This window comes from Callorhinchus milii, unplaced genomic scaffold (assembly GCF_018977255.1).
Source record: "Callorhinchus milii isolate IMCB2004 unplaced genomic scaffold, IMCB_Cmil_1.0 Scaffold9, whole genome shotgun sequence".
Lineage (NCBI taxonomy): Eukaryota > Metazoa > Chordata > Chondrichthyes > Chimaeriformes > Callorhinchidae > Callorhinchus > Callorhinchus milii.
Window position 1 is genome coordinate 5,532,828 of NW_024704750.1, and position 111,288 is coordinate 5,644,115.

The following is a 111,288-nucleotide window of genomic DNA, read 5'->3' on the forward strand; positions in this document are numbered from 1 at the left end:
CTGTAGCATTGGCTTTGTCAAGTCTGCTCTTCCTTTCCTCTAAGACGTACAAATTGCACCACATGACGTGTTCAGCAAAATGCAGAACAGCATTTTCTCACTTCAGTAGAGAGATGTTTTTGACTGTGTTGGCTCTGAACACAGTCTATTGCAGCTCTGTACTTATCATTTTATCTTGGCAGTCAAACCAGTTCAAAAGTGGGCACTTTTCTGTTTCCATTTCCCCGATAGCCAGCAGTAATCCGCCTCAGAAAGATGGTCAGTTGAACATTCTCACTGTACAATGCCCCGACCTCAGCCAATGCCCAAAATACATCTGGTCAAAATCTAGTTGTTCAGGTAGGTTACATGGCAATTGAATTTAAATTTATCTGAAATTGCACGGAAGTGGGTTTCCTTCTAGAAATTGTTTGCAAATTGGACTCTTCCTTGGAAACATGCTCTATGTTGTTAAAAAAAATTGTTTTTATGTCAAGTGTGCATGGTGAGCTAACCTCTTTTAGCAGCTATTCAGTTTTCAAATGCCACTAACATCTGAAAGATAATTCTTCGTAAATGTATTTGAAACACTTTCTGTCTGGTGCGCAAATGCTGCTTTATAATCATCACTTATTGTGTGAAGTGCTTTGAGATGTCTCAAAAATGTGATAAGGCGCTATGTCAAATGCAAGGATTATTGTTATTATTATTAAGCTATTCTCCTTTAGCTGGGAGCGTGGAACATCACAGCTCGCAAGCCTCTCAAGGCCAATCCAATTTAAGTACCTGTATCACTGATACAGTGCTTGCATTTGATATGGAAGTGTCTCAACCTTTCACAGAATTAACCTAAAAATATCTTAAAATACAAAATTAAAAGTCTGTCACCCCGTTTCAAGTTGCAATGCATCAAACCCCAGTTCCTGACGAAAATACACTGAGAACATTTCCTTTGAGTCTGCCAGAAAAGCCTATTGGAACCTCGATTAACTGCCAATTTCAATGTTTGATTCTCTGCTGGGCAGCTGCTTTCAATAATGGCAGACAATCAAAGTTCAATGGTGGAGGACATAACTTGTCAAAATTCAAAGTTGTGAATCTATGCAATTTTTGAGCCCAAGATTAAGGCTGGAATTCAACAGTTTTTTTAAAAAAAAATTGTAACGATTTATTTCACTTGTTATTTATTTGCTGTGAGATAACATTTGCATCACTCACGAAGCAAATCCTTCCCCTGAAAGCATGATGTAAATGGTTGCACGCAACAGTAACTATTATCACTGATCTTATGCTGCGAAGAAACCTCTAGCAACAGAATTTAATCCAGATTGGCTTGGCAGTAGAAATCGATTGATTGCTTTGTCTACAGTAATCAATCAAACCAGAGGGGACACAGACACTTACCTGCTGTTCAAATACCAGTCCTGACCTGGTGTAAGCTATTTCCCCCTCAGACTTGCTGATGTTACCTTCTCAACTGCGGAATCCTCTGATACTTGCTTTTAACAAGGTTTTCGCTTTCTTAATTGCTCCCGTTTCTCTGCAGTCTACCTTTTTGACATTGCTTTTGAAAAGGGAGCAATAGTGAAAGAAATCCACCATACAATTCCTCGACGTTCCTCCTTTGCTAACACACAGCAGTAATATCCCTATCAATAATGGCCTGAGAATTTCATGACCCTACCCACCATCCTCTGTGTCAGTGTATTTGACTATCTTCCCTGTCTGTGAGTCTTATTTACTCTCTCTTCCTTCACGTATTTCTTTGTAATAAAAAAATTATTTAAGGAGCAACAGTACCACAGGGGGAAACGTTTCTAAAGTGAAGTACTTTCCTGTGTTAACCATATAGTACCTTGGGGGAAATCATTCTGTTTGGTAGTATTAAAGGTCTCCGTGGACAAAATAAGTGCAAAGTGTGCAGAGCCCAAAGAGGGTTATTTTACACATTATCTTGTGACAATTGAGTGCTAAATGTAATACTGAACAATATAATTACAGTGCTTGGTTTAACCATCTTAAAAATTAAAGCTTTAATCCTGTCCCTATTAATCATCATTACTTTCAAAAATGTTGAGGAAACCTTATTTTATTGATAAAGAGGGCAAGCTGCCCAAAGTAGAACACACTGGCCTTTAAGATAAATGCATTTTGATAGCATTTCATCATATCAAACCATTTCAAAGCACTGCACGGAAAAATTAGACAGTAAAAAGAAGCATGAACCATGACTAGTTCTTCCCCTCCCTAAGTCAGAAATGTTGAGAGTACCATACAGAGGACAAACTGAAATCAGCACAGTCTAAGGGTCAAAGTGATACTGGTGCACTATGTATAGTTAATATCACACCATGTGGAGAAGCTCATCGAGGACTTCTTGGGTACAATTGGACTTTATTTATGATAAGATATCAATGCAATCACTCCCTGACATTCACAAGGTCCTGTTACCCCCTGTTTTTTTTCTTACGATTAATTTTATTTTCTGTTGCAGATGAGTTGAATGTAACAAGGTCTTCATCACTCCATCCATGTTAAGGAAGATGTCACACCAAACATGTCGATGGATCGTTATGTGCCATGAACGTGATGGTGTTCACAACAATCCCCTGGACATCTAGTTACAGTTAACCACTTGCACTGAATACAATTAAGTATTTCTAAATATAATTATCATAATTTTTCCACATGTTTCAGTTGTTGATCAGTGCGTTGTGTGTAAAAAAAAGGGTAACAGGACTTTGTAAACAAACACCCTGTGGCATAAAATGTCTTAAGTGCAGTTACCTTCATGGCTACAGGTAAAATAATGGCTTCCAGTGAGGGAGATTCCAGGTCAAGATTTAATACATGAGAGATGCAAGAAAGAGCACCTCTGCCAAGACAAAATGAATGCAGATCCTGGTGCTTTGTTAATATCAAGTACTTGGATTCCGTCCTGTGAATCTCTGAACTGGATAATCTTTCCTCGACCAGATTCTCCTTTCTTCCATTTGCTGCTGCTACTGTTAAACGCCAGTAACCAAAGCAAACACTGTTGTCCTATTGCTGAATTCACAACCTGGTAAAGAGGAATTGATGCCTCCGAGTGTACTTAGTTCTGCCTCAATTGTGATTTACACTGTGTGTGGACTGCAAGTTTTTGAATGCAGAAAGTATCAATCAGGCTTATTTCAGTCAGACCTGCTGCTTAATAATTGTTTTAATTGGTACTTTAGTCAATGTGCAGTAATCCTTTACAGCTGGATTGTAACTGCATGTGGAAGATGCAGACTTGGTTATTATTACTGAGAGTTGGATGCACAATGGTTTGGATGAAGTGGGTATGATTATTTCACAACGACTCCTCATCAAACAAATTCAAACTATTTATACAGTGCATTTAAATTACGGTCTGGTACAAAACCAAATTAGCAGCTGCAGTGTGCGTGGAGTGTTCAACCCCATTTGCACAACAGCTCTTTAATGCACAGGCAGCACTCCATCAATTCAAAAGCAGAGCTGTAATGGACACACTGTGGAGCCAGAAAAATCTAGTAACTGGTAAGAAAGAATTGCAACTCCATTCTCCATCTGAGACCAGTTTGCAATTGTAGGATTTGTTTTGTTCTGTTACTCTAAATTATTCTAGAATCTTGAGAGTGAATAAAATGACCCGCGGAGCATCAGCAAATGTTTTCAATTGACTTAAGCAAGATATATGGAACTGCACAAACAGAATATTGGTTCATTGTGTATGCTGGGGATCCAGAGAGGTCACAGACATTTGTGTTTCGAAAATGCAAGGTGAGAAATGTATATCAATAATTTCATTAGTGGATAACCCTGAGATCAGGCAAGTGTTCAGTGTTTTGCTTTGTTGCCTAATCTTCCCGGATTGTGCTTTTTTAATGTATGGTTTGAAGATGTGATAAGGAAATATTTCTTCTGGCTAAATACTTATATTTGAAACCAATTGAAACCTGTCCAGATTAAAATTATTAGGATAAATCGTATTGCCAATTGTTTAATATGTGATTTTAATTAAGCTGTGACTATCCAAGTGCACAGATGGGTGAAATGACTCCTTTGTACACAACTGTGGTTTTTTTGTTATAAACAGGTTAGTCTCTTTAGGTAAATTAAATAAAACCATTTGGGATAGGATGACAAGGTGCTGTAGGCAGCTATTCTAACTTGCTGGACGTGTTCAGTGGATGAAATCACATACTACGTTTCACTGCATAGTAATACTTTCAGGCAGGACTCATCCATTTTTTGATCTGATCCACCAATCCAATTTTCCATAAGAAATCCATCCACCAATCCATTTTCCAATAAGATTCCAAACTGAAGCAGTTTAGTCTAGATTGCAACTCTATTTTCAACAAGACATGACAATATGTAAGGCTTCTGCACCATTTACCTCTAGTAATGGGCCGCAACAGTTCCTGCAAACAAGGCCGCAATCTCCTACAGTTTTGGCATCTGCACATCTGGGCCTTGTGAGTGACTTTCTGAGAGGTTGACAACTACCTCACACTAATTATTGTGCTTACTGGATTTTACTTTGTCACACAGTCGCCTACCAAATTCACTACAAAAAGTCAGATATCCCCATAGTTTTTATAACCTAACCAACTGAAATGCGATACCAATATATCATGTTTATGAAAGAAAATTTTGACTCATTATTAAGTATCAATACAGAAGGTGTTTAGTACTAATGATTGTGTCCATTCGCCTATGACAATGACTGGAGACTTTGAATTGAAATTCCTTTTTAATATGCACTGAAAGTGCGTCATTTCTTCTCTTCCTCCTCCTCAGTTCCGAACTTTGCAGGGAGTTTGCTTCTGTGGCACGTTGACTCCCACCCTGCATAAACAAGATCTCTCAGATTGAACAATTAGTGAAGTGATGCCACTGAGCAATTAGCTATCAAATATGTTCTTTCGATGTTGAATTTAGCTTTTACCTTTCTGCTGCAATTGATGACCTGTTTTGAAGGCAAACAAGGTGACTTGTGGTGAATTTAACTATTGCCATCAGCTGCGTTGCATGCACCCTATTATTGCCCACTAACTCTGTCTTGTCGGCAGAAAGCGTGCTCTCCAATGTAGCGACTTGACCACAACTACTGCCTGTTTAATATGTGTAATCTATTCACAGCTTGACTCCTGCCATGTTCACCTCAGACTTCTGGAGTCCAGTAGCACAGACACCAACAAATTGCATCTGTATAGTGCCTTTCACGTTGGGAGGATGTCCTAAGGCTCTGATGCACTGATAACGGTATTGTTCTCAGTTCCCAGTACACTTATTTGCCCATTGCACCAGTTTTACGCATGTTCTGGTACGTACATAGAAACTGCAGAGATCCAGGACCCCAGAGTAGCACACAACTGCTGAATAAATGTAGCCGAGTGTCAGTACCTTTGCCTTTGGTATCTCATCTCCAGAGATAGGATTAGAACAACCTTTTTATATTAAAATGAGATATCAACAGCATTAGGAGCTTCTCTTTAAGGTTAGAACCTTTGTTGATTTTTTTAACCTGATTTGCCAGCAGATGGCTTCATCCTAATGGTGTCGTTCACACCTACACAGCAGCCAAGTTACAGGTGTTCTATTCTCAATTTTCAATGTCTTCACTTTCTATGCTATTCAACATTCATTATAATCACAGCCTCCTTGTTGCTTGAAGTGATGTCCCCCAGGTGTGGCAGCCTCATAAAATTGTGGATTGATGTGCCTTTTTGTGATGTTACATTTGTGTGGTATGAAATGAATGGTGGAAGATTAATTGTGCCCCAATTCTTAATTGTGTTTGTACACTGGAGTCCAGGGCAAACCACGGCAACTTTAATAAATAATCCTTGCATTTGAAATAACACCTTTCACGTCGAGAGGATGTCTCCAAGCTTTTTACAGAATATTCTGTAAAATAAAGGGTCAAATAAATTGACTGTATTTTGTGGGTGAACGCAGCAGCTAATCTGCGTATAACAATGTCCCACAAGTCAGTCATGGATTTTATCTGGGGGATTGTTGGCTAGGATGCCAGGAGAAACTCCCATCTCTTTTTGAATTGTGCCATGGGAGCTTTACTGTCTACCTGAACAAGGAGATGGGACTGTCGTGATGTGGGGGCTTGAACCCACAAACTTCTGACTGAAGCGAGAGCAATGCTGACCGAAGCAGCCTGACACACACTGCGTAACCTTATCACACAGCTGGTCATTTGAAATATATGAGAAAGGAGAGATTATGGGTCCTTCCAGAGCCTTTGGACATCCTCCTGACATGAAAGGCTTTACAAATGTAATTTTGTTGTTGTTATATGCAGGAGGAAAGGAAAATAAACCCAAAAGATTCTAAAGTTTTTCTAAGAATGATGTGTTCGAATGATTTCAACTTGTACAACATGACTACATTTTCTCTAGTTTAAGCAAGTTCAAAGTGTTGCGCAACAAAAACAGGTTTGTAATACACCAAATAAACCACTGATCTTGTAACCAACATAACTCACTCGTTCTCCTAATGCTCCTGAGTTAACTCGTCTGTACCACTAAAAGTCCCATTTTCTATAAAGCACTGTTCCTCACAATGCATCCTCTGTTCTATTCCTATTTCAACATAATATTTACAGGGTTTTTGCCAACTTGTATTATTGCCTTCAAGGTGAAAACTTCATGTTCCTTAATATCTCTTTGAGGCACATTGTCAAACGTTAGTCCTTGCACACAACTGGCAAGTTGTGAAACAGATGAGGTCAAATGCTGTAAAACACCAACCTACACACAAAACCCCAAAACCTTACATTTAAACAACATGTTGTTCTGCTGTTCACGAATGCGGAAAAACCTGAAATATTCCTCCTTATGCTTGAGGATATTTGCTTTCTCGTGCATCAATCAGTGTTAAACTTCATCCCATCAGATAGCATTTCTGAAATAGTATATTGCTGCCTGATAAGTATACAGAAAGACAGTGATTAAATAGACACTGACATAGACATAATGCACATGAACTAATGTCAAATGCAATGAGCACTGGCTTTTATAATCTCTAACTATTTCAGGGTCAAGTGGGTTGATGTAACATCATTTTACAATTCTCCACTTTTCCAATTGTGGAGACATAAAATTACTGTGGTTGGTATATGAAGAAGATTTTAATTTTTTTAAAATCAATGTTTCTTCTAATTTCACCGCTTCATTCCGCCTCTCCTGAAGGAGTGCTGAGTCTTTTTTTTCCTTTCTGCTGGGACATGGGTCACCAGTCACCCTCCTGTGTCTCACCTAAGTGGCCATTATTCACGTGTCAGCCTTGGCAATGAGTGTGGATAGCTTATACAACCTGTTAACACCGGGGGAGGGGAGAGAAGAATCTGAGCTGCTCATTCGATCCTGTACTCCTGGTATTCACATAATTGCAGCAGGGGGGTTCCGGATAGACACCAGGATTGGGAACGCTGTCTGACTTTCCTTCTTCCTACCTTTGAGGTATTGAGGCCAATATACCTGTCCAGCTGATGCCCTGGCTGAGATTCAGCTAACTCAACACGTTATTCACACCTACCACCTCTCTGGTCTCCATGGCTTAGTATTACCTTGGGAGTTGTACGTACCTGCTAGGCTTTTAGAAGGAATTTTTAAGTCTATTTATTAATATAAATCGCTCCTTACTGATATCTTATTCCATCACTGACTTATTCATAGGAATACTCACTAAACCTGTAAGGCTGTTTTTGTTCCACACCCTTTTTGTCTTTCGGTGTTTAACATTTTCTCAGGGGAATTTACAGCCGCTTTGGGGCTGTCTTTGCTGGAAAAGGGTTACGCACACGTTTTCGGCAATGCGCCTGGAGAGAACGAGGACATATAACGTGCTCAGAATTCTTTGTCTGAAACTCCCTCTGAGCACACTTGTATTATGAGAACCAAAGCAAACAGTCCCACCGAAAAAATCGGAGAGAGAAAAAAAGAAAATAAGCTGTATCTGTTTATTATGAATTTTAATGATATTCGTTTATATTAAATCCACTAAACTGTAAATAGTAACCACTGTGTGTTTATACCACAGCCACATGGCTAATTTCAAAATAAGAATTAAAGACAGTTGAAGTGGAAAAGCATGAACCTGGGGAGTTGAGTCTATCTGAGTGGAGTCATTCGGAAGTGTAGGCCAGGCTGTATGTGTGAAAATGTGTTGGAGCTTCAAACATGATAAATGTGTGTTTGTATGAGTATGTGGTGGAGCACATGAATTAGTTGAAGTTCAGAGGCATGTGAGAGTGTAGGAAAACTCACTACCACAGAATCGCTACTAATCCACAACACAATACTGCTTGTGTAAAACACGAATTGCATCAGGTACTTAAAACGTACTGCGTCTATCATGGCTGTGCTTTTGTGTATTCCAGTGTTATATCACTCTCAGAACTTGCCACTATAATATTAGCTCTCAGTCCGTGTTCCGTTGTACAGTGAAAACTGCAGGACCAATAACATCAACATTATGGAATATAAAATCCTCAGAATAAATGCCAAGACCTGTAATTTAAAACTACACCAGGCAGGATATCAACACAGTATTTGGAAGATACAGGAATGTGAAAATGTGGCCCGTGGGTATTAATATCTTCTGAGTTTCCTTGCATTTTGTCTCATTTAGAAAGGCATAAAGTACGACCAATAATATGTAAAAGAAGTACTTGATCAGAAATGTGTTTTTTTTGAAAAAAATCAAGATTTTAGTTTCTGACCATTACTCTTCCCTTTTACTGAAGTCACTTCCTCACCACGTTAATTGTTCCCTTTCTTGCCTAAGAACATTGGCTGTAGAGGTGCTTGCTCAAACCCTGATCTGGTATAAATAGGCTACGCGGTTAATTCACCTTCACTATCAGATATGAGCTGACACCGGCTGTTCTGGGGGTGTGCTGATGCTAAGCTTCTGGCTCAGTTCCCACCTGCTTTGCTCTCTCTGTTGCATGGCTGTTCTGCTTCTGTATTCCGCTGAGTATAATAGGATTTTAGTTGATTCATATGCACAAGAAACTGTCGCCTTTCTGCGGGAGACTGAATCTGCAGCATGACCGGACTCCAAAAAAAAAAGAAAGATTGCTACAGAAGGGCCCCTTGCCTCATTCTTCTGTATTGTCCAGCTTGATCGTTATGGATGGATGAATTCAATAGTCATCTATGTTTGCTCTGTACCAGCCAAGATCAGAAAAATATTCAGAGGAGTCAGAAATTACAAAACTAGGGCTTATAATTGTTGCAAAGAAAATAATAAAATAAGACGATTACTTGCCGTTAGCATTGAGGCCTTTATCTAAGGATCTGACTTTTTCTACGTGCACGTGTTTCTTTTCATTTGTCTTGTCTCTTTGCTCTCGTTATGTATGCATGTCTCTCATCGCAAACCTCTCCCTCTCTATCTTTATAGCGCAGTAAACTCCAGATAACTCATCATTCCAAGGGAAAAGAGTCCAGTGATGAATTATCCAATGAAACAAATTAGCCGTTGGTCTGTGATGGCTGCGACCCAGCCTCCCCCAATAGATCGTAGGCCTCAGCGATGCAATGATGCTAACATCTTATTTATAGGATATGCCGGATATTCGTATGTTCCTGTGAGCCTGTGCACGATGGCAGGTTATGGAACAATGGAGGGCATCTCAGACATACCTGATCTTGTCATCACTGAATGTCCGCATATGCACACACACGCATACAAACTTACTTTCTAGTGTGAATCACTGGATAGCAAACGGAAGCAGAAACTTTGGGCTGTTATTTTTCCCGTTCCTTAGCCCAGCAGCATTGAGGTCAATTATAGCGAATCCCACCACTACCCCAGCTGAGCCCACCTTTGGATCCCATCACAGACGGGAAGTCCTTCCAGTTCCCTATGGTCAATTTCATACTTTCTCAACTGAACTAACTTTGGAGCCCAATTATTTTTATTGTTCTTGTGTTGTAATGTTTCTTTTCTTTCTCTCTATCAGAATATGCAGTTGCATCTTAACAGAGTTTTGTTGGTGATGAGACCCGCAAAGCCTTTTTCACAGACTTCTGGATTTCAGCTCACCATAAACTGGTACAGGATTTCTTTCATCTTTTTCACCCTAAAACAATCTTTCTTGTAGAATTGCATTTTCTCTCCTTGTAGCTCTTCCTTCAGATAGACTCCCAAAATTATGCATGGGATTCTCAGCTGCTTCCAGAGTGTGTAGTTTGTGTTCAGGGAGCACAGCTGTCTATGGAGGTATTCATGGGTTTTTAGTTTAAGGATTACACAATGGGAAGTGATCTCTTTAGCTGGATTTAAACATGTTACTAATGTTGTGAAGGCAGCAAGAATAAACGGCGTATAACATGTTTGGTCTTTTTGCTTAAAATTTAGTGGCAGAGATCTATCTTTACAGTAAGCATTCATTGCCAGAATCTGTCTTGAGTCAGTTTGGCTTAAAGCAGAATTTTACCTTATTGATGATGGTAAAATATTTTTCAATTTTTTTTCTCTTACTTTCCTGAAGGCAGTGACTCACAATGGGTTGGTTATAGTTCTGTGGCAGCTGCAACACCTCAACCCAATGACTGTTCTTCATCTGTGAGTCTGGGCAATGAGGCTGTCCAACAGCAAAGAATCTTTCCAGCAAAATCAACAAAATAAATAATTCACTTTTATGGTGCCATATGTAGAATTATCTTAAAGTGCTTTCTGCTAGTTACTGTCCAGTGTGGAATTTTACCTTATTGGTGATGATAAAATATTTTTCAAATATGCTTCAAATGTGAGATGTGTAGTGACTGTTTTATTTGGTTTTGCTGATGTCCACACTCTCCGGTAGAGGTTGAAGGATGGAAAACTGGGGCCTGAAAGTTACATTGACACTGCATTCAGCAGCATTGATGGTGTTGGCCTCTGAATGCGATTTCCCCCCATTGTAATCACATCATCAAGGTCACTACATAGAATGCCGACTGGAATTTGAACCCTCAAGAATGGGAATCCTGGCTGATTTTTCTTTTTAGCTCAAGGAAACCAACAACAAATTGCATTTATATAGCTCCTTTCACAATGGGAGTATGTTCCAAAGCACTAGACAATTGAGAGTTTGCACCCGAATTGGGAGTTGAATACAAGACTAATTGTAACATTGGACCATTGTGCTGTGTGTGTGTGCGTAGTGTTATATACATGAACTACATATTTTTAAGAAAGTTGCTGGAAACTTTAGTCGTGGTGTTGTATTTATAATAATATGACTATTCCGTAGTGCTTTAAACTGGCCAGATTCTAGTGACAACATGAATAATTACCACCTTAAACAATAATATGAACTACAAAAGATTTTTAAATAAATAATGAACCTTGTTTTGTACATTTAGATAAACATATTTCAGAAATACTTAAATGTTTATCTTTCGGAAAGTTAACATAACATGCTAACATCCAAATTACTCAAATTGATTACACTGAATATTTTCCCATTATTTGCAAGTTGCTACTAATGTTTTAATTTAAAATAAATAAACTTTGAACTTGATGTTTTCTATTTGCCTAACAGCAGCTATTAATGGCTTTGAATTTAACAGCTTCTCTCATTACTTATGAAATCTGAACGCGATTTATTCTTTGTTTTGCTAACCAAAATAGTTTTAAATTCTTGTTTTAAACAACATTGTAGTGAATATCTTCTTTCATTGTTCATTATTCAAAGTCTGTTTATTGTCTATGTCAATATTTCTATTTCCATCCTCCTGCACTTTTTCCCCCCGAAGCATCAAAATATCCCTTTAGAGATGAAATGGTTTTAAATCAAATACTACATTTATTGGAAGTCATTTTTTTTTATCACAAAGGGTTATAATGATGTGAAAAGCTTTATCACAACTGGCTGTTGAAGCTGAGTCAATTAAAATGTTTGAAAAGGAATTGGACTTAAAGGACAAAGATATGGAATGGAAACGAGTAAAGAGCAAGAAATGGGATTGGAGCTTTCAGCTCCAGTGGGAGGAGCTGACATTACTTATCAATTTGCAGACATTTTCAATGGTTGATCTACAAACGCACTCAAATCTGTTTCCATTTCTACTCGTATCAAGATATAACCCTTTTTTTTTGTAGAGTTAAATGGTTTTGTGCCCACATCCAACACATTTTGTTTCTGCATGAAATACAATTTACTGTTCTGAAACCCAAGTGCTGTGGCCCACTGAATACCTTTGAATAATATGGTTTGACAGTCCTCACAACAACAACAACTTGCATTTATATAGTGCCCATCCCACAGGGTAGCGTCTCAGAGTGTTTGTACTATGCAGTATTGCCTTCTGCACGGTTCTGTGCCACAGAAATTTGCTTTTAGTTTTTTATATAGAGTTTGCCCATTGGGGGAGAGTGTGCTCCACACTACTGTACCCATGGCCTGGAGACGCTACAGGGAGGGCTCCTATAAGTAACTTCATCAAGGTCATCCATTTAAATGATGAGAAGTAGAGGTCTGAGAAGGAATCTCCGGGCAGGACCATTATCAGGAATGGAGATCTCTTTGTGCAGAGAATTCAACAAGGGGAATTTCCATTTCTGGTGAGAACAGTTATATTAAAAAAAAGTTTCCAATACACAGGAGAGCTAGATTACTGTAATATTATGATCCGCTGGCAAAAGGCTGCTGACAGTCTCTCCTAGACAGACAATGGCTGCTAATATAGATAAGTCCTGTATCTGTCCTGTGGAGTCCTATAGCTCAGTGGTTAGAGCACTTGCTTTGCAAGGGAGAGACTTGGGTTTGATTCCCGGCAGGGTGAAACCTTAGGCAAGTTTCCTTACTCCACACGCCTGATAATAATCCCTCAAAAAAACAATAATAAATTGGTTACTTCAATTCACGACTGTTTGCAGGACACTGCTGTGCGCAATTGGTTGCTGCATTTTGCCCACAAATGTACAGTCAATTCACTTTACAGTCTATCCTGTGAAGCGCTTTGAGACGTCTAGAAGATGTGAAAAGCGCTATATCAAATGCAAGGATTATTTTATTATAAGTAAAGATAATTAGTTACAACCTTGTTTCATTGCTTAGAAAGCAGAAAAATACAAATTAATGAGTTTTATGTACTTTATGTACTACTTCCAAAAAAACAAAGACCAAATAAGAAATCAAACCTCATACAACTGTGTTGAAGGGACATCAAACAAAAGTCATTTTAAACAATATTCATATTTTAGACAAACAAAAGGAAATTAACTTTGATCCTACAACTTAAACCTGACACCTATGTTTCCTGTTTTATGAATCCTTTCTTATAACTCCTCCAAAAAGATGAATTCTAAGGCTTTGGTAAATTAAGGTTAATAATACACTAATTTGAAAAATATAAAATTCTTCTTTGTTAACTCTTCACATTTAAGAATATTCTGTACATATACCACACAATGTTACATCTTCTTCCTTGATGACTGCACCATAAATATCATCCTCTTTATTAAATATGTTCTTTGAAATTTGGTACTTTTGCTTTGGAGAGCTGTATGTTCTGAGAAGGTAGCAGATCAATGAAGTATATTTAGTTTATTGATTTATTAAATGGAGTTTCCTTTGAGGGTTTATGAGTGGCTTAGAATACTGGGATGTCAGATATACAGTACAATTTCTCTACAGTTGTTAGAGAAAGCCTTTTAGTCTAAACGTAATTAGGAAGAGGTCGTAAATATGTATATGAGTTTGTGTATAACACTGAAATCGTTTTAGTCTTATAATGTGTGCATTTCTTTCACTAATGATTAATGCATCTTATGTATTTTTTTAAATAAAAAAATGAGGTATCTCGCTTGCAAGGCGAGTGCTCTAATAATAATAATAATAATCCTTGCATTTGACGTAGTGCTTTTCACGTCTTCTAGCCATCTCAAAGTGCTTCACAGAATAGACTAAAATGAATTGGCTATATATTTGTAGGTGAAACACAGCAGCCAATTTTGCACATTAGTGTCAGTCAAACAGTCGTGGATTGAAATGACCAATTTATTATAGTTTTTTTTTTCTGGAGGGATTATTATCAGGCATGCGGAGCAAGAAAACTTGCCCAAGATTTCGATCTGCCCGGGAATCGAACCCACATCTCTTGCTTGCAAGGTGAGCGCTCTAACCACTGAGCTACAAGATTCCACAATGACCTGGCGTGAATTGGTGTGTCATCTTACTTCAAAAATCACATTTATTTATGACCATAGTTGGGTGGGGGGGGGGGGGGGGGGTTGGCTTATGTGGCAATTAGGTCAAAACTTTGTTTTACTTCCTGTGTTTGACAGAATACGTTCTGTATCCTTTTTGAATTGTATGAGACGTCACGTTTAAAGCTTAACTGCTGTAAGAAAACTTGAGAAATGGTGACTTTTTGGCAGCCCAGGAGAAAAGATGAAGAAAGTGCCATCATCCTCTACCTCGGCTGGCACATTATTTCACTCCAGCGATACAAATGCTTTCTACTCGGAAAATTGTGTGGGGGAGGAGGGAGGGACAGGACAAGAGTAAACCCTTCTGGTCGAAAAAACATCACACAGGACTTTTGCTGCTGGACGCAATGGTTATCTTCTGAAATTACAATGAACATTTGCATTGCCAGAGTCAAAAACAAAAAAGGCCACAGCGTGTTGCCGTTTCTCCCCCCACAAAGGGAGAAATGAAATAATAGAAAGTCTGACGAACGTTCGAATAAGTAACCTCTGATTGGAAAATGTACTCCAAATGCAATCGAATAGTTTTGTTATTTAATGAAACGTAGGTTGGGGGAACCCTTTCCGTTGGGAGTCAATAAACTGTGAGCAGAGAGGGAGTAGAACAACAGTCGCTTCTATCATTTGCAGACGAGGGGTGTGGGGGTTAGTGACAAACATTAGTCTGGACGACGTTTTTGAAGGCGCAGGATTTAATTTATATTTTGGGGGCCGGTGGGGGGGGGGGAGGAGGTTCTACAGTAATGCCGATGTATTGCATCCTCTGTTGAAATAACAGCTATGGGCCCAAGTGCGTAGCTTTGAAGTCATTGGAAGTATCCAATTTGCACTCATCTCGATAAGATACGAGTTTCCTCTCCCCCCCCACCCCAGGCCTCCCCCTCCCCGCCCCAGGCCTCCCCCTCCCCCGCCCCACCCCCCCAGGCCTCCCCCTCCCCCGCCCCACCCCCCCAGGCCTCCCCCGATGCCCAGCGCGGGTCCGAGTCTCCGGTCTGTCCAGCGCCTTTGGCACGTCCTCCCGGCGCGAAAGGCACTTTACAAGTGTGACGTCGTTGCTTTTAAAGATACACCTTTCATTAGCGATGATAACCCCCCCCCCCCCCCTTAGCCCCCATCCCAACCCCCCCCTCCCCCTCCCCCACCGGCCGCCCTTCCCCAGACGAAGGGGTGGATTCTGATTCGAAGACATTAATTAAAGATGTCAGGAATGCCGTCGTATCCCGACGGGATGGAACACCTGTATTACATGTCCCCCCCCACCCCCACCCACCCCCCAAAAAAAAACAACCAGAAGCAATTAATTACAACCCCCCCCAAACATCCTCTTATTGCCAGAGGCGCCTTCACTCCGCTGTCTCTTTAAGCGAGTAAACGTGCGCGGAAACAAAGTAGTCCCCCCCCCCCCCCCCCCAGTTTAACTCGGAGGCTCCCCCTTCCCTTCGACTGGGCTGCGTGAAAAAAAATGGGGGTGGAGTGGGGGGTGGGGGGGACAGTTTGGGAAGGATTGCTCTTTTTTTTCCCACCCCCCCCCCAAAAAAAAGTTCATCGGCGACTGTGGATGTATGTGTGTGTGAGTGTGTGTGTGTCCATCGGCGGTGTGCGCGGCGGAGTGATCGGGTGGTGTGGGGGGGGGAGTGGGGGGGGAGGAGAGAGCTCTCAACCAAACTTGCGACGGAAATGCAACGCGGCGGGTGACGGACGCGCGGGCCGCGGCCAATGGGAGTGGCGGATCGGGGCACGGGAGCCAATCGGGAGGCGGCTGCGCCAGCGGGTTAGGATGCGCGTTTGCGGGTCCCGCTCTGAAGGGAGGGAGGGAGGGAGAGCGTGCGTGCGTGAGTACGTGCGTGAGTACGTCCGTCCGTCCGTCCGGTCCGTCCTTACGTTGGTGCGTGCGCGCGAGCGAGAGAGGCGAGGAGGAGGGAGGGGAGGTTTTGGTGGTGGGGGGGGGGGCGGGGAGGGTGAAGCGTCGACGCCGCCGTCGTCGTCGTCGCCGCCGCCGCCGCTGCTGCTCGCAGACACGGGCTGAAAGTTCAGCTCCTCGGCTCCAAGTGTGTGCCACCGCGACAAAGAGAGGGAGAGAGACAGAGGGGGAGAGAGAGAGAGAGAGAGAGCGGCTCCGGCTCCGGCCACACGGCAGCGCACACACACTCTCTCTCTCTCTCTGTGTGTGTGTGTGTGAGTGAGTGAGTGTGTGTGTGTGTGTGTGTGTGTGAGTGAGTGAGTGTGTGTGTGTGTGTGTTGCAGCATCGCGTCGCCTTCACTCTTCCAACCAGACACCCACTTTACCTCACACTCGCCCATCTGCAGCCACACGCGCTCACACACTCGCGCACACGACGACAGCCCCCACACCCCCCCCCCCCCCCACACACACCCACCCCCACACCCCCCCCCTCCCCCCCCCCACACACACACACCCCTCACACACACACACACAAAGCAGCGATGCCGACGATGATCGAGAAAGGCCCCGAGGTCTCGGGCAAGAGGAGAGGAGGCAGGAACGGGGCTAAAAGTTTTGCCGCCGGGGGGACGGCGGCCACGAACGGCAACAACTCGTGGGAAGAAGTGAGCAGCGGCTCCGATGACGAGCACGGTAACCGGCACTCAATAAGTCACCTCGGAAACTCGCCGACTTCACACAGGCAGCGCTGTTGCTTTGCCTTTATTCCCCCCATTCCCCCCCCCTCTTCTCCCCCCCCCCTCCTCTTCCTCTTCTCCCTCCCCCCCTCTTCCTCTTCTTCCCCCTCCTCCTCTTCCTCTTCTTCCCCCCCTCCTCCTCTTCCTCTTCTTCCCCCCTCCTCCTCTTCCCCCCCTCCTCTTCTTCTTCCCCCCTCTTCCTCTTCTTCTCCCCCTCTTCCTCTTCTCCCCCCCCTCCTCTTCCCCCCCTCCTCCTCTTCCCCCCTCTTCTTCCCCCTCCTCCTCTTCCCCCCCTCTTCCTCTTCTCCCCCTCTTCCTCTTCTTCCCCCCTCCCTCTTCTTCCTCTTCTCCCCCTCCTCTTCTTCCCCCTCCTCCTCCTTCTCTTCTCCCCCTCCTCTTCTTCCTCTCCTCCTCCTCTTCCCCCCTCTTCCCCCCTCTTCCTCTTCTTCCCCTCTTCCTCTTCTTCCCCCCTCCTCCCTCCTCTTCTTCCCCCTCCTCCTCCTCTTCTCCCTCCCCTCCTCCTCTTCTTCCCCCACCTCCTCTTCCTCTTCTTCCCCCCTCCTCCTCCTCTTCTCCCCCTCTCCTCCCTCCTCTTCTTCCCCCCCTCCTCCCCTGTGTGTGAGTGTTTCGTCTAAATGTTTATATATTATATATATTATATATATATGTGTGTGTGTGTGCAATTTATATGTCTCTATTATTCCAGTGCAGTTTTAAATTTTTTTATTTTTAAGTATTTTTTCGGTTTTTTTTAATTTCATTTTGTATTGGGTTTTTTTTTTGGGGGGGGGAACAACTACTTGTTACACGTGTGTGTGTGTGTGTGTGTGTGTCTGTATGTATACCATATAATATATAATATCACATATAGTGTCTATCTATACATTACAGGTGGTGGAATGCGAGTGGGCTCCCAATTTCAGGCGGTGGTTCCTGAATATGATCCTGGTGAGTGTGTGTTTTATTCTTATTTATTTTCATATACATCTACATAGATATTTTTTTTTTAAAAAAAATTAAAACGTATAGGTAACGCAATGTACGGTATTATTATTATTCTCTCTCTCTCTCTCTCTTCCTCTCCCTCTTCGACTCTGTGCAGATAATAAGCCTCAAAACTCGTTTTTTTTAAATCATGATCCCCATCATCTTCTCTTCCTCTCACTTGCATCACCACCTTCTCTCTCTCTCTCTCTCTTTGTATGGCTTTTTTTTTGTGTGTGTGTGTGGTGGGGGGTGGGGGGAGAGGAGAGAGTTTAAAAACCTATGGGGGGGGGGGGAAGGTGCTTGAACATTAGAGGTCGAGAGAGAGAGAGAGAGGGAGGGATGAGGGAGGGAGGGAGGGAGTGTGTGTGGAGGAGATGCTGTTGGTCTTTATTGTAGGTCTCCATGTGAGCCAGACTTGATGTAGCAGATTTGAGAAAAGTGCAGGAACATTCATTATAATAAAACCAGGGCAGATGAATAACTTTTTTTTCTTTTCCGTCTCTCGTCTCTTTCTCTCTCTTTTTTTTCTTTCTCTCTCTCCCTCTCCCTCTCTCTCTCTCTCTCTATCCTTTCTTTTGACCCTACTGTTCACCATCAGAACAGCAGCAGCGTGTGCTGCAGGCGTGCTCTGACTTTAAAAAAAAACCCCATCATCATTTCCTACTTACCCTTACTTACCCCCCCCCCCCCCCACCCTAAGCTACAAGGCTGCCCCCGAAATAAATAGCACGGTGTGGTGCGGTGTGCTTCCCCCCCCCCCCCCTCCCCAAAAAAAAAGAAAGAAAAAAAAGTTTTGTCCCTGTTCAATTCTTTTTTAAAAAGTAGTTTTTTTAAATTTAATCCACGTATATATTTTTTTATTTAAAAAATGGAGAAAAAAACGTTGCTTTTTCTGCCTGTCTCTCTCTCTCTCTCTGTCTCTCCACTGCTGGGTTTAAATGCCTCGAGTTGATGATTTTATGTTGGACAGAGAGACAGAGACAGAGAGAGAGAAAGATAGATAGATAGATAGAAAGAGAGAAAGAGCTACTTCCCCCTTCGCTTCAGGTGCGGTTAGTTTCACATTCGTAATGAATGAGAAGATACTGTGGGGGCAACGGAATAAAAGGCGTCTGTCTCTGAGAGCAAATGGCTTTATTTCAGCTCCTTCTGTCCTCTGCCCTCTCCAAATTCCTTCAGGTTTTACAAAGCCCTAGATTTGGTCGAGATCGATCGTGTGTTGTGTGTGTGTGTGTGTGTGTTTTTTTTCCCATTTAAAATTGTAAGACTTGAAAGTCTACGTCCAAGTCTGCATTATTTAGCTCTGAGCGCATGTGCGAGAGAAAGAGAGAGGGAGAGATTGAGAGAAAAGAGAGAAAGGAGGGGGGGCGTGTGTGTGGGCCACAGAGCCAAAGGGGGAGCATCCAAAGCAATGCTTTTAAGACTGTACTGTAAGCCACTGCATGATCAGAAGTTGAACACCTGCATGTTTCTGCCAATAGCTTCAGTCTTAAAGTGTTTTAAGTACTTGAAGTAACCAGTGTATCTCAGTAGTGCGCTGTAAGAAATCCACCTACTTTTTCTTTATGATCTTGGAAGACAAAATTATGAAGTGGACAATGCACCGCTTTAACTCTTAGAGTATTCTATCTTTCAATTGTTATTGTATTGGTATTTTTCCACTCCCACCTCCCGCCTGTGGCTGTACACTAGTATTTTATTTTAGATCATTTTCACATCTAAAAGGGCATTTTATTTTTTTCATGCAGGGTGACCAATAAGTCATGATACCATTACAATATCTAATAAGTCTTAAAGAAATGATTTTTTTTAGATAATTGGTATCAAGACTTTTTGGTCACCCTGTTTGTGTATATATATATATATAGAACAACAAAACATGCTCCCTCCCATTGTGCAAAGATTTTGTTGCCTGGTCTGGAAACTTATGCGGGAGAAATCTGCTTCAAAAGCAGCACAAGGGTAACTTCACTGCGTTGAGTTTTTGTTTACAATAATGTAAATAAGATGTGAGCAATTTATGACCTCCTTGGGCGATTCTGAAAATGACTAATTTTAACGTTAGACTTTTCCCTTGGATTGGTTCCCCAGAGCTCAGATGGTGTTACCCTGTGGGGAATGTAGGGTGTTTCAGTAAGAATTTAAGGTGTTTTAGCAATTAGTGTGATGTAGTCTACTTAATTGATAAGGTACACACACTGGGGGAGGGGATATGTGGGCCACAGAGACAAGGGGGAGCATCCAAAGCAATACTGGAGGAAGTGCATTAAAGGTAAATTACAACAGTAAATAAAAGTTTTCTTTTTTAATTATTTTGGATGGGTTTGATAACTACATGGGAAAGTCCAATGCAAAGAATGTACTGTAACACATTATTCTGGTGTAAAAGAGCTGGATGGGGGGAAGAAAAAATTATAATTATAAAGTGAAATTCAGATTTTTTTCGGACTCCCAATTTTTAAAAAAGCGTTTATTTACCTCATGTTAACTTAACTTTGCATTAACTTTGTAAAAATGTTTATCTCTTTCATTATCAGCCTTATGATGATTGTGTTTTGGTCTTGTAATTCAAGCCAACGCTTGAGGATTCTATGTTTAAGTGGGTAAATGATCCAATGAAAGAGTTATTTTGCATTAAGCGGTCTTTGTAGAATATTATCTTGAATTGGGATTAACTGTTTAAATAAAGAGTCCTTTTATATGAAAAAGGGGTTTCACTGTATCTGCACTAGAAAATGGAATACATTTGGATTTTTCTTGATTTAATTCACGTAAGTACTTGTACGACAAAGTGTTTTAAGTGTTTTGGTTGGTGGAGATTACAGCTTTTGAAGAAATGGCAACATTTTTTTTCTACTGGAGTCAAAGGCTAAGATTGGAAAAAAATTCTAGATGTTTTAAGGAGCTGGTAGTATTACTTAAAAGAAGAAATGAAACTGCCGAGGGAAGATTTAAGATGTGGGAGAAATGCTAAATGTGTATTCTTTTTGTTTTACAAATGGCTGTGGTAGCAATGCTGTGTTCTAAATCCTGTAACCAAAAGCACAACTAAAAAAAATCTAGATGTGCTTGCGTTGTAGAGATTTGAATTGCTTTTACTGTAACCTTCCAAACACAAGAGTGAATAATGTTGAACAAAGGAAAGCAACAGAAGTTTTGATACGAAAGTTGAACGGTGGGATGTTTTTGTTCGTATGGGGGAAAAAAATGAATTCTGTAAGAATATGTAATTTGGGAATTGCTTTTTCAAATAGAACAGATTAGCGTGCATGGGTTTAGGGAAGATAAATCTGTTTTTAAAAAAAAACAACCCTTGGTATAATAATGTCATTGAAGAGTCCCTGGATCTTGTTTCGGTTTGGTATAACAGTTCTTACCTTGTAAAGATTTTGCCTATCACATGTCTGAAGTGTCAAATCTATCTCTGCCTTGAGCTTCTGAAAACTCACAATTGGAGCTGCTAAATGTAACTTTATTGGAAAAGAACACATCAGCTGCTGTTCTGTTGACCCTGCAGCAGTCATTTCTCCTGGTCCCTTGCCAAAGCTGTGCACTGAAACCTCTTTGCACTCCTTTCCACCAAGCTACCACGCTGATGGTTTTCTTCCGAAGAGAAAGTTGACCTCATTGGCTCGCCTTTCTCCTCTCGCTGTAATCTTGCTGACCTTGGTAACGATCCTAATCTCCGTCGCCTCATTCTGTTCTACCGTGATGGCAAACCTCCTCGCTGTGCCTGTGGGATACTCCATTCCCTCAACCCACACAAGGCCACGTTATTCTTCATGTTGTTCCCTCCATTGTCTTTCAAGGGAGGTTTATAATGTTCACAAGGATGCCAGGTATTTTGCCAGGATTCTCAATTTAAACAAAAATATGGACAAGGCAGCTGGTGGAAATCCTAGAAGATGTGGCAGAGCTTCTTAGAGGAGGCGTGTTTAAAGTTGGACAGAAAACAGAATTGTATTTGATAATAGCCATGTCAGGAGGACATCTCGGAGCTTGTCACAGGATGGTTGTAAAATGTAGTGACTACTTTTGTTTAGGCGAACATGGCAGCTGATTGACACATAGCAATGTCCCATAAGTAGCCATGTAATGAATGGATTTATTTTTATAATCTGGGGAGTGGGTTGAGGGGTAAACATGTTTGTCAAAGAGGTTTTTTGAAGCCATGATCTGCAAAGGTTGAATATTTCATACATTGACTGAATGACACTGAATATTGAATAGTTTTGAGTTCTGAGGACCAAGTTGTTGCTGAAAGAGAGAACTGATGCTCGTATTAAAAAAAAAGTGGAATATGAGAAGCACCAGGGAGCAGTGATTGACAGGTGGTTTAACCAATTGAGGCAATACAATGCAGTGAATAAGAGAAGTAGAATTTTAGGTTGTATGTCAAGGAGATTTTAAATAAAGTTTAGTGAACATTTTATAGGCAGTAAATGAAATTGCCTGCAATTTATTTAGGGATTTGAGGGCGAATCTGGCTGCTATGTAGAGAAGAGTAATTGATTACAGCTCCGAGTACTGCAGATGGATTGAGAAATCCTTTTGGTTGTTTTGTTTCAAGGAAGAAGAAAAAATAATGTGCCATTAGCACACTTTTTAATCAAAAAAAATTCCATTGGGCTTTGGTAGACTAGAAAGTGAGAGAGGTGAAACCAGCACAAATGTAATGAGTCAAATGGCCTCATTTTGCACTGCAAGTTCCCAGTTCATATTGATTCCAAGTGTTGGATAAAAGGAAAAGTTCAGGAATTGGAGTTTTAAGAGGGAATCCACATTGGAATTCAAGAGCCAATATATATATTTATATGAAACAATGGCTGAGTTCTGCGGATTACAGGGGAATGAGCTAGGTAGGTTAGATGATTTTTTAAAACAATTATAGTCAAATGTGTAAGAAAGATTGACTAAGAATTGCTCAGTCGCTTTAAGTGACACTTCCTGTTTTTTAAATAAATATCAAATATGAAGTTGAAAAATGTTTTTATTTGACCATTACTGTAAGTTTTGAATCTCAATAAAGGAAAGCGAGTAACTTATTTAAATAGCACTAATTGTTTAACTATCTTCAATGCATTTTAAAAGTGATTCTGTGTGTTGCATTAAGATCCTGAATAATAATCCTTGCGTTTGATATAGTGCTTTATCATGTCATTGAGATACTTCACAGAATATACTGTAAAGTGGATTGACTGTATTACGTGGGTGAAACGCAGCAGTGAATTGAACAGTTGTGCAGTGAGTGACCACATTGTTTTTTCTTGTGTGGTGTGATGGATTATGACCCCCAGAAAGCGATCCGCCAATCAACTAACAACTGGGTTACTGCTAGGTAAACAGAGGTGTGTAGAGTAAGGAAACTTGCCTAAGGTTTTGCCCTGCCAAGGAATCAAACCCAGGTCCTCTCACTTGTGAGGCGAGTGCTCTAACCAATATGCTGCAAGACTCCAAATACTGAGTAATAATTAGTGAAACCAGCGGTGTATTTGCAACAATTTTGATTGTCTGCTGGGGGACACTTACTTGAAGCTCTTTCCAACTCTTAATTGTTCTTAAGGGGGTGAGGAAAAGATGGTCGTAGTTGTCAGGAATTGGAAGTGACATTTGTTCAGGTTCTGAATGTGAAGAACACGTTGGTCTCAAAAGCCTTAACATGCACAGAAAAGAGGAAAATTGAAAAGGTTTTTTCTATCACTGGAGGAAACTGCTGCATTTGTCTCTCAATGACTTTGAACACAATTGAGTATTGCTGTAGTGCACTCAGTTAACCAATGATTCTTGTCTCAAAATAACACTATCTGATGTTGTTAGTCTTGTTATAGTGAGATATAGGAGGAAAATAAAATGCAACCTCTGCTGTTTGACTTAATTTGTGTTTTTCTTGTCCCCGAACTTAAACAAAAAGCACAGTGAAGTAAAACCTGCACAATATGGCATTGGGGATATAATTAATTATCCAATTCACTCCCATTACCTAAAATGCTTATCTTTAGACCCAGTAATTTGGACAATCCTATATCGCTCTTCAGTTAAATCTCCAAGCTGTGAAGAGGTTTTACTTTGAAAGGGGAAAATACGTTTGCTTGCAAAAGATTTTGTTGAATTCACTTCAGAATTATCTTCAATTGTGTTTAAATGGTAGTAGACCAGTCCTCATGGTTTTCTCTAGTATTTAAAGCTTATGCTTATAAAACAGCACACTGGTAGAACACTCCATTGATAAGTAATAATAAATAAAATTATTGTCACTCAATTCACAACGGTTTATGGGAAACTGCAGTGCGCAATTGTCTACCGCGTTTCACCCCAAAATAATATACAGTCAATTCACCTTACAGTATATTCTGTGAAGCGCTTTGAGGCTTCTCAACAACATAAGGTGCTATATCAAATGCAAGGATTCTGTTGTTTTGTTCAGAGAGTACTAAGAGTGCCAAATGCAGCAATGGATGTTTATTTTGCCAGAGCAGTAAAGCTTCGTTAGATTTACAGCACTCGTGTGTATGAACTATTAAAGAATGATCTAACCGTTGTAAGCAGTAAACAATAATGGCTCATCAGAGATGCAGGATATAGGTGTGTTGCCGTTTCTGTTGTGATATTTGCAGCTTCAGATGTCTAAATTTCATATCAAACCGAAGTTTTATATACTGTACGTTCAAGTCAAAAGGTTGGTGTGAGAGGACGGCAAGAGACTTTCACCTTTTTAGGGAAATAACCGTGGTGCTTTTGGTCTTCAAAGTATTCTATGGTAGAATGTGAGAGATGCTGTGGAACAAATCAAGCTAGTGGCTCCCTTACAGCACTGCAGCTGATTGCAGGACTCTAAATGGAGTAAAGCGAGTCTGGAGAAGCTAAGATTAGCCTCATTCTCAATTCAAGCAGTTCTGTTAATATAAAGATGTTGTCCTGTAATAAATCTGACCCAGCAAAGCAGTGCAGCAAATTATTGCCCTTCATTTTAATCTGCAAAGTGTATTTAAAGATGAATTGTGATCCTGCAATAAATCTATCTGAACAGTTTAACAAATGATCTCCCTGCACGTCAATCTGCGTAGTGTAGTAAAACATGAATTGGAATTAAAGACAATCCAACAATAATCAACGGCAGTGTTTGATTTACATTCAGTGCTGTTATTGCAACCCTCGTATCTCTTTACTGTTCAATACACTATACAACTGTTTAATTTAGAAGGGTATTGGTTCCTTGTTTTTTTGCATTTATCATGGTTGGGATTAATTTATAATAATAATTATTATAATCCTTGCATTTGATATAGTGCCTCATTATATCATTCAGACGTCTCAAAGCATTACTGTAAAGTAGAGTGACTGTATTTTGTGTGGGCGAAACGCTGCAGCCAATTACACACAGCAGTGTCCTACAAACAGTCGTGGATTGAGCGACAAAATTATTATTATTTTGTTTTGAAGGGATTATTAACCCCCGGGAAAGCGATCTGCCAATCTACTAACACGCTGGGGGGGGGGGGTGTGCGTGGAGTAAGGAAACTTGCCTAAGGTTTCGCCCCGGCCTGACCCGCCCGTTTTTTTAACTTTTAGTTTACCGGTAAGAATGATGGAATTTCTGTTGATTGTTCTGCGAACTTTAGGTTGTTGACAACATTGTGGCATGAGAGCAAAAGCTCACGATAGCAGGCGTTGGATGCTCTGGTTCAGTTGGTACAACTTGCCCACTGAAGCTTGTTCTTCATTAAAAACTGTATTCTAAAGGGGTAGACGCAATGTAATAAGATGGTTGGCGTTGGTCAGATTTAATAAACTCTGGTGCTTGAGGAAGATTAATGCACTCAATTTTTTTTATTTGCGGATGAAATTGGGCCAAATGAAGTTAGTATCCAATTTGAAAAACTGAAGTAACTGCTGATTGGATTTAACGGCCTTAGAACTACAGCAGGTTATGTAGCATTTATCAGTGTTCACTTTGGCTTTGAACCTAAGGCTGTTCTAAATGAGAATAGCATTGTTTTGGATCATTTTTCAAAGTAACAGACTCCTTCACTGTTTACTTTTGGCCACATTGCCTTCTGAGTGGCTTCTTTAATATCAGCCAGCAGGGGAGGGATTCCTGCTGATATTAATGTAGTCCAGGATCTTAAAGGATTTCAAAAAGAAATCTATTCTGAATTAAAATCCTGCCCCAGAGGAGAGAAAATTAATGTTTTAAAGGTATATAAAACCTAATTATCGGCTTCTGAATAAACACAATTTGGATTGTATACAACCTTCAATGCACTCATTTTTAACTTTAAAATCTTTATTGGGGTTGACTTTTTTGTAATTTTTTCAGAACTACTTTTTTTTAAAAACAAGTCACGGAGTCTTCGGTTACTGAATATTTCAAACACTGGGTTTAACCCTCTTGCATTTGGCAATGAGGCTAGGCTTTATGTGGGACATTCGAGTCCTGAAAAGCTTTCCTTGAGCATGTTTGGAATTATTGTATATATAGCTTTGGTCAAGCGAAACTGGGATCCCAGCCTGTTGTGAAAAAGTTGTGCTTTGAGAAAGGTACAAGTACATTTCAGATTTCCTCAGTTCTCGTTTGGTGAAATCAAAACTTAACTTTCATGTTAGACAGTCTTCCTCATACTTTTGTGTGTACAGAAGACTGCCATTTTGAGTCCCAATTTCAACATAGTTTGAAGACCTACCAACAACCATAAGATTATAATTCTGGATTATGTTGACCTCTACGGCCACCCTTTTAATTCAGTTATTTGGGGATATTTATAATAAAAATAATCCTTGGGTTTGATATAGCCTCTTATCACATTGTCAACATCTCAAAGTGCTTTGCAGAGTTTATTTGAAGTGCAACAATTGTATTTACACATGATTGTGGCTGACAATTTATGCACAACATTGTCACACGGAACCCTCATCTGAAGGACAAGTCACCTCTCGAGTGTCAGACTAGATGGTGAACTCAAAACAGGTTAGTAATAATAATAATGATGCTTACATTTGATAGAGCTCTTTATTACATCTTCGAGACGTCTCAAAGCGCTTCGCAGAATATACTGTGAAGTGAATTGACTGTATATTTTGCGGTCGAAAAGGTTAAGGTAATGAGGTCCTCCACCTCCCAACATATTCTGAACTTTCTTCTCTGTAAATTGAGTTCCTACTAAAATTTATGTTGGATTGATCAAAAACTGCTTTAAATATTTAGTTGATTTTTTTTTCTTAATCCAATTATAACTGGGATAGAGAGCTCTGACATTAGTTGTGGATTCCAGTGAATTGATGATTACCAAAGTGACTGAGACAGGGGAGCTGTGTAGCATAGAAATTCATGTAGAATTTGAAGGACAATAGTTTGCTTTCCAGCAGTTATAAGGGTTGATAAATTTGTTCAAAGTTCAATTTTTGTGTTACCTCGAAATAATTTCTTGCCTGTGGTGGTCTAAAGTAATAAAATATTCATATATTTCGAAAAAAGCACTTTTGAGTTGCATGTACACAGAATTTGCAGTTATCTATTGACTTTTTGTTGGTGTTTTGGGCTTTCTCTTTTCGAATCCAGACTGACTGAGGGGCTGTTTGCGATCAAATTGATTTTTTTGTTGTTGTAAATTGTGAACCGTGCTTGAAGGAGCAAAGACTAATGTCACTCACTCCTTAAAAGAAATTGTTTTTTAAAAAAAAAGGAAAAATCGAAAAATAATGAACTGAAAAGTGGAATAAAATCTGGAACACCACAGCCAATTAATTGGGGATCTGAAATGGAAAGATGGTTTGATTTTTTGTTTTAGAAAGGACCGTTAATCAGAGACCTGAAGTGTACATCTGAAAGGTTAGCTTATCTTTCTCTCTGTTACTGATCGGCCTTCTGCGCATTGCCTTTTCTCTCTTTGATGTAAACTTGTGTCCTGTTTTCAAGCCTCAAAAGCACAATCTGTGTTGGTTTTAATGTACTCTTTGGACTCGAGTTGCTTTGCCGAAAGCCTCCCTGATTTGCCTAGACTTGATGATATGGGCAAGATATAGTAGAGTCCGTTACCTCTGCTGATATCAATTTCTGAGAACATTTTCACATGCCTGTCAGTTCTTCAAACAATTTTTGATAACATCTTCACCTTTAAGGGCACATAATCAACCAGCCCAAGTTGATATGTAGTTTTTTTTGACTCGTACATCACCAACAATTTCAAGGGTAATCTTATGTACATTGTCTAGTTTATTGCATCCTGTCCCCCACAGAGAATATAATCAATGTGCAGCTGTAAATGAAAATACGTTAGCGAAACACACAGTCTAAAAGAAGTCCTGTATTTCATCTCCCTGTTCAATTTAATGAGGCAAACTATTTTACCAAAATGAAAAAGTCACCTTACAAATCAATTACTGTGGATCTGAGCATATTTTAATGATTTTGCGAAAACTCAGAAATGCACTTGAAGCAGTTTGTAGTTTGAAATGTCAGCAAAATTTATTTGATCAAAAGATGTTTGAGACTGGTTTGGAAGAATAGTCACCAAATAGGGAAAATCTTTTCCCCTTCCTCCCAAAAACTTTTACGTGGGCCAGAAGGCATTGGCTACCAACCCGCCCGTTCCCTCCGCTCAGCCGGCTCTGGCCTGCTCCACGTCCCCCCGACCCACCTGTCCCACCATTGGCGGGAGAGCCTTCAGCCACTCTGCTCCCAACCTCTGGAATTCCATCCCCCAGTCACTCCGCCTCACCCCCTCCTTAGCCTCCTTCAAGTCCCGCCTCAAGACCTTCCTCTTCGACCATACCATCAGCCACCCCCTTCCCCTCCTCTCGCTTCTCCCCCCCTGACCCCAGCTCAGGTCTGAAATGCTGTACTCTGTCCAGCGCCTTGGAACGTTCTCCTGACGTGAAAGGCGCTATACAGATGTAATTTGTTGTTGTTGTTGGCTGGTGGGCAGGAATTCTCTTTGCCCTCTACATGTCTGCCCTAAGCATAGGTTGGTTGATTTTTTTTTATTGTAATAAATGGTCGTCAGTAGTTGACCTTTGGCTGCAAAAACAATTATGTTTCGTGGTCACTTTTTCAGGAGATCTGAATTATCACTATGTTCCTTATACAATTCTGAACTTTACTCAGGAATTTTTTTAAAAAGAAGAGGATGATCAATGGATTTTCTAATATGAGTGAGGATGTGTTATGCGTGTGTTAAACCTTCCTCATCGCCATCCTTATGATCCTTGGCTGAAAGAAGGAGAATTATTTTGTCTGAATATGTATTTTGTGTTGCTTTCGCCACCTAACTCGACTAAGGCAAACTAACTTTCCTGTGAAAAAATCAGAATGCAGACATCTGTCAATCCTTGGTTACGTATTTGAGTACTGTTTGTAGCTACCTTTCTGTCAGAGTCCTGCAAGGGTCTAGTAATTTGATGCAATTTGTTGGACAGTAGCAGGTTTCATAAAGGATTCATTTATTTAAAGTAACGAGAGCCTCATGATCACTGTTCTTGATTTTTTGGAAAAAAATCAAATGGTAACAAATACTTCATGACGATAAATAAATTTATTCTCTATTCTCTTTAAAAAGAAAATGAGAACCTTAGGGAAATGTCCAGAGGAATTGCCGGGGCTTCAGTGCAAAGGGCTAAGTGAAGCCACCAGCCTAGGGATCGTCTTTCAGTTCTTAATTTAGTCCTCTTGTCCTGGCGGGTTTAGTGACTACAAACCACTTTCTGCAATGAAGTCACCTGCATTAATCTTTTTTAAAAACTAAAGACTGGGGAGGGATTCTTCACTTGCCTTTGTGAAGTACAGGTTATCACTATGTCCATTATGTTAATGGTGGGAGTAATATAGGAACAATGGTCATTACTGTTACTCTGCTCTCTTCATTTAAGCTTTGCACAAGGTGTACATTGACCTTAATGCTAACTATGAAAACACATCATCAATTAGAAGGGTGTTTAACAAAAATAAGTGAGGGAATGATTTGTTTGAAACAAACCTCTGTACACACACTTGTCTGAAAAAAGCTGTCCTTGGGATAAGATATTCAACCGAGTCCTGTCTGCCTGTTCAGGTAGAACTTATAGGTACCAGGACATTATTCAAAAAGAGAAGGAAGTTTTTGTTCTGGCTGACAGTCATCCAGATCAAATTGGTCAAAGTGGCTCTCTTGGGAACATTGCTGCGTTCATCTACAAATACTGTCACTGGACTTTACAGATAAATTTGAGAGCCACTTTGGGATGCTTGACGTTATAGGTGATGCACCAAATGCACTTATCCTATTTAGTCGTATTTGAAATCAACCACTGTATATCAATAAATTACTGCTATCTGTCCTCCATTCCTTTACCATGTCAGCGAATGGAAGGGTTTGCTTTGGCTGCTGATTCTGTGCATCATCTAAGGGAGAAGCCGTACTGTATATGGATTAAACAAAATCCCGTTGAGCAGATCTCCTGGCCAAGGACCAATTGTTTGGCTTTGTGCAATAATTTTGTCTTGCCACAGATGCCCTCTGACGTTTGCAGGAATTGCTACTGCCCTACCAGCAGCGGCAGCCAAGCTAGTTGCTGCTATTGATTTCTATTTTGCAGGCACCTTCCTGACATGAGGATATTGTGGGATCTCGCAGGCTGTGATATCAGTGTGACCAGTGACTGAATGAGGAAGTGATTGACGACTGCAGCACTTCTGTTGGGCGGGAAACAAATATGCACTTACTTTCATAATTAGTTTTTTTGTGTTGACACTTTTCTTTTCTGCTGAAAGTGCTTTCCTTTGTTGCTGCTGGGGTACGGTTCAACAGCCTGTGGTAGTTCCCTTCTCTACCCCCCCCTGCTTCTTGGTATGGGGGAAGATGGGGGGGCATTACAGTTGACTGGAATCCTGTCCTCATCAGACTTCAACACTTCCCAACACAGACAATCAGAAGTATTGTCTGTGTGTGTATATGTGTACGTGTGTGTATGAGTTTGAGAAGGTCCTGGGTGATTTTTTTTATCCCTCTCCACTCCCCACTGAATTGTGGCCTTGCAGATGGGAATGTAAATCAAAAATATCTGAGAGGCAGAGAGCACATTTTGAGAAGACCCAAATCTTCAAACAAAACTTGTTCCAGCTGTGTCAAATCATATCTGCAACCTAACGTGCCTTCTGTATGCCACTATGTTACTTGATGTATAATCCTAATTTGTATAACTCCATTTAAGGCGTTGTTGAAATTCTGTTAGAGATGGTAGTAGTGACATAACTAGATGAGACTCGGGGGTGGGGAGGAGAGAGACAGAGAGTTGTGTGAGATTTCCTGAAATGTGAAACTAGTGGATTTTATTGCTGCACAGATTGTAAGGTATAACCTAGATATACAGCAACTGCACGCAGGAAGCTGTACAAAATGTCACCGAAAGGCAAAGGTGTCAGAATCTGCTGATCTTAGATCAAGACAAATGTTAAAAAAAAACACACAAAGGTTCTTAGCTTTGGTTTCCACGTGGCTGTGTTGCAGCAGCTTATTGTCTGTCAGCTGCATTCGATCACTAAGAAATAACCCTTTGAGCCGTGTGGGTCTAATAGGAGCTGTTTCCACTTCACACATTAAACCCAGTGCGACTGACTCGATGATAAACATGAGTTTTTTTAAAAAAAATCTTATAGATTTACATTTTTGTAGTTTTTGTCTATGAGTAATGCTCTCATTTTCACTGTGTGTGACTTGATGTTGGATGGGCAATTATTTTCTAATGTTTTTATAATTGTTTTGCCCACAAAATATACAGCGAATTCACTTTACAGTATATTCTGTGAAGTGCTGTGTGATGACTCAATGATGTATTAAGGTGCAATATCAAATGCTATTGTTATTTATGACTGAGAATATTTATCTCTGAGGTACATCTCTGCTTGCTTGCGTACTTAAGTTTAAAAGAGTGTGTGGAGGGGGGAAATATTAGGGAGATGCTTAATCTAACAATTTAAAGCATTTAATGTCTCTTAAATGGTTTCCCCCATTAATATAAATTGATATAAAAAGCCTAATGATTTCAAACTTGATTCCGAACCAAAGCGTCTGCAGTGTTTATTGTTCACTTTACTTATTGTTGTTCCGGAGAACTGTGATTGTGCATTAAACCTCAATGATCTGATTTTTCTGAGGTGTTTAAGTGTCTGTACGCTTTGTACACCAGTGATTGAGTACAAGTGGATTGGGGTGGGTGGAGGTTGATGCTGAGCTGAACCCAAATTCAGTTGGGTTTGTTCAACAAATTAATTACTGGGTTGGGTGTAGCTGATCTATTTTATGTGCATGTTTGTTGATGTTTTGTCCCAGTTTTATACCTGTAGCAGGGTGGGGACTGCTGTATTGGCAGAGATTAGTGTCAGGTCAGCTGTGACAGCGCATTAATCAAAGTAGAAACTTGAAGCTTTAAGGTAAATGTTGAGGCATTGTGTTGACCAAATCTGGGAGACTTATTCCTTGACCTTCAGCAATGTTGCACTTGGGGTGGGTGGTGAGGGAATGAGTCGTACAAGATAGCTGCTCTTAAGCTTTCTAACCCTAGTACCCTAAAGTAATAATGGAACAACAACTTGCACTTATATAGCACCTTCCATGCAGGGTAGCATCTCAGAGCGGAACAAGTGGAAAGTAAGTTGTGATTGAATTGATTGTTGTGGATTCATCCCCACTTGGGATGAATAGATGAGTAGATATAATCAAGCTGTTTACTTTTGCAGAGTCCCACTGACTGGGGAACAATTGAATAAAATCTACAAGCCTCTTGTGAAATTAGAAGAAACCTTTCCAATGTACACACACAACACACACAGAGACTGGTGGTTGTGTGGAACAGGTTGCTCGCTAAAGCAGATTTTTAAAAAATAAATGCTGAATAGCTCCCCCAGTGGCTCAATGAGTTTATCATGCGAGTTGCTGAACTGGGCAGACTTGGCAGCCTCCCAGTTTCAATCTCTACTCTGCTGAATTAGCTGATCTCAGTCATGACTGCAGGCCATAGGGGGCCTCTACAATTACTGTCAGCGTCCCCCAGGTTAGGGAGGTGACTGACGTTCGGACAGCCTTCCTGACGACTGTTCAGAAATACTTTCAGGCAATGCGCATGTGTGGCTGTCCCATGAGGGCAGGATCGGGTTCAGCTGCTGCCTTCCCAGTAGAACCATTCCCCAGACAAATGAAAAAAGTTAGACCCCCTAGAGGAGGGAAGAAATTCAGTGTTTGTGTGTGGGGGTGGGGTATCCACAAACTCACTGAAGCTTATGATTTATGCTACTGTGACCAGTGGAAGCCAACTTACTGCAGTTGAAAGTGTGGAGGATGGATATTCTACCTTCCCTTAATGATGATTTGTTTTATGGAGCGTATTGTGTTTCTTTCTAGTAGAGGGTTAGATAGATTGGGGAAGGGAAAGAGGCAACAAAGGAGTTTCGTGTAAACTGAGCCACTTTCTCATTTCGCGTTACTTTTCTTCAGTGACTGTAAACTGACCTTTACATAAGTAACTGGTTGCTTGGCCTTGAATACAGTCGATCATTTGAAATCGGCCCTGGAGTTGGGCAAATCTAGATAGCTTTCACTCTTAATACTGGAAGATTATAGATTATGCCCAATTTGTGTACATTAATGTCCCACAAACAGAGATGAAGTGGGTGACCATTTTTTTTAAATCTGGAAGATTGTTGACCAGGACACCCAAGAAAACACCACTTAAATAGCACCTTCCATGCAGGGTAGCATCTCAGAGCGGAACAAGCAGAAATGGTTGAATTGATTGTTGGTTGTGCACTCTCTGGCGTTACACAATTTGCCATAGGATGTTCACCTGAACAGGCAGATACCTGGGACCTTGCATTGTCAGCCTCGACTATTGAGGTCAAAGTTCTGACATGAGGTGGAACTTCACCATTTCTCTCAACAAGGGAAGAGAGTGTTACCTACAGAGCCAGGTTGACACCCAACCTGACACAGCGCTTGTGTGTTGTAATTCAGGGGATTGCTGTTCCTCTCACCTTATTTGATGTGATCGATTCAGAATATTAGATCAGTTTTTAGTATTAAGTCTTCACAACTGTACCTCGGGCTATGATCGTGTCAACAGGAATATCTCGTTGAAAAGCTTGATTTATGAGATGAAAAATGTAATCTATTAATTCCCATGTGTTCAGCGAGTTCAGTTTCAGTAAACAATTTGGTGTTCAATGTTATATTCAAGCTTTGTCACGTTTATAATTTCCCATCTGTTCGAAACAGTCATTGTCTTTGTGTGGAGAAGAGTACAGTGAAATCTCCCTATTTAAAGTTAGTCAATAGACTGGCCTATTTTGCCCTTCTCAGTGTGTTTTCCCTTGGTCTGTTTGAGATTTTAGTCACAATAAGTTTCAAATGGGGTGGGGGAGGGGAGTGAAACTAGAATGGAAAAAATGTCCTGAATATTGAGTTATTGCGGAGGTAGTCACAAGGTAAGGTCCCACTGCCTTGTTTTAAGTACATGGCAATAATTGTTATCTGTTTGATCTTCCTTCCTTTAATTTCTGTATATATTTTGCTCCCAATTTTCACTTATCTCTACTAAATTCCAAAGTTTGAGTTCTGTCAATCTTTCAGCGTTCTTATGCAGGTTGACCAAGCAAAGTGGAGGTTATTCTGCAGTCTGGTTGTGTCACTGATCGTGGGTCCGTTGCATTTTTTAAAAAAATGCAAATCGGAGGCTGACACATCAGGCTTCGCAAGGGCAGGGGAAGGAGTATGTGTTGCCAGGTACAGTAGTTGGATTCTGTTGAAGTGGGGGATGGGATGGGAGGTGAGACGAGGCTCCTCATGGTCCTAGTGCTTCATCTATCTTTGTTGAAACCAGTAACCTTCCATGTTTTTTTGAAGTGTTAACAAGCGCCTAAAAGAACCTTATTGGAATGATCTGATTATGCTGAATTTTGCTGTACAATAGCTAAATATAGAATTCCAATGAATAATAATCCTTGTCATTTGATATAGTGTCTTATCGCGTCAAGACGTCTCAAAACACTTCCTATGAAGTGTAATGACCGTATTTGTAAATGAGCGCGACAGCCAATTTGCACAAAGAAATGCCCCACAAAACAGCCATGAAGTGAATGACCAATTGTATCCAGAAGCTTGTTGTCCAGGACACACCGGGAGAAACTCCCTTTTCTTTTCAAATAGTGTCATGAAATCCCTAATGTCCACCTGAAGAGGCACATGCAGGACCTCTGCTTTACGTTGCTTTCAAGGAATGGTAGACTCTTGATTTTGTGCATTTTCAAACTGCACAGTTATATTTAAAGAATATCTTTTTGTTTTTGCTTATTAGAGGTTTATTTTCTCATCCTTCAGCACAGTTGAGATTATACCTCTACACCACGGATTCCTACTTCCAGACTTGGGAGTCCTGTAGCTCAGTGGTTAGAGCACTCGCTTTGCAAGCGAGAGACCTGAGTTCAATTCCAGGCAGAGGGCGAAACCTTGAGCAAGTTTCCTTACTCCACACAGAGCCTAATAATAATCCCTCCAAAACCAAAAACAATAATAAATTGGTCATTTTCAATCTACGACTGTTTGTGGGACATTGCTGTGCGCAATTGGCTGCCGCGTTCGCCCACAAATATACAGTCAATTCACTTTACAGTGTGTTCTGTGAAGCGCTTTGGGACGTCCTCCCGACGTGAAAAGCGCTATATCAAATGCAAGGATTATTATTATAATATTATTATTCCTTCAGTGCTCCTTTTGTCCAATTTATTACCTTTTTGGCTGGCCTATTTCTATGTTTAGCCTTTTACCTGCTCTCTTGAAAACCAGGAAATGCAGCAGGCTGTGCGCGTCCTGCTGGATGAAAATCATCCTAGAGAGTGAGTGGGGAGGGAGGTCTTTTGTGACCTCCCGTTCTGGTGCTGGAATAACATTGGAATAACAGGGCCAACATTGTATCTCCACAGTCGATGATGTTGCACAATGTTGCACTTACACTTTGCGGTACTTCAACTCGTTTCTGAGATATCTCTACTGAATTGTCCAATTGTGGCCTCAACCTGCTGCTTAGAATTTTATTTGCATTTGCTGTGCTGCTCAAAGCCTTTTCATAATACGCCGAGCTTCGTCGGATATTTGAATCCATTTTCACAGTGCTTATCTGTGGATTTGGTTCCCACGAGGGATTAATTATCGTTCGTATCTGGTGGGTTGTGGGTGACCATGTTGCTCTTCATGTAAAATTGGAAGAATTCATTCTCCGAACGTTATCTCTTAATATTGTCTGTGTGGGGGCAAAAGAGTGTTTGGAAACAGCATTGTTTGGCCACCTTGATGTTCCTATCAGGCTATCGGCAAGAGTTTTTTTATAAAAAGATAGAAGTAAAGAATGGCGAACCTCATCATAATTCTTTTGCAGCTTCTCTCAAGTCTTGAACTCTGCTTAAACCGTCCAACCAATTGTATGTCAAAAACATTCCTTGGAAAGCAAAGAGTCCAAAATAACTCTGTTGACCTTGACTACATGGTGAGGCTGAGAGAGCAGCACTGTGAAAAACACTCTACTGGATATCCTTAACTGGTCGTGTACATGGCAATACATTAAGTTAAGAATTATTGTAGTATTTGTTTGTGCAAGGCAAGGCAAATGAAACTCCACCCAACATTTCACGTTGACAAATCATTGCACAGAAAGATTGGCTATTGCAACAGTATTAGTACTTTTGGAAAAACCGTATGAGCAACCTGGAACACGACTTTAGGATTTTGTGGAGGTTTGAAATGGAGGTTTGGTAAAATCCAAACATATGTTGGATATTTTAGTTTCCTACCTCTTGTTCTTCAGCAAATGGCAATTTGCTATCAGGAATTACTGGAAACAGGCTCTAAGTTTCCTGCTTGCGTGCATTATTAAAGAGGTACGCTGTGTAATACAAACTCTTGCCATTCAGAGAGGCAAACTTAAACCCTGTTCTTTTTGGAATCCTTAGACACATTTGGCAGATGTGTTTGAGGCTAGTCCCCTTTTATTGTGTGCATAGATTGCACCAGAATTTGTAAGTTTTCATCTGTGTTTTGGGAATTAACCTGTGGGGCTCAATGAAGGCTTTGTGAATGTGGTGTTGCTGGGTGTGTGTATAGGATGGGCGTGGGGAGAACTTTAATTTGCGTTCGTGAATTTTGGCGCTGTTTTTCAAGGCAGGTGATGCTTAAATGTTATTGGGATACATCCTCGAATGGCTCTTGATATTAAAGGTGGAAAGGTCTGCATTAGAAGGCAACAGGGTAAGGATTCATTTAGGCGCGAGTTGCACGCTTCCTGTGTTGCTTGGGATAGGGCCTTGGGACATCCTCCCGACGTGAAAGATCCTTTACAAATGTTATTTTGTTGTTGTTGTTTCCTTTGTTTTTGTATTAACCATTCCAGCGGAGGTGGATAAAATGTTTGCTGCAGCTTTTGATGTAATCTTGTCCTCTCCAGCTGGGTCCAGGTATGGAGGGATAGCAGGGAATGAACTAAATATAAGGCATAATAATTCCCAGAGAGCTAGTGGTAGATCTAATACAGCTTAGATGGAACATCTTCATGCCGAGGGTGGTGAGAATATGGGATTTGCTGCGGGGCTGTGGTTGGAGCAAATAAGCATCATTGTATTTCAGAGAAAACTTGATGTGTATGAGGGAGAAGGGAATAGAAGGGTCTAGAAAGCCTGAAGACTCTTGTGGAGTGTAGATACCAACACAGACTAGTTGGTCAAATGGTGGCCTGTGTTGTATCACTTTTATGTAACACTCTAGCTTGTCTTAAAACTTAATAGCTTGTGGGGAAATTGTGCATATCATTTATTTAAAAAAAATCTTCTTCAGCATCATTGTTGTGGCAAAAGTTTTAATGAAACTCACCACAATATTCTGATCGAACATTCCAGAGTAGTTAGATGTTGACTGCCTTTGGCTTTGTAAAACGTCTTTTTTGGCCATCAAATTATTCCACTATGTTTCTTCTTGTTTGCATGACATTTGATTTGAACAGTGGGATAGGCAAATCTTGTTTTGGAAACTGCTTTCACATTGTTTCACGTTCAAGGATTGATATTGATTGGGTTGAACTTCACAGTAAATTTTTTGGGGGATTTGTTGCCAACACAAAGTATTCTTATAGCCAGGACAGATCCTGTATGTCTTCTATTTGCATTTGATACAGTGCCGTATCACGTCTTCGAGACGTCTCAAAGCGCTTCACAGAATATGCTGTAGTCAACAGACTTGACTTCATGTGGGAAGCTCAATGCCTAGAGCCTGATTTTCACTTTCTACGTAGAAGGAGGGAAGGGACCTGGATGTTAAATTATTTCCACTCTATTTATTGCATTCACTTTTGAAAAATATTTTGATCTTCAGTACATTGTGTACTACAGAAAGGTCAGGGATTGTAAGAGGACAATTATATCATTAGGCTTTTTAACACAACAACAACTTGCACTTGCACCTCCATGCAGGGTAGTGTCTTTGAGTGCTTAACAGTGGTGGAGCCTGACTCTCTGGTACAATGGTACAATGATGCAAAATGTTTTGTTAATCCAATACTTTTTTTTCTTGAGGCACTTGTCTTTGCTTTCGTCTCCTCCTCTACATTTCTTCCCACACCTACTGATGTGCTCGTGGATAAGGTACCACTCAGGACAGATGCTTTTCAGGGCTCTGCCCGAGTGGCATTCTTCATGTGAGTTGAGATGATGTATTGAGTGGTTTTGGCAAGCTGTTCAACTTTGCACTGTCCTTGTCTGATGTCCACAAACAGACAGCAGACAACTGACCAGCAGGTGTCACTGGATTGCAACCCAACAAAGGAACCTTGTTCCCTTCTCCAGCTCTACTGCTGCTGCCCTGGTTACAATCAGCAAACTCAGCGATGTTAATGCTGTTCAAAGCTCAGCAGCTTACGTTTCTCTCACCACTGCTGTCCCCAGTATGGCAATCGCACGCTGAAAATGTTAACCAGTTTAGAAGCGGAAGATCTGGAGTCCTGTACCTCAGTGGTTAGAGCACTCGCTTTGCAAGTGAGAGACCTGAGTTCAATTCCAGGCAGAGGGCGAAACCTTGGGCAAGTGTCCTTACTCCACACAGAGCCTAATAATAATCCCTCCAAAACAAAACAATAATAAATTGGTCATTTTCAATCTATGACTGTTTGTGGGACATTGCTGTGTGCAATTGGCTGCTGCGTTCGCCCACAAATATACAGTCAGTTCACTTTACAGTATATTCTGTGAAGCACTTTGGGATGTCTAGAAGACGTGAAAAGCGCTATTTCAAATGCAAGGATTATTATTATTATTATATCTGTGATTGTGCTGGCTGTTGTTTTCAGAGTACAAACATTTCACATGCTCACTATTGCATTTTTCAGAATCCTAGTGACAAAACCATTGTTTTTTTTGTATATGTGACTAATTTCCTAATTGGGAATCTGATGCCTCTGCTTCTAAAGGTGCAGTCAGTGTTTGTTTTGGGGGTATTTGCATGTAGGATTGCTTAGTTTTTGATGTTTTGTGATGTGCATATATTCCTGCAAAGCCTATCCTTTCACAAGAGTGAAAGCTTGTGGAAGGTACCATTGCACTTACAATATTGCATTAATGTCAACCTAGTCGAAAGCTATTCAGAGATGCGTGTACTCAGGCTAAGTTAGAAATGGGTCAATTAACAACAATATGACCACAATAACATCGCAATGACTGTTGTGAAGGGGGAAAAGATAGATGGAATCTAGAATGGAGCATTTCATTCCTGCTGTTTCATGCAAGACTGGTTGAAAGGAAACTATGATGGTTGGTGGACTGGTTAACTTCTCTCAATTAAATGAAAAGGGAATCGATTTTTTTTTAAAGACGTATAAGCTTTTTTTCCACAAAGCTTGTGTTAATCAATATCTTTATAACTGATCACAACATCGGTTTGGATGAAGAAGGCTCTTTGGCCTATTTTTTCTCATCCTTTCAACCTTACGATCTTCCCAGGCTTTTTTTTTAATGAATCCTGTGTCCTGGCCTAAAACACCCTCTTGTCAACTTGTTCTATTCAATCTCTGATCCTGCCATGTTGCTTTATTATGCTTTTGTTTTTTTTGCAATGATACCGCCAGTTATTTTCCATACCTCTGGTCGTAAAAACGCTTATCCTTGCATTTGATGCATTGCCTTTCATGCCAGGAGGATGTCTCAGTGCGCTTCACAGGGATTTACTATACAGTGCAGTGATTGTAAGTGAATGCAGCAGCCAATTTTTGTGCCCAGCAATAATTTTAAACACGTTTTTCTTCCCTGTACAGAAGTTGCAAAACATTCTCAAGAAAGGGAGAACCTTGGAATGCTGGTCTGGTCGCCAAATCAAAATGTCTCCGAGTCTAAACGTAAGTCCTCCTCTTTGTTTTGTAACACACACAAAAAAAACTCCTATATAAACTGTAAACTCTACACGTTTTTTCCAGTTTTAGAGTTTTTTTGGCAAACATTTCTTTTCACATTTCTCATTGCTGCTGCAAAATGGGTTTGAAGCAAAATAATTTTCAGATCCAATCCATGTTCAAGTGAATCATTCGACTTGTGTTCCTGATGAGTAAAATTGTTAGCACAATTGTTCCTAGCTTTTCTGTTCCATGATTTCCTGCCCTCCAGGATGCAATGATGTTCATCTGAATAATGGGCAGCCCTATCTGTAATTATAAATAAAGATCATCAGCAGGCAGCTGGCCTCCTGAATATCCTGAAGAGGAATATCCTCTTCACACTTCTAGTCTGAGTTCTGCTGAAAGCAGAGATAATTAGGACTGAGGTTACACAAGTATACTAGCCCTCAGTGGGTTGTCTTTTAAACATTTCCTCTTCTCTGTTCCCTTCCTTTTTCGCTGTCCTCTCCCCCCTTTATTGAAGCCATTTATGAACACTACCTTAAAATGCCCTTTTAATGAAAACAGCTGCAAGGACAGCCCAGTTATTTAATTTATTTTGGAGAAATATTGCAGGCTTTTCACGATAACTATTGAGAAATCCCACCTAAAATGCTTATTTCTCTTGTTTCTGAACTTTATTTTGTTTTGAAAACATCTTGGTACATTACTTACAGTGCAACTAATTTGTCTTCCTTGTAGCGGATTAGGTAACAGTAATTCAACTCATTGCAATGTCAGCTAGAGGTGTTACAGTAAAGATGGCAGTGCAGTGAGGTCACATTTTCACCAGTGTGCTTTGATACCTAGAGTTAGAGCTTTTCAAAGGCTCTCTGTTAAATGAGAAGCTCGGTATTTACATGGCACTCTACAGTGTGAAATATGGGGAAAAGGAGAGTTTTCTGTCAGTCTGTGTGTGGGTGGGTGGGGGAGAGGAGGGAGGAATAGAAAGAGCGAGAAGACTCCTTAAAGTTGTCAGATTCACTCCAAAATAACTGCTTTTAGATAATAATAATAATCCTTGGATTCGATATCGCGTCTTATCACGTCTTCGAGATGTCTCAAAGCGCTTCAGAGAATATACTGTAAAGTGAATTAACTATATTTTGTGGGTGAAAGATAGCGTCCTTAACATAACATGTGTTTCTGAGCCAATCTGAAATACAAACTTGGTATAAAAAAGAAATCAAAACCCATATTGTTTCTTGGAACAAACATTATGGGGCCATTTACGGGATTTATTTTTTCCCCCCATCGATGTTGATTAAGAGCTAGGATATTTTATACATGTGTTTTTCTTTTCTTTTAAAAAACGCACAAGACAAGGTTACGTTGACCTGCTGTTTTAATGTGATCAAAACTTTGCAAATGCCAACATTTTGTTCCTTTCTGGAGCTCTGTCATTTCAGCCATGAAATAATGTTTTGCTGTGCCTATTTGGACAGTGAGGCAGAACCAGGAAAAGGCTGCTGTCTTCACATTGCTAAGAAGAAGCATTTGTTCAAGGAATAGTCAAGTGCAGGAATATAGCTGTTTCATTCCTTTTATGAACATTATTATCCAATATTTTGCAGTAATGGAACAGAGCTTTTAAACTGTGCACCAAGGGTGAAATGTCTGATGCTTCATGGAAATAGCAATCAAATAAAATGGAGAGTTCATCAAGACCCACCATAGGTTATAACTGAGCAGTTTGTTGCTAATGATGTGGAAAAGCGTTTGTATTCGCGGGGGGTNGGGGAGCGGCAGTAGATATCATGCACTCCGTAATAGTTTCACAGCTATCTAGTTCTTAAACTTATCCTCTGGGATTTTGCTTCGGAGTTTTGTTTAGATAAAGGTGGGACCTTTTGAACTGATTTTTCCTAGGATAAATTGGGAAAGTATGGTTGATGTAGCCATATGATTTGGGTTCCCTTCAGTTCTCCTCTCATGTTTCATGCATTGTGGTGTTGGCTTGGCTCAGTTGGTAGGTTTCGTGTGTATGTGTTACAAAGTTATGGGTTCACTCCCTACTTCAGCTCATGTTCAGGGCTGACACTTCAGTGTCGTTGTGGGGTGTACTGCATTGTTGGAGGTGCCATCCTTTGGACAAGATGTAGGCCAGGTCCTGTACACCTGATTGTTCAGTTGATGTTAAAAATCTTATGACAATATTCAGAGAAAGTTCCCAGTGCCCTGGCCAACAATCCTCCATTCATGGCTCCTTCGTGGCTGCTTGTGGGACCTTTTGCTGTAGTGCCCCAATATTGCTGTAAGCAGAAGTGCTATTGTAGCCTTATCCAGATGGGTTTTGCCTCCAGTAAGGTTTGTATGCCAGGAAACACTCCAGTTTGATTTGGGCAAGAAATCAAATGGGAGTAAGCCAACGTCATAGTACTTCAGTGTTGAGTGCTGACAATACAGTAGGGCTTCGTCACAGTTGTTTCCATTGAAGTACTGCAATCTATCTCCAATTTCCTTTTGTGAGTTTGCCATAATTAGTGTTCATGTCCTACATGAAGATAGAGGTGCATTCATTTGCCCTGTTCTTTCCCTTCCCCCCCCCCCCCAACCCCTCCCCCCAAAAAATCCCATCCTCACCCGACATCTATTTCCCTCAGTTAGTTCTCGAGAAACGCTGTCTAAAGATTTTAAATCCCAATTGAAAGGCTTTACTGCATTCTCTCGGGTCTGATCCCAACAGTCATTCCTGATGTCTTGCAGAAGTAAGTTTATTCTTCCCTATTTGAGCAAGGTAAGATCTTAGTTCATTTTCAAAGTGGACAGACAGTCTAGATAGGTTTACTTTTTGTTGCCTCTCTCCACAAAAGGAATGCGCAACTAGGACTGCCATATCTTTTAAGGCTTTGGCATTGAAGTATCTATATACTCAAAATCTCATCAATAAACCAAACAGACTGGTCTTGAATTTCTGTAATGCTGCCTAGATTTACCAGATGTCTCCTTGGTGCTAGTTAAAGCCAATGGAGGCATAAATCTTTCCCCCCACTCCCAACTCTTTTGGTAAGAAATTACTGAGCTATTTAAATCCCAGGCATTTTTCTTGGATTTAGGGTCCAGAGATTTGGTGTGGAACTCTTTCTCCTCTCTTTCCCCCCCACCCCGCCACCCCACACACACACACCGCGCACACACACACACACAATTGGCAATTCTATTTTGTACCTCTATTTTCTTGCTTAATAACATTAGTTTGTTTCCCTACTCAATAAAGCAAACTTTGCCTATTAAGTAGATACATTGGCCAACTCTTACTCTGACCTATTGTGCGGCAATCAGTAAAAAGGGATATTGTTGAGCGTTATTGGATTGATTAGTCACAGTGTATCCATTCATATGTTACAGATATTTTTAGCAAGTGAATTAGACTGCAAGGAATTGAATCAGTTTGGATAATCGTCAAATGTCTTATTTTTGGATTAATTGCTGCTCACTGGCAACTAATCTGTTCCAGTGTATTTTTGTTTAACACAACTATATTAGCATTTTGGGTTATTTAAAATTATCAATGTCTTTCCGGTCAAAATCAATGTGCTTGTGCTGAATGAATATTAAGTCTTTAGAAACGTTACAGAATTGTTAACTCTTGAGTTTTAAACTTTCATTTGTCCCTTCGCAATAGAGCATGGCTTTAAGCAAGACATGATCGATCGTCTTTCGTTTTTAAACGCGGACACAAAGTCTATCAGATCTGTTTGCAAATGTGTTTTTTTCAATAATGTATGTGCTTATCCAACTGATGGTAATGATGTTGGTTTCAGTGACAGTCACAAGTAGGATGTGTTCTTTTTCTGCTACATTTTTATATTTATATAGATTTTCAGTTTAGCTTCCAGGTGGGTGGAGCATGTCACTACATGCTGGCTTCACCAGGAGATGAAGCAGCAATGAAGCTTATTCCTAATTTGGCCTGTTGGTGGGGTTTAAGGAATAATAATATAGTAATAATTTCTTGCATTTTGCCTTATCGCGTCGGAAGTATGGAAGTCTCAAAAGTGCTTCACCGGATTTACTGTGAATTGGAGTGACTTGTGTATTTGTGAGCAAACGCAGCAGCACAGTTGTGCAGTTGTGAGCAGCAGCACAGTTGTGCACAGCAATGTCCCGCAAGCAGCCATGAAACTGGTGACCAATTTTATTTGGGTGTCTGTTGGCCAGGGCACCAAGAGAAACTCCCTTCTCTTTTCTAATTGTGCCCATGGGATCTTTAACCACCATCTTGAGCAGGCTGATGGGATCTTAGTTTAACGTCTCATCCGAAAGATTGTACATCTGACAATGCAGCCCACCCACCCCCAACGCTGCTTTGGAGTGTCAGCTTAGACTAATTCCTGATATAGGGCTTGAACCCACAGTTTTCTGACTCCGAGGCAAGAGAATAGACGTTGTATGGTCCAATTATAGCCTCTTCCATCCCCTTCAGCAAAAATTTCTGATATTTCACTTCAGATTTCAGTCAAAGCATATCAGGAGCAAACCTGAACAAAGGAGACTAAATTAAACAAACTAGACAAGATTTAGGGAAAAAAATGGAGGCCAGCTAGACTGGCAAGCGATTCAATTAGAGTTGCAAGCAACCAAACATAACCTAAAGGAGAGTCTCGAACAATGCGATGTGGAGAATAAAACTGGATGTGGTTGAAAAGACAGCAAGATAATAATAATAATAATAATAATCCTTGCATTTGATATAGCGCTTTTCACGTCAGGAGGACGTCCCAAAGCGCTTCACAGAACACACTGTAAAGTGAATTGACTGTATATTTGTGGGCGAACGCGGCAGCCAATTGCGCACAGAATAATAATACAAAACCAGTTAGAAACCAGGAATCATTTGGGGTATATATTGTCTGACAGTCTTGATTCTTTCAGTACATTCAGTAAAAGGCTGTGCTTCAGCAAAGTTATAATGGTTGTAAAGTTGTAAAGAGGTTTCTGAGAGTCTGATTGATGGGGAGTTGTAGCAGGATGTCCTATAAGGTTCTCCTCTGGGATGCTTCCAACTGATCTTCACTCTGGGTCAATCGGGTTACTTGACCTGGGGCAGTGGTGGGGGTGGGGGTAGAAAAGGAGAAATTCCCGCACTGCCTTCACCTAAATTACACTGTCACAAGTAGCTAAGCACACCTGCAATAAACCTGTAAGAAAAAGGGAATATTTTTCTCATTTTAGAGTGTTATGAAGCCTGTTGTGCAAGCTCATTTTTTAATACTGTTTTGTTTACAAATGGAGCAGAGATATGAGTGTAAATCACATTTCTGATTTAGGTCTGAAAAGGCAAGCTTGCTGTGACATCTCCCAACCATCCTACAAATTGAATGCAAAATGTTTTGTGTTTCTGAACCCTACTATAACTTAAAGCTTGAGTTGGAGATCAAACAAGCTCGTGGAGCAACTTCTGCTGAGATGTTAAATTGTGCAAATGTATATGCCAGCAACTGCTGTTCCTTCATCCATGAACACTAAACTTGTCGCCTCAAATTTTCATTAAACAATTTTCACAACAGACTATGCTACGGCTTTGTTCAGTGCACTTCAGTTAATCTGAACTGTTCTGGAGGCAACCAAATGGTTCAGATAAGGAGAGGGACTGGGAAAGGTCAGTTTGGTTCAGATCGTCAGAATTGTGCTTCATTTGTATTGCTTTTATTTGGGGTGGAGGGGGGCTGGGAGAGTATGATTCAGTTTGCTTTGTTTCACCACAGTAAACTGAAAAGCTTGGACAAGATTAGAAACCCACTGTTCTTCCTAGATTAACCAGTAACGGTATATTAAAACACATGACAAAGTGTGATGCAATGCTTACGAATGAAATCATGTTCACAAGCCGCACACAGTTGATGCTTTATTTTCTCATCCGGTTGGATACCTCGGGCTCCGTAAGCAATTTTGGTAAATTAGGGATTCTTGTGCGGTTTGCTCATTTTCATTTTAACTTAATAGGGCTTTCCACTTCCAGCTCTCTGTGCCCCAGTAATGTACTTTCATAGCCCAGCCTTCAGAAGCAATACCTTTTTTACCAAAACGTTTCCATTTCTAAGATCAGCTCTCCATTCCACGTAAGTCACATTTTGACTAAAGCCACTAATTCAGCACACTTGGGGCAATTTTATTGTGCTGTGGACACTCCCACCCAACAGAATCAAGACTGATAAGATTTCACACTGAACTTTTCAACCATCGTCATACCAACGATTTTAGCTAGATTTTTTTTTAAACTTGGTTTCCAGAGATGAAAGGATAGGGCTCTTAACCCACTTCCTCTCCTGTCCCATTTTATGCTTCACGTCTGTTTCTCACTGATCTTCACCAAATGTTGAGTTTGACCTTTACGCGTTCGTATGTCTCGTACGTCTTATCTTGTCTACTGGACCATTTTAATATAACTGAATTCTTTCAGCCTGCATGTTCAAGTCAGAATTTAACATCCACAAAAGTGGGAGGGGGAAAGGAGAGCGTGGGAAGGAGAAAAGAATACTCGACTCGTGACACTAATCCTTTGAGAAATATTGCAAATCTGCAAATGTTTACCAATGTTTCTCAAATTATTCGCATCGTGCCATATTATAATACAACAACACAACAAAATTACATTTATAGAGTGCCTTTCACGGCGGGAGGATGTCCCAAGCCACTGAAATTATATTATAATTTACTCAAAATGTGACCTATGTGGAATAATAATAATAATCCTTGCATTTGATATAGCGCGCCTTATCAAATCTTTGAGACGTCTCAAAGCACTTCACAGAATATACTGTAAAGTGAATTGACTATGTTTCACGGGCAAAATTTTCCCATTATTTATGCAGTTTGCAGGCATTTTCTATTGGAATACATTGGCTATAATGCAACAGTGAAATCTCAGTGTAGTAAAATGCACACTGAAATATGTACTGCTGCACTATTCCAGAGTACTAGTATGTCCGCGATCATCATAGCCAATGCTGTAGAAATTTAAAGAATATAGCAAAAACTGAAAATTGGAAATGAACAGAAATGCTGGCAATCTGCAGCAGGCAGGAATCCGAGCCGTCAAGCAACAAAAAAAATTAACATTGCAGAAATGGTCACCAGTGTCCTTCAATGCCAATGTCTGATTGGAACGATTCACTGAAATGTGCTCTGGGACGCTACCCCGCGTAAAGGGCACTATATAAATGCAATTTGTTGTCGTTGTTGACTCCATGTCATCTTCAGCAGAACTCGTCCTGTTTAAGTGTCTCCTGGTTTAAATGTTCTACTCTTTATGAAACCCTTGACTCGGTTAAAGGTACCAACTCCCATCTAATTACGACCTAGATAGACACTGCTGGTTGTCTTCCTTCTACTCCAAGCAGTGACGAACATTCATCCTTTCTATTTGTTCCTGGATATAATTATTTTACACTTCCGACTGCTGAGTCTAGTGGTTCAAGCTTGATCAGGCTTCCAAGTGTCATAACTGTTGTGTAGTGTATATTTGCAGTAGGATAGTTGGTGCTGCTAAGCTTGGGACTTGCTTCAGAGACCAGGAATAAATATCCTTCCTTTATACTGACATCAGTGCTTGGCCTGTGGTGCCTTCGGGATTCTAGTCTTGCAACCTTTTTGTACTACACTTGTCAGCAACCCTGAAGGATAATTTTTAGTTCACGTGATCCAACCTTCCATTTAAAAATAGTTTCCTTCAACACGCTGCTATTAGTCAGACAGGCCAATGCCACAGTCGGCTTAGTGTATTTGTAATAATAATAATAATCCTTGCATTTGCTATAGCGCCTTATCATGTCTTTGAGACATCTCAAAGCGCTTCACAGAATACACTGTAAAGTATAGAGGCTAGTCTGTGACTTTGTATTTCCAGCGTTCCGGATATTTCATGCCTCCAATGCTTTAGAGTGAAATCTGAGAAGCTGAACGCTACTTTGATGGTCGGGTGGCATTGCTTGATCAACTGCTGTGCAGATCAACCTATTCCTCTTTACAGATTTTAACACCTGGTTTGGACTGCCTTTTAAATGTCTCAGCTTCACGGCACACTGAGAGGCTGCAGTCAGTTGCTTTTGTCAAAACCCAGTTCTGTTTTTCTACACCTTCTTGCATTCAGATCATTTTCCTGGAGGATTGCATTTGCTTGCTAAACTACGGGAGGAATCTGCCATCATTCCCTTTGCCTTTGTTCACATTAAAGGCAAGTTCTCTGGGTTGCTTTTTAAATGAAGTCTAATTTTCAGAGTTGCCAGTATTCCTTCAGTCCGCCCGCGACCGTGTTGGCAGGCACGCTTCATGTGCGTTCACGCTGTGCGGCTGACTAACATTTGATCTTTTCTGATTGGAAACGGCAGCAGATAACCAGTACAGCAGGTGATTGTACTTGAGTGGTCATTAAGCAAGCTGACTTTTGAAGTCATTTTTCTTTTAAAGCATTTCTTTTGCAAGTCATGTATGGCAGGCATTATTGTCTGAATTTGACAGGTCAACAATACCAGCACTTTGAAATGGAGTTTCAAAATGCTCTAGATATTTAGTTATCCTGATTTGAACGTGGCAGTTTAAAGCTTTCAGAGAATGAGGACCTGATTGATTATTTGCTTACATACAGTTTAAACTTTCTTAGCTTTTTCTTTGAGATTTTAGACTGATCCTATTGACTTCTGTGTTAACCACAAACTATAAGCCTGTTGTGTGTGTGAATGTGTTCTAATTGCAGTTTTCTTTGTCTTAGGATAAATAGGAATTTGTTTAATACACTGATACAAGAGTCTTATGTGCAAGGGAATGGTGCTTGCACATGGACTCTTACTTTCTCTTACTCTTTTTTGTCCAATTTAATAATGAATTAATGTTCTGATAAACCTTGTTTTCCATCATTTGTAAGACTAGAAAGATAACTCCTGCAGGTGACTTGGATAAAGGAAGAATTGTGGCTAAAGAATTGTATGTGTTACGTACACACACTCACTGTTCCCTTATCAACAGTGGGTCCATGATTGATTTATCTTCTAGTCTCTGTTGTTGTCTCTAATTGGACACAAGAAGGTGAATAAGAGTCTTGCAAGTTGACTTGCTATTAGTTTTCCTCCTGCAGGGATCATGGGGGGCGGGGGGGGAAAGAGGTATATCGCTCTCCTCTCCCCTCACCAGATCAGCTGCAATCACAAACCTGATGTGTGTTGAATGATGGAAAGAGCTCACGTCCTAACTCTCTAACTCGGGCACGGAATACTAATTCAGTCTTGGTAGAAAGTTGTGCAGGATCCACTCCCATGCTGAGCTGAGCATGTGTCATTGGAATATCCTGGGACAGTGAGTCCTTGGGGATCAATAAGTATAGGAAGCTCGCTGTGCAGCAATTTGACGTGCATTTCTTCAGTTTTGAACTTGCATTACATTGCATAAATTTGTAGGCTATGTTCCATCGCTTTTTCCTATTCCTGTATTTCCTTCCCCCCGGTATCTCCCATGTCTGTATTCTCTAAAATTGGAATCCTTTCCTATTTGAATCAAGTAATTTAGCCGTCCATATCGATTACCGTTTGCATCGACACCCAGACGAGTGAATGGTGTGTGATAGAGTTGGCCAAGCAAGTGTTTTGTGAGAGCACGCATGTAGCTATGTTCCAGGTATGTGGGCATGTCACCACAAGGCTGCGATGTGGCAATCACCTGAAAACATCAGTAGCCATTCTTTTTGTTTTTTAAAAAAAAAACCCTCATCTGGTTTTTCTCTAGGCTCACTTAATTTACCGTTCAATTTGCAGACGCTACCGTTGGCTGCTCACTGATTCAGATTCTGTTCTACAAACTTATGTAGATATCTTGTGTTGTATATTGATTGTGCGGCGAATGGTGTGGTTGATGATAAGTTAAGCTTCCAGCAGAGGGCGCCCAGTGCTTTGGCTAAGAGGCATCTGCACGGCACAGATTGACTTGACAGAAGACCTTTATGTACAATGTACAAAATGAGATCTCCGTGAACTGCGATTCTGTTGTCTGCCCATTCTATTTATTGAACCTATTAAAAGATGCCCGTCAAACCGAGGCCAATTTTTCAAAATGTTTTAATTTTGAGCCGTTCCAATTTCTAGGGGGGAAAGCACCAGATGATGGTTGAATTTCTTGCATCGTCAGAACATACATACTGTGCCATCTGCATTTCTTTCTTTGCAGTGTTAAAATCCTTAGCATATAGCTGGGAAAATTAACTAGGACACCTGGTTTATTTCCGTGGGTGGCGAGGACTTGTGCTTCCCCATCTGAACATGGATTATGGGGCCCACTGTTTTTGCAGTAACAAATGGAAGCTTGTTGAACCAATCGTTCACTTTAAAAAAAATTAAATGGGACACAAGTGTGCTATTGAATTGAATGGAATGTGTTCTTTATGCAACAACTTGCAGCATTTCAACCCTCCAGTAGGAGGCTTCACATCCTCTCGATTGACTAAAATCTCCATCCACAACCCAACGTATGCAAATTGCCCACTTTTAGAGAAACCAGAAATGTTTAAAAAAAATCAACCGAAATCTCTCTACTTTTAGATCGCAAAAAAAATCAGAACTATAAAATGTTCGCATGCATGGCGATTCGATGGTGAGCGATATTCGAGCAATTGAAGAGAGAAAAAAAAATCCTCTTCCAGTCTTTCTAGTTACACAGCATACAGGTAGGATGAGCAAGGGGTCTCGTATCGTTGCCCAGGGCCAAGTACATTTACTGAAATTATGAACTTATTGTGCTTGGTACTAACCTTCACAGATAACAACAACTTGCCTTTACACCAACAACAAAATTATGTTTATAGAGCGCCTTTCACGTCGTGAGGACGTCCCAAGGTGCTGGGAAAATTACCTAGGCTTAGTCAGACACCTGGTTTATTTCTGTGGGTGGCAAGGACTTGTGCTTTCCCATCTAAACATGGATTATGGAGCCGACTGTTTTTGCAGTAACAAATGGAAGCTTTATTAAATATAGTACCCTTTGAACAGGTTAGCACTGATCGAGGGTGGGTCAGAAAGGAGAAACACACTCGCGTCTTCTTTAAAAGGGCTCCAGGGTAGCTTGTGCAGCAAGCAGTGTGATAACGGAATCTAAACTGTGAATTAAGTTTAAAAATGAAAAACGTTAAAAAACGGCACGGGGTTTTTTTAAAAAAAAATTGCACTTGAAATCTGTTGCTGTTGGAGCACATCTTGATATAAAAATTACTCCGTGTAACGTGCAGCATTTTTCGTGATGCTTAACTATGGTGGAAATCCCATTGCATCGTTAAATGCTGAATGGAGTTTTAACCCACATGATATAGTTTCGAAGGTCGGTATCCTCACTGATGTGAATGGCTGAATGTTGTAAATGGGCAGGAATGGTGGATTCCAATGTACCAACTTGTACATATTCTGTCAAGTAACACATGCAATTTTTAATCTTTGACATCATCTGATTATGGCAGTAATGCTTTCAGACCCGGGCTACAGGAAATTATGGGAACTTTGTTACAGTAACTTTTATGAGGTTCCCAGAAAGGCCAGTGAAACCGACACCCATAAAATTGTGACTTGGGTTATTTGCGGAATCTTTTGGTTTCAAAATGAAATGGAATCCCTCCTTCGGATGAGAAGTTAAACCAAGATCCATGCCATCAGCCGGTTCAGGTAGATATTAAAGATTGCATTACACTAATGTGAAAGAGAAGGGAGTTTCTCCTGGTGTCCTGGTCAAACATCCCCCAAATAAAATTGGTCACTCACTCCATGGCTTTTTTGGGGGGCATTACGATGAGCAACGGGCTGCCACCTTTCACCCACAAAATACAGTAAATCCATTTCACAGTAAAATCCTATGAAGTGCTTTGAGACGTCTCAAATACGCGCATTTGATATAAGGCACTATATCAAATGCAAGTGGTATTATTATTTTGGCAAGCAATAAGGAGGTGCAGGAATAGACTTATCTATCACACGATATATTAGGATGTCTAATTAATGTTGTTGAAGAACTATTTGTTTTTGTGTTGATGGTGGGAAAAGAATCTGCCATTTCTTATCCTTGTGTTTTGAGCGCCCAATCCATGTAATGTTCACAAGCCACTTTAGGCAAAAAGGTCATTCCTCCCTACGGATTGTCATTACAGTAGGTTTGAAAAGAAAGTGTTTGGATTTGGTTTCCCAGAAACTTAATTGCCTATAAATATTTGTACTGGCCTTCGAACTATTTGACCTCTGGATGGTTTTTTTGACATCCGAAGGATGCAGGGTGTTGAAACTGCTTTGTCCAGATTCGAAAAACTGTCTCACTTACTGAACTAGTTGCAGTATTTTTGTTGAATTTTTGAGTCTTGACCTTTTCTTTGTTTGTGTTTGCAGTGGATGAATACATCGCAATAGCTAAAGAAAAGCATGGTTACAACATGGAACAGGTAATCTATTTTAGACTCTAAATGTTCGCAATATTGACTTGCTTGCAGGAAAACCTGCATACTGAGACTTTTGTTTGAATTCTGGTGTGAAGGAACATTGACTTATTGTTGCTAGAGATTACTGTCTGTTTCCCTTATTCTTTAGTTGTTTCTTCTTGGAACCACCTTTCATTCCTGACATCATAGTCGGAAATGCAACTGATGATTACTGTCACTCTTGCTTAGTTTTGCTCTGATTGTCAATGTGTAGTAGTTCTCAGCAGGTTCACTTATTTGATACTATGACCTTGGATGCTTCCAACTATCAAAATTACAAGAAGCTAGAATTGACTTTGGAAAGTCAAATGATCAGAGTGGCCTCAATGAAATCCTGTCAGTGCTCAGACGCTACCCAGCGGGAAGGGAGCTGTCTAATAATAATAATTATTGCATTTGATATAGCGCCTTATCACGCCTTTGAGACACCTCAAAGTGCTTCAAAGAATATACTGTAAAGTGAACTGCCTGTATCTTGTGGGCAAAACACAGGTTGTTAATGGAAGGATACGCTTTGGTGTCTGCAATTATTAAAAGACACTATTCATCTCTTATTTGTCTATGACTTATCACTTTCTGCCCGCTGCTCTTGCTTTAGCTGATGCTCAATTTTAGCAATTGACTGATCCTACTGTACACATCATACCTCAGCTGATACCCAGATCTTGATTCAAACATTTAGTGTATTGGATTTTTCTAAATTGGTGGAGCGGGAAAAACCTTGTGGTAAATATTTCCAAACCTGTTGGCAGTTGAGAAGTTTCTAGCTTTTGTACACTTGCTAAGGCTGAACCTCTTAGGGCTTCTACGTTTTGGCAGTTTCCATAACTCTCCATCACCTTTTGAAATGGTACAATGACATTTTGTGGATTGTGGACATTTGAGGGTGTTTTACCAGCCCTTGGGATTGGATATGTGACAGTATTTTTACCTCTGCCAGAAAGCGCTCAAGCTTACAGGAAGCCCACCCATACTTTCTACCTTCGCCCGAACACCAAAATAGGAAAGTTCATTCTTTCCCTAGTGAGAAGATTGTCATAAGTGCATAGTTGGTTCCTTTTAGATTGTTTTACATTTCCTGTTAGGTACTGAGTCAGTCTCCCTGGGATGGACCCTCAGTTGCAAATGCACATATTTTTCTGGGTATTCACCTATATAGAGCGGAAAAACGTTCAGTCAATGCTGAAGCTTAAAAAGTGCAACTTTTTTGGTTTTGAAGATTTTTGATCATCTGTGAATCAAGGTGTTAAGGTAAATATCAATATTTCCGGGAGATGTAAGTCCACAATGTCAGTTTTAGCATGTGGGACTGGTGCAATTCAGTGCAAGGCAATTTAGTTTGTTCCGAGTACATTTGATGAAAGATAGCCTTTTACAGAAGGCTTTAATACATTCCCTAATGTTGGATGTTTATTTTTTTTCATTTTTTCATTTTTTTTAAGCCGTTGATCCTCCTGTACACATTATACCTCAGTTGATACCTTGATTCAAACATTTTTTTTCATGACTCCTGAAACTACCCTCTTTATCCTTGTTCATACTCCCATGTTTGATAGAGAATTGACATCTCTCTGGGTGCGTGCTTTAGGTCAAGTACACTAGTCTGTGATCACCAACCCAAGGGGAGTTCCTGATCTTGGCTTGAACTGTAATATGATCTAAAGCAGCTTTGAATAGTTCTTCCTACTTCCATGGCTAGATAATTAAGTGAATAGAAACTGAAAGAAAAATAAACTTCTGCACATAGATTAGTAACTGTTGTGTTGCTTCCTTATTTGTATTCACCCTCCACACACGCAGCCTGGCATTGCTGACATCCAGAAGAGGGAAGGAGTAGGGTCGGAAACTCTGTCAACACTGTCCCTTTAAATGTTTTCTACCACTGCATTTCTTGGACAGATGATTTCTCTCCCTCCCACCACACCTTCCCCCTCCATTGTATGGAAAACCTCATCCTCTATTACTCGATCGTTGTAACTTTGTGCCAGTTCTTCCTATGCCCTCAGTGCTGGTTACTTACTGAGACCTCGCGACCACATCACTCCCACCCTCGCTCGCCTCCACTGGCTCCCCATCCCCCAGAGGATCGAATTCAAGATCCTCATCCTCACCTACAAGGCCATTCACGGCCTTGCTCCCTCCTACCTCTCTGACCTACTATCCCCCTACCTACCTGCCCGTACCCTCCGTTCCTCTGGCTCCGGTCTGCTCCACATCCCCCGCCCCAACCGCCCTACCATCGGTGGCCTTCAGCCTCTCAGCCCCCAGGCTCTGGAACTCCATCCCCCAGTGCCTTCGCCGCCTCCTCCCTTTCCTCCTTCAAGGCCGGTCTCAAGACCTTTCTCTTTGACCGTGCCTTCAGCTCCCCTCTCGACTCTCTACCCCCTCCTCGCTCCCTCCCTTCCCCCCCCTCACCCTGACCATTTCCCCCCTGCTCGGGGCCTGACCTAACTGTACAGCGCCTTGGGACGTCCTCCTGACGTGAAAGGCGCTCTATAAATGGAATTTTGTTGTTGTTGTTGTTGTCTTGGTTTGTTCTGCTCCGATGCATCCCTGCCAGATCCTCCCTTTTGAAAGTTTATATAAGCTGTAGATTTGTTTTTCCCCCAGTGAACCACCGCACCAATTTGCAATGTCTCATGACTTAACCTGCGATTCAGAAGCATAGCACCTGCTCTAAGCTGAGGAGAGAGGTTCAATGGGACATTGAATACCATTCCTATTTGGACTTGTAAGACGCACTTCCTCTCAAATGAAGGCTTGTCCCTCTCAACCAGCTCCAGAAAACAGCAGATAAAATGATTTTGCACATTCTTTACGATTTAGTATTTATACTCCATTTAGATCACGGAAGAAGAGATTCAGTTGTGGGACAAGTCTGTGGAACTGTTGTTGTTGTTCCATTTGTTGTTGAATGGATTTCAGAACACTGGAGCAACACATTGTAAATGCACTTATAATGACTTTATTTTCTGGCTACAAGGCAATCATCAATAGCTGGAGAAGACTTGTGTCATCCTGTGAGAAAAGCCGGCCATCTTGCCTTTTTTATATATTTCTTCATAAACCAATTAAGCAGATTTAGCCAGTTTCCAGTGTGAAAATATGGCAGTTTCTGCCTATGGTAGCACTTGGTGTCACAGAGATACTCTTGTTCGTAGTGATGAGAACAAAATTAAGTGGATTATAGCATGTCTAGAGGCAGCAGTGTTGCACTTGCTGTAAGAAAAATGAATAGTTACTTTTGACAATGGTAGGGTTTTGCATCCTGGTATCAATATTATAATAATAATCCTTGCATTTGATTTTGTGCTTCATCATGTCGTTGAGACATCTCAAAGTGCTTCATAGGATATATTATAAAATATATTGACTTTTGTGGGTGCACACAGCTGCCAATTTGCACCCAGCAATGTAAATTAGATGGTGATTCATTAGTTAAATTGATATTGATTGTTTAAGGGTAATCAAGTTTTTATTTTAAGAGATTTCTCAATTAAAGTCACAGTTGGGTACCTCAGGAACGATTTGCAGATTTCAATTCCAGTTTGATTCACTTGTCTTGAGATTTCTTTGCTTTGTAACCTTTCATTCTAATTACAAAATTACATTTGTATAGCACCTTTCATGTCGGGAGGACATCCCAACCATAAAAGGATGCTTACAGAATAGCAACATTACTGGTTAAAGAATTCCGTAAAATTTCCAATTGTTTGACTGCCTCCCTTGTCTAATGTTGTAGATGTTTTAATTTTTAGCGTCATGTCCTATGTATAATCCTATTTGTACTTGATGCATTTCTCCATAGGCCTTGGGTATGCTCTTCTGGCACAAACACAATATTGAGAAGTCCTTGGCTGACCTTCCAAATTTCACACCATTCCCAGATGAGTGGACAGTGGAAGACCGTGTCCTCTTTGAGCAAGCGTTCAGCTTCCACGGAAAGACCTTCCACAGAATCCAGCAAATGGTAGGAAAGCAGCGACTCTGACCTTGGAAATTTTAGAGAATATGCACATCACGTGCAACGGTGCTTTCTTGAGAATGTACTGCATTTTTTAAAAAAATGTGGCAATAATTTTTTTTAAATGAAGTGGCTATTTTAAAATAAACCAAGCTTTGCAAACATTGCATTGCAAAAGTCCCTTCCAATGTCCTCACGAGTTTTCCAGTTCAGAAGAATATTTTGCAGTGATTCCGTGACCCGATTTGGGGCTTGAACCCAATAATCTTCTGTCTCAGAAGGAGAGTGCTTCCACTGAGCTAGGCTGATGCACTATAGAATACAGTGTACTCTATACTTGGGAGTTTTATTTTCCCTTTTAATCATCTCTCCTAAAAATGGTGACTCATGCTGTCAATCCTTTGGTAGCACTTATTTTGCCATTATTTATGTGTTGACTGGCTGTTTTATTAAAGCAGATCAATATCCTGTCCTCTATGTATGTGCGCTTTCAAGTGAAGGTCAATGGCAAACTGGAATGGAAATCTTTTACCAAAAATCTCTTCTTCCTCCACCTTTCTCCCCTCCTTTCTGGGACACCCAGCGTAGAGCTTCACTACATCCCTAGGTGATAGGTTAGGAATTGAGCCTTTAGCTCAAGTTATTGAGTTATTGGGGAAACAAGTTGTCAAAAGAATATTAATAATATTGCCATAAATAACCAAAGGGATTGTCATTCAGTTTTGATTACAGATCAAGAATGTGTCTTTCACTGTGTGTCTTTCAGTTGCCTGACAAATCCATAGCTAGCTTGGTAAAGTTCTATTACTCGTGGAAGAAGACAAGGACCAAAACTAGTGTGATGGATCGTCATGCTCGCAAACAGATGAAAAGGGATAAGGAAGAAAGGTAAATAAATATCCATGCTGTCGTACATCAGGCAGACGCTCTGGCTGGACTTGCTGGATGCAATTAATTCCCCCAAATATTCTCAGATAATTTATAGATACTGCATTTAGTAGTAAGATAGATGTGGCTTTGCAAGAGCTTGAAATTATACTCTTCTGAAAACTCTTTGTGAATGTTCAATGTTATGTTTAATTGTGGGGAAAAAAAGCTTAATATTTTTGGAATAAGACGTTGACCATCTTTTATTCAGTACAATCGATGTATGTTTTCACTGCTTACAAGGTGAATGTTTTGGCAATTCTCCCCATATCTAATTCTAATTATATATATACTGAGAATTATATACTGATCTGTTGGATTATTGCGAAAGATTATAAAAGACATGGGGAAATTTGACACCAAACTGCAGTCTGTAGAGCAAGTCAACCCTTAAGGTATCATAATACTTTCTAATTTCTATTAATGTCATTGTTTCATCTTTCATCATTGTCAAATATACAATGTCTTCAATGCCTTATTTCTGTGCCAAACTTTTATTCCTGTGCAACTGTTGATTGGGTCCGAAAGTTGTCTTTACAAAACTGATCGTCTTTAATGCAAAATTACTAATTTCTGTTACCTTGATTTCAACATTATTTAAGTGTCGAAATAGTATTTATATAGGATGAAATGTTTAAGATTATTCAATGCTATGGTGGTATTTCTGTGAATTGCCAAATTTTGTGATGTGATTTTTTTTCTTAAGCGGTGATGAGATTGAAGAGCCTCCTACTAATACCAGTACAACTACAAATGCAAACAATGTCATTGACAGTGAAGTTGATCCAAGCAAAGAGGCAAAGAAGGAGGTGGGTTGGCTTCTATGCGTTTTTTATGCTCAACTGTATATTCTTGGCTGTTCCATAATTGTGTTTCAGTTGAGTCTGGTAGGAACTATGGAATGTTCCGCAGCAATTATGGAATTTACTTTCCTGATACAATTTTCACTAAAGCTTGGGAGAAGAATCTGTGCAGATCTATGGTGATGGGCATAAACCGAGGTTTTGCTTTTAAGCCAAAGCAATAAAAGATATTTTCTCTCTTTTGCACCTACACATCTGTAGGCTTGTATTTGGTACATTTGCTGTTTGTTTACTCCTGCTCAAAAAAAACACCTGATCAATTTGTCATTCACACTACCACTGCCTTCACATTGGGACTATCCAAGTAACAAATTGCTACTTTGGCTGTTGTAAGAATCTTAAGCCTAGATAAGATTTACCACAGCTGCTAGTTTTACAACGCTATGTTGATATCTCAATTGGAAACACTGAGCACAGCTGGGTTTGTATTACTTTGGTGCGGTTGCTAGTGTAAGAGAAAGGTACTGTCCACGATTCATGGTGTATTTTGTATTGGAATGTGTACAACCAGGATTACATTGGAGATTTTGTTCAGTGGTAACTCCAAACACTGGTCTGTGTAAATGAGGTTAGGTAAGGTCGGAAGAAATGCAAGGTAAAGTAGTTTGTGCTATTATTGTACAACTTACTATAATCAGATGAACAAACAGTTTGCAGTGTATTGGAGATGTAACCCTGAAACCAGAAGGAGGAAGAAGATATTTTGAAAACACCTACACAGAGCTCCATATAGATTTGACCAAAACTTATACTTATAAAAGCCATTAACATTTTGAACTCTTGCAAAAAGCTGTAGTCTCTAGCTGAGAGGTTGGAGATAAACAGCTATTCCGCATTACAACAATCTCCCAGCAGTATTCATTTACAAAGGAACGTTGAGTTCAGCAAAGCAATGGAAATGTGGGAGCAAATAATGTATTTACTGATTGTTTGTAGCTGTGTGCAGGAAATACATTGTGCAAAGACGCCATCATATATAATATATATAAATACACATATATCAGATTATTTCAGATATTTATGTTTAGATTTTACATTTTATAGTGTTACTCATACAGCTGGTACTTTTGTAAGCATTAACAGCAAATCCTCAAACCAGTGAATGAGTTGCGTGATTAGTAATGGTTTAATCTTTCATACCATTACTGGACACTGAGTGACCCATTCTCTTTCCAGAGTGCAGCTGCTTAGTAACTGATGGCAGAGATGTATACAGTATTCTGTGCAGGCAGCAGGTGGCTAAGAACAAACTTGGAAGTACACGCTTCAAATGTAGAAGCTGTGTTGGTTTCTTGAAAAATGTTTATTTACGTTCATGCTAGTTTTCAGCTGTGCCTGTGGGTTGGTTTTGATGGTCTGAGAATTGTAACGTAACCAATATTATACAGAATGAGATATGTAAACCAGCTCCTTATACTCTGATAGATAAGTTTTAGGATAATTAATCTTGGTACACTGTGCCAATCCTCCATGCAAGCAGGAAGATATAATAATAATCCTTCCAATTGATATAGCGCCTTATCATTTCTTCGAGATTTCTCGAAGCGTTTCACAGAATATACTGTAACGTGAGTTGGCTTTATTTTGTGGGCAAAAGATAGGTAGTCTTTTAGATGGGAAGGAAGAAGTGTAGCTTATAAAAGTAGTACAAAAGTCATTAAGTGAATCTTTAGTATTTGAAAACTTTGCATGTAAGTGTGCGATTTGTCATTCATCATTTTACTTTTATATATTTCTGATTGCTGTGTCTTTAGACGAGACAAGGACATTCCAACAAAGTGTGTGTTGTATGTCGCTTTGTATAAAGTAAACCATTTTCTTGAAAGCTGTAATAATAACATTGGGAACAGCAGCTGCCACTGCATATCTTTTGCACTGGTGTGCCCGCAAACTTAGGAAGCAACTGGTGGACTTAAAACAAAATATTACACAGAGAGGGTGAGGCCTCCAGAGCATGTATCGTGGCCAACAGTCCTAAAGCTCTTATTGTAGGACACTGAGTGGAAAAAGCAGTGTTCTGTAGGAATTTTAGGGGATACACTTTAAAATATTGGGCAGCTAGCTTGTGCAAAAAAAAAGGGGTCAAAGTATAATTTGGGAGGCAGGAAATGCCATTAAGCTCACTGATGAGTATCTTACAATTGGTAACTTGACCCTAAAAGATGAAGAGAAAAAAAAGAAAAATCTCACTGGTATAATTGTTGTTCACATGGTATATTGGAAAGTGTATTGAGCACCATAGTTTAATCTTTAGTAGACTCGTGCCTTCTTTGGCTACATGTTATCCAGCTGAATTGGGATTTAATTGACTAATTCTAAACTCTTGTTCCCCCCCCCCACCTAATACTATTAATGTGCGGCATGTCCTTGGTCTTACAGCAAGCATCCCAAACTGTTAAAAGTGTCCCGCCAAAGAAAGAGACACGAACCATACAAGGGAAACAGCAGAGAATAAGTCAGAAACCTCCGCGAGGGATGTTCCTGGCTCAGGAGGATCTGGATTCATTGTCCAGCAGTTCAAATGCCGCTACTACAGTCCTCAGGCAGCTTGATATGGAGTTGGTCTCGCTTAAACGTCAAGTAAGGTTTTCTTAAATTCGTTCATTTTCTTAGTTTTTTTTTAAGTCATACATTAGCTCCTCCAATCCAAAGCATTGATGCCATTTGTGTAGCTCCAGCGTCTTGGGACGTCCTCCTGACATGAAAGGCGCTATACAAATGTAAATTGTTGTTGTTATGCCTGCCTGACTGAGAGAAGTTAACTGAACAGACCGACAATGAACGTAGGATCTTCTTGGTTTTAGGCCCACTGGACATTCTCTTAGTCTACTGAGCACTTGAAGAGAGAGCCTTATCATTTCTTTGCTCGTATTATCTTTAAAATACAGAATTTCCCACCTGTGTATTTTATTGCAGCATAACAGGAAGAGTTTGGTCAAAGGGAAATGGCTTGTAGAAGATGTCATTGCTGACCTTTATGCTACGATAATAAGATACTATCTCTATTTGAAAAGAACTGAACCTGATAGATAACGCAAGAAACGATTTCATGAGCCCTGACTCATTAATTTTTAAAAAAAAAGATTTTTGAGAGGGAGGTATACTTCACAACCCTACTACGCTAAACATTCAACACTTCAGTCCATTGTACAACAGTACGTTATATATATATATGTATAGATACCCTCATGCAGGGTAGTGCCCCAGCTTCCGTTTGAAGAATTCCGACTTCTACCAGTAAAGTGAATAATGTATTTATTTTAAACGATTGAAGTTTTAGAAAGGGACCTCGGATTTTCTAAGTCATGTTCATTTTAACTATTTTTGGTGGCCTCTTACTTATCACACTGTCCACTGTTGTACCTGAACACTTTTCAGCCTTCATCCATTGCAAGAAATCAAATTAGTGCAGAAGTGTACTTAAGCCAATGCATTCTGTCTGATCTACCTTTTGCGCACGCTGCTTCATTTCTGTATTTTATTATGCTATCATCAACAAAACGTCTTCTTGTGATATATTTTTCATATCGGGACTACGTGGCAAGCTGTAATGGAATTTCATAAAGCGTTAAAGAATTGAGTCTGCTTCATCAGCAAGACGCTGTAACTAACCCCCACACCAACGAAGTTGTAGTCCTTTTGAAATCCCCCCTTGTTCAGTGTCCTCCCCGTCCCTGTAAAACACTTGGCGTTACCCCATGTGAAGAGCGCTGTATAAATACATTTTTTTTGTGTATCTTTCTTGTCGCCCAAACTAGCTCCATAGGAGAACATGGATCTTCTTTCTGTTAACCTAGTCTTGAATCTTGGACAGAAAGTACCACAGGTTTATTTTATTACTTGTGTATCGTGTACTGTTGATGGCAGAATCAGTTAAAGGATTAAAATATGCAATCATAATTTTTAGTAAAGTATTAGCTTTCTGATCGTTGGACAAGTAGCTTTGTAATCACTGGATCTTTAAAATCAAACTTTATTGCTCCTAGATCCAAAATGTGAAACAGATAAATGGTGCTCTCAAACAAAAATTAGATGGAGGAATAGAGGAATTCAGGCCATCTGAGGTAAGGAACTATTCTTACTCATTGTGAATTGTAGTAGAGTTTTTTTAAGTGGCTATTACAGTCTCCTGCATCTTGTAATTGCTTGTATTAAATTTTAATTAATAAGCATTATTTTAGACTGATACTTGGAGGTTTGTCCAGCTCTTGGTGAGTGGAGTCAGGTCTACGTTGACTCCTGTCTCGGTGAAAACCACATTGTCAACTCATACACTGAGGTCCTAAATAAATACTAGCAGTAAAGCTCCTCCAACATCAGGAGCAGTATTGCTGTAATATTGACTCTAAATTACTAAAATATAGAAACCTAAAGTAAAACTTTTTTTCTATTTTTTCTATGCATCTACTTTTACTGTTTTCTAACTGTACACTGACTGTGCTGAAATTTCTTTAGACAACTCAGAAAATTAATCCTCGTTGGACAACTGAAGAGCAGTTACTAGCTGTGCAGGGTGAGTAAATGTTCCATTTATATACATTTGCATCCTAAATTTGAGCCATTCTGCAGGTTAAAAATATTAAGCTTTTGGTAAGTTTAGAACTAGTATGCGTTTTTCCCCCCTTTTCAGCAATAAGAAAATATGGCCGGGACTTTCAAGCTATTTCAGATGTGATCGGCAATAAAACAGTCGTGCAGGTGAAAAACTTCTTCGTAAATTACCGTCGTCGTTTCAACCTTGAGGAAGTTTTACAGGAATGGGAAGCAGAACATGGAGAAGCAAATGGGAGCATCAGTGACAAGCCCCAAAACTCCCCAGATATTGCTACTAAACTCTCCGAAGAGGAAGAGGTAACTGTCCTTTGTCTTAGATGTTGTTCATTAGGTTCATTAATGTACATTAAACCCAGTGTTTTTCTAAAACAAAAGTGAGGGTGTAGAATGGAACTTTATTATTAATGTGGGAGCCTTAGACAAGATAACAAAAAAAATCTCCATTAAATCTTCCCTTGTTGAAAACTCCACAAAATTTACATAGATCCATTTTTATATACCTTGTGGACAAAAATTAAGATCCTAATTCCCTTGAATAGTTTTGCATTTGATTGGTGTCATTCTGGTACCATTTGAGTCCTTTAAAATCCATTTCTGGGCCAGCTTGGATAGATTTTTTTAAAAGTCTCTTGAAAGATTCATTTACATGTAAGATAAGTAACTCTGTTTATATTGTGTTTATTCTCTAATTTGGTCACTGTAAAGCTGTCTTATATTAGTAAAACTGTGTCAGAACTTAAATACATGATGTGTGCAATTGGGTGCTACATTTTGCCCACAAAATAAAAACAGTCAATCCACTCTACAATATATTATGTGAAGTGCTTTGTGATATCTCATCAACATGATAAGGCATTCTATCAAATGCAAGGATTATTATTATTATTTTGACAAATGTATTCTACCAGCAATTCTGCCTGTTTAACTTTCTTTTTACAACTGTTGCATTTTCTAGAGTCCTGTGCTTGATGTAAGATACCATTCAGGCTCTTGAGAACGGTGAATAGTAAGTGATCTGAACATCCTGTGTTGACTACTGTTTAGTCCAGGTCATCCAATGATGCCAAACTTCAACCAACCACCTCCACAAATTCAACAGGACCAGCGTCTAGCTTAACACCAAAAAAGGCCACAATATTCACAACAGAGACTTCTGCCTTACCCTGCGTCAGTCACCAGAGGAGCTTCCACTTTTCACGGAGGCCATAGAGAAATCTTTGTTTCCACATCCTTCTGAAAGTTTGGGGAATTCATAAACAGGCTTGTGACAGTCTATATTCTTTCACATAAACCAATCCATGACCTAATGTCCACAGGGCATTGATCACTTGTATATTTTTGGAACTGTGGCTCCCATCAGATTCATGTTTATTTCAATTACTTTCCTTACAGATATTTTATGATTTAATGTGAATGCCACGATTGTATAGTGTATTAACTGGCATATAGGAAATGGATGTCTCAGCTGTTTCTAAATTATTGGGTACATAATTGTAGCTTGGACTGTGTATCATAGACTTAAACATACCTCTCAGTCTGAGAAAACTTGAAGGTAAATTAAGGCCTTTTATTAGCATTTTCATGAAATGAAAAAATGATCTGTTTTATTTAAACGTTGCATCTCGTTTGCTGTACAGTATTTTAGAGTAGTTCTTCCACATCAAGTATGGAAATTACTTATTACTTGAATATTGCAGTTACTGTATGGAAACTGGTCATATTCAGGTGTTGAAAGGCAGCAGTTTAATTGTCCAGCGCTCGTTGCAGAATCTGTTGTGCTAACTATATGGAATTCCAACTTATTTAACAGTAAGGGTTGAGCACAACACAAGCTACAGATCCATTGGGTTCATTACAGTCATTTGAGTCTATGCATGTTTCTGTGTAAGAATGGGTGTTTACAACTTCTACATTAATATTACCTGAAATGCAAACCCTTATTAGCCCTTTTCTGGGAATAAAATCCCAGTATTTAGGATTTTCTAAATTAAGTTTGTTAAATTTGCTTATGGGTTGCTGCTGATATATGTAGTGATGTTTGCCAGAATTACAAAAAAAGATATATAAGGATTTAGTTTGCAATAAATTGAGCATGTTTTATATATAGCCTCTCGATGTGCTCAATAGGATGACATTCTTTTTAAAAAAAGTCGGTGTGTTTATATTGCAGATTTATATTTTATTGTCTGTTACTGCTAATTTTAACTGAGAAACAATTGTGACTATATCCAAGGTTTTGAGCATTAGATTCTAAGGTTCCCCATTGAGAACTGTTAATATTACAATACTACAGTACTTTGATTATTGCAGGGTTCTTGCTAACCTTAAATTTTTTAAAGAAATTTATTACAATTTTGCTTCCTCATTACCCGGGAGTGTTTTGGGGGACGTAAACATAGAGCAGGAAAGGAACAATAGAGAAACATTGAAAAACTGAAGTGAAGCTTTTTTATATATATGAATTGTTATAAATGCCACTTGTATAAAATTGTACTTCTAATTTCTCAATATGCACACGGGAGTTTTGCTATAGCGACAGACAAAACTACTTTTTTTTAAATGATCCATTTCCAGAAAGGGGAGCCGTCTTTTTTAGTTCCTTACTTTCCAGGTTAAAACTTATAAAATTCCAAGGGAAACACTAATGTCTTTTTGAGAAGATGACTTTTTGTGCCTGTGAAATTTGGGGCAGGAATATACATACCCATGTCACAAAACCTCAAACATTGCTATCACCTTAATGTGATGTCGGGGGGGGGGGGGGGGGGGGGGAATAATTGAGTTTAGCTGGTTAATGAATCTCATAACTTACACTTTAATTTGCTTAAATTACTTCTGAGAAAAGACCACAGAAAATAAAATGGACTCACTGGACAGTTGTTGAATTGCAAACCACATGTTGTGTGGAAACCACAATTCTGCCTTGTTGCGTTTTTATGAAAACACATAATTTCCCAAAGCAGAACACACTAATGCATTAACTGAAATGAAACCAGTTATTCAGAAAAATCCCTTTTTATCAATGGGCAAGGAGTTGGCACATGCGGTGAGCAGTTTTGAGGAACAAATAGTCATCACCTCAGGCAAAAGTGTTTTTTTTTCACATTTTATCCTTTTATTTCACTTTTAAATTAAAAACCCTAGTGGCTGTATGTATGTTTGGTTTTAAAATAATTTTTACAATGGTTGTTTTTCATGCATTCTAGATTATCCTCTTTCTGATTTGGCAAGCAATTAAAGTAACATGTGAAAGAATGATTACAGATAAATAAACCATTGTTTGAAACACATTCTCTCAGAATGGCAAGATTGTTGTGATTTCATAAAAATGAACAGCTCCTCAGCTTTCTTTAAACGATTGAAGTTGAATTATTCGATGCTGATCTCAAGCGGCCCAGGACCAAATCCGGTACTGGAAATCAATTGAACACTTTGCAGTTGGAAACGTGATCTGTTTTGACTCTGACAAGCTTTAGTGAGCGAGTGATTGCATGTTGAGAATCATTGCAAAGGAACGAATAAATGAATTTCGATTTGTTTTATGTTAATGTGCGTACTCTCATAACCCCATGCGATCCCGTGTTTGTTCATTCCAGCTTCGAGTGTCCCGACATGCAACAAAATTATTCAACCCATGCTTAGAATAGGGTATCCAGTTTAACTGGAGTTTTCTCGGGTTTCGTACCTAATCGTTTGCAGAGCGAAAGAGAAATACCTTTCTAATAGGTTTTTCAAAAGCACCTATCGCTTTAAATCATCTGACACAATTTTAACAAGAGGGGCTTTCCTACACCAAGCCTCAGCGAAACAGGCTGCATCCTGTTCCAACCCTTCAGGTTGCAAGATCTAAACCTACAGAATCCGTGCTAGTTACTAATCCGGTCTTTATTGTTGTATAAAAATTAGTCTGTCAGCCACGTACCTAACCTATTCGCCTTCGAAACATACAGTACAACCATATGGTAGAATTTGTGGCCACAGCAACCCCCAGGAGAAATGAGCTGCTACATTGTGTAATTGCAAACTATTTGAGAGCCTTTCCCCAACATTCAAAAGCAAACTGCTTGGTTGGGTTGAGTTATTATCTTGTTAAATGTGTATTATATTCTTAGGTACTGACTACTACATAAACCCCTGAAGATGAATACAGCGTTCTTAGTTTGGAGTTAAAAGTTGTGCAAACATTGCAATTGATTTCATATGAAATACAGCGGTTTGAGTAAGTTGATCTCATTTCAGTGCTTTATTGAAAAATCTGCAGTTTTACAAGAAAAAAAAGTGCCACAGGGAGGAGAGATGAGTGTTGTCTTTGTGGCTGCAAAGTCGCACGTCAGACCATTGAAGACTGGAATCGAGTTGACCTCTGGGCAACATCAGTTTTTTGAGATCTGAGCCACCAGGTCCACAGTACTTCAAAATACTGATGATATCTCATTAACGTGACTTGGAGAAACATCGGTGATCTCTTGATCTGGATGCTGGCAATTTCTTTTGTGCTCCCTGAGATGCCTTGTATATTTAAGGTGCCATAAAATGCACTATACCTGGGTGTCCAGTACCTTTATTGGCTTTATAACTTGCTCTCCCCAATATAATGGGAGAAAGGAAAAATTATAATAATAATAATCCTCGCATTTAATATAGAGCTTTTCACATCTTCTCGACGTCTCAAAGCGCTTCACAGAATAGACTGTAAAGTGAATTGACTATATTTGTGGGCGAAAGGCGGCAGCCAATTGCGCACAGCAGTGTCCCACAAACAATCGTGGATTGAAAATGACGCAATTTATTTTTTTGTTTTTGAAGTGATTATAATTGAACGTCTGGTATCCCTTTCAGGAACCTTAGTCTTTTTATTGGGCAGCCAGGTGTCCAACACACATGAAAACCCATCGCCGTTGCTTAGTTTGTATCCAAACTTTCACATAACCAAGCACGGCAATTCTTCCTTTTATCTGGAATGAGAGTGCACGCTCTCTCTGGAGGGACACGCTTGTCTTAAGCCTGTTAAGTCACTTGGCGATTTATTTTGCTCTTAATAAGTAATAATGCAAAGTCAGCCAGTAATGCACTGTGAGAAAATTACAACAAAACAAAAGCTAGTATTTCCTACAGAGGAAATCAGGTGATGCTTCTACAGAAAGGTCACTCTTGATTCCATTACTTCTCCTGTGGTATCAGCTCAGCGGGTACCATTTTCACCAAACGTTTTCAGTTCAAGCTCCTTGACAGAATTTGAGCTCACAGGCTTAGGCTGACGCTTACTCCAGTGGTGTGATGGGGGGAATAGTGCATTGTTGGAGGTAGTGTCCTTGAGATGGCTCATGAAACTTAGGTCCCATCTGTCTGTTCAAGTGGTCCTCAAAAATCCCATGAAACTATTTGAACAGGAGGGAGTTTCTCTTACTGTCCTGGCCAGCGTTTCTCCAGATAAATTGCTAATTGTTTCATTTCATGCCAGTGTGTGGCACCTGGCTGTGTGCAAATGTTTTACAGTCAGTTGTTGTCAAGTATAGTGACTGCAACTGTGGGCAAACCCTTTTGAAATATTCCAATATTATAGGTGTTATGATATCAAAGGCAAGGATTATTATTCATTTACCTGCCATGACTGAGCCTATCTTTGCCCAATGGTATGTGCACTTCAACGGAAATTAATGGAAACGTGGCGACATGTTCTTTTTCCCCTCCCTTAGTGAACAGATGCTGAAGCCAATTGTGGTATCTCCACTGCCACCCTCAACCCTGTCAGCTATCGCAGCACAGACTGGGAATCGGAGATCAACAAAATATCTCCTTAAATCCTGACTGCCTTGACAATCAATAAATGAATGTGTGAGGTCTTTGCATTGTATAAGGTTCGCATTTATCTCAGACCGTTGGAATATTGGATCCTGATCCTGTTTAATCCATTGAGAATTTAATTTGTTTTCTTTCTGTATGAATGCATCGCCTTATAATCTGCAATATATATTTAAAAAAAGTTTGGTTGGGGATGGAGATAACTCAAATGCTAAGATAGTAGTTATTTTCTGTGTGTGTGTGCGTGCATGTAGGTAAACCTGTTTAAACAACAATACTGTGATGTAACTCGTGCTAAATTGTGGATTTGGGTGACTGGTGAAATGGTGAAAAGGAATCCCATTACCAGGACGAGAATTTCCCCCAAACTGAACCATTATCCTTCCTGCAGCCATGGCATTGCAGCGCATCATTTAGGTTTTATGGATTTTTTTTAAAGACAATGTTCACTGAGATGGCTCCGTGAGGACAAGCACAGATTCCAAATGTAACTGGTGGTAAATTTAACAATTAAGAAGCAGCAAACTCCTTGTTCATCAAGAATGACAAAGTGCCTTCTACAGGATAATTTTCTTTTTTTCTTTAGTGGTGGGAGGGTGCGCGACAAAACCCCTTACACGAGAGCTGAAACGTATTCACTTAACCAGCAAGTTGTGAACAGTCCTTGGAACATGCTGGGAGGATTTCAGAGATGACAGCAAACCTCTCAACATAGTCTACTCCCTTCCCCCTACTACCCCCACAGGCACAAGCTTACTAGATCTCAAAATCCGAATGGCTCCAAAGTACGATCAGGATTGGTACTGTCATTGTTGCATTGCAGTATCTCCAGACTCAATTTTCTTATTTGCTGCTCAAACAGGCAGGTTATCAATGTGTGGCTGCGTTGATTTTAATAACTAGAAAATAGCCCAGTCAGAGCAGGCTATACTTAATCATCTGAGCCATTAAGGTAGTCCACCCGCTTGTATTACAAGGAATACAAGGAAATTGCAGCACCTTATTCATACTATTCGAGCCCCCCCCCCCACTCCGCTTAGCCAGTAACAAGCTCTACTTACTGGAAGCATCACCTGGCTCACAATGATTCATAGCTATGATAGTTCTTCTGCTGTTACTATTCACAGCTGGCACTGTGTGTTACAACTCCACCTTGAAAAATCAATTTAAAGAAAACCAATATAATTCTAAGGAGGAATGGTCTGTATTTATAATGAGAAATAATTTTTTATATGAAGATCTGCAGTCGTACACTGCACACTTGAGGTGCAGATAACAATCAATGCACATTTGCAGATGCTAATCTATGAACTGCACATCTAAGCAGGTCAGGTTTCTTAATCATTGACTGCTAGAGCCCAGTGTACACCAGGATAGCTATAGTCTACCTTATAGCTGACTTGTTACAAATATTCAGTAATGCTTTTATAATAACGTTTCAGTTCTACAGTGACGTCCATGCAACTGCACAAAACAGGTGGAAATTTGCCTTTGNAAAAAAATGGAAAATTCCAACACATTCTTTTTTGTACTCTGAAGATTAAAAATGTCATTTTTTCCCTCTGTCTAACTTGGTTGACTTGTAACAATGATTTGGAACAAATTGAATCGTAACACAGTGGAAAGAAAACAGGAAGTTCTTCTTGTTGTAAATCCTATTTGGAACAAATGTAATTATTATTGATTAATTTACAAATGTCAAACTATTTGTTTTTCCATCCAATTTAGTCCATTGTTTCCTGAAGGGGCTGAATTACGCGTATAATTTCATGAAGCTTGCAAGCTCTAGCATCTCATCTTAAGCGACAAAGTTTTATGATTGTGTGTGTATATATATATATATATAAATGTTAGGAAATAATATTTCAGGATACAATATATAGTTTGGGACACCACATGTCATGCGACTGCCAGGATGGTGGAAGGCGAACTGGATGAACTTTGGTCTTCTTTCGTCCAGCAAATTCTTGTGCTCTTAAGATGGGAAAACTGTAAGGTGGCTATTCCGAAAGGATGAGATCAAATGGGCTACCCTAGCTACCCTCAGTGTGAAGTGATTCCTCCTAAATTGTCTTTTAGATCCCCTGGTCACTTGTGTTCGCTACATACAATCAAAAATCTGAATCAATTTCAGATTCACTCCTACCCTAATAATAATCCCTCCAAAAAAACAAAAACAATAATAAGTTGGTCATTTTCAATCTACGACTCTTTGTGGGACATTGCTGTGCGCAATTGGCTGCCGCGTTCGCCCACAAGTATACAGTCAATTCACTTTACAGTATATTCTGTGAAGCGCTTTGGGACGTCCTCCCGACGTGAAAAGCGCTATATCAAATGCAAGGATTATTATTATTATTACCTTCAAGCTTCCTGTGCAGTACATCTCTATTTTTCCACCTCTCTGCGACCCCCAGTCCCTGATGTTCTGTCAGCCAGATCTCAGGGGCTGGATGAGCACAAATTTCCTTCAGCTGAACGTTGACAAGACGGAAGCCATACTCTTTGGCTCTTGTCAACGTTTTAAAACCTCACGGCTCTCACCTCCTCCACCAACCCGACCTCCCCCTAAAACTCTCCGAACCCGTACGCAACCTAGGTGTCAGGTTCGATCCCCAATTATCCTTCCTCCCCACATCCGGTCCTTCACCAGCACCGCTTTCTTCCCCCTCCGACATATCGCCCGTCTCCGCCAATACCTCCAAAAGCTGCTGAAACCCTGGTCCATGCATTTGTCACCTCTCGGCTGGACTAATCTAACGCCCTCCTCGCCGGTCTCCCATCCACTACCATCCATAAAATCCAAATCATTCAAAACTCTGCTGGCCGTATACTCACCCGCAAGAAACTCCGCTCCCCGATCGCTCCAGTCCTGGCCAGACTGCACTGGCTCCCTATCCCAGAGAGGATCAATTTCAAGATCCTCAACCTCGTATTCAAGTCCCTCCACTCCTCTGCAACCCCCTACCTCTCTGACCTCTCTCCTCAAAACAGTACCCGTTGCCTTCGTTCCTCCGGGACCGGCCTCCTCCTCGGCCCCGAGTCCTCCGCTCCACCCTCAGCGGCCGTGCCTTCAGCCACTATGCTCCAAGGTTCTGGAACTGCCTTCCTCACACCCGTCGCCTCGCTCCCTCCCTTCCCATTTTCAGGTCTCTGCTGAAGACCTTTCTTTTTGACCACGCCTTTGGTCACCTTCCCCCCCCCCACCCCGGCTCGGTCCCGGCATCCGTTACTGTAAAGCGCTTTGAGACACCATCCAGTATGGAGGACGCTATATAAATCCAAGTTGTTGTTATTGTCTAATGGTCTTAAGAGGAAGGCAGGTATGTCATCTACAACAACAAGATGACATTTGTATAGCGCCTTTCACATTGGGAGGATGTCCCAAGGCCCTGGACAGTGTTAAGAATTTCAAACCCAAGCTGGGGTCAGGGAAGGAGAGGGGAGGGGAAGGAGGGGACGAGGCGGAGTGACTGGTGGGGTGGATGGAATTCCAGAGGTTGGGGTCAGAGTGGCTAAAGGCTCTCCCGCCAATGATGGGGTGGGTGAGTCGGGGATGTGGAGCAGGCCGGAGCCAGCTGAGCGGAGGGAGTGGGCGGCTTGGTAGGGGGTTAGGAGGTCGCATGGGTAGAGTGAGGCGAGGCCATGGAGGGCTTTGTAGGGGAGGACCAGGATCTTGAACTGGATCCTCTGAAGGATAGGGAGCCAATGGAGTCGGGTGAGAATGGGGGAAATGGGATCACGGAGTTTGGTGTGGGAGAGGACACGGGCTGCAGCCTGTGGAAGGAACAGTTGTGAAGGCCAACAAGCAGAGCGTTTGCATAGTCAAGCCTGGAGGTGATGAAGGCATGAACCAAAGTTTCAGCGGCCTGAAGGATGAGGTAGTGGCGGAGTCGGGCGATGTTACGGAGGTGAGGGAAAGCAGAGCGGGTCATGGCTTGGATGAGGGGAAGAAAAGACAGTTGAGGGTCGAACAAGACACCAGGCTTAGTGAGTTGAAGTGTGCAACCATGGAGGTAGATGCTGCCAGAGCCTGAGGTGCAGAGGCGCTGACGCAAGCCAATCAGGAGGGCCTCAGTCTTGTTCACGTTCAACTGTAGGAAATTTTCCCTTATCCAGGACTTGATGTCCGACAGGCAGTCTGTCAGGACAGCAGTGGTACTGGAGTTGAGGGTGGAGGCAGAAAGAGAGTTGGGTGTCATCCACATACATATGGAAGTTGACCCTATGTCTGCAGATAATGTCACCAAGGGGGGTGTAGATATTAAAGAGGAGAGGGCCAAGGACAGAGCCCTGGGGGACACCAGACGTGACAGTGCGGGGGCTGGAGGAGAAACTGTTAGAGGCAGTTAAGTGGAGACGGTGAGAGAGATAGGATTTGATCCAGGCAAGGGGAGGGCCGCAAAGATTAAGTAAGGAGAAGAGGCGGTGTATGAGGATGGAGTAGTCGACAATGTCGAAGGCGGCAGAGAGGTTGAGGAGGACAAGGAGGCAGAGGGAGCCCCGATCACAGATGTTCAGAATGTCATTCGAGACTTTGACCAGGGCTGTTTCCATGCTGCGGGCAGCGCGGAAGCGGGATTGGAGGGGTTCAAAGAGGGAATGGTGAGAAAGAAAGGAGCGGAGCTGGGATGCAACAACTCATTCCAGGACTTTGGAGAGGAATGGGAGGTTAGAGATGGGGTGGTGGAGAAGAGGGGTGGGTCCAGGGAAGGTTTTTTCAGGTTAAGGGTGATAACAGCTATTTTTAGGGGGAGTGGAACTGAACCAGTTGGACAAGAAGAGGTTGATGATGTCGGACAGGAGAGGGGCCAGAAGGTGGAGCTGGGAGATGAGGAGAGAGGTGGGGATGGGATCGAGGGAGCAGGTGGGTTTGAGTTTGCGAACAATGGTGGTGAGGGAGGAGAGAGAGATAGGGTCGAAGGAGTATGGGTGGGGGTTGGGTCATGAGGGAGAGGTGATGTGGGTTGAGAAGGGGGAAGGGGTATTGAGATGTTGAGGGAGATGAAGTGGTGGTCCAAAATGGCTTTGTCGATGATGGTGATGTCCGAGACGATGAGGCCCCGGGTGATCACCAGATCAAGGGGGTGGCCATGGTCGTGGGTGGGGGGGTGGATGTGGAGGGAGAGTTTAAGGGAAGAGAGCAGGAAGGAGAAGTCAGCAGAGGTAGAGTAGGAAGGGGTGAAGTGGAGGTTGTGGTCGCCTAAGATAAGGAGGTATTCAGAGCAGAGGGAGAGGGAAGATAGGGGGGTCCAGCTTGGGAACTATGTTAATTACACCATCGAGCTTGCTTACAAGGTACAAAACTTAAAACCTGAGTGACTTGCCCTACAAATTTTCTTTCCAATTTCCCTCATATACACCGCGGACTGTGCCTGCTCACGGTGCAGTTAGACAGGTCTAGTGAGGAATTTCAAGTTTGAGTCTGTAACCCTCAAAGCAGTTACACAGCATATTGCTGGATCACAACTACTTATTATTTCTAACTTATTATTGTGTTTTTTTTAAACTAACCAAACAATCTCTTCCCTTCCCCCTTTGTGGTGTCCTGCCTATAAGAAGAAATCTACTTAGAAATGTATTAATTAACCTGGGATTTCTCCAATCTCGCTATCCATCTATATAACCCAGGTTCAATAACCCAAGAACGAAACCTTGGGCGAGTTTCCTTACGCCACACACCTCCGTTTACCTAGCAGTAAGTAGGAAGCTGGTTGTTAGTTGATTTCCACCCTCATAAATAATCCTTCAAAGAACGATTTGTTCACTCAATCCACGATTGTTTGTGGGACACCGCTGTGTGCAATTGGATGTTGTCTTTTGCCTACAAAATACATAGTCAATCCACTTTACAATATATTCTGTGAAGTGCTTTGAGATGTCCCAACAACGAAATAAGGACTCATATCAAATGCAAGGATTATTATTATTGTAATATAAAATACAGTAATACTCAACCAAATAGTAATAATTAATCAAGTAGACATGCAGGTTAGTTTGACTTGCACTTGGACCAACTGCTGGAGGTGAGCAAGAGCAGAGTGGGATAGACTTGTTTATTTTCTTTGTCTCCTTCCTTTATTTGCTCTGAACATCCCAGACAGCCTGATTGATTTCAAACACCTCACCTGGGGGCCAGGCTAAGTGCAATGTTTCCTGCAGTTGCAAGTTTTTATTTGACTTCTAAGCACCTGATTTCTTAACCATTTCTCCTGTATTGGGTGCAGTTTCCAAAGTTTCCATCTGACTTTTTGCTCAAAGGGGGTTTCAGGATAAGATTATCCCAGTCCAAGTTGGTAACATTATAGATTACAATTCAATAGAAATAAAGGGAGGTCCCCTTAATAATTTTGCCAGGAAGTTCAGAACCATTATGAAACTGAACCATATGTGTGCCAGGAAGTTTGCACGTTTAATCTGCATCATCTGTACTTAGTGCTGAGTTAGCAGATCTCAACCAGAGTGATGGCCTCAGCATCCTTGAGTAAGGAAAGGAAAAGCATCAACTTGTATTTATATAGGCTTTATTGGTAGGAATAACAGCTCTGATCACTTCACTCAATGTTTGGATGCCGGGCAAGGAGGAAGTTGCGGTGACCATAAACACTGTCAAAGAGGCAGGTATCAAGGTGGTGTTTGAAGATAGATAGAGAGGGGGCATTGGCAGAGGATTAGAGGCTGGGAGAGGCAAAATGACTGACTCTCGGCCACCAATTCTCATAGGGTGGGGGTGAAGAATTATTCAGCGGGACCTGTGTTAGCAGAGGGGGTGGGCAGAGAAGCGGGGTACAAGCAGATCAGAGAAATAGGAAGATGCTGGGACGTGAAGCGATTTGTATGTGTGAGTGAGCACCTTTTAAGTTGAAAGACGCGATCCAAATGTAATCTTGTTGTTGTTTAAGGTGATTCGTTTGGGGAACAGGGAGCCTGACGAGGATTGGGGTAATGGGTTTACGGAGTTTACACCATCTGATGCCACTGAGTAACAGGAACCCAGTAGTGACCCTTCCTAGTTAGAATGATTCACCCTCCTACTCCCAATCACCAGCTCGGGTGCGGATCCCGGACCGTCCAGCGCCTTGGGACGTCCTCCTGACGTGAAAGGCGCTCTACAGATGACATTTGTTGTTGTTGTTGTTTGAAACACTCCCAAACCAGACAGGGCTCCCATTCCAGGTCGCCACCTAGTGACCTCCGGTGGAAGGTGTGGATGTCAGAGGGGGTACTCCTTTGTGATGAAGCCCTGCGGTGGAATTGCCCATCAATCCTCCCCGAATCCACGCAAAAGGGCGAATAGCAACCAGCGCAAAGGACTGGAGGTGGCCACGCTCGTGGAACCGGGTTCCAGCCATGAGTCAGTACCATTGGGAGTGGAGAAACTTGGGGGAGGGAGGAGGGGAAGAACATTGAAGGAACTTTTTTTGGGGGGAAAAAAAACACCTTGACCAAATATTTGTTTTTTTTAACCTTTATTTATCAAAATTTTTTTTTTGGTTCCCCTGTGTGTGAATGAGTGAGTGAGTGAGTGAATGAGTGTGTGAGTGAATGAGTGAGTGTGTGAGTGAGTGAATGACTGAGTGTGTGAGTGAATGAGTGAGTGTGTGTGAATGAGTAAGTGAGTGAGTGAGTGTGTGAGTGAATGAGTGAGTGTGTGAGTGAATGAGTGAGTGTGTGAGTGTGTGTGAGTGGATGAGTGAGTGTGTGAGTGAGTGGATGAGTACGTGTGAGTGAGTGTGTGAGTGAGTGTGTGAGTGAATGAGTGAGTGAGTGTGTGAGTGAATGAGTGAGTGTGTGAGTGAATGAGTGTGTGTGTGAATGAGTGTGTGAGTGAATGAGTGTGTGTGTGAGTGTGTGAGTGAATGAGTGAGTGTGTGAGTGAGTGAATGAGTGAGTGTGTGAATGAATGAGTGAGTGTGTGACTGTGTGAGTGAGTCAGCTTTTACTTGGGAGTATTTGAATGGAGGGAAATGCCACCTAATCAGGGAGGGGACACTGGTCCCCACCTCACCCAAGTGACATGACAGGATGTGTTGCACACACACACACAGACACACACACACACACACACACACACAGATGTATATTAAAAAAAATTACCTCATTAATTCCAGAGACAGACATCTCTCTGGTTATTTCGAACGCTGGACTTCTGGAGGGGACCATCTCTGAGCGTCAGGAGCTCTGGTGAAACATTTCGCTCGGATTTCTTTTTTGCAGCCCACGATTTCTCAATTTAACTCGAACCACCACCACCACCACCGCGCGCGCAAAAAAAAAAAAAACCCCAAAAAAGAGAAATAAACACCCAAATATGGCAAACCCTGTGAGTGAGTGAGTGAGTGAGTAGAGTGAGTGTGTGTGTGTGTGTGTGTTTTTTTTTGGGGGGTGGGTGGGGGTGGGGGGGAGTGGGGGGTTTGTTTTAATGAGAGTGCAGTCACCTTTACGAGTCGTGCAAAAAAAAATATGCAATCGTGCAATTAAATTTAAATAGCAATACAATCCCAATCATTTTTTTTCTGGGGTGTGGGGGGGTGTGGGTGGGGGGGACATCCTGGTGAGACCCCCACCCACACCCCACACACACCCCTCACACACACACACACACACACACACAGGATAAGGTCCCACTGTTAAGCATTTGTACCCCCAATTATTATCCCCTCTCTCACTCCACCCCTCACCCCCTTTTGCTGCCGCTGTTGGGTGTTATATTGTTGAGCGAAGGGGATTTCCAGAGTCAGAGGAAGTGATATTGACTAAAAAAGGGGCTTTCCAAAGGCTATAGAGAGAGAGAGAGAGTCAGTCACTCACTCACTCACTCAACTCACTCGCTGCACCGAATGGGTCGGCGCTGGTGGTGGTGTTGGCGGCGGCGGCGGCGGCAGTGGCAGTAGCAGAAAAAAATGGGGCATTTTAACATTATGCAATCGACCCTTTTCTGTGCAAAGTGTTCAAAATGACAGCAATGAATCAGAGGTGCCTTTCCTTTTTTTTTTCCCGATTATTGTGTACATACCATATATATGTGTATACATGTGTGTGTGTGTGTGTGTGTATATATATATATATCTCTCTCTCTATTTTTTAAAAAATATATATCTATAAATCTTGTACCAGAGCCATAGCCGTTTTCCGGTCGCAACGCCGTCTGTGTGTGTGTGTGTGTGTGAGAGAGAGAGAGAGAGAGACACTCACCGACACCGACACAGAGTCGGGAGTGAGCGTCGGGTTTTGGAGAGACAGAAAGAGAGAGAGAGAGAGAGAGAAAGAGGGGAATTAAAGGCTGCAAAACCCAGTGGCCGATTGTTTTTATTTTGTTTGGGTGGTGTTGGGGAGGGGGGGCAGTGGGGAGGGGGGGCAGAGGGGGGAGGGGGCAGGGGGGAGGGGGGCAGTGGGGGAGAGGGGGGGCAGTGGGGGGAGGGCAGTGCAGGGGAGGGGGGCAGTGGGGGGGGAGAGGGGGCAGAGGGGGGCAGTGGGGGGGTTCGGGCTTTCGGATGAAGATCAGAGCCCAGAGTTTGGGGTCAGTCCATGTCATTGCAAACACAGAGACCGGACCTTGGGCGTTGCGCGGGGGGTCCCGGCCCTGTGGGGGGGGGGGTCCCGGCCCTGTGGGGGGGGGGGGGTCCCGGCCCTGTGGGGGGGGGTCCCGGCCCTGTGGGGGGTCCCGGCCCTGTGGGGGGGGGGGGGTCCCGGCCCTGTGGGGGGGGGGGGTCCCGGCCCTGTGGGGGGGGTCCCGGCCCTGTGGGGGGGGGGTCCCGGCCCTGTGGGGGGGGGGTCCCGGCCCTGTGGGGGGGGTCCCGGCCCTGTGGGGGGGTCCCGGCCCTGTGGGGGGGGGGGTCCGGCCCTGTGGGGGGGGGGGGGGGGTCCCGGCCCTGTGGGGGGGGGGGTCCCGGCCCTGTGGGGGGGGTCCCGGCCCTGTGGGGGGGGTCCCGGCCCTGTGGGGGGGGGGGGGTCACCGCTTCTCTCCTGTGTTCGGATAGGCGTTCATGGAGGGAGACTTCTGGGGTCCTACAGGATCGGGAGGCGGACTGTAGTGACTGTATATAACGTGCAATTCCAAAAGTGGGGGAAAGCCCCCACTCCCCCCCCCCCTCCCCTCCCCCCCCCCCCCCTCCCCTCCCCCTCAGCACAGGCTACAGAGTCCTCTTTGCTCTTTCTCTGCATTCAGTTTTTTTTTCAGCTTCAACCGTTTCAATTCACTTTTTTTTATTTGGTTTGTGTGTGTGTCTCTGTGTGTGTGTCTGTGTGTGTGTCTGTCTGTGTGTCTGTGTGTGTGTCTGTCTGTCTGTGTCTGTCTGTGTCTGTCTGTGTGTGTCTGTCTGTGTGTCTGTCTGTGTGTGTGTGTGTTTGTCTGTGTGTGTCTGTGTGTGTGTCTGTGTGTGTCTGTCTGTGTGTCTGTGTGTCTGTTTGTCTGTCTGTCTGATTTTTGGCCTTCAGGTTGTTACAGAACACCTTTGGCGCTTTCCCTGAGCATCACTCCACTCTGGTGACGAGTGAATGGTCACAAAAGGGTATTCCACACACATTTGGTTCTTGACGCTCAGTGCGACCGGACACACACACACACCGAGTGCTGTGAGCTCTGAGCGTGTGAGCTGCGGTGTGTGTGGATCTGGTGGATAATGTCTTCCTGAAGTTCGAACCGATGTGTCTTGTGTTGATTCTGGTCGGTGTTTTGTTTTCGAACCGTGTTTGTTGTTGTTCGGTACTGCAGTGGGAATTGGCCAAAGGGTCTTCATCCGAACCAATCTTGGGATGTTTAAGCTCTCGGAGACACGACCCGCGTGAAGGGCGCTCTACAAGCCGTCGTTATGTTAGTGATGGGATCCACAGAATAGGGTGAATGTTTGCTGTGCTTGATGTATTTTTACTGTTGTGGCTAACTGTCTGTTGTTGCTCGTCAGAATGACTTGAGGCTTGAGCGTAGGCCCTAAAGTCTGCTTTTAAAAGTGTTTTGTCCTGTCACGTTTTAAAATCCGACTCTACGTCTTTTAAAATCTCAAGTACACAATGAAACTGGAAACCCCTCGCTCAGAAACAGAAGGGACGGCAATAAGAGTATGGAGAAAGGCACGAGAAGGAGACTGAATGAATAGCTATTTGAGAGAGCCAACGCAGACAGGTGCGCTGGGCCGAATAGCCTCCTCGTGTGCTATCATTTTCTATGGTTCTACATTTTATGCTGAAGAGTGTTTTCCAATAATGAGTGGCAGATATCATCGATTCTATTGAGGTTTTGCCATACACACAGCTTTTAGCAGAATGGATTTTTTTAAACGTCCTTTAGTTTAGGATGGCTGTGCCATTGACTTCTTTTGAATTCTGTTTACTGTTAAAGGTAAACCAATGGAATCTGCTAGTAAATCCCCTGCTTTGTATGAACCTAGGTTTGTATGAAGTGGGATTTACTTAATAATATAATAATCTTAATAATTAATACTTGCGTTTGATATAATGCCTTTTACGTCAGGAGCATGTCTCGAAACACTTCACAGCATATACTGTAAAGTGGAGTGGCTGTTTTTTTTCTTCATCCTCCCAAGTAACAACAAAAGAGGGGGATTTAACTTTTTAAAAATCAGTCTGCCTTGTACATGTAAGTAGTCTGCATGAGAAGAAAAACAGAGCTGTCCACACTTGCTGCTGTGTTGGTAACCTGTACGAAGAGTCGATATATTATGATCTATCTTCCTCCCTAGTTAAATATTACTGTAGATATTGCTGTCTTCCCTAAGGGAAGCTTTGCATGTTGACTTGTGCCGAGCTTTTTCCACTCAGCCCTGTATGTTTGTACATAGGCCTTTTCTCTGCCATTGAAGAACTTAATGACTTATTGCAGTTGAGGATTATAATGGTTCACAATGGTACCAGCACCTGTGGACCATGTGGTGTCAGCCAAGTCTAGAGATGGGCTGCTGAAAACACCTGCAGTGTGTATCTGTCCACAACTATTGCAGATATAAGTCAACTTTCAAGCCACAGTACTTGCATGAGCAATTCCAAGTTTAAGCTTCAAATGAGAGTCCTTTTGATATTGGGGTTTAAAAAAAAATTAAGCTTGGAAAGAGACTATCAAACCACTATCATCTTGCAGTTAACCTTAACAGTGGATCTTGGGTTGGAAAGTAATTATTATCTCAATAAGTTTGTGGAGTCCTGTAGCTCAGTGGTTAGAGCACTCGCTTTGCAAGCGAGAGACCTGAGTTCAATTCCAGGCAGAGGGCGAAACCTTGGGCAAGTTTCCTTACTCCACACAGAGCCTAATAATAATCCCTCCAAAACCAAAAACAATAATAAATTGGTCATTTTCAATCTACGACTCTTTGTGGGACATTGCTGTGCGCAATTGGCTGCCGCGTTCGCCCACAAATATACAGTCAATTCACTTTACAGTGTGTTCTGTGAAGCGCTTTGGGACGTCCTCCCGACGTGAAAAGCGCTATATCAAATGCGAGGATTATTATTATTTCTATTTCACTATTATGCTGTACAGTACTTTGTGTGTTTGAGGTCCAAACAGTATGAATTAGCTGTGATAATGGTTGCATTGAGTACCGAGGGAGAAGTTCGTATAAGTGTAATACTTTGGAGATTGAATACTTGGCCCAGGATGACATTCTAAGTCAAAACAAACTTGTGCTGGGATGTCAGAAATGTTCCGGTTCTTAACTCACTGTTTGTGAGCTCGCTGTCTCCCCAGAAAAAGACAGGACCCTGTATCCTAGCTTTGCTAGTTTGACTGCTTTGCACTGCTATAGATGGTGTGGACGGACAGTTTTACTTGCTTATTCTTTTGTTTAGAGAGTCAAGGCACAGAAATCAATGGCTAAAGAAAGTGAGGGCCGAAAATTTGAACTCACTCAATTCAATTTTCTTCACAAATAAAAAGTGCTTCATTGTAAATAGTTTTGTCTTCTCCCCTGAAGGTGGCAGCTTGCGATTGAAGTATATTGTTCAATGGATACCAAAAAAAAAACCCTGCATTACCTGTCGCAAGTATCAATTATTCTAAGATAGATAGGACAATGAGTATTACTGTATCAACCATGGAGGGGTACACGCAATCTACACATGCGTAATTTCCAGAAAAGTCCCGAGATAATGACTGGCATTGGAAACTCCAGTTCTTTCCCTCCTATTCGTGGGATGCTGAAGTCATTTGTGGTATCCCTATTCCATCCTCAATTGAGATCAAGTTGAAAAAGCGCACCCCAAGGTTTCAACCTGAGACCTTCCTGATCTGTATCGTTTTGTATCAAACCATTTAGCATATTCACCCACCGAGTCATCGGGGAGACCCCCCGATTATAAAATTAAGATGAATTGTGGTTAAAGATTCGCATGTTTTGCATTTTCAACATTAAATCCCGGAAATGTTTCAAAAAAAAATTCAGTGTAATGTTTCGTGAAGGGTGGCCAAACCCAATCTCTGCCACAGTCGCTGTCTACAACTCTCAAGTGAAGAATGGCCATTTAAGTGACATGGTTAGGCCTATTGGAACTATACACCTTTGGGACAAGAGTGGGTAAAATTGTAAGGAAAGAAATGTATGTATTCTTAGTGTAAAATCATTTTTGCAAGTATCGTGATGTGAAAAGCTGATGCTCGTGACGTTTAATATATATGTTATTTTGCTTTCCATTCCATCTTTCCGTGGGCTTTGGATTTTTTTTATTCTTTCCATAATATACGTTGGAAAACATTTAAAGATAGAAAAACATGTGTGTGACGTGTTGTATCGTCATACTGTGATAGGTAGTAAAGTCCTTTGAAGTTACGTTAAAAAAGGTCAAGCCACTCCTCACCATTGTAATCTTTAGAAGCGACTAGAGTCATGGAACCTTTTGAAATGGCTTGATCATTTCTTTAAAAATAGCATGGGGAAGATTTTACTGTTTTGATTATCTGAACTCCATGTAGGATTAGAAATGGGGTGACTGCCTTTAAAATAGCTTTCTCTTTTTTTTGGAAAGGAAGAGATTTGTAATAAGAATAATCCTTGCATTTGATATAAAGCCTTTTTCACATCTTCCAGACGTCTCAAAATGCTTCACAGAATATACCGTAAAGTGAATTGACTGTATATTTTGTGAACGAAACGCGGCAGCCAATTGCGCACAGCAGTGTCCCACAAACAGTCGTGGATTGAGTGACCAAATTATTTTTATTTATTCTGAAGGAGTTATTACCCCCGGAAAAGTGATCCTCCAATCAACTAACAACAGGCTTCCTACTTACTACTAAAGGTAAACAGAGACGTGTGGCATAAGGAAACTTGCCCAACGTAATAGCAAACCGTACAAGTTACCGCACTTGTTAAATTAGGAAAAAGCTAAAAGATTTCACTTTAAAGTTCCTATTCATTTTATGAACGAGTCATAAGAAATTGCTGCTAATAATCTTTTATGGTCGGGCAGGATGTTGACTCCTTGCTTTTCAGGCTTTGGGACGAACATTTTCGGGTTTTCTAAAGCAACAAGTTGTAGGGTTTAGATGTTTAGCACCGAAGGTGAACAGAATAAAGTTTTTTGATGGTTGAATGCGACTTGGAATCCTAGTTAATTTTTTAAAAATCATGCTGGTGAATGGGCTTTATACTGGTGAATGTACTTTAAGCATGAGGCTGGGACTCCATGCGATGTGCTGTAGCAATATTTAGCCCACTGAAGTTACCCATGAAATAAGTCTGTGACTTGTTCAAAAATAAGCGGACAGTTTTGTTCTGATTGTTAGCTTTGCTGGAAACGATGTATGTGGATGTTGGGCGATTGTGCCTTTGTGACCTCTGTTCCACCATCGGTGTCCGCTCTTTCAGCCATTACCCCTTGAAATTCTGGAACACTCTCTTTCAATCCCTTCTGCCCCTTCCTTCCCCACCTTCAGGTTGCGCCTGAAGACCTTCCTCTTCGAACGTGCTTATGGTCAACTCCCCCCACCTTGGCGTTGTGCTCCGCCACTGTTAAGCGCTCTGGAATCGCCACCCTGTGTGAGGGTTGCTGCATAAATACAAGTTGTTGTTGTGGGACTGGGCTTGATTGCGATGGTTTTCAAAGTTAAATAACCTGTTAGTTATGTCTGAAGGTCACTTGGGTACGGTACGCACATACCATAGCATGCAAATTGAAGTGGGGACAGCAAACAACGTCACTCCTAGTGTGGATGATTTTTTGCTAATCACTTTGAAATCAAATCTTGATTAAAGTTCCTTGTGATTCTGCGTGAGAAACACTGCTGGTGCAATCAGCTCGGCTTTGCATTGTGAAGCTAGAGGAGGAGTCCTCATACCTAAGGACACTTTTGAGTAACATGGCAGGGGCCTGGAAATAGGGGAAACTAATATTTTTCGCTGCATCTAAAGTTCCTACTTCTTCTTCCCACGGCATCCCTTCCCGTTCAGTCCTTGTTGACTCATTATTCCACAAGGTTTCTCCTCTACCAGATGAAGGTGGGGGCAGTGCAACGCAAGTCAATTGTCCTTATGACTGGTCAGCACGCGTCGTACATCTGTGGGAGGAAAACATTAGTCTTCGTCTTGAGCCACCCTCCTCTTTTTTTTCCCCCCACCCCCACTGACACCTCTCCCACCTCCACTGACACCACCCATGAATAAGGTAACTTGCTGAGAGCTGCTGAAATGTACAGTCTCCCTGAGTTCAAATTTTATTCAGTGAATGGAAAGTGCTTTTTTATCATCATCTCAAATGGGATTGCCAACTGATGTTTTTTGCACTTTTAAAATTGTGAGGATGTCTCTAGGCACCTCTCAGGATTTATGGTGAAGTATAGTGACTGTGTAACTTGTAGGTGAACATGTAGGGTTGTGTGTGTGTGTGTGTGTTTAGCATGACACTGGTGAATGAGATGGTTTGAAGTTACAAATTCGAGAAATCGACAACTGAAGTCTGAGGAGCTCAGTAAAAACTGCGAGAGTATGTTGACAGTTGTTAGACAATAACCAGCCTCATAGGCAGAAGTGGTTCGGTAATCTATGAATTTTACTTTTTTTACACAATTTTACACAAAGCATTCAATCCATACTGTACATCTGTCCTTGAGTAAGGATCGTGCAGTTGATGCTAAATCTTAAGTAAATCTGTGTAGTCGATGCTCATGATTCTGAATGAGAAGTTATAATAATGGCTTCATTTCAATAAACATCGGATACTGCTTTGCACTGTGTAGGAGGGAATGTAGATGGGAATGTCTCTGGGCTATGGAAATGTGATTAGTGGGAGGGAAGTACAATATATGAGAAGTTAATCAGCCCCCCTGGTGGGCAGCTCATGAATGGCAACAACTGAAAGCTAAAGCAAATTAGGTCGCTGGTTCTTTCAATTGAAAAATAGTATATGGTAGGGGGAGGGAAAGGGAAGATAGAATGATGAACAGTTTCCCAAAATGCATGAGCTTGATGAATGACCTCTGCTTTTATTATTTTGTTCTGCCCTTCCAACTGCTACCCAGCTTTGCGCCTTCCTCTTATCACCAAGCCCTCAACAAACCCCTCCAATCAGGATACAGTGCTGCCACAGCACAGAAACAGCCTTGGTCAGAGTGACAAATGACATGTTGTCCATCTCAGACCAGGGCTCCCTCTGCCTCCTCTTCCTCCTTGACCTCTCTGCTGCCTTTGACACTATTGACCACTCTATCCTCCACCGCCACCTCTCCTCTCAACTCAACCCACGGCTCTGTCCTTGACTGGTACATGTTCCCTCTTGGTTACATCATCCGCAGACATAGGGTCAACTTCCACATGTATGCGGATGACACCCAACCCCAACTCCCCGCCACCACCCTCGACTCCAGGGCCACCGCTGTCCTGACAGAATGTCTGTCAGACGTCATCATACTTCCATCCCTTGACTCCTTAAAGGCACGTCTCAAGACAATTCTCTTCGATCGCTCCTTCAGCCACCCACCTATCCCTACCCTCCCTGCCCTCAAACCCCCATGATCCCAACCCTTTGCTCTGGTCCAAAGATGCATCATATGGTAAAAAAAGTCTGTTTGTAATGACAACTTTACTTTTACGGGCTGGAATAACTTATACCAGTTCACCAGTGGCGCTGCTTTAGGGATCACTCATTTGCTGACTGCTGTGGGGGCATTCACCTGGGTTATTCTAGTTTTGAAGCAAATGCAGAAGATTTGTCATATAAGAAAGGCTTTGGGGCAATTCCAGGCAATCGGACCTTTCCGATCTGAGTCTGTGGTGCTTTCAGAATAGATGGATCTACATCTGTTTGGTAACTTCTGACTATCATTTGGCTCACACGTCTTTGCTTCGAAATCTTTATTGAATGCCACAGATCCTTTCCAGTCATTGACATCCACAACACCCATCAGCATTATCTAGTGATGTCTCAACATTTTTAAAGCACAAAAAAGGGCTCTGGATGTGACACGTGGCACAAATCTGCAGTTGAGAGCGTTAATTGCAGTCTGAACATTTTCTGGCTCTTGAGTCAGCCAGTCTAGCCTATGGGAATGTCAGACCCCCTCTCGATAATGAACCGTGTCATTCGTGAATCATTTCAGACTGAAAATGATGATAGCCTGAGACGTCAGTAACTCATTCTTTTCAAATAAATGCAGCTGCCATATATATATTTAAATTACTTTGTCATCTCTCAAAAGTCTTTGAGCTGTAAGAATATGACTTGGCAGTGCGCTGAGTGGGTCTGCAGCCTCATATTCAAATCACTCCACAGATGAATTGGGTGGTTTTGCATTGTAGCTGAACAGACGTTTTTGAAAGCTGCATTTCTGTGTGTTCATTATTTCGAGGTAACATATCCTGATTGACGTATTGAGCATGTCTGCGCTTCTCACACTGACTCTTGGTCCAATCTAGCCTTTGTGATCAAGTATCACTAAGTATTCATGACCTTTGTGCTATGTAGAATGAGGAAACTGGACAAGCTTGCCACTGACCTCCTTATGCTTTTCAGCAAACTAGTTGCCATGGGGCAAGCGAAGCATTTTGTGAGGAGGGTTTTCAGCGATAACTAGTCTGTTACCTTTACTACATGAATCTAAACGGCTATTTGCTTGTTCTCAGAAGCTGTTATTTGCATTGATTTTTTTTTAACAAAAACAGTTAGGTCCGGGATTTCCCTAGGCTTGAAAGTAGTACCTTACACCCTTTATCTAATTTGCAGTCTGCATTGCCAATGGATTATAAAGAGAGCAGCCACATCCCCTTAACCTTTTCAGCAAAAAAATTTCCTTCGCAGGGAGCAAATGAGTGTTCCACCATCTCACAGAAAAACTGTACTTGCCCCCTAGAGAACTGCCAGTTGGGGAGTTACAAGACTAAATTCTTTAATATTATACTCTATGCAGGTCCTGTTCTGGCAAGAGATTAAGACGCAAGTCTTGCTTCTTTTGTACAGGATTATTGATTCATGCGGTGTGCAAGTGGTAACGTTGGACAGGAATTGAAACGTGTTTGTCAGAAGGATGTCGGGTCTGGAATGTTGCCAATGGTGGGGAACGTTGAAATGGGAATGGCAATTTTTTTTTTTTTTTTTAAAAATAAGTGAGTTGGTTTTCGAGTTGACCTCGGTGGCGAGGCCTGGCAAAAAAAAGCGATTGATGACCTCTGTGCGTTTACACATTCAACCCCTGCAGAAAACGCCTATGTCGAATTCGCTTCGAGTTAGGAAACTGATTTTCTGAGGAGGTATCTTATCTGTAAAAGCTGTGAAATTGTTTGTTTTCTTCCCTCCTCGTGATGGAGGCTGGCTGGGGGATAGCCCCACTGATCCTGGCCTTTGAGTTGAGTCCAGACTATCTTGGAGGAGGGTGAACGTTAGGATGGGGAGTTTTTTTTCTTTCATTTACCTGAGTGGGCACCTCCAGCGGCTCAGCGGAAAGATGTGCTGCTGAACCACACAGACTAGGAAAACCCCAGGTTTCATCTAACAGATCTCACACGATTATCGTGCTGCTCAGTTGGCCTCAGCATCTTTAGGCAGGAAGGGGATGGAGTGGGGGGCAACAAAATGAACCAACCTACTTCTTCCCTCACCCTCCGAAACTACTACTAATGAATGTCAGATGAGGATTGGATTGGACTTGGTTGTGATGACCTCCCTCCCACCCACCCATTGTTTCAGTAATCCACTAGTGTCGCCATCTTGCCTCGCACGTGAAGGATAAACCCCTTCATAAGATGTCCGAGGGCTTCCACTGCCCTTGGAATTGCAACGAGTGACTTCGTTCAGAGCAGCAAAACGGAAGAGATAAGGGAACTTATTTTTGTTTTCTTTCTGTCTTTCCATTTGAGCTTTGCTTTTGCTATCGTATCACATAAAACAATGCTGGTTACTACCAGCCTCTCTACCAACGGGAAATCATTAATGGTTGACACACAGTCTTTAGCACGTCTCAGATTTTCATAAAGAACTAATAACCTGCTGTCCAACTTCAACGCAGTCTGAGATGATTCATTTCTTCGGCTGAAACTGAGAGAGCGTCATTGCAGAAGGTTAAATTTCTAATATCTCTTGCTGTATTAATTTCAGCATCGGTTTTCCAAGCGCTCGAGAAGATGTGGCGAAACTCTTTGTGCACCTTCAATGGCTGAAAGCCGACAAAGCAATAGGGTTTGTGTTCCTGGAACATTGATCTGAAATTCTCATACTATATTGCACGTGGGAACCTCTTGTAAGACAAATCATTGCTGCTGTACAGCAACAACAAAATAGTCCGTCTCTTTAGGCTAATGCACAATGTAAGCAGAAGCTATTTTGGGGGATGAACTTACTATGACCAGACACCACTAGTAAAAAGTCAGGAAACTCTGCAATCATCCAAACAAAACTTAGAGGTGTAGATATTTTCTGAGGAGGGATCACCTAACTGGACAAGCACTGTGTTACATGGTTGCTAATTAAATGCAGACTTTGTTCAGAGAGGCAGTGAAGAATAATAGTTATCAGTCTTGCTCAGTGATGAGGTTTGTTAATGTCATGATGCGCAGACCTTTTCTAAACTATCTGCAAGATGTTTAGTTACACGATGCCCTTTCACGTCTTGGGACCTGAGTTTGAATCCATCGATTTCCAACTCTAGCTCAGGAGGGTCTTCTGTGAAATGAGTTTGGGAGTCTCAATTCATTTTGTAACGGCTCACAGCACAAAATAGCCTTAAACTATGTTGATGGTGTGGCTGCCTGTACAGATTGCTCATTTGTTTTAACCGTACAGCATTGCGGTTGATTCAATACGGTATCAGTTAGTTAAACCAATGAAATACAAGTTCAAAGTTTACCAGACAGTGTGTCATCAAAATTGGGAACTTTCCCTAAGTACGTTTTTGGGGGAAATTTAGCATCGACTGTCCTGACTGTACCAGGAACTGTATCCCTTGGAAACTCCCCAGCTACAGTACATGATAGTTCCCCTTTAAGATCCATTTATCCATTGTTTCAGTTTTTGAGAGTACAAAGGCTTTCGGCACTTTCAGGTAAGGGAAAGCTTTTTTCAAAAAAATCTCCTGCTTGGGATTTAACTATACATTTTGTTTCATAATATTGAATTGTAATAATCCTTGCAATTAATGTAGTGTAATATCACATCTTGGAGACGTCTCTCAAAGCGCTTCACAGAAGGTACGGTAAAGTGAATTGACTGTGTAATTTGTGGGTGAAACGCGGCAGCCAATTGTGCACAGCAGTGTTCCAAAAACAGTCATGGACTGAATGACCAAATGATTATTTATTTATATATATTTAAGGAATTATTACCTCCGGAAAAGCGATCCGCCAATCGACTAACACCCGGGTTCCTACTTACCGCTAGATGAACAGAGGCATGTGGAATAAGTAAACTCGGACAGTGTTTTGATCTGCCCAGGGATTGAACCCAGGTCCTCTAGTTTGTAAGGCAAGTGCTCTAACTAGTAAGTTACAGGACTCCACGGAATGGATAAAAGATGTATAGTAATAATAATAATAATAATCCTTGCATTTGATATTGCACTTTTCACATCTTCTCGATGTCTCAAAGCGTTTCACAGAATAGACTGTAAAGTGTATTGGCCGTATATTTGTGAGCGAAACGGGGCAGCCAATTGCACACAGCAGTGTCCCACAAACAGTCGTGGATTGAAAATGACCAATTTATTACTTTATTTTGGAGGGACTATTATTAGGCGTGTGGAGTAAGGAAACTTGCCCAAGGTTTCACCCTGTGCCTAAAATTGAACCCAGGTCTCTCGCTTGCAAGGCGAGTGCTCTAACCACTGAGCTACAGGACTCCACAAGTATTAGCCACTGGTTTTAGAGGTTGCTGATTCTATATGTGTGTCCGCAGTGTTTCCTTTCACCAAATGTATCTTTGTGTCCAGCTCTGTTGGCTATCTGAGCAAAACACATGGACACTCAGTGAAGCTTTCATGATCAATTCTTATCAGTCAGGCTTCAGTGCAGAATGGTTCAGGCACAACCGAAGAAGGCAGAGTTTGATGGAATGATGGAAGAATTTTCTGTACAGATTCTACCTGTTGGCTATTAGGTGTCCTGTCAGAAAGCTCGGAAAATCTATAGATAAATATGCCCCATAATTGTGCCCGGGTGCAATGATATGAAATAGAAAATAAATCAAACTATAATCTTTTGACTTTTAAGTGCAGATTTATGACCAGGGTCTGTGTTGTGGTCTTTTCTTTTAGAACAGTTGGTCTTATTTTTATTAGATCACATTAATAATATGCTCTATTATCAGTCGGCGAGAGTGCTTTTACCACAGTGCATCAGTTCACATAGTAAAAGGTCATTTGATAGTGTGCTTGACTTTTAATGCATCTAAAGGACATTGGAATTATTTTGTCAAATCACCTTGGCAAAGTCATTGACTGAGAGCTATAAAGATGCTACTTGACTAACCGTTTTCTGGGGGAATGGGAAAAACGACCTGAATTTTAACAATTTTTTTTTCTTCATCCACACTTGAATGTTTCAAGATGAAGAGCGAGTATAATGTGATGCAGTATTCTGCCCAGTATGACGCATGTGTTAGTGGAAAGGTGTTGGAACTTTCATTAGCATCTCCAGCTGTGGGCCATGCAACTCCAGTCCTTGAGCTTTGCAGGAGGATAGAGACTTGCCTGCCACATTAAGTTCCTGGGCTCCTCTCTAAATTAAAATGTTTTGCAATGTAACAGGACTAGCAGGATATTTCTGTAATTTTTTTAGGCAATAATGTCAGATACATTGTGCAACACAAGGTGACTTTGACTCAAAAATAAGTCGTTAAGATAAAATGTTACTAAATCGACATTCCCGTGGACATAGAATTACCAGACAATGATCAAATGCATGCATGTCGTGGGATAACTGGTTGAAGGTGGTAGTCATGCCTTTGCTTTTGTATAATAGATGTTTGTAACCTACATTAAATTATGGAGGAGAGGAAGTGTCTTGAGTAAATACCCTTGTTTTTTGTCAGTGTTGCAGCATATTGTAAGGCACCAATATGTTCCTCTTGTCAAGTTTCTCTTTGGTGGTGGTGAGGCTGAGTACAATTGTACATGTACAGCCAGTAAATTAGTCATTGTGTGAGTCAAGAGTGGATGGGATATGAGACATTGGAGTGATGTCTGATCCATTGTTTGCCTATTCCCCACTTTGTGAATTTCTACCTTTAAATTGCATGTTAGACACCAAGACGCTGACCCGAGCTCAGAAGAAACAAAACAGACACACGGTTTAATTATTTTACACAGATTGCAAAGATAGTAGCGAATGTGTGGATTAGACCACCCAAGGAGATGGTGGAAGCAATTTGTGCCACATTACTTGGTGAAGAATTCAATTGATGTGTGTGGGATATAAGAGTAATGTAGGTTTATTTTTTTTTGGATCACTCCAAACTAGACTGAGCTTTCAACACATGTATGCCACCTATGCATCGAAATTTCCGTGTGTCTGGAAGGGATATGGCCTCTCTCCCCAGAGGGACGCCCTCTGCTTATTTTATTCCAGAGAGTATTCGGCTAAGACAATACCGAGCAAGAGTGCGTGGTGGGGTGCTTCTGGAGTTTGGCCAGCTAAAACCACAGAGTTGGAACATTATCTGGTTCCCACTGCTTGTCCTGCTGCTGTACCAAACACTGCACACCAGACTTGGTTTACTCCAAAGTTATCAAGGACAGGAATCTGACAAACTTTTCTCTACCTCCCCGAGTTCAGGGACAAAGAGGCCAATTGTGCCGTTCAGATCAAGTACGTGCGGCAACAGAGACCAAGAATGAAATCCAGAAACTTCCTTGTCTTAAATCCATCAGCACCACATCACTTGAATCATCCACGATTGTTTGTGGGATAATTGACTGCCGCGTTTCGCCCACAAAATACAGTCACTCCACTTTACAATGTATTCTGCCAAGCGCTTTGAGAAGTCTCGACGACGCGATAAGGATTATTATTGAATGACATGCGAGGATTATTATTTTTATTTACCCAAATGAGCCGTCGCACAGAACAGTTGCAAATATCTGCGACAGTTTCAGTTTTATTTAGATGCAGTATTTTTGTCTGAAGCAGCAGTAACTGCAGTAATTCTATGAAGATCTTACTTCCCAAACTGAAAGTACCTGGATTGTTTACAGGGAAGGAAATACTGTATGAACTTGGTCTCGTTCCCAGCTGGGATTCCCCGACTCTGATGTGGTAAACAGACATTTTTAAATAGGACAGGAGCCAGCCTGTCTGCAGTACTGCTGGTTTGTAATTAGTCCTATCACCGTTCGGCTAAGTAAGTAATGGATAGGTTGAATCATCCCTGATCGGGGAGAGGGTGGGAGGAGGAGGAAGAGGTGACCATAAGCGTGATTGAAGAGGAAGATCGTCAGTTGTGATCTAAAAGTGTGGAAGGAGGGGGCAAAGTGGAGGGATTGGGGGAGAGAGTTCCAAAGCTTTGGGGCGTAGTGGCTGAAAGTAGAGTATAGTAGAGCAACAAAAATCCATATTGAACTGATTAAGACTGATGTAAACATGGAAAACTCTCAAGCAAACACCACTGGAAAGAAATCTGGAAAAAGGGGCATTGGTATTAATTATCTGGAAAGGGAGCTAAACCTTACTGAAAGCCAATTAGTTGGATCTATACGGGATTTTTCTTTGTGCATACGGAACAGGTCTGATAAGGTGAGACATTCTCATCCTGAGAGGGTTTTAAAGGATGGAATTTATTTGTGTCATAGTTATCCGATTTTGAACAGATCGATTCCTGTTTGAGTTAAAATCGCTGTGCCATTTACAAAGTGTGAGAAGCTCTTATCAAAATTGTTTCTCATTTATTGGAAGGGAATGTAAATAAATGTGTCTCAGTCTCCTGGGACAGAAAGTTTTGAACCACCTCAGTTAGTGCAGTATAAAGTCTCCGGAGGGGTTTTCCCGCACCCCTCCATGTTTTACACATAAAGATTTTATATCGATGAAGTTAGCATAAATAGTACGGTTTTTTCCCCTTCTGACTAATTTTCCTCTTTCCCCCTCTCCTCTACCTCCGCGAGAATGTTGTAGCTGGCTTTGCTCTGGCTAATAATTGACTAACTCATGTCAGATCAGTCATTCATGCATTTACCCAATTTACCCAATGAGACATCAGGAGGAAAACCCCAATCGCGGGACGCTTTGTACCTCGGCCAGGACTATCCTGTGTTCTGACTTGCCCGAGAGTGAAATAGGCCAAATTCCCCTTCTCTCCTCAGAGGGATACCATAGATCTAGCGATGATTGTTAGAAGGCAGATGAAAGGGTAACAGTGGAGCTGGATGGGATTTAAATGAATGAGCCATGGGTGTTTCAAACTCTGGAGGTCATGAATTCAGAGCGAGCGTCTGATTGAGTGCATTAGTGACAACCACATGCAGGGTTTGTGGTAACTTGAAACAGCTGACGTGAATTTTCAATCTTCTTGCCCGGCAGGGTTGTCAACCTTTGAAAAAATAATAAATAACGCAAAAAGAAAGTTAGAAATGAGCAAACCTGGAGGGGATAGAGATGGGGAAAGATGAAGACTTAATCGGGTGTCTTGTAACACTGGTGATATATATGGCCATTGCTTAACCTACAATAGAGCAAAAGTAAACGCTACCCCTCCAAACAAAGTGGTTATAAATGGGATTGTGACTCCAGATCGCTGGGGAATGGAAAATACGGCACTTGTGAATTATTGGTTCTCATGTTTCACAGCTTGTCGTTGCATTATCCATAAACTACCAATAGCCTGTGTTAAACAACAGCAACAACTTGCATTTATCATGTAGCACCTTTCATGTAGGATAGCATCTCAAAACGTCTCAAAACACTGAGATGTCCTCCCGACGTAGAAAGTGCTATATAAATGTAAGTTGTTCTTAAATGCTTGTGATATGTACATGTACTTACAGGATCAGAGGGATTCCTGCAGTCAGAGGTTAGAGCACTCGCAAGCGAGAGACCTGGGTTCGATTCCCGGCAGGGCGAAATGTTGGGCAAGTTTCCTTACTCCACATGCCTCTGTTTATCAAATGCAAGGATTGTTATTATTATTGGAGTGGGAAAAGCAACTCACTACTCTGTGGAAAGGGGACTTTCCTTCAGATCTCTTATCCAGTCCTGAGATTTAATCTTACGAAATGTCAGCAGGCTTTTGGCCAACAAAACATTCACAAGGCTTTTGGTATATTTCAGGTCAGATCTTTTCTGCCAATACTCCTAAGGTTATGGGAGACCAAGGAACATTCACCTGGCAGAGCTATACACTGAAGCTATTAGTACCGCAACAATCTGAGGTCATTAGAGCACAATCATAAACTTATGTGATACCTTTGCCTACTTAAATGATAGAACGCAACTTTTAAAATGTAAAAATTGCTATAAACTTTGGATAATAAAAATAATCCTTGCATTTGATATAGCACCTATAATGTTGAATGTCTCAAAATGCTTCCCAAAGTTTCTGTAAAGAGTAAGAGGATTCCTGTAGCTCAGTGGTTAGAGCACTCGCTTTACAAGTGAGAGACCTGGGTTTGATACTCACAGGGTGAAACCTTGGACAAGTTTCCTATCTCCACACACCTGATGATAACCCCTCAAAAAAAACAATAATAAATTGGTCATTTTCAATCTACAACTGTTTGTGGGACACTCCTGTGCGCAATTGGCTGCCGCATTTTGCCCACAAATATAGTCAATTCACTTTACAGTCTATTCTGTGAAGCACTTTGAGATGTCTAGAAGACGTGAAAAGGCGCTATATCAAATGCAAGGATTATTATAATTAATGATTGTATTTTGTCAGTGAATGCAGCGAGCAGCAGTTTGCGACAATTCGTTTGGGAATAGCAATGTCCGACAGATAGCCATGAAGCCAATGAATCAATTATATTTGCAGGAATTTTGGCCAGGATACCGGGGGGAAAACTCCCTTCTCTTTTTGAATAGCGGAGTGAAATACTTAACTCACGTCTTCACATTTAGAATCGCATCCAGAGGGTAGCATTTCAGACAATCTAGCCCTCCTCGTCCCAGCACTGCGTTAATCAGTCTAGATCTAGATTATGAGCTCATAGATCTGATGTGTGGTTTAAACCTTCTGAACCAGAACGTCTGATCAAGCTGTGAGAATACTATCCAACTGAGCCAGGCTGACGCCTAACCTAGAAAGGGATTTTACGTGAAATGTGTTTGAGTAGTTTCAACCCAGCAATTCATGGAGTAAGGCCAGAGAGCAAAGATACCGTGTTCTGGCTGATGGTGTTAAATTGGCAATCTTATTCAGACCGCATAGATGAGTGATATATGTAGTGGAAAATATCGTTGTGTGCTGGCTTCATGTGGCTGTGTGTGTGATGCTGACGTGAGGTGCCAGAAACACCAATATTTGGTCTGCATATGTGGTAACTTTGGTTTTCTGGTGGGGGATTTTTAAATTATTATTAAAAACCCGTTGTGGACTGAAAATGAAATATGAAAGCTGTTACTGTTTTCCCCTCTTCTCGCTCCCTCTCTATTGTTGTGACCCACTCCAGGCACCACCAGCTATGTGATGTCAGCATTCGTTGTTCCGGCATTTATCCAGCTTATTGTCAGCTGAAATATTTGGGAGTGGATATGTCTTGCAGGAGATTTTATTTTAAAATGTCTTATTTGACTCGCTTTCTCTTTGGTTCATTTACTGTAAGACCTTCAGTTACCGTGTCTGTGGATCTGTCTCTGGCCATTAAATGGGAGGTGATTGAGGTGGCTTTGCTTGTCTAGCTGTCCCAATGTTCCCTGCCCTACTGGAAAACACCTGTTTTTTTTCAATGCCTTCCTATCACTAGATCAGTAGCTCACTGTATAACGTGTTTGACCACAAACCAACCAACTATTCCATCACACATAGTACTCTGGCTCCAGGATTACATTCTACACCTCACTATCATTGCCCCCTTTTCCCAGCGACCAGCTAAATTCAACGTTCCTACATTTCTTGCAAACAAAATAGATTTCAGTACATTAGATTTAGCACGACTTCATTCTTTTAATTGGATAATAAAGGAAGAACTGCAAGCTTCTTAGAAATAGATATAGATGAACTGTGTTATACTGCAGAGGCGAAGGCTTCCGAGTAAAGTAGTGCTGTGTATTCAACTTGCCCAATTTCTCTTCCTTGAAATATGTCAAATGGTCAGTAGTTCTGCGGAAACTTCAACCAGCTGATAAATAGCTCTTTTCTCAGGCCACTTCGACCCCATCTGCATATCTCTTTCCTCACTCATTTTCTAAATATTTCAAAAGAAAATGATTGTTACACCTGTCATTCGAGTCTTGCAAGCTGCACCTAGAATCGTGTTCAACTCTTACCTGTTTAGATGCTGATGTATAACCCTTCATTGCTTTGTTACTGGCCAATTTCTGACCTTATTTCAAAAGTGTTTAGTTTCAAAGAGAACATAAAGCTTGGAACGGAAAAGATCCAACTTGAACATGTAACCACTTATTCCTTTCTATCACTTCTCCCTCTCTGAATTCACAATTCTTGCATCCTGTCGTAATCCAATTCCAGAACAGGAGTGTCGCTCCTCCTGGCTTAATTCTTTCCCTGCCCTGCTGGAAAACACCAATAAGGACCATATAATTAAATGGGAAGTGCAGAAAAGGGTTTCTGTTACCTTAAAAGGGCAATGCGCAATACAGAACAAATTACCGACACAGGTGGTGGAACAAGGAACTTTAAAGCGTTTGTTTTACAAAAAAGGAACCAGACAAGTTTCTGGAAATTAAACGATTTACAGCTCAAAGTTGGCGAAACTGAAATGTTGAGGGAATCTTTTGTGAAGTTGGATGGGAAATTTAGATGAACCAATAGTCTGTAGCTGCGTCATGGTCTTTGTGTGTGACCAAAACCCTGGACCATCCCTTTTCTCAACAGAGATGGATTCAGGCTCCACAAGCCACAACTCATTATTTCATTGGGGAGTTCCACAGTGCGAGGAAGGACAATGCCTTTCCACCCCACTCTTTACATTATTCCATGTCGATGACCAGGTTTATCCTCTCTGCTCAAGAATCCCCAACCTGTTTATGAGGTGGTTTGAGACGTTTGAATGGCGCTATAATAAGTGCAAGTTTTTGTAACAAAATATCAATTTCAAATAGAAATGGTCCATTGATGGTCCGTACTGAGAAGTTGCTTCTTTGCTTTACAGATTTGGACGGCCACAGGCCATGGCAGCCGGAAGAAACATAGAGTCGCACCAGCTTTCTCTGCAGTCACCTCTGCAACAAGCTAATGTCTCTCATCCCCAAGATAGCAGGTCACTGTGCGCCACCATCGAGCCTAAGCATGGAGGCTTCAAGGAGAGGTTTCTGCTTAAACTGGAGGAGAAGTACAAATGCGAGTATTGCCGTCATGCACTTTGCAATCCAAAGCAAACTGAATGTGGCCACAGGTTCTGTGAAAGCTGCTTGAGTAACGTTTTTCGGTAAGATGACTTTTTGTTTTCCTTTGTGCAGTTCGTTGTGTAATGAGAATTGGTCACTGATAGTGCAAATTGCATTCAAACAGCGAATTATTGTTCTTGGTTGAAGCTTTAGACCGGATATAGTGACTCTTAAATAACATGGTTTCATAGGGAATAATGTCCATAGAACCTGGAAGATCATTGTATTAACAAACTATTAGTTGTATACCAGTTGAAGATCGTGACCTTGAGGAGATTTGGATCAAAGTGACTTCTTTATTGAAATACACTTTTTTCCAGTTGCTTTCATCAAAAGCAATGTGATCAGTCCTACTAATCTGTATTCAACTAAGTTACATTTGTTCTATGATAGTAGATCATTTCACAGTCAAGTTTACATTCATGATGACCTCATTTAAGGTATACGTCTAACATCTTGTCAATAAGTAATGTTTTAACTCTGACTAGACGTAAGCAAATGCCTAGTGCAGAATTGGAGGAATAGACATAGATTTTATGTAGAACAAATGCTTTCAGACAATGCATGCCTTTGAGAGACAGTACATAAACGTGTCTGAAGTGAACTTGAAGTGCTATCTAACTGGAATGGAATGTTATAGATTAGGTGGAAATCGCGTTACATCAATCACTGTAGAGGGAAAAAAAGATTTTTTTTTAAATCTGAAAAAGGAATTCTTTATTAAAGAAAGTAGTTTCAAGTCCTTTTAAATAAGATGTTTAGAAATCAAAAATCTCAGAGTTTTCTATTAAGATTTAAACTACGTAAACCAAAACACTAGTAGTATTTCATTAGGCCATAAATGATTATGGTTGTCTGATTATTTTTTGTTTTGTTTTCTTCATAGGAATCAGAATCCAGTTTGTCCAGTTGACAATGAACCTTTATTTGAGACTAAGGTGAGTAGTAGAGTGAATACCAACAATTTACACTACATATCACCTTTCACATGAGGGGAGATTGGCCCAAAGAGTGTTACACAAACTGAGTGTGAGCCCGAGGGGAATGCGAATTCAGAGAGATGGGTCTTTTAGGTGGAATTCAATCACAGCGGGAAGGGGGATGAACTCTGGGATGGAAGCGAGGGGATAGAGCAGATGGAATCCATCAGGGCGAGGCAGAGGGCCTTCAGAAGGATGTTGAATTCAGTGTTTTCAATACTTGATGCCGACTCTTGATCTGACACTTTCTTTTGTATTTTAAAGGTATTTAAAGACATCTGCTGCAAAAGAGAGATTCTAAGTCTCAAAATCTACTGTAGGAACGAGAAAAATGGTTGCAAAGACCAGCTATGCCTAGGAAAACTTGAGGTAAATGAATGATCTAATCCAGTGCCATTAACTGCGGTTACGTGAATTAGTTGAAACCATGTCTAAACCCTATTATATATATATAAAATGAAGTACACAGTGGACTATTCAATTATTAAACTTTAATTTAGGAAATTGAAACACTCTACATCTGTTGTCTCTCTATGTTTACAAGTTCTGTTCACTTATCAAAGCTTTTGAAAATGGATAGCTTGATGGTAGAATATTCTTAACACCTCAAAGTTAATTGTTAGTTTTCTTGTGGAGGATTATATATGACACATTTATAATAGGTTTACTGATTTGATGTTTGTGTTAACGATCTATTGCTTATTGATCAAATGACCCCTTTTTTCATAGAGAAAATATCCAGATGTGATTGTTTCGATGCTAATGTTTGTTTGTTCTTTTCCTAAAGGCCCACCTACTTGAATGTCCTTATCAGGAGGTCCGTTGTACACGCAGGGGATGTACGGAGAGGGTGCAGAGGAAAGATCTAGCTGACCATTTAAATTCAAGCTGCAAATATCGGGAACAGGCGTGTAAATTCTGCAGGAAAGAAATCACAATGGCAGAGCTGAAGGTACAGGACGCTGCATAATGCACATTCCTTCCCTCCACTTCTCTTACAGACTGTTGGGTCATCATATATCAATGGAATTCTTATTGTGCTGAAAGTCTATTAGGTTTATAGATAAAGGTGCTGAATATAATCTCAAATTCACGATGGCACTAAGTTTTCAAAGTTTTCGGACAAATGTGGCATTATCACGAATTTGGGACCTTTAAGGGATTTACGAAGCTCTGAAACAAAGTGCAAGGTGTTCTAAGGCTGACTTCTCTTCCTGTTGAGTTGCTAACCTCATGGTGCTGAGCCAGCCCGGGCACTTCCTCATGAGAAGAAAAGAATTGGAGGATCAAGGACTTTGGCTTCTTTCAACCATCTCCCAAATGGTTAGTTACATAAAGGTGTTGTCACCTGGAGGCCTAGGAACAGACTTTCCTGTTACACCTACAACTGGGACCAGGGCATAGATTAGAGAGATCCGAAGCATGGAAAGAAGAATATATAACCCAACCATTTACCTTAAGCTACCCAAGTGATACATATTGAACCTTTTTCCTGAGAGGTATGATTCATCTGGATGGATTCTGTGAGAATTTTTACATACACATCTGATTATAAGCAAATGCTGTGGTATGTTTTTGCATAATATTTGACAAGAGGCTTTGTTCGGTGCCTGGATATAGTTGTTGGCAAGAAAGCAGTGGTGGAGGTGTTAACCAGAACAGGAACATTTCATCACTAACAAAGAAATTGTGTGAATTCATAACGGAAAATGACTATTGGCTTTAATATCTTGAGTGTAGGGAGCATCTTGACTTTGTCACAAAGTTCAATAGTTAATGCATATTTACTAAAACCTGCTGGGTGGTACTTCATGACTGCATAAAACCTCTTGAACCAGTAGAACACCAAAATGGTTAATCTTTGGAGAGACCATGTAGCTGTATTTTTTTTTGGTGATTAATACAGCTCCTTTAAGGTCAGGAGACCTTTCCCCAGTAACTGTGACCAGATGGGGCATTCACTAAACTACTTTGTTTGACTGTGATTATGGTATAAAAGGGCTTTGTATTGATGCGACTATAGCTCCCACAAATGAGCACAAATGTCCACCTAAATGAATACAACTACAAATCCTCTGAATTTTTCATAATCAATTAACGGGAGCAAGCTGAGAAATCAGTGGCTTGTCCTCGGGTTCAGCTTATATCCGTTCATTCAAAACGAATGTTTGCTTCTTTCTGTAGAAACACGAAGAGTTGGAATGTCCATCAGTGCTCGTGAAGTGCCCCAATAAGTGCAATGTTTCTGTTCTGAGGAGTGAGGTAAGAAACGTGTGCTTTGGAAGCTATTCCTGGTTAACTGCTCAGGTTACAGGTTCGAACCCCTGGGAACAGTATTTTGACAAGAAATTACCAAGAAATTGTAGAATCCATATTCCGCCTTCAAGAGGGAGCTAAACAAATACCTTTTATTAAAATAAAATGTTAGCCACAGCGGTTTGGGAACAGAGCAAGTAAATAGGACTGAAAGGATTGCTCTTGAGGGAACTCGCTCAAGAACGATGGGGGCAGAATGGCCTTCTTCTGTGTCATTAAATTTCTGTAATTTTCTGACTGGTAATTTCTGATCCCTGCTGGTTCTTTCTGTACTTCAGTGTAAGGCTTGTTAATGGGATTGTTCTGCCAGATCTTCTTACCCAGAGGATGTATCGTATTATATGTTCTTCTGCAGAAATGTATGTGTAAACTGCTGTAACCATGGCAAAGGCATGTGTCAAAACTTCCTCTTTGTCTTTTTTTTCTCGACAGTTAAGTAGCCACTTGTTACAGTGTCCCAATGTAGTTGTCCACTGCAGTTACTCTAATTACGGATGTAACTTCCTGGTAAGTATACACAAACTTATTTCCATTCAGTTATTTCTATTAAATTGCTACTGAATGCAAAATAGAGAGAAAAAGAATGAAATTGAATTGTAGAGTTAGTGAAGGACATCTTTGAGACCACTGGACAAAAGCATGCTTTATGGCATCGTGCATATATCCTACTCTTACAAATGTGAAATCTAATTCTTAGCTAAATAACGCACTTTCATGAACTATATATATTTAATTGTCAGCTCACTGGACTTTATTGACTAGGTTTGTTTGAACATGCAAAGGTACAGTTACATTGCATTCTTTTATGTTTTGCTTACAGTCCCACTGAATTTTGTTTCCTTTTTTTCCCTGTTACAGGGAACTAACCAGGAGCTTAAAACACATGAAGCTAACGCTATGGCACAGCATTTGAACCTTTCAATGATTAGAAATGTAGATAACGAAACCAAGGTAAGTGGAGGAGGAAGATAATCCATGAATATTTTTTAATCTATATTTACTGTGTGTGTGTATATATATATATTTTATATATATGTAAAATTAGACACAGAGTTTATGAAATAAACCGTGACTGTTACATTTTTGATCCCTCAATCTGCTTTTGCAAAGGAATTTCCATCTGATGTTTGCTTGAATTTAGTAAATGTTGCTTTTGGTAACTAACTGACGGCTGTGGGACAAATTGCCAACATCAAACCAAAACAGCAAAGGATCTTATAAGGTCTTATTTAACTTTTGGTTGACTATTTCCAGGCATTGTTCCAACTATGAGCTGATCTCTTACATTTAGACTTGGAAGAAAAAGATCAGCTTTAGCCAACGCCCTTAAATTTTCCTCCCTCCTCGGTGTTCCCTTACGGTCTCTGTAAAATGCCTTGGGAAGTTCTTTCTCATGTTCTGTTGGTTTATTGGTGCGTCAGACTCGGCTGCTGTTCCCCTCCCCCTCTGCATATCATTTGTCCTCGACTGGTGATATTGAAGTGTATTTTTAACGAACAATGGCTTGTTCAAACGAAGGTCATAGATTCAGTTTTATACCGAATTTGCAGTTGTTTTGGATTTAAATGTTACCATGTAAATTGACGCCAGCATGTTTGCTGCACATTGTTGCATCTAAAGTTGCTGCCATTGAAACGTTGAAATCTGCATTGCGAACACATTTGAATCGGTGCTTATTGTTTTTTTGGCCTCCCACCTAAAGTACATCTCAAGATCTAAGGATGTGTTAGTTGACTCATCGCTCCCTTTGTCAAAACAGTGTGAAGCAACAATAAACATGGTACACTCTATGCTGTGCTATTTCGCCAGACCAATTGAGTTGAGATTCTCAGAAGTAATACTCAAATAATATAGTGTCTGGTCAGGCCACATACCGGAGTACTTGTTACAGTTCTGGTCATCATGACCAGTAAGAGGGATGTCCAAGGACCTAGAGGCAGTGCACAGGAGAGCAGCATTCATGAGCCAGTGATACAGGAGTGAAAAACAATTAGACATTTCAGAGGGCATGGTATAAAGAACAATACTTTCGGGAAGTATACAGGAACAGGTTGCCTGAGGAAGGGTGCTTGAAACCAGGACATGGGACTCGTTTGAATAAAAAAAAAGCAGCTCAATGTTGTGATGGGATGAAAACAGATTGGTGAATAATCTGAGAAAATTTGGATTAGATTTGCAAAATTGGAAATTTGGATGCCAACTGAGGTTATACGCATCAATGTTCCTTGTTCTTCTTGAAATATTCCCTATTTTCCCAAGAGATGAATGGTGCTGGCACACTCGCTAAAGAACAGTCACTATATTCTTTGCCTTATTCTAGGTTTCCCAGCTCCAGAATGAACTGCAGGACAAGTGTAAAATTATCCAGTCCATGTCCATTCAGATAAGCACCTTGGAGAAAGAACTGGTCAAGTTTGGGCAACTCGCAAATAAAAATGAAGGTCGGCTGGGCCACTTACAGGTAAGAACTGAGGACTTCTAATGAGGAACAATGCGGGCGGTTTCTTCAAGTTTCTGTTGTCAGCTTATAGTACAAGTGCTCCATGCTCAAGTACTGTATGCCATCTTGAACCACAGTTTGCCTTCATTTGTATGGATGCCTGTTTGTTCAGTGTAATTTATGGGGGGGTGGCGAGGGGTTTGTTAAGCGATGGATTCTGCATTTTGTAGTATGTACACAATTCAGTAGGTAAATCAATTAGATTTGCTTAACTTGGTATTGTATTTGGATGGAATACATTAGTAATAAAAGCCCAATAGAATCTGTCTACCAGAACAAACCTAACCAAAGTACATTTCTATAGCGCCTTTCATGTCTGGAGCATGTCTTTAAACGCACTTTACACAGCTGGCAGTAGGGGGTGGGGGAGAGATGAGTGCGATCAAGAGAGAAGTTTTAAGGCTGGCTTTAAGAGTGGGTAAGGCAGAGGTGAGGGGGGGGGGTTTCATTACCCGTTGCAGTGTGCTGTACAAGAATCGTTTTTCCCTGGAACATTAAGAGAGAAAATAAAACTAGGGTGGAGTAGATTCCATGAACTGTCGACTGTAAGACGAACACCCAAGCAGAACACACTTTCGGGAAATCCTGGCACTGCCTCTATCTATCTGAAGTGTAAAGAGAACAGGTTGAAAGTGCTGGGAGTGGAATATAACACCACAAAACTGGGGGTCTGTTTATTTCAGTAGTGAATATCCCATCAAAGCTGGAGTTCAGAATCCGATTGCTGTCGTGACTTAATTGTCGACTTAAACTACTGAGAAGCAAAACTAAAAATACAGTGGAAGGGGAAGTGAATGTCTAAGGGGAATCTGTAGGGTTTGTCCCTCCCATCTCTCATTGGCCGTGTTTAGTGAAAAAAAGATGCGAATCCGTCTATAATTAACCGCAACTGACACATTTTATGATAATGCACAGATGATGTTTGAAGACAGAAAGGCTAGCTTTCTTATAGCTCTCAATATGAAATCAGTGCTGCACATAAAGCAGCACTTACTGAGCACAGCTTCTGAATGAGTAATGCCGATTGACTGGAAAGAATGTTATTCAAACAGTAAAATCTGGGTGTCAAAAATATACCCACTAGTTAGACTCATTGATGACCACTCAAATCTAGCAGGGCATTGGGAGCTCTTGGACATTCTTTAGATACGTTAAAAAATATATAGTTTCTACTAAAATCTTTCGTTCCTTTTTAAATTTTCTCTCCTCTTTCATGATGACACTGACTCTGGCTGGGACCTGATTCCAAAGACCCCAGGAACTCTCTCTTGCTTAATCCAAGGAGTCGCTATCTATGTTTGAGACTTGCAAGCTATTGCAGTCGAGGGCAGCAAAGCTAAGACGAAACCCTTTCTCTCTCTAGCCCCCTCGTTAGGAATGTCCTGCTAGTGCCAGTTATAGGGAATAGAATTCCCCTTCTCCTTGTATCTGACCAAAAGCATTCCATATGGCACAACAATACACGGGGGAATAGGCGATGTGTACACTGAGGCACTTATATTGATGATTTATATCGCTAGGTTTTCACATGTTTGCACACTTGGGAGTAATTGTGCCTTGTAATTGGGATGTCCTCCAGATGTGAAAGGCGCTATGTAACCAATCTAGGTTGTTGTTAATTCATATCAATATGCCACTGTATTAGTAGGGATGCTTATTAGGGAGTTAGCCATTAGTTAATTAGTCTGTGACCAGATACTGAAAGCCTTGATGTGGAACAATGTTTTGCATGTATTTGGGATTCCCACTGATGCTTTAGATTCTTCTTCACAGAGTAAACTAGGGGGTTGATTTAAGTCCCAGATTCCTTAGGCTACTTTTGAGCTAGGCATGTATTAGTCCCCTCATGAGTATCTTGCAAAATTAATTTGGGACCATTCCCTGAAGCTGCTGCAGTTTATCCATGGAAGTGGGAGTATTGGATTTCTTTTATACCAAGATACGCAGTTAATAGACACAAAACTGCCATGGGAGTTGAGTGCCTGCACAAAGCGCGATTGAATAGCTTTTCACCTGTGAGCAGCGGAACGGAACTCAATTAGAGTGCGATTTCAGCAGGTTGAAGGCCTCCAAATCTAGGCCGTTCACTGTAATAACAGCATTTATCCTGCACTTGGCTGCACCTTTGGAAGCAGACAATTGGAGGTTCTGACGATAACTTGGCACTTTCCACCTTTGCTAAATTTACACTGTGAATGATCTCCGTGTGCACAGGTTCTAGTGTGGAACGAACCCACGGATAACAGCGCAACACAGAACACAGAAATACAAATTGCCCGAAATCTTTCATGTTATGTCAAATATAACAAGTCTTTTTTTGTGTAGAAAATGTTGGCCAACCAGACGGACCAACTGTTCACCATTAATCAAGCTTCACAACAGACTCACCAGAGGCAGGAGGAGACGATCCGGGAGGTGAAGGTTGTCAAAGAATCTGTGGACGGACTCCAAACGAGAGTGAGGCAGCTGGAAGTCACCAGCAGAGCTGGGAATGCGGGTGCTGGACAGAGCAGTCTGAGTGAGTACAGCAGCCTCATTGCTCCGGTGCGCAGTCTATTGTCCATAGTCACACTGTGGAAATCTAGAACAATGGGGGCATCATCTTAACATTAAAGCTAAGACATTTAAGAAGAAATTTTTCACGCAAAGGGTGGTGGAAATCTGGAAAACTCTCTCCCCCCAAAAGGCTGTGGATGCTGGATCCATTCAAAGTTTCAAGACTGAGGTGGATAGATTTTTGTTAGGTCAGGGTATTGAGGGATATTGGACAAAGGTGGTTAATTGGAGTTGAGGTACAGATCAGCCATGATCTAATATAATGGCAAAACAGGCTCAAGGGGCTGAAATGCCTTCTCCTGTTCCTATGATAGGAAATCACTACAAGTGATCTCACAGAGATGGAGATTTCATAAGCCCATTTTCCAAGTTCAGCTAGCTAAGACTGGATGAAGTCTGTTGTTTTGATGAACAGCTCCTGCCTGAACACATCTAGAAGAATGTTTTACTTCCGAGGGTTCCTTCAAAAATGATCTTTTAGCGATCGAACGCAGTCTTACCAGAGTTGATAGTTTCACTAAGCATTGCAGATGCCTTTTCAGATTTTAACAAGGGAGGCAAACAAAGGGTTGCTTCTCAAAATCAATTTTATTTTAATATACATTTCACTATCATTCTTCCAATAGATTTATGAGTGGGTTGGCCAGAATAAAGCAAAAATCCTCAATAGTTTGGTTTGAGTGATTTTTAAAAATATACATTTTCTATTCCCAGCTGGATTGGACAATCAAGTAAGGAGACACGACAGCTTGCTCAGTGTTCACGACGTCCGCCTGGCAGACATGGACCTTCGATTTCAAGTCTTGGAGACTGCCAGCTACAACGGAAAGCTCATCTGGAAAATCCGGGAGTACACCCGCCGGAAACAGGAGGCTGTTAGCGGAAAAACATTATCCTTGTACAGCCAGCCCTTCTACACAGGATATTTTGGCTACAAGATGTGCGCCCGGGTTTATCTCAATGGGGACGGTATGGGCAAAGGGACTCATTTGTCACTGTTTTTTGTAGTTATGCGGGGAGAATATGATGCCCTGCTACCCTGGCCCTTTAAACAGAAAGTAACTTTGATGCTGTTAGATCAAGGAGCAGAAGAAAGTCATTTGGGCGATGCTTTCAAGCCAGATCCCAACAGTAGCAGCTTCAAGCGCCCGCTAGGAGAGATGAACATTGCTTCCGGCTGCCCTCTCTTTGTTACACAGACTGTCTTGGAAAGCAGGACTTATATTAAGGACGACACGATCTTTATCAAAGTAAGCGTTGATACTTCAGATTTGCCTGACCCATGAGCCACTGTGCATCAACCAAGAGAGTGAGCAAAGGTTCAAAATGCATGATCCGCACCAGTACAGTACGGAATCGTCTGAACAGCAGGGCATCCCTCCCAGCTCAGTGCTGATCGCTTGTACGGTTCATGTGAGCATCTGAAGGGTTTGGCCACTTTCAACATTAGGAGGTGACATGGAATGCCGCAGATAATTTAATTGCATCAATATTTGGTCGAGATGATTCATTCAAAGGGTTTCTGTGGGATTAACAATGTGGGATACTTTTCTAAGTATCACTGAAATGTTTTTTTGGCCAGAACTGGCCATGTGGGGATTCACTGTCAAGTCAAATCCATGCGGGAGCATCATGTGGGAACCAAGATCAGCAGCATGTTTGTTAGCATAATGCAGTCAGGGTACTAAGTGAGCTACTACAATGTGGTCAAAATGTTTTACCTTTTCATCATTTTGTGTCATTTCAAGGGGAAGGTTCAGCTTGTAGGTAAAGGGAAGCTCGAGAGCTGTAGAAATGCAAGTCCAGATCATCGACTGTGAAATTCACTATCCATTTTGTGGTCCTGTTTCTCAATCCTGAAATAAACTGTTGATGATAAGCGGTGGGGACAGGGTTATTAAAGCGGAGCATAACTGGGAAGGTGAGGGAACTTCTTGATAGTTCTCGGTCACAGCACTCTGGAGATTCCCTCCCAGCAGCTCTATCATTCATTGTAATGCACCCAGTGAAAAGGTCCATGAGATGGAGAGACGACAAGTGTTTTGCGATGGTTTCTCAAAGCCTGTTAATTGTCAGACGACTGGCGTGCCATCACTCTGGGATGTTCGCAGCTTGTAGAGGATGGAGACTCTTTCAAACATTTCAATCCCGTTTAAAGTTGGATTCAAATCATAACTTAAATTATTTTGTTCATTTGTTTCCATGTACCTATCACTGCAATGTTTACAACTAATGTAACCTCAATCTTCTGTTTTCAAATTACTGAAAAAGAAGCATTTATTTAATCGAGGCTGTGTCAGCGTGTGTGTGTTTTTTTTTCTCTCTGTTATGTGTCTCTGGTGGGCACCAGTGGTGATAGTTTCATACCTGATACTTTTTTACCCTTTCTCCATCGGGTGATTGCTTGCCTTCACACACAGGAAAGGCTGGAAATGATTAGCAGGTAGATCAGCATTTGAAAGATGGATCAGCATTTGAAAGATGGGGCAATATTGCAGGGGTCAACCTTGAACCTGATCTGATGAATGTGAGCACCCACCCCCCACCCCACCACACATACACAAACATATATGCACACACCCTAAAGTCCAAATTGTTTTCGTCCTTCTAGTACTGATCAAACTCTTTGGGTTTTCTCAGGATTTTATGATTTTAGTTCTTAATTTCTGTCTCCGTTGTCAAAGGCAAACTGTATTCAGGGGCTTAAAGGTCTGTAGTTTCGGAAAATTCTTTCCCACAAAAGTTATGGTTCAAAACCCAATTTACCCCTTTTTGTCTGTGAAATGGTAAGTTTTGGAGTTTTTAAAGAAAATCCCCTCCACCAGTTTTGACAAGAAAATTAATTCCATAGTTTTATTCAGGAGTGAAAATAAAAGCCGGGCTTTTAAAACACTGCTTTACAAGGTGCTTTGTTCCGCCATTCAACCATTACTGCTTTGACCACGGGGCAAATTGACATTTGCAAAATTTTTTGCATTGTTTTCTTGAATTATTTTGCAATAAAGGTTGTGGCTTTGATGCAAATATATTAGGGTCAGTGTTGCTCTTGGTGTCCCTTTGTCCTTCCCCTGTACGGGAGGAAAGCTCAGAGATGTGAATGTACCGTTTTCAATGTTAATGATCAGTCAAGGGACTCTCAAAGTAGATAACTGGCACCTTGGGAGTTATTATCAACCCACTCAGGAACTTCTGACGGTTACATAACCTGAGGTTAATAACTAAGAGTGGAACATTATTTTTGTCCATCGAGCCCACTTCCTGAACAGTCCACAGGCAACTTACCCACCAAAGATTTCACTCGCACTCTCAGTCCTCTTTAAAATTTCCAATACAGACCCTAAACACAACTGAGCAAAAATATCAAAGCATCCCTCATGGAAGGAAAGCCTTCAGGTGTGATTTGAAGACTAACAAGATGGAGAGATCGAGGCAAGGATTTCCAGAAATTCGGGGCACAGAGGCTGAGAGCATGGCCGCCAATTGTGGAGCGGAGAGGACGAGGGATGTGCATCCGATCCGTACAGGTGATTTGAAGGGATTCCTTGTACCTGAATCAAACCAGGCCTGCTACCCTTTGTAGACATTTACAACCCCAAAATACCACCCGAGTATTGAGGTGACATTATAAGCATTAAATTCTTCCCGAGTCTTATTTTCCTTTATGTTGGCTTTGCTGGGAGCCACCAGCACAGCTATCACTTAGATATTCAGGGCCTGTCAAAGTCTGTAGAATTACTGTACATAATCGCTGCTCACAATGATCACTAAGAGTGGATGACTAGGAAGTGCACTTATAAATTGCCAGCAGTAATTGTTCCCTAATACAGTACATAATACAACAACAACTTGCATTTATATAGTGCCCTTCATGCAGGTAATGTCTCGGAGTGCTAAACAGCAGTGTGGCTTGATGCCGAACTGGAATGGGAGGAATGGTGACTGAAGGTACATCTGAAAAGGGAAGCCTTCAGGTGTGATTTGAAGACTGACAAGATGCAGAGATTGAGGCAAGGATTTCTAGAAATTTTGGACCCATTGGCACGGTTGCCAATTGTGGAGTGGAGAGGACGAGGGATGTGCATCAGACCCATACAGGTGATTTGAAGGTATTGCTTGTCAGTGAAATAAAATATCCCACTCATGGGTTTAAGTGACCTTCGTTCATTAATTGGAAGTTAAAAATCTGAATAATGAGGTTTTGTGTGAGATTAAAAGTTTTTTTTCCAAAAAATGCAAGTTGACTGATTAAAAGTTTAAATAAATTCCTTTTAGGATGTGTGTGTGTGTGTGATAATTATCTATTGAAAACTGATAATATGACGGGGTTTGTCTGATAACACGCGTCACATCTCTGATTTCACTGGGATGTCGAAAAGCTGTGTCGTTGCATTCGGGATGTCCTGAGGAAATGTCCTAAGAATCATATTCCTCCTTATATTTGTATTGAAAAAAAGAAGATTCCTGCAACAAGTAAACATTTTGAATTTTTTTTAAGACAAGTTTGCCTTCATGTCACCTTGAGCTTCATCTTGCAGTGAGTGAGTCAGCCAATGTACGTCACCAGCAAAGCCTCCTCAAGGTTGCTCCAGGAAAATTTTAATTCTCAATTTTTTTTTATTTTTGGACCAAGGATGTCGCTGGAGAGATTTACGGGGGTGGCGGTGGGGGGGGCTTTGTCCTGTTAAAATTGTTTCTATGTTCAGACCTTTCAGGAATGATACCGATGTGTGTCCTTGTGTCCTACAGAGCTGGCTTTGAATTCCAATCCAAGCTGATGTTGGTGCTCAATCTGCTTTTAATTGAGTCATCGGTTTGCTAAGTGGTATTAGCAGAGTGTATAGATATCACCTGCCCATCATTATTAGTAAATCCACTGAACGGAACATGGCATAACTCTAAATATTTGCCCAGAAAATATACAGTTAATTGACTTTACAGTATATTCTGTGAAGTGCTTAGAGATGTCTCGATGAAGTGATATATCAAACACAAGGATCATTATTATTATAAATAGCAGAAAATTAACCTGATCTTAAACAAAGAAGTAAGTACTGTACAGCCAATTCCAGTTTTCAGCAGCTTTGAACATCAATCATGGAATGAAAAATGGACCCTTCAGCTCATCCAGCTCACTAGCTATTCAAACCTCACCATACAATAGGCTTCACACCTTCATTTAATTTCTGGGAAAAAAAGTACTGT

The 111,288-nt window shown here is 41.2% G+C and overlaps 2 protein-coding genes across 2 annotated transcripts; both read left to right on the top strand.

Annotated features, from left to right (window-relative positions):
- Positions 1 to 16,628: 16,628 nt before the first annotated feature.
- rcor1 (REST corepressor 1) lies at positions 16,629 to 66,297 on the top strand. Its single transcript, XM_042338100.1, has 12 exons — positions 16,629 to 16,810; positions 17,746 to 17,802; positions 40,147 to 40,227; positions 52,611 to 52,663; positions 56,508 to 56,669; positions 57,430 to 57,551; positions 58,297 to 58,399; positions 60,833 to 61,033; positions 62,440 to 62,517; positions 62,909 to 62,966; positions 63,084 to 63,304; positions 63,963 to 66,297. Exons 1-12 carry the CDS (start codon positions 16,660 to 16,662, stop codon positions 63,999 to 64,001), a joined length of 1,326 nt encoding a protein of 441 aa, XP_042194034.1. The 5' UTR covers positions 16,629 to 16,659; the 3' UTR covers positions 64,002 to 66,297.
- Positions 66,298 to 77,667: 11,370 nt separating this feature from the next.
- Positions 77,668 to 108,372, top strand: traf3 (TNF receptor-associated factor 3). Its single transcript, XM_042338239.1, has 11 exons — positions 77,668 to 77,785; positions 97,500 to 97,775; positions 98,621 to 98,672; positions 98,979 to 99,083; positions 99,502 to 99,666; positions 100,899 to 100,976; positions 101,463 to 101,537; positions 101,889 to 101,981; positions 103,351 to 103,491; positions 105,856 to 106,048; positions 106,801 to 108,372. The coding sequence occupies exons 1-11, from the start codon at positions 77,766 to 77,768 to the stop codon at positions 107,370 to 107,372; spliced, it is 1,770 nt and encodes a 589-aa protein (XP_042194173.1). The 5' UTR covers positions 77,668 to 77,765; the 3' UTR covers positions 107,373 to 108,372.
- The last annotated feature ends 2,916 nt before the right edge of the window (positions 108,373 to 111,288 follow it).

Bases quoted from the DNA above. Each gene is read 5' to 3' on its own strand.
- rcor1 (XM_042338100.1), top strand. From the start codon at position 16,660: ATGCCGACGATGATCGAGAAAGGCCCCGAGGTCTCGGGCAAGAGGAGA. The intron at 17,803-40,146 runs GTGAGTGTGTGT...TTCCCTGTACAG, and splicing joins GGTTCCTGAATATGATCCTG to AAGTTGCAAAACATTCTCAA. The intron at 56,670-57,429 runs GTAGGAAAGCAG...TGTGTCTTTCAG, and splicing joins TCCACAGAATCCAGCAAATG to TTGCCTGACAAATCCATAGC.
- traf3 (XM_042338239.1), top strand. From the start codon at position 77,766: ATGACAGCAATGAATCAGAG. The intron at 101,538-101,888 runs GTAAGTATACAC...TCCCTGTTACAG, and splicing joins ATTACGGATGTAACTTCCTG to GGAACTAACCAGGAGCTTAA. The intron at 103,492-105,855 runs GTAAGAACTGAG...TTTTTTGTGTAG, and splicing joins GTCGGCTGGGCCACTTACAG to AAAATGTTGGCCAACCAGAC.